Raw genomic sequence first — 119,554 nt, forward strand, 5'->3', positions numbered from 1 at the left:
GGTTTCACCAGGTTGGCCATGGCTGCTCTTGAACTTCTGACCTCAGTGATCCACCCGTCTCGGCCTCCCAAAGTGCTGGGATTACAGGCGTGAGCCACTGATCCCCGCTGACACCTGGGTCTTAGTAACCTCCCCTAAGGCCTGCTCTGCTCTTAAGGACCAGGGCTTTTGTCATCAGATCTGGGCTCAAATTCTGCGGCTTGGAAAAGTCGATTCGCTATTTTTTTTAATTTTTAATTTAAAAAAAGTATTTTTTATTTAGAGACAGGGTCTCGCTCTGTCGCCCAGGCTGGAGTGCAGTGGCTCCATTACAGCTCATTGCAGCCTCGGCCCCTGGGCTCAAGCGATCCACTGGGACCACAGGCGTGCTCCACTACGTGTTGCTAGTAGTAGCAGTAGTAGTAGTAATAATAGTAATAGTAGTAGTATTTTTGGTGAGAGAGGGTTTCGCCGTGTTGCCCAGGCTGGTCTCGAACTCCAGAGCTCAAGGGATCCGCCCGCCTCGGCCTCCCAAAGTGCTGGGACTGCAGGCGTGAGCCACCGCGCCCGGCCGATTCCCCCCTTTATCCCTCAATTTCCTCATCTGAGCAATGGAGATACGGGTAGGGCTGAAGGTCAGGCAAGAATGCGATGAGCTGTGAGAAGCACTTGGCAAGGTGCGGGTTATCAACCTTGCCAGGCCTCAGCACGTTTCCCAAGGAGGCCCAACCAGCGGCGCTGTGCCGCAGCACGGAAGAGGCGGGGTGAGCCGCGGGGCGGGCGGCGCTGGGACCCGGACGCCACCCGCGCGAGGCGCCGCCGTGCGCCCGTCAATCAAGGTCGTCGTGAGGCATGGGGCGGCGGGGCTGGGCGGTGCTTCCGCCTGCGCGAGGCCGCGCCGGGCCGCTTGGAGGCGCCCGGTGCAGTCGGGAACCCGCGCTAGGTGTCGCCGGCCGCGCGGCCAGATGAGGGGGGCGATGGAGCTGGAGCCTGAGCTGCTGCTGCAGGAGGCCCGCGAGAACGTGGAGGCAGCGCAGAGCTACCGGCGGGAGCTGGGTCACCGGCTTGAGGGGCTGCGGGAGGCGCGGAGGCAGGTCGGAGGGCCACACCCACAGGGGCGCTGTGGGCCCGGGGGTGGCGCGGATGCCGGGCGAAGGCAGGGAGGGCTTTGAGGGGTGGGAGTGTCCGAAAACTCTGGAGTAGGGAAGAGGCATTCATTTGAAAGGAGACCTAATGGAGTCTGGGAACGGGGAAGGTGGGAGTTGGGGAGGTCGTAAGGGGAAGTTTTGGGGGTGGAGGGAGGGTGTGAGGAGCGTTCACCAAACTGTGGGGCAGCGATGGGAGTAGCGGTGGCGTCCGAAGTTTGGGAGAGTGAGGGACCAGAGCAGAATCCGAGGGGGTCATGCGGGTAGTGATGAGTCGGGGGAGGAGGAGACTGTTTGGTAAAAAACCTGCGGTGGGTAGGCATTGATTTTAGAGAGCCTGAGGAAAAGGTGGGACAGTGACCTGGGAGAGCTGAAAGTGGAGACAAAATGGACATTGGAAGGGGAGGACTAAGGGGCGAGAGTGAGGGAGAGGTAGGGATTGAGAAGCAGTAGCGTTGACACTAAATAAATGCGGTTAATGCCTGAATAATATGTCATACGATCTTGAATGCTTTTTAAAAAATCATTTAGAGTAATCCCGTTCTAGAAGGTTTAAAATTTAAGGTGAAGGTGAAGCTATGTTGGAAGAGCAGAAGGAAAATGATTTCCTTTTCCTTGAGAGAGGGAATACAAAGGTATAGAGAAATGGAAAAATAGATTTTAAGAGAGGAGTGCTGAAAGGAAAAGCTAAATATAATTTCAAGTGGTGCAGTTATCTGTTTCACAGAGCAAGAGTTATCAAAGATACAGGAAAGCCATATGGTTTCTCTATACCCTCGAATATATATAGAAAAGGATATAACCCGCTGCCAATTGGCGATAGGACGGATAATCTTCAGAGTACTATTAACGCAACTGCTTAATAAGTGCTTTTTGAGTGAGTGGGATTCCATCTGAATTTCTCTGGGTCATACTTGATATTAATCTAGTTGGTCGTCTTAGCACTTCCTTGCTGCATATAACCTGAAAATGGTAGAAAAGTGCTGTGCTAACAGTGTCTTTGGATATTCTCATCATTAACGACTCAACATGTTTTGGGTTTTATATATATATATAAAACATATACAAACATATATAAGTATGTATATACATAATCTGTTTTTTTTGAGACGGAGTCTCGCTGTGTCGCTCAGGGTGGAGTGCAGTGGCACTATCTCGGCTCACTGCAACAACCTCCGCCTCCCGGGTTCAAGCGATTCTCCTGCCTCAGCCTCCTGAGTAGCTGGGATTACAGGTCTGCGCCACCACACCCGGCTAATTTTTGTATTTTTAGTAGAGAGGAGGTTTCACCAAGTTGGCCAGGATGATCTTGAACTCCTGACCTCGTGATCCACCTGCCTCAGCCTCCCAAAGTGCTGGGATTACAGACGTGAGCCACCGCGCCCGGCCGGGTTTTATATATTTAAAAATATTTGTAAAGCCAGTGTAGGCCAGACATCATTTGCATTTTAGTACCGAAACCGGAAGCAGAATCTAGATATGATTATGCTGATTTGGTGAATACTTTTCAAGGCCTTTCAATGCACTCATCTCTATTTCTCTTTGAAAATATCTGCGTTATTCCTTCTGCTATTTTGAAATAGGGACTCTAGATGTAAGACATTGTATAAAAAGAAAGATATTAAAATACAATCTAACATTTAAGTCAGTTAAGATGTATTATATATGACCATGATTATTGTTTTTGTATTAGCAATTAAGAATCAGAGTTGACACTAAATGAGTGAGTTTAGCACCTGGAAGTAATTAATTTCTCTTGATATTGGATGCATTAAAAAAAATCATGTGATTACACCCTAGATGGTTCAGTATTCAATTTTCAATTGAATTTTTTCAATTTTATATCCAACAATTTAAATACAGGACATGCTTTTCTGTAGTTTAGTTTATTAGGAGCTTTGTTTTGTTTTGTTTTTGAGGCCCATTGTCTTGGGCTTGAGACAGAAAACACTAAATGAACATCGATCACAATTAGGTTCCTGATGACATTGCCTTCTGACTAGACTGAGTAATAATGTAGTTCTGTTTTGTAAGTGTGAGTCTCTTTTGGGAATGTGTTTTGTGCCAGTGGCAGTTACAACAGCATCTCTCGAAGCTGACTCTAGTGGATTGTGCATGTTTGGGTTTGTGGCATAAGTCCTCTGTCAACTTGCATTTTAAGGAAAGTCTATGGTACAAAAATATTATCAAAATAAGCAGCTGCTTTTGTTTGGTGGTTTGGATATTTTTAGGGTTCCAGTCATTTTCAGAATAACTGTAAAATATATGGCACTTTAGTCAAGGATTTTGCATGGGAGAAGCATGAGAAGAGCAGAGAGGAAGGGATGCCACCTGTTGTCTGTATTTTTTACTTGCTGATTTTATATCTTTTTGGCAGATGATTTATTTTCTTTTTTTTTGGCGGGGGTGCGGACAGGGTTTTGTTACATTTCGCAGGCTGGTCTCCAACTCCTGGGCTCAAAAGATCCTCCCACCTCTGCCTTCCGGTGATGGAATTACAGGTGTGAGCCACTGTGCTGCCTGGCATGTGACTTTTTTTATTGAGATATAATTCACACACCGTAAAAGTCATGCCTTAAAGTTTACAATTCAGTGGTTTTTAGTATATTCATAGAGTTGTCCAACCATCACCAGTGTCTAATTCAAGTATATATTCATCACCCCCAAAAGAACTCCTTAGCTGTCACTCCCATACCCCCTGGCAACCACAAAACTACTCTGTCTCTATGGATTTGCCTATTCTGGTCATTTCATATAAATGAACTCATACAGTATGTAGCCCCTTGTGACTGACTTCTTTGACTTAGAATAATGTTTCAAGGTTCATTGATGTGGTAGCATGTAACAGTACTTCAAACCTTTTTATGGCTGAATAATTGTTATGTGGATATACCACATTTTATTTATCCATTCATCAATTAATGGACATTTGGATTATTTCCACTTTTGACTATTATGAATAATGCTTCTATAAAGAATTTGTAGACAACTTTTTGTGTGGACATGTTTTCAGTTGTTTTAGAATATAGCTAGGAATTGGTGGATCACATGGTAACTTTTTGTTTAACCTTTTCAGAAACTCTTGGCATACTTTTTTTCTTTTTTCTTTTTTTTTTTTTGAGAAAGGACCTCACTCTGTCACCCAGGCTGGAGTGCAGTGGCACAATCTCAGCTCACTGCAAGCTCTGCCTCTCAGGCTCAAGTGATCCTCCCATCTCAGTGTGCCGAGTAGCTGGGACTACAGGCACGTGCCATCACACCTGGCTAATTTTTTGTATTTTTGGTAGAGATGGGGTTTTGCCATGTTGTCCAGCCTCCTGGGCTCAGATGAACACCCACTTTGGCCTCCCAAAGTGTTAGGATTACAGGCTTGAGCCACCGCACCCAGCCTCTTTTTTTTTTTTTGAGCCAGAGTCTTGCTCTGTCACCCAAGCTGGAGTGCAGTGGCATGATCAGAACTCACTGCAGCCTCGACTTCCTAGGCTCAAGCCATCCTCCTGTCTCAGATCCCCAAGTAGCTGGGGCTATAGGTACACACCACCACGCCTGCCTAATTTTGTTGAATTTTTTTTAGTAGAGATGATGTCTTCCTGTGTTTCCCAGACAGTTTCTTTCTTTCTTTCTTTTTTTTTTTTTTTGAGAGAGTCTCGCTCTTTTGCCCAGGCTGGAGTGAAGTGGCACAATCTTGGCTCATTGCAACCTTCAGCTCACTGCAACCTTAGGCTCACTGCAACCTCCACCTCTTGGGTTCAAGAGATTCTCCTGCCTCAGCCTCCCGAATAGCCAGGATTACAGGCGTCTGCCACCATGCCCATCTACTTTTTGTATTTTTACTAGAGACAGGGTTTCACCATGTTGGCCAGGCTGGCCTTGAAGTCCTCACCTCAGGTGATCCTGCCAACCTCAGCCTCCTAAAATGCTGGGATTACCACCGTGCCTGGGTGAGCCACCGTGCCCAGCTGCCAGGCCGATTTCTAACTCCTGAGCTCAAGCAATCCTCTTGCCTCGGCCTCCCAAAGTACTGGTATTACAGGTGTGACCCACTGCATCTGGCCTACCTTTTGTCTTTGCTTTAGTTTCTTATCCTTTAAACTCTAGCATGAAATTTGTCTCGTATTGAGAAATCATGTTGTATGAACATTTAGAAGGAAGAAGAATAAAAATGTTTTTAACTTATTCTGTCAAAACTGCCAACATGTAGCAGTTTCTCCTCTTGTGGTTAAGTTTGGGCTCTACCCTCTGTTTTCAGAGAAAAGGAAGTTCTGTGTAGGAATGCAAGGATTGTCTGTTAACTCTTAATGTTTGAATAAGTTAAAGGCTAGAAAGCTGTTCATTGTCTTCAGGAAATCAGATAATGTTTACAGCCAACTTGGCCTAGCTGATGTTGAAATCATTAAGAATAGTTCTCTATAGCTCGCTGGAATCCTTGGAATCCTTGGTACTAAGATGTAAATACCAAAGAAATTAACTCCCACTGTCCTTAAATATTCATTTGTTCATTCACTCAATAAATATTTATTGGGTGCCTACTGTAGGGCTGAGAAACTTCTAGGTCCTAGATTCTGTGTTCAAGGAAATAGATCACTGCCCTCATGGATTTATGCTTTCCTCTTTCCTTTGGTGGCTGATACTTAGGTTACTACCCCTAAAAACAAAACAAGTAAGAAAAATGTAAGTTCTATTTGTGTATTCATTTTTAGATTTCACTTCTATTATATCTTTCATCACTTGTCCTATTTCTACAGCATTGGCCTTTCTCTTTGTTATAAGTAGAGATCCAGCCTGGCCAATATGGTGAAACCCCGTCTCTACTAAAAAAATACAAATTAGCCAGGTGTGGTAGCATGCACCTGTAGTCCCAGCTACTCAGGAGGCTGAGCCAGGAGAATTGCTTGAGCCGGGCAGGCGGAGGTTGCAGTGAGCCAAGATCACAGCACTGCACTCCAGCCTGGGCGACAGAGCGAGACTCCATCTCAAAAACAAAAACATAAGTAGAGATAACTGATCAAAATGTCACGTAGTGATGTCAGCTGGCCACTCAGGCCTCACAGAGTGGCACCACCTTGATGACATTGCCAAAGTCAAGGCCTGGTCTTTAATCTTTGTAAGTCCAAAAACTTCATCTTGGTACATTATCAAACGGGAATTAGTTGAGGTACTGGAGGTGTCTACAGTGAGAAATGCCAGTATTTTAGTCTGTGTGTTCTAGTTCACTCTATAAAATGACTATGTTGGCTTTCATGTACCTTTTGGTATTCTGATTCAGTATTTCTCAGGACACTGACAAAAGCAAGTCTCTGCGCCTTCAAGAGCAAATGGTAAGATCCTGGTACCTAATTAAGATACTAGTTGGTGGCTGGGCTCAGTGGCTCACGCCTGTAATCCCAGCACTTTGGGAGGCCGAGGCAGGTAGATCACATGAGATCAGGAGTTTGAGACCAGCCTTCAACATGGCAAAACTCTGTCTCTTAGCCAGGTGTGGTGGCATGCACCTATAATTCCAGCTACTCTGGAGGCTGAGGCAGGAGAATTGCTTATACCTGGGAGATGGAGGTTGCAGTGAGCCAAGATGGCACCACTGCACTCCAGCCTCAGCAACAGAAGAAGACCGTCTCAAAAAAAAAAAAAAAAAAAAACCACTCAAAAGTTATTTCAAAAAACCAAGACAGGAAGTCTCAGTAGCTTAGCAAAGAAAAGAAAGCTGTTGGCCAGGCGTGGTGGCTCACACCTATAATCCCAGCATTTTGGGAGGCTGAGGCGGGCGGATCACCTGAGGTCAGGAGTTTGAGACAAGCCTGACCCATACGATGAAAACCTATCTTTACTAAAAATACAAAAATTAGCCGGGTGTGGTGGTGGGCGCCTGTAATCTTAGCTACTCGGGAGGCTGAGGCAAGAGAATTGCTTGAACCCAGGAGACGGAGGTTGCGGTGAGCCGAGATCATGCCACTGCACTCCAGCCTGGGCAACAGGAGTGAAACTGTCTCAAAAAAAAAAAAAAAAGGAAACGAAAAGAAAGCCATTATTGCTCCTTTTATCTCCCACTTCCCCTTCTGTTACCCATTTTGAAAACACTACAAAAATCTGTGTATAATTTGTTACAGTAGTAGTATTTAAAGTGTCCCTATTATAGTATTCTAAGAAAAGGTTAAATCCAGATACAGGGAAAACCAAGAACAGATGAAATAATTTTTTTTTTTTTTTAATGAAGTTTCGCTCTTGTCACCCAGGCTGGAGTGCAATGGCTCAATCTTGGCTCACTGCAACCTCCACCTCCCAGGTTCAAGCAATTCTCTTGCCTCAGCCTCCCGAGTACCTGGGATTACAGGTGCCCGCCACCACGCCCAGCTAATTTTTGTATTTTTAGTAGAGACAGGGTTTCACCATGGTGAAGGCTGGTCTCAAACTCCTGACCTCAGGTGATCCGTGCATCTCGGCCTCCCAAAGTGCTGGGATTACAGGCATGAGCCACCACACTCAGCCCAGATGAAATAGTTTTAAAATAACCTATAATTCTACTACTTACAGACAACTGCAGTTAACTTTTTTTTTTTTTTTTTTTTTTTGGGATGGAGTCTCACTCTGTCGCCATGCTGCAGTGCAGTGGCGCCATCTCGGCTCATTGCAACCTCTGCCTCCTGGGTTCAAGCCATTCTCCTGCCTCAGCCTCCTGAGTAGCTGGGACTACAGGCGCCTGCCACCACACCCAGCTAATTTTTGTATTTTTAGTAGAGATGGGGTTTCACCACGTTGGCCAGGATGGTCTCCATCTGTTGACCTCATGATCCACCTTCCTCGGCCTCCCAAAGTGCTGGGATTACAGGCTTGAGCCACCCTGCCCGGCCTGCAGTTAACATTTTGATGTATCTTTCTATACATATTATTCTGCAAAGTTGAGAGACTACTGTATATGCAACTTTGTATCAATTTTTAATTTTTATTAACATTATAAGCATTTTGTTAGCATTATAAGAATTTTGGTAACATCATAAGCATTTACAAGAATATTTTTCCGATGCAAAGCTTTTTTTTTTGAAGATGGTCTCACTTTGTCACCCAGACTGGAGTGCAGTGGCACCACCTTGGTTCATTGCAACCTCCACCTCCCGGGTTCAAGCAATTCTCCTGCCTCAGCCTCCTGAGTAGCTGGGATTATAGGCGCATGCCACCACACCCGGCTCATTTTTTGTATTTTTAGTAGAAGGTGCTGGTCTTGAACTCCTGAGCTCAGGCTGTCCACCCACCTCGGCTTCAAAAAGTGCTAGGATTACAAGCGTGAGCCACTGTGTCTGTCCCACAGCCTCATTTTTAATACAGAGGTGGAGTCTATTGTAGATATTTAAAGGAACATTTGTTGGTGGTAGGTTGCAATGTATTGATTCTGGTACCCCAAAATACTGGAAGCAAAACTAATTGCAAATAAGGGGGGTAAAAATAAAAGCCACACATATACAGTCAAAACAACAGGGATATATTCTCAGAAATGTGTCATTGGGCGATTTTGTCATTGTACAAACCTAGATGGTATCATCTGCTACACACCTAGGCTATATGGTATATTCTATTGCTCCTAGGGTACAAGTCTGTACAGCATGTTACTATACTGAATACTGTAGATAGTTGTAACATAACTGTAAGTGTGCATCTAAACATAGAAAAGGTGCAGTAGGCGTGCTGGGTCACACTTGTAGTCCCAGCACTTTGAGAGGCCAAGGCGGGAAGATCTCGAGCCCAGAAGTTTGAGACCAGTCTGGGCAATATAGGGAGACCCCCATCTCCACAAAGAAATTAAAAATCAGCCAGGTGTAGTGGTGCATGCCTGTGGTCCCAGCTACTCGGGAGGCAAAGGTGAGAGGATTTATTGAGCCCAGGAGGCTGAGGGTGCAGTAAGCCATGATCACACCACTGTACTCCAGCCTCGACAACAGAACTAGACCCTGTCTAAAAAAAAAAAAAAAAAAAAAAAAGAAAGAAGATACAGTAAAAACATAAAAATATAGTAATATAATGTTATGGGACTACCATTATGTATGTAATTGTCATTGTCCAAAACATCATTATGTGATGCTTGACTGTATTTGTTTGCAAAAGACCACATATTTACATTGGTTTTTGAGTCAATCTTTTCACCAATAAATCTTTTTACAAGTTGTCTTTTTTTTTTTTTTTGAGATGGAGTCTTGCTCTGTCACCCAGGCTAGAGTGCAGTGGTGCGATCTCGGCTCACTGCAACCTCTGCTTTCCGGGTTCGAGTGATTCTCCCACCTCAGCCTCCCGAGTAGCTGGGACTACAGGTGCATGCCACCATGCCCGGCTAGTTTTTCTATTTTTAGTAGAGACAGAGTTTCACCATATTTGCCAGGCTGGTCTCGAACTCCTGACCTCGTGATCTGCCCGCCTTGGCCTCCCAGAGTGTTGGGATTACAGGCATGAGCCACCATGCCCGGCCTACAAATTATCTTTTTTTTTTTTTTTAACTTTTTATTTCCTGAACAACACCAATGTACAGAAATCATCTTTAAATATGGTACTCTGAAAGCTGCCGGTTGAGTTTAAAACTCCCCAGAAATATAGAAGGAGTTCAAGGAGAATTAAAACAAGCCATTCTGGCCGGGCTCGGTGGCTCACGCCTGTAATCCCAGGATTTTGGGAGGCTGAGGCGGGCGGATCACCTGAGGTCAGGAGTTCGAGACCAGCCTGGCCAACATGGTGAAACCCCGTCTCTACTAAAAATACAAAAAAGTTAGGTGGGTGTGGTGGTGCGCCTGTAATGCCAGCTGCTCAGGAGGCTGAGGCAAGAGAATTACTTGAACCTGGGGGTTAGAGGTTGCAGTGAGCCGAGATTGCGCCACTACACTTCAGCCTGGGCAAGAGAGTGGGACTCCATCTCAAAAAAAAAAAAAAAGAAGAAGAAGCTAGCCATTTTCTGGTCGGGCAGGGTGGTTTACTCCTGTAATACCAGCACTTTGGGATGGCAAGTTGGGTGGATTACCTGAGGTCAGGGTTTCAAGACCAGCCTGGCCAACATGGTGAAACCCCATCTCTACTAAAAATACAAAAAGTTGGCCAGGTGCAGTGGCTCACACCTGTAATCCCAGCACTTTGGGAGGCCAAGGCGGGTGGATCACCTGAGGTCAGGAGTTCGAGACCAGCCTGGCCAACATGGTGAAACCCCATCTCTACTAAAAATTCAAAAATTAGCCAGGCTTGGTGGGGGGTGCTTGTAATCCCAGCTACCCGGGAGGCTGAGGCAGGAGAATTGCTTGAACCTGGGAGGCAGAGGTTGCACAGAGCCAAGATTGCGCCACTGCATTCCAGCTTGGGCAACAGTGCAAGACTTCATCTCAAAAAAAAGAAAAAGAAAGAAAAAAGAAAGAAAAAAATGTGTGTGAATGTTATAGAGGTATATTTTTGTGTGTAGATTTTTTTTTTTAAAGATGGAGTTTCGCACTTGTTGCCCAGGCTGGAGGGCAATTGCGCAATATTGGCTCACGGCAACCTCCGCCTCCCGGGGGTTCAAGTGATTCTCCTCCTTCAGCCTTCCGAGTAGCTGGCATTACAAGCATGCGCCACCACACCCGGCTAATTTTGTATTTTTAGTAGAGATGGGGTTTCACCATGTTGGTCAGGCTGGTCTCAAACTCCCGACCTCAGGTGATCCACCTGCCTCGAGCTCCCAAAGTGCTGGGATTACAGGCATGAGCCACCATGCCCAGCAATTTTGTTTTAGTGTAGATTGTAATGTATATAATTTTGATAGAGAACTTTTTTTTTTTTTTGAGGTGGAGTCTTGCTCTGTCACCCAGGCTGGAGTGCAGTGGCACGATCTCAGCTCAGCGTAACCTCTGCCTCCCGGGTTCAAGCGATTCTCCTGCCTCAGCCTCCTGAGTAGCTGGGATTACAGGCTCCCACCACCACGCTCGGCTAATTTTTTTGTATTTTTAGTAGAGACAGGGTTTCGCCATACGCCAGGCTGGTCTCCCAACTCCTGACCTTAGGTGATCCGCCTGCCTCGGCCTCACAAAGTGCTGGAATTACAGGCATGAGACACTGCTCCTGGCCGATAACTATTCTTATTGCTATAAATCTGGTAAAGAATATGACTAATTTGTCATCTAAAAAGCCAAACAAATATAAGACAGCCTTTTATTGTTATTACTATTATTATTATTTTTTCGAGACAGAGTCTTGCTCTGTCACCCAGGCTGGAGTGCAGTGTCTCAGTCTCGGCTCACTGCAACCTCTGCCTCCTGGATTCAAGCAATTCTTCTGTCTCATGCTCCCGAGTATCTGGGATTACAGGCATGCGCCACCAAGGCCAGCTAATTTTTGTATTTTTAATAGAGACGAGGTTTCACTGTGTTGGCCAGGCTGGTTTTGAACTCCTGGCCTCAAGTGATCTGCCCGCCTTAGCCTCCCAAAGTGCTGGGATTACAAGCGTGAGCCACCACACCCAACCCAGCCTTTTTTTATTATTGAGGGCTATCAGTGAGTCACTAATATTTGCAGTTATTTTAGTTGTTTGTATTAGCTGTGAAAGCTTGAGAAACTAAATTTTCCTAATCTTCAGTTTCCTTCTGTGTAAAATGAGGATAAGGGTAGTATCTGCTTTACCTGGCCATTGTGGGAATTAAAATGAGAAACTTATTTAAAATGCTTAGCACTGGGTGTGGGGAGGGGGGAGGGATAGCATTAGGAGATAGATATACCTGATGTTAAATGACGAGTTAATAGGTGCAGCACACCAACATGGCACATGTATACATATGTAACAAACCTGCACGTTGTGCACATGTACCCTAAAACTTAAAGCATAATTATTAAAAAAAAAAACACTTAGCACAGTGCCTAGGACATAGGAGATTCTTAATTAATGTCAGCCATGATAATACTAAATATTATTGTTATTCAAGGTGACATCCCCTGCTCCTCCAACTGACAACTTATTCTTTAAATGTCTCCTACTCTCTTTCCCATCATAATGCTCTTTTATGCTCTGATGGCAGTTTGTGGCTGCCCCAGATATGTAAGAACATAATTCATTTCATTATAGGTACTTTTGCTTGCCATCCCCCTTACCAGAATGAGAGTTTTTGAGGTGAAGACCATGCTTTATTCATCTTTATAACCCTAATTTCTGACACATACTAGGCCTCAATAAATGTTGAATGAATGCCTTTATGAATGTTGTGGGTGTAATTTGGCAGACATTCTTTTTTCGATTGTCTTGGTCTTGATGATGTGCACTCTATTAGTATAGATAATCAAGAATTAAGCGTGTTTTTTTTTATATGATTTGTTTACTGCTACATAATAAAACTGTGCCAAAGCTTAATGACTTAAAAAGCAACCATTTTATTTGCTTACAATTCTGGAAGTTGACTGGGGCTCAGATAGGTCGTTTTCCTGGTTTTGCTTGGCAACACTCTTGTGGTTGCAGTTGTGGCTGGAATGTCTGACAGAGAACATTCATTTATATTTGGAGACTTAGTATTAGCTAGTCTCAGTTGGAACACTGGCATACCTGGGCTTTGGTGCCAGTCTCTCTCCCTGTCTTCCTCCCTTCCTGCCTTTTCACCTTCCTGTCTCTTTCCCCTTATCCTCTCCAGAAAGATAGACATACTTCTTTCATGGTGGCCTCCAAAAAGCAGATGTTGACAGGTCTTCTGAAGGATGAGGCCTGGAACTGGCACAGGATCAGTTTCACTCTATTGCTGTGCACGTGTGACTGCATTGCTAGTCACAGGCCCAGCCCAGATTCTAGGGGAGAGGACCACACAAGGCCACGAGTAGTTGGAAGTGTGAATTCCTGGTTCATTGGGGGCCACTACTGTAACAGATTATCAAATCATATAATATACGTTTTCTGTTTGAAAGTTCTCAGTTAAGCACTTTTTTTTCTAAAAAAGTCTTAAGTGTAAGAGAAACAAGGAGAAACATAGCAGTGCTTACAAGTCCGTTCTTGAGTCAGACTGAATTCAAAATCTCTGCCACTTCACTAACTTTGTGATATGGCCAGTTTCATCTCTCTGACTCCCATGTTACTCATCTACACAGGTTCTCTTCACAGGGTTATGGTAGAGTTTAAATGAGACCATAGGTACAGATTTACCTGGCATACAGATACTCAGTAGATAATAGCTGCTGCTGTATTGTTGCTGTTTCCATTATTACTAATGACTGATGTCTTGGTGTCAGTACAAATAGCTAATGTAATATACATTTCACAGAAACTGAGAAAAAATACATTGATTAGCGTTTTCAATTTCAGTTGACTATTTTTTATCTTTGTCTTTATTATTATTTTATTTATTTATTTATTTATTTTTAGACGGAGTCTCGCTCTGTCGCCCAGGCTGGAGTGCACTGGCGCAATCTCGGCTTGCTGCAAGCTCCGCCTCCCCCGCTCACGCCATTCTCCTGCCTCAGCCTCCCAAGTAGCTGGGACTACAAGTGCCCGCCACCAAGCCCAACTAATTTTTTGTATTTTTAGTAGAGACGGGGTTTCACCATGTTAGCCAGGATGGTCTCGATCTCCTGACCTCATGACCCGCCCGCCTCGGCCTCCCAAAGTGCCAGGGTTACAGGCGTGAGCCACTGCACCTGGCCTTTTTTTTTTTTTTTTTTTTTTTTTTTTGAGACAGAGTCTCGTGCTGTCGCCTGGGCTGGCGTGCAGTGGTACGACCTCGGCTCACTGCAACCTCCGCCTCCCAGGTTCAAGCAATTTTCCTGCCTCAGGCTCCTGAGTAGCTGGGATTACAGGTGCCCGCCACCGTGACCAGCTCATTTTTTTGTATTTTTAGTAGAGACGGGGTTTCACCATGTTGGCCAGGCTGGTCTTGAACTCCTGACTTCATGATTCGACTGCCTCAGCCTCCCAAAGTGCTGGGATTACAGGCATGAGCCGCTGTACCCGGCTGTCTTTTATTTTTGATAAATATGTTTTTCTGGTTTTTTTTGTGGTGTTTTTTGTTTGTTTGTTTGTTCGAGACAGAGTATTGCTCTCTCACCTGGGCTGGAGTACAGTGGCGTGATCTCGGCTCACTGCAACCTCCACCTCCTGAGCTCAAATGATTCTCCTGCCTCAGCCTCCCAGTAGCTGGGATTACAGGCAGGCACCACCAAACCCAGCTAATTTTTGTGTTTTTAGCAGCGACAGGGTTTCACCATGTTGCCCAGGCTGGTCTCAAACTCCTGAGCTCAGGCAATCCACCTGCCTCAGCCTCCCAAAATCCTAGGATTACAGGCGTAAGCCACTGTACCTGGCCAGTTTTTAATCAGTATGTTCTTGTTAGCAAATAGTTTTGTGTTTTATATATGTGGTTTTCTTTTTTGTTTGTTTGGTTATTTTTGAGGCAGGGTCTCACTTTGTCACCCAGGCTGGAGGGCAGTGGTGCAAAAACCACCCACTGAAGCCTCAACCTCCCAGGCTCAAGTGATCCTGTCACTTTAGCCTCCCAAGCAGCTGGGATTACAAGCCATGCCACCACACACAGCTGATTTTTTATATTTTTTACTAGAGACAGAGTTTTGCCATGTTGCCCAGGCTGGTCTTGAACTCCTGGACACAAGTGATCCGTCCTTCAAAAGTGCCGGGATTATAGGCATGAGCCACTGCACCTGGCCTCTACATATGTCTTTTTAGTAACTAAACTCTGGAGGAAAATATATCAGTCACTATTGTTTTGGAGGGTTGTGAAGGAAATACTCCCTAAGCTTTTGGGTGGCTTAGTATTGAAATACAAACTTGATGAATTTTTGGCATTTTGTGAGCTCTTAATCATGTTAAAATTTTAAAACAGTTGCTTTGGGGTTATATTCAGCTGTAGTGGAAACTTTGTAAGTTTTGTTTTTTATTATTTATTTATTATTTTTTTTTGAGGTGGAATCTTGCTCTATTGCCCAGGCTGGAGTGCGATGGCACTATCTTAGCTCACTGCAACCTCCGCTTCCCGGGTTCAAGTGATTCTCCTGCCTCAGCCCAGTAGCTGGGACTACAGGTGTGCACCACTACGCTTGGGTAATTTTTGCATTTTTAGTGGAGACGGGGTTTCACCATGTTGGCCAGGCTGGTCTCGAACTCCTGACCTCCTGATCTCGTGATCCACCTGCCTGGGCCTCCCAAAGTGCTGGGATTACAGGCATGAGCCAATGTGCTCAGGCCAAAACTTTGTAAGTTTTAATGGTCTGTTATATTAAAGGTTTTAGTGGCAGATTATTTCAAAATATTATTAATCAACATAAACAATGCATATTACAGTTTCCTGTTTGAAATCTTGTCTGTCATTTGTATTCTTAAATCTATTTTGTTACAAATCACCACAGTTGTTTTTGCCTTGAATGGCTAGGTAGCATTTGAAGCTGATTGGTTGTCCACCACACAATTCTTTACACAGGGACAGGAAATACTACGTGTTATACCAAGAAGTGTCTTTAGCCAATACATAATTTACAGATTTATCTGGGAGCTCTTTTAAAATAGTGTTCTATGGCCGAGCGCGTTGGCTCACGCTTGTAATCTCAGCACTTTGAGAGGCCGAGGCAGGAGGATTGCTTGAGTCCAGGAGTTCGAGACCAGCCTGGGCCACATGATGAAAACCCGTCTCTACAAAAAATACAAAATATAGCTGGGTATAGTGACACATGCCTGTGGTCCCAGCTACCTGGGAGGCTAAGGTGGGAGAATCACCTGAGCCCAGGAGTTCGAGGCCGCAGTGAGTTGTGATTGTACCATTGCTCTCCAGCCTGGACGACCAAGTGAGAACCTGTCTCAAAAAAAAAAAAAAAAGTGTCCTGTAAGTACAAAACAGCATGGTGTAATGAAAGAGCATAGTCTTTGGAGTTAGACTGTTTCTGGCACTGCGAAGCCTTGGGTAAGTTGTCTTCTTTCTCTTCTTTGGTCCTCACTTTCTGAAACTGCGTTGTGAAGATTTATTGAGTTAACAGTGAACGCATGGAACCATTGGTACCACATCAAATATGAAGAAATTCACTCAGCAGTGGAGCTGCATTTTTAAATTAGTTTCATAAAGTCAAGCAAATGAACTTGATTAGTTACATGATTGGATTAAAGGTGACTAGGCTTTAAATCATGAAATATTTCAAGGAAAAGAAAATGATCCCATGGTGGTATCAAGTTTCAAATGGCAGTGGTTGGGATTCTATGAGCAAAAGGGACCAAATTTACAATGAGAGTACAGGAGGTGAATTTGGAAATTGAGTCTCATTTTTTTAGCCCTCTCTCTGTTTTGTGTTCACTTACTTCCTTTTTTCTGAGGTTCTGAAACAAAAACAAAACGTAGGCTCTGCAACAGCTGAAGGAGCTTTTGAATTCTTTCTAAAGAGGAAATTGACTTTACCTAACCAATGCACTTCCTGTGTATGCTATATCCGCTAAAGAGCAAGACAGGACCTCAGAGGCACAGTGCTCAACTGCAGAATTTCCTCTTGGCCATTCGATATGTATTACAGCGTTCTGACACAAGGTCTTCATTTATTCTGGTATCTGTAATATGTATACAAAGCAACTGAGGGTCCTGTTAAAAATACAGATTTGGCCGGGTGCGGTGGCTCATGCCTTTTATCCCAGCAACTTGGGAGGCTGAGGCAGGCAGATCACAAGGTCAGGAGTTCGCGACCAGCCTGGCCAAAATGGTGAAACCCCGTCTCTACTAAAAATACAAAAAAATTAGCTGGGCTTGGTGGCGCATGCCTGTAATCCCAGCTACTAGGGGGGCTGAGGCAGGAGAACTGCTTGAACCTGGGAGGTGGAGGTTGCAGTGAGCCGAGCTGGCGCCACTGCACTCCAGCCTGGGCGACAGAGCAAGACTCAAAAAAAAAAAAAAAAAATACAGGTTTGGCTGGGCGCGGTGGCTCACGCCTGTAATTCCAGCACTTTGGGAGGCTGAGGCAGTAGGATCACCTGAGGTCAGGAGTTTGAGACCAGCCTGACCAATATGATGAAACCCCATCTCTACTAAAAATACAAAAATTAGCCAGGCATGGTGGCATGCGCCTGTAATCCCAGCTACTCAGGAGGCTGAGACAGGAGAATCACTTGAACCCGGGAGGTGGAGGTTGCAGTGAGCCAAGATTGCTCCATTGCACTGCAGCCTGGGCAACAAGAGCAAAACTCCATCTCCAAAAAAAAAATAAATAAAAAAAAAAAAAAAAAAAAATACAGGTTCTAGGGGAGGAGGAGAAAAGAAAAAAAATTCATGTTCTGATTTAGCAGTTCTGGGTGGGGCCTGAGACTCTGAATTTCTAACAGTATCCCAGGGGTTGTGTTAAAATCATAAGGTATTCTCTCTTTGGTTCTTTTAGAAAGTTCTTTGAAACACACATGATTAACTGCGTTTTCACTCAACAGCATTTGTTTACCAGATGCTATGTAGATGAGGGCCCAGTTTGCAAAGATCTCATAGTTGAATGGTGAGCTGAATCAAGTGCAATTTGGGTTTATGGCCTTTCTTTCTTTTTAAAATTTTTACTTGGATTTATTTCACAGAAATTCTTTGGTAAATACAGAAATTAGTTAACAATTAATTTAGGATTTCTCTTTGTGATTTAAAGAATTATTTTACTAACTGCATAAATATTATTATAACTGCGTTAATGTCAAATGGAGAAAAAAGGGCCGGATGAGGTGGCTCACGCCTTATCCCAGCACTTTGGGAGGCTAAGGTGGGTGGATCACCGGAGATCAGGAGTTCAAGACCAGCTTGGCGAAACTTTGTCTCTACTAAAAATACAAAAATTAGCCAGGTGTGGTGGCATGCGCCTGTAATCTCAGCTACTCAGGAGACTAAGGCAGGAGAATCTCTTGAACCCAGAAGGCAGAGGTTGCAGTGAGCCGAGATTGCGCCACTGCACTCCAGTCTGGGCCACAAGAGTGAAACTCCGTCTCAAAAAAAAAAAAAAAAAAAAGGAAAGAAAATTGTTTCTATGGTCTGCCCACCCAGTAAATGATACTGCTCTTTTTCTGTTTTAGTCCTTGGGCATGGGCATTTTTTGTTTTTACATGGTCGTGAACATTGCTGGGAAACAATATTGTATTCTGCTTTTTAAATTTAGAGAGAATTTAGAGAATAAATAGAAAGTTTTTAAATCTCTGTATTAACTGTTGAAATATTGTCCTTTATTCATATTTTGATATGTTCTTTCTTGGTGGATTTTTCTTATACTTTAAACTTTCTTGGTAAGAGAAAGTTAACAAAAGGGTTATGGTGGTAAACAGTATGTCATATGAAACTAAGATAATATCTGGAAAGCAAAGTATGTTTTTGCTTTAACTTATCGGAGTGGCTTATAGTTAGAATTTTCCCATTAAGCGAGAGAAAATGAATTATATGTTACCTGAATTGTTTTTTGAGAAGAGGGCCTTGCTCTGTCGCCCAGGTCAGGTTGCAGTGGTGATCCTCCCACCTTGGCCTCCCAAAGTGCTGGGATTACAGGCATGAGCCACCATGCCTGGCCTGTTATCTGAAGTCTTTAAAATAAAAATCTGGTCCAGGTGCAGTGGATCACTCCTGTAATCTCAGCATTTTGGGAGGCCAAGGTGGGAGGATTGCTTGAAGCCAGGAGTTCAAGACCAACTTGGGCAACATAGCAAGATCTCGTCTCTACAAAAAGTGAAAAATAAAATTAGCCAGGTGTGGTGGCCCGCACCTATAAGCTCAGCTACTCAGGAGACTGAGGCAGGAGGATCACCTGAGCCCAGGAGTTCAAGGCTGCAGTGAGCTAGGATGTGCAACAGAGTGAGACCCTGTCTCTGAAATAAAAGAAGAAAAATCTGGTGTCTGTATAAACAACCTATTTATCTTCATAATATATTTGACATGAAGATTTTCCTGTCATATCCCCTAGAATATGGGTTCTTAATCTGAGATCTGTAGATTTAGGGCAATGTTTCTCAAATTGTGGGCTACAGAATCACAGGTGTGCTTGGAAAAAATGAGAACTCCATCCATACACTCCTTTAGCCCCTCCTGTCATTTTCTGGTTCAGTAGGTCTGGGATGGAACTCTGCAGTCTGAATTATAACAAGTAGCCTACATGATTCTTCTGCAAACAAAGTTTCATAATTACTGCTCCAGGCAAGCCATGGTTTGGCTCTGAGGGAATTTGTAAACTTCTGCAATTGAATAATTTTTTAGGGTATAGATTATGTATTTTTTGGGGAAGAGGCTTTTTCTTCTCTTTCAATAACTTTGAAAGGAAGAGGCTTTATAAACCTCTCATTTAGATTGACAAAGAGCACTATAATTCAAAAAGGATTAAGTCATTGTCCCAGCTCTGCCTCCTACAGGCCTCTTTGGTTTTTAAATAATTTTTGGTTTTCTTTTAGCATAATGAGGGCATTTTATCCATGAGTTTTTTTTGTTTGTTTGTTTGTTTGTTTGTATTGTGGCTTTTCATTTTTATTTAGAGACAGGGTCTCACTCTGTCACCCAAGCTAGAGTGCAGTGGTGCAGTCACAGCTTACTGCAGTCTCGACCCCCTGGGCTCAGGTGATCCTCCCACCTCAGCCTCCTAAGTAGCTGGGACTACAGGCATGTGCCACCATGCCCGGCTAATTTTTGTATTATTTGTAAAGACAGGATTTCTCCATGTTATCCAAGCTGGTCTCAAACTCTTGGGCTCAAGTGATCCTCCTGCCTCAGCCTCTCTAAAGTGCAAGGATCATAGGTGTGAGCCACTGCACCTGACCATGGCTTGCTTTTTTTTTTTTTTTTTTTGAGACGGAGTCTCACTCTGTTGCCCAGGCTGGAGTGCAATGGCATGATCTCAGTTCACTGGAACCTTCGCCTCCCGGGTTCAACCGATTCTCCTGCCTCAGCATCCTAAGTAGCTGGGATTACAGGCATGCACCACCAAACTCAGCTAATTTTTTTGTGTTTTTAGTAGAGATGGAGTTTCACCATGTTGGTCAGGCTGATCTTGAACTCCTGACCTCATGATCCACCCACCTCGGCCTCCCAAGTGCTGGGATTATAGGCATGAGCCTCCATGCCCAGCTGACCATGGCTTTTTAATCTACCACTTCTTTGCTGCTTTTCAGTAAAATGAATTTTAATCCCCTCATAATTAAACAATTTTCAGTATTGAAACGTACAATTTTCAAGAACAACTTTGTATAGATAATAATTTATAACTTTTTTTAGCGAGTATAACAATGTGCCATTTATTTTACCCACTGTAGTACCTAGATTATTTTAATTTATCCTCACAGCAACTCCATGAAGTAACTATTATTTATTTCTCTTTTTTGAAATGGAGTCTCACTCTTTTGCCCAGCTGGAGTGCAGTGGCGCAATCTTGGCTCACTGCAACCTCCATCTCCCAGGTTCAAGCAATTCTCCTGCCTCAGCCTCGCTAGTAGCTGGGATTACAGGCCCGCACTACCACGTCCAGCTAATTTTTGTATTTTTAGTAGATACAGGGTTTCACCACATTGGCCAGGCTGGTCTTGAACTCCTGACTTCAAATGATCTGCCCTCCTTGGCCTCCCAAAGTGCTGGGATTACAGGCATGAGGCACTGCACCCGGCCAAAATAACTATTATTATGCTCATTTGACAAATAAGAAAATTGAGGCATAGAATACTTAATTAACTTAACCAAATTGACATAGTTTGTGAATGATGAAACCAAGATTTGGCTTATTCTATCTGACTTGAAGGGCAGTTCTGTGTACTTCTGTGTGTTTGTGCAAATGAATCACATTTGGTTTATCAATGAATGGAAGATGTATATATACAATGGAACGCCATTCAACCTTAAAAGAGAAGGAAATTCTGTCATTTGTGACAGCATGGATGAACCTGAAGGACACTATGCTAAGTGAAATAAGCCAGATACAGAAATAAACATACTGCATGATCTCATATGTAGAATCTAAAAAGGTCGAAGTCATAGAAGCAGAAAGTAGAATGGTGCTTGCCAGGGATGGAGTTGGGGATGGGGAGATGTTGGTCAAAGGGTACAGAGTTTCAGTTATTTAATATGTGTAAATTCTAGAGAGCTCAAGTACAGGATAGGGACAATAGTTAATAATAGTGTAATGTATACTTGGAATGTGTTAGGAGAGATAAGTGTTCTCACCACACACAGAGGTAACCATGTGAAGAGATGGACATGTTAATTAGCTTAACTATAGTAACAGTTCACTATGTATATGTGTATCAAAATATCACACCTTAAATATAATTTCAATTAATCTTTTTTTTACTAAATTGAAGAAGATGGTTATACAGTGCTTTTAGATTCATGTGAATTATACCTTTGGATTAGCCTTTTTTAAAGATTCTGATTTTGAGTATTTTGTTATTTCTTTTTAGATCAAAGAAAGTGCATCACAGACAAGGGATGTTCTCAAACAGCATTTTAATGATTTAAAGGGAACCCTTGGAAAGCTCCTGGATGAGCGATTGGTGACCCTTTTGCAAGAGGTGGACACCATTGAACAGGAGACCATTAAACCACTAGATGACTGCCAGAAGCTCATAGAACACGGAGTCAACACTGCAGAGGACTTAGTCCGAGAAGGTGGGAGACCAGGGAGCCTGTTGTATTAGTGCATTCGTCCATTTTCACACTGCTGATAAAGACATACCCGAAACTGGGCAATTTACAAAAGAAAGAGGTTTAATGAACTTACAGTTCCATGTGGCTGGGGAGGCCTCACAATCATGGCAGGTGAAAGGCACATCTCACATGGCGGCAGACAAGAGAAGAGAATGAGAGCCAAGCGAAAGGGGTTTCCCCTTAAAATACCATTAGATCTCATGAGAGTTATTCACTACCAAGAACAGTGTGGGAGAAACTGCCCCCATGATTCAATTATCTCCCACCGGGTCCCTCCTGCAACACATGGGAATTATGGGAGTACAATTCGAGATGAGATTTGGGTGGGGACACAGAGCCAAATTATATCACAGGTTAAATGTGGTTCGTTCAGATTGACATTTTGCTGATTTCTCAGGATAGCAGCAGGCTTCTTGCCAGCTGTGGGGTTCTTAGAATGTTCTTACCTAGAGACAGTTTGTAATATAGGATGACAGATATACAGTTAGGTATCCCATGGCAAGTGCAGTTGAAGCGTTAGTTATAATTAGTTATAAAACAAGAAAGAATAAATGATATGCGGCACATTGAGATGTTTTGATACAGGCATGCGGTGTGTAATAATCACATTGTGGAAAATGGAGTATCCATTCTCTCAAGCATTTATCTTCTGTGTTACAGTCAATCAAATTATACTTTTTTTTTTTTTTTTTTTTGACACAGGGGTTTTGCTCTGTTGCCTAGGCTGGAGTGCAGTGGTGCTGTCAGAGCTCACTGCAGTCTTGACCTCCCTGGCTCAGGTGATCCTCCCACCTCAACCTCCCAAATAGCTGGGATTACAGGCGCATCCCACCATGCCTGTAATTTTTTAGTATTTTTAGTAGAGACAGGGTTTCACCATGTTGCCCAGGCTGGTCTCGAATTCCTGGTCTCAAGCAATCTTCCCATCTTGGCCTCCCAAAGTGCTGGGAGTACAGGCAAAAGCCACCACAATTACAGTCTCCATTGTTTTATTTAGAAAATTTAAAAAAATGTGATTGGTGTTTACTCCTATCTTTGCCAATTATTTCCATTGAGTCATGCCCTGCTGCCTTCCTTTCTTCATTCTACCACCTTCCTTCAACAGAGATCTTTGTCAGGCACATAACATAAACAAGGGGGCCAGGTGTGGTGGCTCACGCCTGTAATCCCAGCACTTTGGGAGGCTGAAGCAAGTGGATCACTTGAGGTCAGGAGTTTAAGACCAGCCTGGGCAACAGCCTGTTGCTACAAAAAAAAAAAAAAAAACTTAGCTGGGCATGGTGGCATGCACCTGGAGTCCCAACTACTTAAGAGGCCGAGGCGGGAGGATCCCTTGAGGCCAGGAGATTGACACTGCAGTGAGCCGTGATTGCACCACTGCACTCCAGCCTGGGTGACAGAGTGAGACCCTGTCTCAAAAAATATAAAATAAGAATAAGAATAAAGGCCGGGCACGGTGGCTCATGCCTGTAATCCCAGCACTTTGGGAGGTCGAGGTGGGCGGATCATCAGGTCAGGAGATCAAGACCATCCTGGCCAACATGGTGAAACCCCATCTCTACTAAAAATACAAAAATAGCCAGGCGTGGCAGCGCATGCCTGTAGTCCTAGCTACTCGGGAGGCTGAGGCAGGAGAATTGCTTGAACCCGGGAGGCGGAGGTTGCAGTGAGCCGAGATTGCGCCACTGCACTCCAGCCTGGGTGACAGAGTGAGACTCCCTCTCAAAAAAAAGAAAAGAATAAAATAGGTGAGAGTTCTTTCCTTTGGGATTCAGAGCCCAGTGAGAGAGAGATACATGCTAAGAGATCAAGACCTTATTGGAGCATAGAGGAGGAAGTTCTTAACTTTGTCTGGAGTAGTGTGGGATAGCTTTCTGTAGGAAGAGTTCCACAGAGGCTTGAAGCAATTCATCAAGCAGACATAGGAAAAAGAGGAGGTAACAGCATGATTCCAAGCAGAAGTAACATTATCGTAAGTGGAGTGAATGGCATATTCAAGGATTAGTTGAAGCATTTTAAGCAGCAGAGTGACAGGATCACATGTGCATTTAAAAAAAAATGACCCTACCTATTTGGAGACTATGTTAGAGATTGTAAGACTAGAGGGAAAAGAGACTGATTAAAAAGTTATTAGAGGCCGAGGCCAGGCTAACACCTATAACCCCAGCACTTTGGGATGTCAAGATGGGAGGATCACTTGAGGTCAGGAGTTTGAGACTAGCCTGGCCAACATGGTAAAACCCCATCTCTACTAAAAATACAAAATTTAGCCAGACGTGGTGGTGGGCACCTGTAATTCCAGTTACTCGGGAGGCTGAGGCAGGAGAATCACTTGAACCTGGGAGACAAAGGTTGCAGTCAGCCAAGATCACAACACTACACTCCAGCCTGGGCAACAGAGTGAGACTCCGTCTCAAAATAAAAAAAAATTATTAGAAACTGGGCATGGTGGTTCATGCTTGTAATCCCAGCACTTTGGGAGGCTGAGGTGGGTGGATCACTTGAGCCCAGGAGTTCAAGACCAGCCTGGGCAACATAATGAGACCCCATCTCAAAAAGAAAGTTATTAGAAAGTAATCCAGGTAGGAATGGTAAAGGTGGTGGCTGGTAAAGATGAGGCAGGGCTGATTTTAAGAGATTTTGAGCCAGGCACAATGGCTCACACCTGTAATCCCAGCACTTTGGGAGCCTAGACAGGAGAGGAGGATCATTTGAGGTGAGGAGTTCGAGACCAGTCTGGGCAATGTAGTGAGATCCTCGTCTCTAATTTTTTTAAAAAAATTAGCTAGGCGTGCTGAGCGCAGTGGCTCACACCTGTAATCCCAGCACTTTGGGAGGCCGAGGCAGGCAGATCACGAGGTCAAGAGATCAAGACCATCCTGGCTAACACAGTGAAACCCCGTCTCTACTTAAAATACAAAAAATTAGCCAGGCATGGTGGCAGGCGCCTGTAGTCCCAGCTACTCGGGAGGCTGAGGCACGATAATGGCGTGAACCCAGGAGGCGGAGCTTGCAGTGAGCCTAGATCGTGCTATGGCACTCCAGCCTGGGCGACAGAGCGAGACTCCATCTCAAAAAAAAAAAAAAGAAAAAATTAGCCAGGCATGGTGGCACACACAAGTTGTCCCAACTACTCAGGAGGCTGAGGTGGGAGAGCTTGAGCTATGATTGCAGCACTGCACTCCAGCCTGGGCAACAGAGCAAGACCCTGTCTCTTAAAAATAAAAACAAAAAAACAAGACAGAGTTTTTTTTTTTTTTTTTTTTAAGAAATAGAATTATTGATGATTTTACTGAGCAGTGACTGTTATCTGTAGATGATTACCTACATATGTGATGGAGGGGAAAGGAAAGGATTTGTGATGACAAAAATCAGCCTACTTTTGGATTCTGAATCAATAGTGGTGCTGTTTTTGACAAAGGAATTGAAGGAGAAGGCGGGTGCTTAGTACGTAGTTAGGCATTTGGCTTGGGCATGGTGAGTTTGAGGTGCTTAAGATGGAAATACGGGTATGATTCTTAGGAGAGAGATCATACCAGGAGATGTCAGTATGGCAGTTAATGGCATATATATCAAATCTGAATCCATTGGAATAAGTACAATCATCAAGGGACACCGTGTAATGTGAGAAGAGCAGATGAAAGAGATTAGAACGCTAAGGGTCACCAACATTTAAAAGTCAATTGAGGAAAAAGGAGCTAGGGAAGGAGACTGAATTCCATCTCTTCTGCAGAATGAGTGCTGGGAGTGGTGTGGGAAAAAAGCGTGGATGATTCACATGGCTGTCACTCCACCTGGAAGTTAATCTTCTTTTGGTCCCACTTAGAATATAGTATGGGTGTTATCTTCACATTGCTGGTTACATTTTTGTCTTGTCTTCAATGAGAAGTGTTTATTTGCCACTGACCATAACAGTACTTTTGAGAAAATTCTAGCAGTACCATGAAATGTCTTTCCTTGGTGGCTTTGCATTTGGAAACAAACCCAGAAGCAGTGCACCACGGGCCAGGAGTGTACACTCATCACCCTGAGGACTGATCATTTGTTTTTATTTTAGAAGATAAATCCTGGCCGGGCGCAGTGGCTCATGCCTCTAATCACAACACTTTGGGAGGCCGAGGTGGGCGGATCATCTGAGGTCAGGAGTTCAAGACCAGCCTGGCCAACATGCTGAAACCCCGTCTCTACTAAAAATACAAAAATTAGCTGGGCATGGTGGTGGGCACCTGTAATCCCAGCTACTCGGGAGGCTGAGGCAAGAGGTTGCAGTGAGCTGAGATTGCACCATTGCACTCCAGTCTGGGCGACAAGAGCGAGACTCCATCTCAAAAAAAAAAAAGAAGATAAATCCTGGCTGGGCATAGTGGGACATTCCTGTAGTCCTAGCTACTTGGGAGGCTGAGGCGGGAGGATCCCCTGAGCCCCAGAGTTTGAGGTTGCAGTGAGCTGTGATTATACATCACACTCCAGCCTGGGTGACAGAGTGAGACTCTGTCTCAAAAAGAAAAAATCCCTTTGAGGCAGTGTGAGTGTTACAGCATTTGATACTTGAATATTTTTGTATGTCCAAAATTTAATTTAATTAATTAATTTATTTATTTTTGAGATGGCGTGTTGCACTGTTGCCTGGGCTGGAGTGCAGTGGCACGATCTCAGCTTGCTGCAGCCTACGCCTCGCAGGTTCAAGCAATTTTCCTGCCTCAGCCTCCCGAGTAGCTGGGATTATAGGCGCCCGCCACCACGCCCAGCAAATTTTTTGTATTTTTAATAGAGACAGAGTTTCACCATGTTGGCCAGGCTGGTCTAGAACTCCTGACCTCATGATTCGCCCACCTCGGCCTCCCAAAGTGCTGGGATTACAGGTGTGAGCCACTGTGCCTGGCCTATGTTTTTTAATTAAAAAAAATTATTATACATCTCAGCAGCAGAAGGAAACTTCAGGAATATTTTTAATGTCAAACTCTTTCCTATTCTCCTGAGGGATAGAAACTTACTTATGGAATTTTGAGGATTTTATTTATTTATTTACTTATTTTTGAGACAGAGTCTCACACTGTTGCCCAGGCTGGAGTGCAGTGGCACCATCTTGGCTCACTGCAACCTCCACCTCTCGGGTTCAAGCGATTCTAGTGCCTCAGCCTCCCTAGTAGCTAGAACTACAGGAGCGTGCCACTATGCCCAGCTACTTTTTGTATTTTTAGTAGAGACGGGGTTTCATCATGTTGGCCAAGCTAGTCTTGAACTCCCAACCCCAGGTGACCCACCAGCCTCAGCCTGCCAAAGTGCTGAGATTATAGGCATGAGCCACAGTACCCGGCCATGTCTCTGTTTTTCTTTTGGTGAAGGAGAAGGTCATATGGTCTCAAAAAACTTGAGTAACTACAGGGCACATTCAGATGGAAAAGAGTTCTGGCAGTGTTCTTCAGGGCTGTGGAAGGACATAGAAGTTGGTCATTTTCATATCATATGCCTCTATGTAACTTTTTTTTTTGGCGGGGGGGACGGAGTCTCGCTCTGTTGCCCAGGCTGGAGTGCAGTGGCGCAATCTCTGCTCACTGCAACCTCCATGTCCCGGATTCAAGTGATTCTCCTGCCTCAGCCTCCCTAGTAGCTGGGACTACAGGCACCTGCCACCACACCCAACTAATTTTTGTATTTTTAGTAGAGACAGGGTTTCACCATGTTGGCCAGGATGGTCTTGATCTCCTGACCTCATGATCCACCTGCCTCCGCCTCCCAAAGTGCTGGGATTAGAGGCGTGAGCCACCGCGCCCAGCCTGACATTTTCTTTTTATTGTTCTGTTGAATAATTTTTAATCTGACATATGATACTCTTTTAGGAAAACATAGATGCATCATTTGGCTTTTCAAGCCTTATGCCCAGCCTGGGCAACATAGTGAGACCTCATCTCTACCAAAAAAAAAAAAAAAAAAAATAGCTGGGCATGGTGGCGTGCACGTGTGGTCACAGCTACTTGGGAGGCTGAGATGGGAGGATTGCTTGAACCTGGAAGTTCGAGGCTGCAGTGAGTTATGATCCTACCACTGTGCTCCAGCATGAGTGACAGAACAAGACCCAGTCTCAAAAAAAAAAAAAAACAAAAAAAAAAAAACACCTTATCCCCTATTGCTCCTCTCAGGGCAATATTTTGTACTGGCTCCTATTGAAGTTCATAATGATTCTGTAGGAGAGATGGAAAGAAGTCCCTGGGCTTTCTGCTTTGCCTAAAATTGGTTGATTTCCTTGTATAGAGTAGATAGATTTTTCATCTCTGGCAAAATGTTGCCACTGTTTATCCCTTTTCCTCTTGGATTTGATCTTAGAGTCACGTCTAAAATAGTTTCTACTTTAACTTTTTGGGAATTTGACTGTGGCATCACTTAAGAACTATTTGCAAGAACGCTAGAGACCCACCCAGACATGAGTTGTGTTGATTACTTTATATGTGACCATTTTCATTGTTCTAGTTCTCTTATTCTTGATTGTAGGTGAAATCGCCATGCTTGGTGGTGTGGGAGAAGAGAATGAGAAACTGTGGAGCTTTACCAAAAAGGCCTCGCACATTCAGTTGGACAGGTAAAAGAGTTTGTGCCTTTTTGACTTAATTTTAAGCATTTAAACTATGTCTGCTTTTTTCCTCCCTCTGTTCAAGATTCTCATTAAGGGAGATAGAGAATATATATTTCAAGGTTTTCGGACCATGCGTGGTGGTTTACACGTGTAATCCCAGCACGTTGGGAGGCCAAGGTGGGCGGATTGCTTGAGGCCAGGAGTTTGAGACCAGCCTGGCCAACATGTTGAAACCCTGTCTCTACTAAAAATATAAAAATTAGACGGGCATGGTGGGGCATGCCTGTAATCCAGCTACTTGGGGAGGCTGAGACAGGAGAATTTCTTGAACCCAGGAGGCAGATGTTGCAGTGAGCCAAGTTTGTACCACTACACTCCAGCCTGGGCAACAGCAAGACTCCATCTCAAAATAAGTATAAAATAAAATAAAAAATTATCCGGGCATGGTGGCATGCGCCTGTAGTCCCAGCTACTCGAGAGGCTGAGGCAAGAGAGTCGCTTGAATCGGGGAGGTGGAGGTTGCAGTGAGCTGAGATCGCACCACAGCACTCCAGCCTAGGGGACAGAGTGAGACTCTGTCTGAAAAAAAAAAAAAAAGCGTTTCACTGCCCATTACCACTGTTACTAATGAAATAGTTGTGATTATAATCCTTGGTATAGTATTACTACACATTTTTTCAATCCAATATATAAAAGAATTGTTAAATTTTAGAAATTCTCAATGTATTGTTGAAATGGAGTCATATTCCAGTAAACCAGATCTTTTGGCATAAACTGGACAGTTATGATCCTACCAATTTTCTGTCTTACTTATATTTATTTGAAAAGAGAATCTTTGTGTAACATCTTGCAAATCCCCTACTGCCATGAGAATTACTTACTGGGGGCTTCAGGATCTTTCAAACATGTGACTGCTCTAAAATATTTCTTGTATTTTTTAACTCTCAGTTAGAGGTCTCATAACACATGAGCTTTGTTTCCTCAGCTTACCAGAAGTACCTTTACTGGTTGATGTGCCTTGTTTATCTGCTCAGTTGGATGACTCAATTCTTAACATAGTGAAAGACCACATTTTTAAGCATGGAACAGTAGCATCTCGCCCACCAGTACAGATAGAAGAACTAATAGAGAAACCTGGAGGCATCATTGTACGATGGTGTAAGGTATGTAATTCAGAATTCTAGAAATGACTTCCACATTATGGGTTTGCGATTTGGAGGCCTTTCAGATTTTTTCATTGACTACTTTTAAATACATTCTTTTCTTCTCAAACAAAAATCTCTTTTACTTTACAGTTAAAATGAAGTCACATGGAACACTGAGGTAGCTCTTCCAGTTTTATTTTTATTTTATTTATTTATTTTTTGAGACAGAGTTTTGCTCTTTCGCCGAGGCTGGAGTGAAGTGGCGTGATCTCGGCTTACTGCAACCTCCATGCCCTCCCCCGCCTGCCGCTTCCCCCGGTTTCAAGCCATTCTCCTGCTTCAGCCTCCTGAGTAGCTGGGATTATAGGCACCTGCCATCAAACCTGCCTAATTTTTGTATTTTTTGTAGAGACGAGGTTTCACCATGTTGGCCAGGCTGTTCTTGAACTCCTGACCTCAGGTGACCCACTCGCCTCGGCCACCCAAAGTGCTGGGATTATAGGTGTGAGCCACCGTGCCTGACCTTTTTTTTTTTAAATGAAGCCTTGCTGTGTCGCCCAGGCTGGAGTGCAGCGATGCAACCTCCGACCTCAGGTGATCTGCCCACCTTGGCCTCCCAAAGTGCTGGGATTACAGGTGTGAGCCACTCCGCCTGGCTGACATTTTCTTTTTTTTTTTTTTTTGAGACGGAGTTTCGTTCTTGTTGCTCAGGCTGGAGTGCAATGGCACGATCTTGGCTCACCACAACCTCCGTCTCCCGGGTTCAAGCAATCCACCTGCCTCAGCCTCCCAAGTAGCTGGGATTAAGGCATGTGCCACCACACCTGGCTAAGTTTGTATTTTTTAGTATTTTTGTATTTTTAGTAGAGACAGAGTTTCTCCATGTTGGTCAGGTTGGTCTCAAACTCCCGACCTCAGGTGATCTGCCCACCTCGGCCTCCCAAAGTGCTGGGATTACAGGTGTGAGCCACTGTGCCCAGCTGAGATTTTATTAAAAGGAAATTTTTTTTTTCTTTTTTTATAAACATGCTGTTGTTATTTCGTAACAGGACTGTCATTCCATTTTTATTATTTTTCCTATCAGTGGACCTAGTTATTTCCAGTTTTTTGCTATAAGTATTTTTACTTGTGTTTCTTTATGGACATATGTGAAGTTTGTAAAATATTAATATTTACCTAGCTGTAAAATTATGAGGTCTTCTTAGAGTATTGGATCCATACGCTGATAGGTAATAACAAACTTTCCACAAGATGATTCTATCAATTTAGCCTTCCAAGGAGTATATGAGTTTCTGTTATTCCATATCTTGACCAATAATTGGCATTGTGAGACTTCATATTTTTGCCTAAATGTACCTTGTTGTGGTTTTATTTGTTTGTTTTTGAGACAGGGTCTCACTCTGTCACCCAGGCTGGAGTACAGTGGCACAATCATGTCTCACTCTAGTCTCAATCTCCTGGGCTCAAGTGATCCTCCCGCCTCAGCCCCCAAGTAATTGGGACTTCAGGCATGTGCTTCCACAGCCAGCTAAGTTTTGTAATTTTTTGTAGAGATGGGGTTTTGCCATGTTGCCTAGGCTGGCCTCAAATTCCTGGGCTCAAGTGCTCCACCCGCTTCGGCCTCTCAAAGTGTTAGGATTATAGGCATGAGCCATCATGTCTGGCCTTGTTGTGGTTTTAGATTGTATTTGCCATATTACAAATTAGGTACAAATTAGGTTGAATATTTATAATATATATTTTTGGCTATTTATGTTTCTTCTCCTGTAGAACGCTTATTTATGTCTTTTACCCATTTTTCTATTGGGTGGCTAATTAACATACAGAATATATGCAGGACCCCTAAAAATTAATGGGGGTTCTGTATACTGTATGTTAATTATCTCTTGGTTATTATGAATGGTGTATGGTTGTGGGAAACTTACTGAATCTTGAATGTTTTATCTTTGGCATTGATTAAAAAACATGCCATTTCTTCAAAGGAGGCAGACTTTTTTATATCAGACTGGGAAATACAGAACACATGGTTCAATAAAGAAAAGAAGGGAGCCCAGGCGCAGTGTCTCACACCTATAGTCCTAGCACTTTGAGAGGCTGAGATGAGAAGATTGCTTGAGCTCAGGAGTTAAAGATCTGAGATATGGTGAAACCCAGTCTCTACAAAAAATACAAAAAATTAGCCGGACATGGTGGTGTGCACCTGAAATCCCAGCTACTTGTGGGGTGGAAGGAAGAGGATGGCTTGAACCCGGGATGTGGAGGCTGCAATAAGCCGAGATCACGCCACTGCACTACAGCCTGGGTGACAAAGTGAGACCCTGTCTCAAAAAAAAAAGAAGGGAGATAATGATGTGATGGCATATTTTCTATGGCCTTCCCAAGAATACCCCATATTCAGCATGTGGGCCTGTCTGCTTGGTCCAAAACGGCTCCGTTCAAAATTTTTAAGCAGGAATGCTGAGAGAAGTCATTTTCTGTTTTTTACCTAACATAAAGCTTTTCTCCCTAGGTGGATGACGACTTTACAGCCCAAGATTACAGGCTCCAGTTTCGTAAATGTACTTCAAATCATTTTGAGGATGTATATGTAGGTTCTGAAACTGAATTCATAGTATTGCACATAGACCCCAACGTTGATTACCAGTTCAGAGTCTGCGCCCGAGGAGATGGCCGACAGGAGTGGAGTCCTTGGAGTGTCCCCCAGATAGGTCATTCCACATTGGTGCCTCATGGTATGCTGCTAACCTTTTCTCTCCTGAAGCCTAACTATATATTAGAATACCTGTATTCTGTGCTAAGGGCAGCACACTGACAACCAGCTATTCTAAGCATAGATCCTGAATTGATAAGAACAACATGCACCATGTCTTTTACTCAGATTACCTCATGTGATTTTTGTTTTCATCAGTTCTTCAGAGTCCAAAAAAAAAATGCTGGACAAGATTTTTAGCCTCATTGAAAACCAAAGATTGAAAATATTATGTAGGACACTGATACTCCTTTTTCTTTTTTTTATATTTTAATGTTATTTAGTTAGTTTTTTTGAGACAAGGTCTCACTCTGTCGCCCAGGCTGGTGTGTGGTGGTGCAATCATGCAGCCTGACCTCTAGATCCTTCTGCCTCAGTCTCCCAAGTAGCTGGGACCACCTGCATGCACACCACACCTGGCTAATTTTTTATTTTTTTCTAGAGACTGGGTCTTGCTATGTTGCCCAGGCTGGTCTCAAATTCCTGGGCTCAAGCAATCCTCTTGCCTTGACCTCCCAAAGTCCTGGGATTATAGGCATGAGCCACTGTGCCCAGCTGATGCTGATTTTCCAAACTCTAAAGAAATACCTGGAGAGAGACATTTTCTTAAAAGTCTGATGATTTGAGGGCTGGGCATGGTGGCTCACACCTGTAATCCCAGCACTTTGGGAGGCCAAGGCAGGCGGATCACGAGTGCAGGAGATCAAGACCATCCTGGCTAACACGGTGAAACCCTGTCTCTACTACAAATACCAAAAATTAGCCAGGCATGGGGCACCTGTAGTCCCAGCTACTTGGGAGGCTCAAGCAGGAGAATGGCTGAACTTGGGAGGCGGAGCTTGCAGTGAGCCGAGATCACACCACTGCACTCCAGCCTGGGCAACAGAGCGAGACTCTGTCTCAAAAAATAAAAAGTCTTATGATTTGAAATTGATCTCTCCCCTGCATTCTTTTTTAGAAGATGTAGACTCATTTATTAATTAGATTTTTATCAGGTTGGAATAAGTTCAAGCAATTATGCTTGTACCATGATTTTATTAGATAAGAGATAACACTTGTTTGATTTATTATGTCAAAATTATGCAGGAATATACTAAAATCTTTTTTGTAATTTGTGGGACTGATCATGATACCCTGTTAATGGAATCTTTTATTTTACTGAACTTGACCATGGCCCCTAAGAGTAGTCTCCCATTTCCATGTTTTATTTAACGTGTCTGTATTGAAGATATCCCTCAAGAGATTCTAACAGTTTTCAATATCTTTGCCTTGAAAAAGAGTGGACAGCTGGTTTTGAGGGGTACAGTCTGAGCAGTCGAAGAAATATAGCACTCCGGAACGATTCTGAATCATCGGGTGTTCTCTACTCCAGAGCTCCGACTTATTTCTGTGGGCAGACATTAACATTCAGGCAAGTAGATATTAAACATCTCACCTGCCTCAGGAAGCAGAGTGAAGTGCATAGAGCATACATAAGCTTTGAATTCAAAACATCCTGAGTTTATTCCGTCATTTATAGGCAGTGTTACTGTGGGAAGGCTTCTTTATTTCCTGTAGCTGTACTTTTCTCATCTGTATTCATAGGGTTATTACGTAGATTAACTGGGAAATGTATATAAAATGCTTGTTATTTAATATGTTTATATCTCTTTTCCTCTTGGTAAGTAGAGGTAAGTAGAATATCTCTCAAAAGTCAATCTTAGGCTGGGCATAGTGGCTCACACCTGTAATCCCAGCACTTTGGTAGGCCGAGGCAGGTGGATCACCTGAGGTCGGGAGTTCGAGACCAGCCTGAGCAACATGGAGAAACCCCATCTCTACTAAAAATACAAAATCTGCTGGGCATGGTGGCACATATGCCTGTAATCCCAGCTACTTGGGAGGCTGAGGCAGGAGAATTGCTTGAACCCAGGAGGCAGAGGTTGCAGTGAGCTGAGATCATGCCATTGCACTCCAGCCTGGGCAACAAGAGCGAAACTCTGTCTCAAACACACACACACACACACACACGCACACACATATATATACACACACACAAAATTAAAAAGTAAATCTTAAAAATTTAGAGGCCTGGCCAGGCACGGTGGCTCACACGTGTAATCCCAGCACTTTGGGAGGCTGAGGCGGGCGGATCACGAGGTCAGGAGATCGAGAACATCCTGGCTAACATGGTGAAACCCCATCTCTACTATAAATACAAAAAATTAGCTGGACATGGTGGTGGGTGTCTGTGGTCCCAGCTACTCGGGAGGCTGAGGCAGGAGAATGGCATGAACCTGGGAGGCGGAGCTTGCAGTGAGCCGAGATCACGCCACTGCACTCCAGCCTGGGTGACACAGCAAGACACCGTTTCAAAAAAAAAAAAAAATTTTAGAGGCCAAGAGACTGGACGCAGTGGCTCACGCTTGTAATCCCAGCACTTTGGGAGGCCGAGGCGGTTGGATCACTTGTGGTCAGGAGTTCGAGACCAGCCTGGTCAACCTGGTAAAACCCCATCTTTACTAAAAATACAAATATTAGGCCAGGCGCAATGGCTCCCGCCTGTAATTCCAGCACTTCGGGAGGCTGAGGTGGGTGGATCACAAGGTTAGGAGATCAAGACACCACCCTGGCCAACATGGTGAAACCCCATCTTTACTAAAAATAGAAAAATTAGCTGGATGTGGTAGCGCACACCTGTAATCCCAGCAACTAGGGAGAGTGAGGCAGGAGAATCACTTGAACCCGGGAGGCAAATGTTGCAGTGAGCCATTGCACTTCAGCCTGGCAACAGGGCGAGACCCGTCTCAAAAAAAAAAAAAAAAAAAAAAAAAAATAGCAGGGTGTGGTGGCACACACCTATAATCCCAGCCACTCAGGAGGCTGAGGCATGAGAATTGCTTGAGCCTGGGAGGCGGAGGTTACAGTGAGCTGAGATCGCGCCACTGTACTCCAGCCTGGGTGACTGAGCGAGACTCCATCTCAAAAAAAAGAAAAAAAGCATAGGCCGGGCACTGTGGGTCATGCATATTATCCCAGCACTTTGGGAGGCTGAGGTGGGCAGATCACGAGGTCAGGAGATCGAGACCATCCTGGCCAACATAGTGAAACCTCGTCTCTACTAAAAATAAGCTGGGTGTGGTGAGGTGCGCCTGTAGTCCCAGCTACTCGGGAGGCTGAAGCAGGAGAATCACTGGAAGCCTGGAGGCAGAGGTTGCAGTGAGCAGAGATCGCACCACTGCACTCCAGCCTGGGAGACAGTGCGAGATTCCATCTGAAAAAAAAAAAAAAAAAGCAAAAAAATTTACTGGCCAAGAATTTGTTTTGTCCTTTGTGAATCATTAACAGCAAGTCTTTGTAAGAGACAACACTGTAAACATATTATGTATATGCTACTCTCTAAAGTAAAACTGAAAGCAAGCCTCCCCTACCACTAATTAATGTTGTTTCTCTACCCATTTCTTTCTGTAATGGAAGTTTCTTTTTTCTTGTTTTCATGTTATCTGAGATGTATTCTTTATAGTCATGTTTCTGAATAGCTCTTCGTAGAAACTAAAGACCAGTTTTGACTTAGAGAAGTAAAGTTTGCCTGATTTTCACCATACTCACCTTAGTGTAACAAGCTCTCTAAGTTTTAAGTCTTGAGATGGGATTTTATTGTGAATGCTTGACCCAAGTTCCTTTTGTTCTCAGGCCCTTATTATTTAAGGCATGGAGAATATCTGAATATTTTATCTAAGCCAGTGTTGCGGTATTCCTCTCCAGCTAAGTAATTTGAATTGTCAGCGGTTGTCAGATTATACTAGTTTATGTTTTGTCTAATTTTTGACACCTCACCCCTTAATGAAGAATGACTCAGTAAACAGAAAAATACCAACAGAGAGAGAGGAAAAAAAAAAAAAAGACTAATACCTAAAATCTATTTAATTATTCCCCAGGTAATCATGAGTTTTCTGTACTTACATACCCCTTCTCTGCTTATGTCCCTTGTTTACAGAAACACTTCGGTTAGTGACTCTCCTGAGAACAAGGTATTTCTGTGCAATGACAGAGCTTCCTAACTTGATAAATTCAGGCCAGATATCTCAGACTGCAATAATGATGATAATAATAATAATAATTGCAGTTAATATTTAAACAGTATTTACTATGTGCCAGGTACTGTCTTAAGTATTTTACTTGTATTAACTCATTTGATTTTCATGGTAACCCAGTGAGATAGATGGGTTATTTATTTTAGGGATGAGGAAACTGAGGCATAGAGAAGTTATTTACCCAGTGTCACACAGCTAGTAAATGCCAAAACTAGGGTTTAAATCCAGGCAGTTCGACTCCAGACTGGTCCGTATTGCTTCTTTTTCATGGGAGAGTTAACATGATTCTAGTTAGTGTTGAAGTCTACAGTTTCTCTATTACTGTGTCCTTAGCTCTTTAACTTTTACCTCTTATGACCTTTCACCACTTGATCTGACGCTCTCCTGCTCTTTAAATTCTTCCTCCTTGGACACATGGTAATGTCTGATAGATTGCATAGTTAGGTTTATTTCTTAGACCATTCAGTAAATATTTATTAAGACATTGGAAATTATACAAATTGATTTAAATTCACCTCTGCTGACCGTGATGTGAAAGACACATTAGGTCTCAATAAACTGTTGAGTCTCTCTTGCCTCTCCTAAAGATGCATCACCAGGCCCCACTTGGCAGGGTGATTAACTGAAATTCAGTTAAACTCAATATAATGGTAGCCAGCCTTTTGCATTTTTGTCATTTTTTCTTTGTGCAATGAAATGTTTTCTCCCCTTGTTTAAAGGAATTTCAGGCATCAGCAGTGAAGCCAGAGATGTGAATGCAAGGGGGACTCCATGCATAAGGGCATAAGGGAGGAGCAAGTGGGCCTACTTGAATCAAGAGAAACAATATTTAGTTTTTTGAGGGTACTTAAGGGCCTAGTAGTTAGAAGGGAGACTATACTCTTGAAGGCACTACTTTAGCCGGGCGCAGTGGCTCACGCCTGTAATCCCAGCACTTTGGGAGGCTGAGGTGGGCAGATCACGAGGTCAGGAGTTCGAGACCAGCCTGGCCAATATGGTGAAACCCCATCTCTACTATAAATACAAAAATTAGCCGGGCGTGGTGGTGCGTGCCTGTAATCCCAGCTACTCAGGAGGCTGAGGCAGGAGAATCGCTTGAACCCAGGAGGCGGAGGTTGCAGTGAGCCGAGATCACGCCACTGTACTCTAGCCGGGGCAACAGAGTGAGATGCTGTCTCAAAAAAAAAAAAAAACAGAAGGCACTACTTTGTTATTTATCCCAGTCAGTCCCTGCTGAAGCTTCTGGAAGGCTTGGAGCTGCTGAAGCCAGAGAAACCTGTGATACTGGCTGGATTTTAACAGTCTCTACACTCACTCTCATTAGATGCCCAGGTCTGCTAGCTACCCCCTCCTTCCAGGTCTCCCTCACTTCCTATGTGAACATTCCTGCTCTTTCCTTGCTTCTAAGATTTTCTGTTTTTTTTTTTTAAGGTTTCTTTCTTTCTTTTCTTTTCTTTTTTTTTTTTTGAGACAAAGTCTCATTCTGTTGCCCAGGCTGGAATGCAATGGCACAATCTCGGCTCACTGCAACCTCCACCTCTCAGGTTCAAGCGACCCTCTCACCTCAGCCTCCTGAGTAGCTGGGACTACAGGCGCCTGCTACCACGCCCGGCTAATTTATTGTATTTTTACTAGAGACGGGGTTTCACCGTGTTAGGCAGGATGGTCTCAATCTCCTGACTTCGTGATCCGCCCACCTCGGCCTCCCAAAGTGCTGGGATTACAGGCGTGAGCCACTGCACCCGGCCTATTTTCTTTCTCATTCCCCTCCCCAGCTCTCCCCCTCTTTTTAAGACAAGGTCTCACTCTGTCGCCCAGGTTGAAGTGCAGTGGCATGATCTCAGCTCACTGCAATCTCCACCTCACAGGTTCAAGTGACCCTCTCACCTCAGCCTCCTGAGTAGCTAGGATTACAGGAGCCACTACCACACCCAGCTAATTTTTGTATTTTTTGTAGATATGGGGTTTCACCATGTTGCCTGGGGTGGTCTTGGAACTCCTGACCTCAGGTGATCCACCCTCCTTGGCCTTCCAAAGTGCTGGGATTACAGGTGTGAGCCACTATGCCCGGCCCCTCCTCCCCATACTTCTTTAGACTGCCCAGATATGAAATAACTTCAGAAACCTACCCAAATATTTATTATGATCCTGCATGTTTGCTATTTCACAATCAATGACATTTTGAGGCCACATTGACTATAAATAATCACATCTGTCTTTGGAAAAGCCACATTTTCTTTCACACTAATTTTTTTTTTTTTTTTTTTTTTTTTGTCCTTGCAAAGTTGGCTTTCTGGATGGAGAGAATGATGTGTCTGGCAATAGGGATCTGTACATTTCCTATTTCAAGAGCACACAAAGTATTGACATCTGAAATGAAAACACAAAAGGAAAAGCTTAAACTTGCCACATAGAAAGTTCTTCAAGCTTGAATAGTGTCTTCATAACCATAATGGGTTTTTTTTAGGATTATAATAGTTCTTTTTAAATGCTTTATTTACTTAACAAATAGTAATCAAATCATTGCAAATTCTTATATGGAAGATTTAGGCGCTGGCAGCAATAGTTACATAAATTATAATGTCAACTATGACAAACTTTCTATGTGTCTAGAGCTAGAATATAAAATAGAAGTGTGCCATCATGGCTACAAATGGTTAAGAATATAGATTCTAGGCCGGGCACGGTGGCTCACTCCGTAATCCCAGCACTTTGGGAGGCCAAGGAGGGTGGATCACCTGAGGTCAGGAGTTCCAAGACCAGCCTGAGCAACATGGTGAAACCCTGTCTCTACTACAAATACAAAATTAGGCCAGGTGTGGTGGCTCACGCCTTTAATCCCAGCACTTTGGGAAGCCGAGGCAGGCGGATCACCTGAGGTCAGGAGTTCGAGACCAGCCTGACCAACATGGTGAAACCCTGTCTCTACTAAAAATACAAAACTAGCCGGGCATGGTGGTGCATCCCTGTAATCCCAGCTACTCAGGAGGCTGAGGCAGGAGAATCGCTTGAACCAGGGAGGCAGAGGTTGCAGTGAGCTGAGATCATGCCATTGCACTCCAGCCTGGGCAACAAGGATGAAACTCCATTTCAAAAAAATAGATAGATAGATAGATAGATTCTAGAGTCAGAATGCCTGTGTTTGAGTCCTGGTTCCACCAGTCATCAGCCAGGTAGTCGGGATCAGGTTATTTAGCTATTTTTAATCTTTTTTTCTTTTCGTGCCTCATTTTCCTCACTTATAAAATGGGTATGTTAAAAATAGCACCTACTGGCTGGACGCAGTGGCTCACGCCTGTAATCCCAGCACTTTGGGAGGCCGAGGTGGGTGGATCACAAGGTCAGGAGTTCAAGACCTGCTTGGCCAAGATGTTGAAACCCCATCTCTATTAAAAATAGAAAACTTAGCTGGGTATGGTGGTGGGCACCTGTAATCCTAGCTACTTGGGACGCTGAAGCAGAGAACTGCTTGAACCCGGGAGGCAGAGGTTGCAGTGAGCCAAGGTCGCACCACCGCACTTCAGCCTGGGTGACAGAGTGAGACTCCGTCTCAAGAAAAAAGAAAAAGCACCTACCTCATAGATTGTTGTAAGAATGATAGATAGATATAAAATAATTAGAACAGTGCCTGGAGTACAGCAAGAACTCAATCATGGTTGCTGTTACTATTTAGAAAAAAACAATTGTGGTGAGATTGCTCTTTTTAAGCTAGTGGCTGTTAAGTATCATTCATGTTATATTTTTAAAAGTATGAAATGACCTTTCTACTTCATTTACAGAGTTGAAACTGTGGGACAGCCAGACAGAAGAGACAGCATAGGAGTGTGTGCAGAAAAACAGGATGGATATGACTCTCTGCAGCGGGATCAAGCTGTGTGCATTAGTACAAATGGTAAGAGATAAATAACTGTCATTCTCTTGGAAATATATTAATTATTTTAGTAATATATGAATCTGTTCCAGTTCCATACATTTATAGTAGGAGATGAGAAAATTTAGGTATTTTTCTTTTTCTTTTTTTTTTTTTTATTATGAAGTCTCACTCCATCACCCAGGCTGGAGTACAGTGGCATGATCGTAGCTCGCTGCAGCCTCAAATTCTTGGGCCCAAGCCATCCTCCCACCTCAGCCTCCTGAGTAGCTGGGACTACAGGTGCATGCCACTGTGACTGGCTAATTTTTTTTATTTTTACTTTTTTTGTAAAGATAAGTTGTTGCCCAGGTGGGTCTTGACTCCTGGTTTCCAGCAATCCTCCCACCTTGGCCTCCCAAAGTGCTGGGATTACAGGCATGAGCCACCGTGGCTGGCTGAAAGTTTTGGTCTTAATGACATAATTTATGTGACTACCATGTACCAGGCATTGTTCTAAACTCTTTACAAATAATAAATCATTCAGTCTACATCCCTAGTGCTCTTTAAAAATCACTAGCCAGAGGCCGGGCGCGGTGGATCACGCCTCTAATCCCAGCACTTTGGGAGGCTAAAGCGGGCAAATCACGAGGTCAGGAGTTCAAGACCAGCCCGGCCAACATAGTGAAACCCTGTCTCTACTAAAAATACAGAAAATTAGCCAGGTGTGGTGGCGGGTGCCTGTAATCCTAGCTACTTGGGAGGCTGAGGTAGGAAAATCGCTTGAACCCGGGAGGCAGAGGTTGCAGTGAGCCGAGATCATGCCAGGTGACAGTGTGAGACTCCGTCTCAAAAAAAAAAAAAAAAAAAAAAAAAATTCACTAGCAAGACATGTTAATAATATTTTGTGTTGTTGGCTGGGCATGGTGGCTCACGCCTGTAATCCTAGCACTTTGGGAGGCCAAGGTGGGTGGATCACGAGGTCAAGAGATCGAGACCATCCTGGCCAACATGGTGGAACCCCGTCTCCACTACAAATACAAAAATTAGCTGGGCGTGGTGGTGCATACCTGTAATCCCAGAGGCTCAGGCAGGAGAATTGCTTAAACTTGGGAGGTGGAGGTTGCAGTGAGTCCAGATCATGCCACTGCACTCCAGCCTGGGCAACAAGAGTGAAACTCTGTCTCCAAAAAAAAAAAAAAATTGTGTTGGTGAGTCAAGAATTTGGTAGAACAAGATTCTTTCTTGTTTATTCCATAAGAAACAGTCTTGCTATTTCACAGGAGGTAATTTTGTAACACTGTCAAGTTTCTTTTGATGACACTGATATGGGAAACTCAGTCTCTGCTGGAAGAGTACAACCCTGGACAGAACTCTAAAATCTATGTCCAGTTGGCATTCCAGATTTTTTAAAATCTGAATTAGGAAATGAGCTGTGTTACCAGTAATCTAGAAACTATTTCAGATCTCTTAGTTATTGCTCACATGTAAATGACTCTTTACCTTAACATTTTAGGTGCAGTTTTTGTCAATGGAAAAGAAATGACAAATCAGTTACCCGCAGTTACTTCTGGGTCCACTGTCACGTTTGACATTGAAGCCGTGACTCTAGGAACCACCAGTAATAATGAAGGTGGACACTTCAAGCTTCGAGTAACTATAAGTTCAAATAATAGAGAAGTGGTTTTTGACTGGTTACTTGATCAGTCTTGTGGTTCTCTTTACTTTGGATGCTCATTTTTCTATCCTGGATGGAAAGTGTTAGTGTTTTAGATGTTTGGGTGCTTGGCTTTGGTTTTCAGGGTCTAACGTAGCTGTCCTCAGCCCAGCGTAGTTGTAATTGCTTTAAAAAAAAAGTTGAATTCATCTCTACCTTAGGCTATCGGAAATGGAAAGTGTTTACTGGATTCATTTTGTAATATTTTAGCAAAAAGAGACTTGAATGTTGTGGACAAAATCATACAATTCAGTCAATTTTATTTTTAGCATACTGTTAAATACCACATCACAATAAAAATCAAATTGGCATTAAAAGTATAGAAGATATAGAAAGTTCTATACCCTTCCACTGTACTTCTTAAAGTTGGTTATTAGACCAGGAAAACTTAATGTAATATTATTTTAAAAATCATCTTAAAGGATCCAAGTCCAGGTAACTCTTTAGAACAAGAGGAATAGGTCAGATAGAAGAAGCTGTGTAATGTATTAATACATCCGTTCATGTGCTGTCCACATGAATGCGTTGACTGTGCTCTCCATGTTCAGGTATTTGTAAGCAGTGTTGACTTTTATCCCATCTTCAGTAATCTTTAAGTCCCCAAAACATTATAATTTTTTCTTTTTTTGTTGAGACGGAGTCTCACTCTTGTCACTCAGGCTGGAGTGCAGTGGTGTGATCTCAGTTCACTGCAACCCCTGCCTCCCACGTTCAAGCCATCCTCCTGCCTCAGCCTCCTGAGTAGCTGGGATTACAGGTGTCTGCCACCACGCCTGGCTAATTTTTGTATTTTTAGTAGAGACAGGGTTTCACCATGTTGGCCAGGCTGGTCTTGAACTCCTGACCTCAGGTGTTCCACCCACCTCAGCCTTCCAAAGTGCTACAATTACAGGCGTGAGCCACTGCAGTGGGCCAATTTTTGTATTTTTTAAAATGCTTGACCAAGTGTCTAAAATAGGCAAGTAGTACCTTTTGTTCTTTCATTGCAATTTGATTCAGTATAGGCTACAGTATTTTTACAGGGTAAAACTACTTATGGCAGTAGTATGCACAGCACTGTTAGCCATTTCATATGTATGTAATATGCACGTGTGTATCCAATCTGCCTGTGACATGCATTTTACTCTTTGCAGAGAATGAGCTGCAGTCCAGTTTAATGTCAGTTTGATAAGTGGTCTCTTTTTAGCAGAGCAAAAAAATATAGCGTAAATATTTTTTTAAAAAACTTAAATTTGTGTGTAAAATATTTATTTGAAGGACTTTAATATGTAAAAATAATTGTCTTCTATGCCAGCCTACAGATTTTATTTTAATGTGAATTTTTTTTTCATTTTTACCAGTAGTAAAAAAGTAGAAAAGTATGATATTTTTGTAAGATAATTTATTTGGGGATTCATGTTCCCTGTTAGACAATCATGACCTTTTCTACTTGTCTTTTTATATATAAGTAGTAGATTTCCACTTGTTTAGGGATTAAGAAGATGTTCTAGAATGTAGATACCTTGTCCAGCCATAGGAATCAAAATAAAAAACTAAAAAAGTTCAGTGTGTGTACTTTTTTCTTCTGTGAGATTTGGTGAATCCAGTTTTAACCTACTTTCCATTTGAAGGGAAAACAGGCTTCTTGTGGCTCCAGGCATTTTAGTAAGATATCATTGTGACTTGTGAAAGGGTATGTGTACCTTCTTGTACTTTCTTTTAAAAACTTTTTTAAAAATATTTTTTGTAGAGAATGAGGGTCTTGCTTTGTTGTCCAGACTGGTCTCAAACTCCTGGCCTCAAGCAGTCCTCCCCAGTCTTGGCCTTCCAAAGTGCTGGGATTATAGGCATGAGTGACCACACCCAGCTGGTTACTTGTACTTTCCTATATTCTGTGTCTGATACTGAGCATCTTGCCTGACACAATGTGTGCAGAATGAATGTTGGATCGAATGAGTCATTTTCTCCAGATATCTTCATCTCATTCCTTTAATTCATCAAATATTTGTTGAATGTATTTATTTCTTAGCCTCTCTAGGGAAATGACATCTTAATTTATACCTATAGAATCTGCCTGTTCACAGGAGTGCCTTAAACCTAATTTGAGACAGGAGTGGTAATATTTGGAACTCTGAAACTAATTTTTTTTTTTTTTTTTTGGAGACAGAATCTCACTTTGTTACCCAGGCTGGAGTGCAGTGGTGCAATCTTGGCTCACTGCAACCTCTGTCTCCTGGGTTAAACGGATTTCCCTGCCTCAGCCTCCCAAGTAGCTGGGATTACAGGTGTGCACCACCACACCTGGCTAATTTTTATACTTTTAGTGGAGATGGGGTTTTGCCATGTTGGCCAGGCTGATCTTGAACTCCTGGCCTCAAGTGATCCTCCCACCTTGGCCTCCCAAAGTGCTGGGATTACAGCCGTGAGCCACTGTGTCCGTCCTTGAAACTAATTTAAATACTGACTTTTTTTCTTGAACTGTGAAGATTTTTTTTAAAAAAAATGAACTCATTGGCTGGGCGTGATGGCTCACGCCTGTAATCCCAGCACTTTGGGAAGCCAAGGCAGGTGGATCACCTGAGATCAGGAGTTTTGAGACCAGCCTGGCCAACATGGTGAAACCCCGTCTCAACTAAAAATACAAAAATTAGCTGGGCATGATGGTAGATGCCTATAATTCCAGCTACACAGGAAGCTGAGGCAGGAGAATCACTTGAACCCTCTGGGAGGTGGAGGTTACAGTGAGCTGAGATCACATGATTACAGTCCAGCCTGGGCAACAAAAGCAAAACTTTGTCTCAAAAAAAAAAAAAAAAAAAAAAAATCATTCTGTTCAAGTAAGTAAGGGAACCTAGTACTCCAAACCTATGTGCTTGGAGGGAAGAGTTTGTGTGATGATATGATCATAAGAATTGATTTTTTGGCTGGGCATGGTGGCTTATGCCTAGCCATTTTTTATTCACTTAAAAAAAAATTTTGGCTGGGTGTGGTGGCTCACACCTGTAATCCCAGCACTTTGGGAGGCTTAGGCTGGTGGATCACCTGAAGTCGGGAGTTCGAGACCAGGCTGACCAATATGGTGAAACCCTGTCTCTACTAAAATTACAAAAATTAGCTGGATGTGGTGGCGCACGCTGGTAGTCCCAGCTACATGGGAGGCTGAGGCAGGAGAATCGCTTGAACTCGGGGGGTGGAGGCTGCAGTCAGCCAAGATCTTGGCACTGCACTCCAGCCAGGACAACAGAGCAAGACTCTGTCTCAAAAAAAAAAAAAAAAAAATTTAGCCAGGTGTTGTGGTGCCCACCAGTAGTTCCAAAGGTACTCAGGAGACTGAGGTGGGAGAATTGCTTGAGCCTGGGAATTTGAGGTTACAGTGAGCCTAGGCAACATTGGTAGACCCCATCTCTTAATAAATAAACACAAACAAAACAAAGAAATAGAGCAACTAGATAGATAACAAAAGCAAAATCCCCTGGATAATATCTACAGTAAGACTAGGTGACCACTTACCCCCTCAAATCCCAAAATACAAGCTAGTGAAGACGAACTACAAACAGATGCAAGACCTGCATGATCTCAGTGTCTGTGCAGGATGAAGAAGGTGCAAAGCCTGACAGATGTGAGAACAGGCGAAACCCCATATCATCGACTGGAACTCCTGGAAAGCACCATGTAACAATTGAAAAGTAGCAACTGAAACTCTAGAAATTTGTTTCCCTCCAATACCAGATGAATGCAAGTGGGCCATGCGTGGTAAATGTGTTCAGGGGTGCTTAAGATCACTTTCAGTTTCAATGATTTGCCAGGACTCACAGAACTCAGAAAAGCTGTTACACTCATGGTTACTATTTAGTAAAGCAAAAAGACACAAATTAAAATTAGCAAGTTTGGCCAGGAATGCTGGCTCACACCTGTAATCCCAGTACTTTGGGAGGCCAAGGTGGGAGGATTGCTTGAGGCCAGGAGTTGAAGACCAACCTGGGCAACATGATGAGACCCCCATCTCTACCAAAAAAAATTTTTTTTAATTAGCCAGGCATAGTCAGGCATTAGCCAGCTACTCAGGAGGCTAAGGTGGGAGGATCATTTGAGTTCAGGAGCTTGAGGCTACAGCGAGCTGGAGTACATTGGCAAATGTAGTTCGCTGTAAAAATAAATGGCCAGGCAGTGGCTCATGCATGTAATCATAGCACTTTGGGAGGCCGAGGCCGGCAGATCACGAGGTCAGGAGATGGAGACCATCCTGGCTAACACGGTGAAACCCCGTCTCTACTAAAAATACAAAAAAATTAGCCGGGCGTGGTGGCAGGCGCCTGTAATCCCAGCTACTCGGGAGGCTGAGGCAGGAGAATTGCTTGAACTTGAAAGGCAGAGGTTGCAGTGAGCCGAAATTGCACCACTGCACTCCAGCGTGGTGACAGAGCAAGACTCCATCTCAAAAAACAAAACAAAACAAAAAACTATTTAGACTAGAATGTAGTAAAAGTGTGTTCAGAGACTAGTTTGGACACAGCACTCCACAGGAATTTATCTTATAAAATACTTGATACAGGTTCAAGTATAATCACTATTAACATTTTTGACAAGATTTAAAAAAATCAAATAACCCACTTATCTATTAGACCAGCACTGGTTTAGTCAATTAAGGAACCCAAACAAAACAAAACAAAACAAAAAAACTGAGAACTTTTAAAAAGAAGTAAATCTATATGCTCTGACTTAAAATGATGCCCATTTTACAGGGTTAAGAGCTTCCAGATAGGCTGGGCACAGTAGCTCACACCTGTAATCCCAGCACTTTGGGACTCCAAGGTGGGTGGAAAACCTGAGGTCAGGAGTTTGAGACCAGCCAAGCCAACATGGTGAAACCCCCAGGCGTGGTGGCGCATGCCAGTAATCTCAACTATTCAGGAAGCTGAGGCAAGAGAATTGCTTGAACCCAGGAGGCAGAGGTTGCAGTGAACCGAGACCACGCCATCGCACTCCACCTCTGGGTGACAGAGCGAGACTCCATCTCAACAGAAACAAAGAAAAGGCCAGGCCGGGCACGGCGGCTTATGCCTGTAATCCCAGTACTTTGGGAGGCCGAGGCGGGTGGATCACAAGGTCAGGAGTTCGAGACCAGCCTGGCCAACATGGTGAAACTCCATCTCTACTAAAAATACGAAAATCAGCTGGGCATGGTGGTGCGCGCCTGTGATCCCAGCTACTCAGGAGGCTGAGGCTGGAGAATCGCTTGAACCCGGGAGGCAGAGGTTGCAGTGAGCCAAGATCGTGCCACTGTACTCCAGCCTGGGTGACAGAGTGAAACTCCATCTCAAAAACAAAACAAACAAAACCAAAAACAACAACAAAACCAACAACAAAAACCCTTCATATATATAATCCTTATAGTCTCATGAATAAAAACATACTTTAAAACAAGAAATTTAAAATGAAAAAGATCATAAAGATAAATCCATGCAGAAAACCCAAACAGTATAGATAAAAATTATTTGAAATCTCATCACCTGGAGTTAACCACTATTATAAATTTTAGAAAGAGGGAAAAAATATATATATACACACTTATGTAAAAATTTAATATGGAAATCTTGTCAAACTATCATCCTTTTTAATAGCTTTTTAGATTTAACGTGTTTCTAACGTTTATTTAAAAAATGCTGAGAAAACCTGTTACCTACATCTTTTGTTAACAAGTTACTACATTGTGACAAAAATATAAAATTTGAATTGTTAAAGACTATATATACAATTTTAACTTTATATATATTGCCAGTCTGCCCTATAGTAAGACTGTATCAACCTTTTTTTTTTTTTTTTTTGAGACAGAGTCTTGCTCTGTTTCCCCGGATAAAGTGAAGTGGCAAAATCTCAGCTCACTGAAACCTCTGCCTCCCAGGTTCAAGTAATACTCCTAAGCCTCCCAAATACCCAAGTAGCTGGGACTACAAGCATCTGCCACCATGCCTGGCTAATTTTTGTGTTTTTGGTAGAGATGTGGTTTGACATGTTGGCCAGGCTGGTGTCAAACTCATAACCTCAGGTGATCCACCCGCCTTGGCTTCCCAAAGTGCTGGGATTACAGGCATGAGCCACTGAGCCCGGCCCCCAACTGTTACATCAAAATATTATTTGAGAGTATATGTGTCCTCACGTCCCTAAAACACTAGAAACTGTCAAACTTTTAATCTTTGTTGAACTCTCAAAAGTAGTATCTCTGCATTTGCATGCCTTTGAGTACTAATAAGGTTGAGTACTGCTTTAAAAGTTTGCTGGCCATCTATATTTGTTTTTTTAAGAACTGCGTGATAGTCCTTCACACATATTTCTTATTAGACTGCGTATCTTTTTCTTGTTTCATAATTCACAATATTATGTATTCATATTAGCATTTTGTGTTACAGATATTTCCCCCATTCCATAATTTGTTTGTAACTTTAGATATTTTGCAGTATAAAAATGACTAATTTTAACCCGACAATTTTTACTTTATGCTTTCTTACTTTTCAATCATCCTTAGAAGGGTCTTCCTCACTGCAATATATTAACATTCACCTATTTTTTTTCCATGCTTATGAATGTTCATTTTTACATGTTTATGAGCCTTCCAGAATGTATTAGGCCTAAGATTATTTCCAGATGACTGAAGAAGAGTTGTCACAATTAATGAACAGTTTCTCTTTCTCACATGGCTATACCAACACCTTTATCATAAACTAAATTTCAAATATACATCAAACTATTTCAGGACTATGCCTGAATGGTATGCTTGTCTATTCCTATGGTTATACCATAGGGTTTAAGTTCTCTTAACTTCATGGTATGTACTACTGTATACTGTATATCATACTAAAACTGGTAAGTAAAAATTCTCAAAATATTTTTCTAAAATTTCCCTTAGTATTACTAAATATCCTTCTAGATTAACTTGGAACTAATTTTAAGGCTTAAAAAAATCCTTATGAGATTTTGCATTGGATGGTACACTGACCTAACATATTTAGAAATAAAAGACATCATTACAGTTTTGAATCTACCTATTTAAGAAATGTATGGATTCCTCTTTATCTCTTAAAAGAGTTATTTTAAATATGCTTAATCTAAATTCTGCAGATTTCTTGATAAATGTATTACTAGTCATCCCTTATTACCTGCCATTACAATGAATAGAATTTAAAATAGCCGTTAACATTTATTGAGCACTTATTGTATGCCAGGCACTGTACTAAATATTTTATTATTTCATCTAATCCATCAATTCTATGTCTCATGTTACAGGAAAAGAAACTGAGACATGGATAAGTAACTTGCCAAATGCCACATAGCTAGGAGCAGAGATTTGAATTAGGCAGTCTGGCTCTCAAAGTATGATGCCTTCCGTGTGGCCGGGTGCAGTGGCTCATGCCTGTAATCCCAGCGCTTTGGGAGGTCAAGGTGGGCGGATCACAAGGTCAGGAGTTCCAGACTAGCCTGGCCAACATGGTCAAACCCCGTCTCTACTGAAAATAAAAAAAATTAGCCAGGCGTGGTGGCACGCACCTGTAATCACAGCTGCTCGGGAGGCTGAGACAGGAGAATCGCTTGAACCCGGGACGTGGAAGTTGCAGTGAGCTGAGACCATGCCACTGCACTCCAGCCTGGGCAACAGAGCAAGACTCCCCCTCAAGAAAAAAAAAAAAAAAAGAATGATACCTTCCGTTAAATGCTCTGACTAGATCATTTACTTGTGTTTTTTAAAGTATAAAAAACAAAGGCCTCTACTTCCAACATGAATTAGCATTTGGGGAAGAAAACATCGATCAAAAATGGGAGTTCATAACTATAATGTGCTCAACCTTCTAAGTAGTCCATAGCTTCCCATCAAGAATAGTCTCCCATGTTGCTCTTTTCTTGCTTATTGGACATTCTTCCATTTCCTGCATGGCTACTTCATATTCCCCATCTAAAAGCTGTAAGCGCCTGTTAGACAAACACATATCCTTTAAAGTAACCTGTGTTATTACTATAAGTACACAAATTCTACATCTTTAGATTTATACTAAAACCATTTATTAAATTTATAAACTAGCTTACATACCCAACAAGATTTTAAAAATACAGCTACACTCCAGTCCTGATGAAAGCAATTTTAATGATGTACACTAAAAACTGTATTACTAGGAATTCATTACTGTAGTTACTCAGATATAACTCTAAACATGTAAAGTATAATATGCCTGAGGTCTCAAAACCTGGTACGTTGTCAACATTAAATATAAAGCGTAAGTACAGGCTTTATTTATTTGAGATGGAGTCTTGCTCTGTTGCAACCCAGGCTGGAGTGCAGTGGTGCAATCTCCACTCACCATAATCTCTGCTGCCCAGGTTCAAGCGATTCTCCTGCCTCAGCCTCCCGAGTAGCTGGGATTACAGGCGCATGCCACCATGCCCGGCTAATTTTTGTATTTTTAGTAGAGACGGGTTTCAGCATCTTGGCCAGGCTGGTCTTAACTCCTGCCCTCGTGATCCACCCATCTCGGCCTCCTAAAGTGCTGGGATTACAGGCATGAACCACCGCGCCCAGCCCAGGCTTTATATTTTTAAAAATAGGATAACAGTGTTACAATGCTTGTCTTAGGGAAACACTAAGAATTCTGTTACCTTTAACTACTGTAATTGTTTGAATTAGAATCCTTTACTTGTATACTTGACCAGTAAACTGATTATTATAATGACAAATCTGGTAACTATGGAATTCTGGGGACACCTGGCACATATAGGTGCTCAATAAACACTTCATGGAATACTAATTGAATCAAATAATTCAAATATATTCACACAATATAGTTTTAAGGTGTGTGTACATATGTGTCTATGTATAACTTATTTTTTCCATACTTTAAACACTAGTAACCACTACTAAACACCATTCTTCAACCATGCTCAGTAATTAACTGTATATATCAAGCAACTGGCTTCTCTTCGTCGCTCTTGGAGAAATTCTATTAGGTAAAAACAGCTGACATTTATTGAGTGTTCACTATGTGCCAGGCACTATTATAAACATTTTACATGGTTCATTTAATCTTCCCAACAATGCTATGAACTATGTACTATTACTCCACTGCCAGAAGAGAAAACTGAGGCAAGAAAAGGTTAAATAACTTGCCTTAAAATCAAACCATAAATAGCCAGATCTAGCAAATGAATCCAGGTGTCTGTCTCTAAAGTCTCTTAAAACCAAATGATTGACACTTAAGAATTTTTGTCTTTTCTCTATGCTGTACTACTTAAATTTAGTCAACTTCAATAGTACATCAGCAAAGCCATTCAACTATTTTAAAAACTAATTTATTTATTCAAATAGGTAATAAATTCATATATTTCTAAATCAAAAAGGAGCTTCCTTATGCTTTTACGTAGATACATACTATTCCATTTTGTGGGTGTACATTTGATACCTACAATCCAATGCACCCTCCTATCTGTAATGTATGTGGAGACCTTTCCCCCACAGCCTGATCAAGTGCTTTATCAAGTTTTTTGGTCTCTGTCAATCTGATAAGTGAAAAAACGCATCTCAGTGTACTTTTAATTCAGATGTTTTATTGTTTTAATTGTTTAAGAACCATATATATCTATTTTGGTAAACTTCTTATTGTTTCCTTTGCCCATTCTTCTATTGGGCAGTGGTCTTTTAAAATTAGTATGACCTGTTTACATTCAAGAATGAGATATCTACCTGAAAGACAAGTTGAAAATAATTTCTCCCCATCTTGTCATTTTTGACTTTGGTTATGGTGGCGTTTTTGTTTTCTGAAGAAGTTTTTGATTTTTATTTTGTTCAACTTTGCATTCTTTTCCTATATGGCTTTTGAATACTGGTTATTATTTCAAGGAATTAACTGGATTTTTTTTTTTGACAGTCGCTGTGTCAGCCAGGCTAGAGTGCAGTGACACAATCATAGCTCACTACAGCTACTCATCACCACTCCCTAATCTCAAGTAACCAGGGACACAAACACTGCGGAAGGCCGCAGGGTCCTCTGCCTAGGAAAACCAGAGACCTTTGTTCACTTGTTTATCTGCTGACCTTCCCTCCACTATTGTCCCATGACCCTGCCAAATCCCCCTCTGTGAGAAACACCCAAGAATTATCAATAAAAAAATAAATAAATAAATAAAATGCAAATAAATGTGGAAGAAATGTTAGAAAATTACCATTTTCCAACTGCCAAAGGAATAATTTATTCAAGCAAAAATAATCGATGCTAAAACTATTGGGTGACAGGCTATGGGAAGAAAATGGATATTTACTCAGCTTCATGTATTAGCATAAGAATTATATGCTGATTTATATAAAAGGGAAAAAAAGTACTGTTACAATGGAGAAATATTGTGAACAGCATCTTAACTGAGTGATCAAACCTAGTATTACCTTTTGTCTGTGATGCAGTACGTAAAGAACACATCACTCATTAGAATCCCTGCCAAAAATGTTTAACCTGAAGCTAATCAAGAGGAAATCACCATAGAAGTCCTAATTGAGATACATTCTGCAAAACTACAGGCCTATACTGGGGGAAAAATGTCACAGAATGTAGGGAGAAAGGCTAGGGGACTATTCCAAATTGAAGGAGACTGAAGAACTATGACATCTAGCTATGGAATCGGGGTGGGGACAGGACAAATTATAAAGGACATTATTGAGGTCAACTGGGGAGATAGTATTGTATTTGTATTTTAATTTTCCTCATAAGTGTACGGTGGTTATACCAGAAAATGTCTTCGTTCTTAGGAGATACATGCAAGAGAGTTTATAAATGAGGAATAAGGCAAACTTTCAAATTGTTCAGCACAAAAATAAAATATAGCCTCATAAATCAAATGTGGCAAAATGTTAACAACAGATACAATCTAGATGAAGGGTATGTGGATATTAAATGACTTTAGTATTCTTTCAACTTTCCTATAGTTTTGAATTTTTTTTTTTTTTTTTTTTGAGACAGAGTCTCGCTGTCACCAGGCTGGAGTACAGTGGCACGATCTCAACTCACTGTAACCTCCGCCTCCTGGGTTCAAGCGATTCTCCTGCCTCAGCCTCCCGAGTAGCTGGGACTACAGGCATGCACCACCACGCCCAGCTAATTTTTGTATTTTTAGTAGAGATGGGGATTCACCATGTTGGCCAGGACGGTCTCGATCTCTTGACCTCGTGATCCGCCCCCCTCAGCCTCCCAAAGTGCTGGGATTACAGGCGTGAGCCACCATGCCTGGGTGAATATTTTCAAAATAAGCTGCTGTGGGGAAATTCTCCCAGTTTCTTCTTGGCACTTTTTCTTTAAAATAAAAGCATTATCTTTTTCTTACAAGAAATGTGTAAACATATGTGTCAGGTACAGTGATTAAAAAAGAAAATAGAACATACCCCATGCTGCCTAAAATAGAACAATTAACAGCATCGATGAAGTCCAATGCACCTCATTCTAACTGTTTCCCCCACAGACATGACCACTACTTTCTAGTACATTTATGGTTCTATTGTTTTCCATTTAAATCTTCGATCCACAATAAAATTTCTGACTTTAAAAAGACACTGGCCGGGCACGGTGGCTCATCTGTAATCCCAGCACTTTGGGAGGCTTAGGCAGGTGGATGATGTGAGGTCAGGAGCTCCAGACCAGCCTGGCCAACATGGTGAAACCTCATCTCTCTAAAAACACAAAAATTAGCTGGGCATGGTAGCGGGTGCCTGTAATCCCAGCTATTCAGGAGGCTGAGGCAGGTGAATCGCTTGAACCCAGGAGGCAGAGGTTGCAGTGAGCTGAGATCATGCCACTGAACTCCAGCCTGGGTGACACAGAGAGAGTCCGTCTCAAAAATAAACAAATAAATAAATAAAAAATAAACAATAGGAGGAATGGCCTAGTTACTTTCCCTGGTTCTTTGTCCTATACCTGACAATAACTGTTAACTACCAGCACGCAGCCTGGTACAAGAAATGACGGCATAGGTTTCTTTCTCCAATCCCAAAAAGAAAAAATGCTGGATTTGCTTCCCAGACATTCTTTCACTGGTGATATTTTCACTAAAATATTTCGTTTCCAAAAAGAAATTGCAGAAATATTTAATAAGTCTGTGTTTCTTGCCATCCTGTACCAAATCCACAGAGGTACACAATGATTATACATGATTTTCTTTCTTTTTTTTTTTTTTAAGATAGACTCTTGCTCTGTCACCCAGGATGGAGCAGTGGTGTGATCTCGGCTCACTGCAACCTCTGCCTCCCGGGTTCAAGCGATTCTCCTGCCTCAGCCTCCTGAGTAGCTGGGATTACAGGCACACACCACCGTGCCCGGCTAATTTTTGTATTTTTAGTAGAGACAGGGTTTCACCATCTTGGCCAGGCTGGTCTCAAACTCCTGACCTCGTGATCCACCCGCTTCAGCCTCCCAAAGAGCTGAGATTACAGGCGTGAGCCACTGCGCCCGGCCTTCTTTCTTTTTTTAAAAAAGATGGGGTCTCGCCTAGGCATGGTGGCTCACGCCTGCAATCCCAGCACTTTGGGAGGCCAAGGCAGGCGGATCGCGAGGTCAGGAGACCGACACCATTCTGGCTAACACGGTGAAACCCCGTCTCTACTGAAAATACAAAAAATCAGCCGGGCGTGGTGGCACGCACTTGTAGTCCCAGCTACTCCAGAGGCTGAAGCAGGAGACTTGCTCAAACCCAGGTGGCAGAGGGGTTGCAGTGAGCAGAGATTGCGCCACTGCACTCCTGCCTGGGTGATACAGTGAGACACCATCCTAAAAAAAAAAAAAAAAAAAAAAAAGATGGGATCTCACTTTGTCACTCAGGCCAGAGTACAGTGGCATGATCATAGCTCATTGCTGCCTTGAACTCCTGGGCTCAAACAATCCTCCCACCTCAGCCTCGTATGTAGCTGGAACTACAGGTACATACCACCATGACCAGCTCCTCTTCCTTAATTTTTAATAAACACATAACCCCAAGATTTACGTAGGGCCCAGTCCATTTAAGTCTCTTCTCAAATACTACCTCCTCCCAGAGGATATCTCTCTAAAACAGTAACCATTTACTCTCTATTTTTCTTCACAACACTCATCACTAAGTGACATTAGTTGATTTTCTGGGTGGTGGTCTGTTTCCTCCACTAAAAGTTAAGCTCCATGGTGAAGGCAGGGATTTTGTTGCCTTCTTAATGTCTAGAACAGTGTCTGGCAAAGAGTAGACACTCAGAAAATATTCGCCAAATAAGTAAGTTTAACTGAGCTATCTATGCAAATAGTTCCTTAATTATTGTTTTCTATGAAACAGACAAAAATTCAGTGTTTGCAAATTTGTTTTTTCATCCGTAAGAATAAAAAGAAACAAAGGCAATGAAATAATCAATATAAATAATTATATTCTGCTTCAGAATGAAAACATTTCCAGAACATTGTGGGAGCCTCGCTTGTTCATCAACATTACCTGTTTTTATCAAATACTGTCATTTGTGCAACAAATGTCTTTTCCCCATCCTCACGATTTCGTTTTCTTCTGGCTGGAAGCTCTTCATTGACATCTAAATTTAACAAACATTTCTCATAAATCAAATATTAGAACAAAAATGTGTTATATGGTCCCTTAACATAAAACATGCTACATTTATCCCAAATGAGGTACGAATTACACTAAAGTTGCAATAATATACAGACCACGTTTCCAATTTTGCATTTTTACTATATGTTCTTTTTAACAATCACAACATTAACCCCACATCTTTGCAAATGCTAATGTTTCTGTTTAGAATTATCTTTGCTAGGCAAACTCCTTCTCACTCATGGTAACTCCCAAAAACTTCAAACAATACTTCAAGAGTCAAAGATTATTTCTTCCAACGTGTTTCTCTGCTGAACTTCACATATACCTGTATTATGCCACTCATCATTTTGCAGCAATGATATATTTCATGTCTATTTCCCTACGCTGGGTTGTGAGACTTTGGAGGATAGGACTGAATGCTTTAATCATCTTCGATTAAATTAAATCATCCCCAGCACCTGTGTGTTTGTTGAATGAATACCTCAAAGATGAATTCACAATTGTTGGAAGAAAAGAGGGATGGGTAGGGGGATAAATACGCAACAAGTATAATAAAATGTTAATTGTTGAATCTAAGAGATAAGTAGATAAGTGTTCACTATAAAATACTTCTCATTGTCCTTTATGTTTGAAAATTTGCACAACAAAATGTTGAGGTGGAGGCGAATTCACTGTTTGCTTTAAGACTCAGCACCATGACTATCATGAAGGAACACTGGTACAATCATTTTCAATGACCATCTTAATCTCCAGTGATAAAATCTAGTAAAAAAAAAAAAAAATTACCAATATTTTCATGGTTTCTCCATTAATCATTCCATTAAACTCTCTTCTTCCTGGACGAGTCACTCTAAATAGCAACGAGTAAGACTTCACCATATGACTGTTACTAGGTTCAAATTCATTACTGGAAACTGCAAGGGACGGGAAATTTCCAGGTTTTGTTTGATTGAGGTCAGGATTCAAAGGCACCTGCTTTTTACCTGTGGGAACTTGCCTTATTGGACAACTTACATCCTGCAAAGGTAAAGATTATTAATTTATATTTATTTGTACATAAGCAATAAGAATTATAATAAAAATTCTAATCACAGCTATAGGAAACACAGGAGATAGGCCATGATCACCAAATGGAATGTTAAAATTCTAACCATAGTTCTGAAAACTGTGAAGCAAAAATAAAAATTTGAAATACCTATATTCCAAATATTAAAGCAATTGAGGTTTTCTCCAATAATGAAATTATGATACAGTACATCTAATATTTAGCTAACAGTGATCTGAAACAGTTGTATATTAGAAATTTAGAATTAAAAGCATGCTAAATCTCTCTGGTAAGGCTTTTTAGCAACAACAAAAAAACCAGGCTAAAATGTTAAACTCATGTACTTTTATCAAATCTCTTAAATGTTCTATTTTAACATGACAATGACTAATAGGACCATTAGAAATAAAAAAAATGACTAATAATCCCATGGTCAACAACTACATTATGAAACAGTAAATCCATATAGTTAAAATATGTTGTTTAACAGAAAGGATCATCATCCTTAAAAAAACAAAAACAAAACTGGTTTTATCTACCAATGATCATATTCTGAGTAATATTCTGTTATTGTATGATTAGTTACACTGAAAATGCATACTAGAAAAACTGGAAGGATCAGAAGACTTTTATGACAGTATCTTACAGCAGCTACTTCTTTTAAAATAAATAGAATACATACAGTCTAAAAAAATTTCTATTTTATAAGACTATAAAGTGAAAACTATGAATTCTCACCCACCCCCAGGTCTTACGCTCCGGAGATGACTAATACTAGCAGTTGGCTGTGTATATTCTTCCAGGAAAATGATTACCCCGATACATTTTTTTGAACATAAGAATGACTATATTTATATTCATATCTTATTCTAAGTAATGTATCTTGGATTTTCATATCATCACTTGTAATGTGTATGGTGGTTAGGTAGGAGTAAGAAGTGATAAAGGCTGGAGTGCAGTCTTGCAATCTCGGCTCGCTGCAAGCTCCGCCTCCCGGGTTCATACCATTCTCCTGCCTCAGCCTCCTGAGTAGCTGGCACTACAGGTGCCCGTCACCACGCCTGGCTAATTTGTTGTATTTTTAGCAGAGACGAGATTTCAGCATGTTAGCCACTCGATCTCCTGACCTCGTGATCTGCCCACCTTGGCCTCTCAAAGTGCTGGGATTACAGGCGTGAGCCACCGCACCTGGCAAGGAGTGATATTTCCTAACTTTACATACATTTTTTTTTTCTTGAGACAGTTTCACTCTGTCGCACAGGCTGGAGCTCAGTGGTGCAATCATGGCTCACTGCAGCCTCGACTTACTGGGCTCAAGCAATCCTCCCAAGTAGCTGGGACTACAGGCACAGGCCATCATGCCTAGCTCATTTTCGTATTTTTGGTAGAGACAGGGTTTCGCCATGTTGCCCAGGATGCTTAACTCCTGGGTTCAAGCAATCTTCCCACTTCTGCCTCCCAAAGTGCTGGGATTGTAGGTGTGAGCTACGGCAACCGGCCTTTACATAAACTTTCAAAAATAAAGTTCCACTGCTGCCTCCATGGTGCCTTAGTCTACTCCCTCCCAGTGATTGAGGCCCTTATGGCCTATGGTCTTGGAAGAATATCAGCACTGGGACCCTGGACCCAGACCAGTTCCTACTCCTCTTGAAACACTGGAGGACTTGAGGCAACTAAAGGTACATATGTTGGCTTTGATCAGTTGACCAGGAAACATCTTAACACTTGTTTCTATGGTGAAATAACTTCACCTTATAAAAATTTGAAGCAATGTACTAATAAGTGAATGGCTAATAACGCTGACAACAAAATTTCTTTGCCTGAGAGCAGTGTTACAAAGGATAATCTTGTGGAAAAAACTCTCTCTTAGCCCTTATCTAAAATGTCAATGGGTACAAATAGCTAAGAAATACGCTAACAGATTGAAATGGTAGAAAAGCAACTGAATTTATGCCAGATGCTAAAACACAGCTTCTCCATTTCCAGACTCCTATGAGAAAGTTTTGTACAGACACTTATTAAAAGACTAGAAAAACTACACAGATATGCGAGTTGGCAAAAGAGGTTATCAGTTTTATAATTAGGCCATCAACACATTTCTTAAGCTTTCAAAATTTAAAACTCAGCTTTAAAATACAATATATATGCATAAAAATGTCCAATTAAGCAAATTATTCCATTTAATCTACCAATATCATTTTGTTGACATTACCTTTTCTTTTTTTGTGGCAAACTTTCACAAGCAGGACTTCCAGGGTAACAGAATTTTGTTCATTTTCTGAGTTTGGTGATGGCTTACCTAAATAGAAAATCAGCATTTTAAAATATATTTTAAAAATATATGAACACGGTATTCATTTTGCTAACAAGTCAGGGAACTTCAAACAGAGATTTCCCATAATAAGACTTCTCAAAAGTTCACTCATTCTTTTTTCCTCAAATCAGTTCCAAACTTACAGCAAACTCTTTAAAAGCCTTTATATATAGTGTAAATAAATCACTCACAAAACAAATATAATTACCGTCCTATATGCTGTAATTTTTTTTTCCATTAGATATAGGATTTGCTCTGTTGCCCAAGGTACAGTGCAGTGGCACAATCACAGCTCATTGCAATCACAAGCTCCTGGGATCAAGTGATCCTCACACATCAGCATGGCAGCCTCCTGAGTACCTGGGATTACAGGCATGAGCCACCATGCCCAGGTTGTAAGTATAAAAAACATTCACTGGCCAGGCATAGTGGCTCATGCCTGTAATCCCAACACTTTGGGAGGCCAAGACAAGAATATCACTTAAGGCCAAGAGTTCAAGACCAGCCTGAGCAACACAGAGACCTCGTCTATACAAAATGTCAAAAAATTAGCTGGGTGTGGTGGGTGTCATGTGCCTGTAGTCCTAGCTACCTCAGAGGCTAGGTGGAAGGATCTCTTGAGCCAAGGAGTTCAAGGCTGCAGTGAGCTATGATCCTGTCACTGCCCTCTAGTCTGGGCGAAAGAGTGAGATCCTGTCTCTAAAACACATCTACACATTTCCATTTATATATATATATTTCCTAATTCCTTTTTCCTTTTCGAGACAGAGACTCGTTCTGTCACCCAGGCTGGAGTGCAGTAGGGCGATCTTGGCTCACTGCAACTTCTGCCTCCCGGGTTAAAGTGATCCTCCCACTTCAGCTTCCCAAGTATCTGGGACTACAGGTGCGCACCACGACACCCAGCTGATTTTTTTAATTTTTAGTAGAGATGGGGTTTCACCATGTTGGCTAGGCTGGTCTTGAACTCCTGACCTCAAGTGATCCACCTGCCTTGGCCTCCCAAAATGCTGGGATTACAGGTGTGAGCCACCACACCTGGCCATATTTACTGAATATTTCTAATTTGAAGATTTAATATTTTTGTTTGTTTTTCAGACAAGGGTCTGGCTATGTTGCCCAGGCTGGTCTCAAACTTCTGGGCTCAAGTGATTCTCCCATTTTAAGCCTAAGTAGCTGAGACTACAGGCACATGCAACTGGGCTGGCTTGAAGATTCAACATTTATGATAATACACTGCTAGTCAAAAGTAATTTTGACAAATACAGTTAAAGCTTCTTGGCAGAAAGCATAAATGAAAATAGTTGCAGAAGGGCCGGGTGTGGTGGCTCACGCCTGTAATCCCAGCACTTAGGGAGGTCAAGGCAGGTGGATCACCTGAGGCCGGGAGTTCGAGACCAGCCTGACCAACACGGAGAAACCCCGTCTCTACTAAAAATACAACATCAGCCTACAGCTAAAAATACAACAACAGATTACAGGTGGTGCACGCCTGTAATCTCAGCTACTTGGGAGGCTGAGGCAGAACTGCTTGAACCAGGGGTGGGGGGCAGAAGTTGCAGTGAGCCGAGATCACACCATTGCACTCCAGCCTGGGTGGGCAACAAGAACGAAACTCTATCTCCAAAAAAAAAAAAAAAAAAAAAAGTTGCATGAGACAACCACATTCAAAATAAGCATCTTCAATTTTTTTGTTCTCCTAAAATCTACTAGAAAAATTATTAAGATAACATTTGAATTAAATCAGTTACTATTATACATGTTTCATTATGAATGCATAGAGACAACTAAACTAAAAAGTTCTTGATCTGACCAAGACTTGTGGCCAAAAGGATAAAAAATGGATTTCAAAAAACATTAAACATTATAAAACGTAGAGACAGAGCTATTTTTAGACGCTTTCCCCAGAATTTCTCTACAGTTTAAATGGGATAACAAAAATCAAGATATTATTTACTATCTAGAAGAATATCTTGGCTTACAAAAAATTTAGGGGTGTTAATTTTGAATACCATAGTCTATATTCTCTATGTAAATTAACTAACAAAGGCTTTACAAATTAAGGCACCACTGCACTCTTGCCTGGGCAACAAAGCAAGACCCCGTCTCAAAAATAAATAAATAAATAAATAAATAGTTAAAAAAGGCACATTGACTTATCAACCTACTAAAAATAAAAATGAGCCGGGCACGGTGGCTCACACCTGTAATCCCAGCACTTTGGGAGGCTGAGGCAGGTGGATCACAAGGTCAGGAGACCGAGACGATCCTGGCCAACATGGTGAAACCCCTTCTCTACTAAAAATACAAAAATTAGCTGGGCGTGGTACCGTGTGCCTATAATCCCCAGCTACTCGGGAGGCTGAGGCAGGAGAATTGCTTGAACCAAGGAGTTAGAGGTTGCAGTGAGCCGAGAGCGCGCCACTGCACTCCAGCCTGGCGACAGGGCGAGACTCAGTCTCAAAAAATAAAAAAATAAAAAATAAAAAAAATAAAAAAAAATTGAGGCTGGGCATGGGGGCTCATTCCTGTAATCTCAGCACTTCAAGATGTCGAGGTAGGAGGATCACTTGAGGATAGGAGTTCAAAACTGGCCTGGGCAACATGGTGAGACCCTGAATCTACAAAAATTCAAAAAATTAGTGAGATGCGACAGTACATGCCTGTAGTCCCAGCTACTCAGGAGGCTGAGGCAGGAGGATCCCTTTAGTCCACGAGTTCAATCCATCAGTGACCTATCATTATGCCACTACACTCCAGCCTCGGTGACAAAGTGAGACCTTGTCTCAAAAAATAAAAATAAGGCCAGGCATGGTGGCTCACACCTGTAATCCCAGCAATTTGGGAGGTCGAGGCGGGTGGATCACCTGAGGTCAGGAGTTTGAGACCAGCCTGGCCAATAGGTGAAAACCTGTCTCTACTGGGAAAAAAAAAACCAAAAATTAGTCGGGTGTGGTGGCAGGTGCCTGTAATCCCAGCTACTGGGGAGGCTGAGCTTGAGAACTGTTTGAACCTGGGAGGCGGAGGTTGCAGTGAGCCAAGATCATGCCACTATATTCCTGCCTGGGTGACAGAGCAAGACTTTGTCTCAAAAAATAAAAATATATGCTTGAAAATAACCCTAATAAAAGTTCTAATTCAGGTATCCTTTGAGGGGGTTGTTCTCCAGCTACTAACAGAAGACGAGGAATAAGGACAAGAGAGAAGTGACATTTTGCTTCGTTTGGCCCTGGTAAACACTCGGAAGCAACTCAGCTTTAAAAATCTTTTCATGATGCATTTTAGTCCATGGAGATGCACTCAGCACTCAAGAGTTGTTACCAGAGAATTCCAACATTGGGGACAGGCACAGTGGCACATGCCTGTAATCACAGCACTTTGGGAGGCCACGAAAGGCGGATCACTTGAGGTCAGGAGTTCAAGACCAGCCTGACCAACATGGTAAAACTCTGTCTCTACTAAAAATACAAAAAGTAGCTGGGCATGGTGGCAGATGCCTGTAATCCCAGCTACTCAGGAGGCTGAGGCATGAGAACTGCTTGAACCCGGGAAGAGGAGGTTGCAGTAAGCCGAGATCGCGCTACTGCACTCCAGCCTGAGCGACAAAGCTACATTCCATCTCAAAAAAACAGCAACAAAAAAAAGATAATTCCAAAATTGGTAGGACAGCATAAGAATCCCTAGAATCCTGCTAGCATATACAACTACACAAAGGCAAGAGATTTATTCTAATCAGCCATAGTGCCTGGTCAAAATCCAAGAAAAATTCAAAACTGGAGTACCAGAAACAAGAGCTGGAAAGGATGTAAGGCATTGTATCAGACCTTCTGTAAAGAAAATAAAGGCCAGGCGTGGTGGCTCACATCTGTAATCCTGGAATTTTGGGAAGCCAATCTGAAAGGATCACTTGAGGCCAGGAGTTTGAGACCAGCATGGGCAACAGAGCAAGACCATGTCTCTTAGAAAAAGAAGGCTGGGCGCAGTGGCTCACGCCTGTAATTGCAACACTTTGAGAGGCCAAGGTGGAAGGATCACTTGAGGTCAGGAGTTTGACACCAGCCTGGCCAACGTGGTGAAACCCTGTCTCTACTAAAAATATAAAAATTAGTCGGACGTGGTAGGGCATGCATATAATCCCAGCTACTAGGGAGGCTGCGGCAGGAGAATCTCTTGAACCTGGGGGACGGAGGTTGCAGTGAGCCAGATCGCACCACTACACTCCAGCCTGGGCGACAGTGTGAGACTCTGTCTCAAAAAAAAAAAAAAGGCTGGGCGCGGTGGCTCACACCTGTAATCCCAGCACTTTGGGAGGCCAAGGCGGGTGGATCACGAGGTCAGGAGATCGAGACCATCCTGGCTAACATGGTGAAACCCTGTCTCTACTAAAAATACAAAAAATTAGCCAGGCGTGGTGGCACGCACCTGTCCCAGCTACTCGGAAGGCTGAGGCAGAATGGCGTGAACCCGGGAGGCGGAGCTTGCAGTGAGCTGAGATGGCGCCACTGCACTCCAGCCTGGGTGACAGAGCGAGACTCTGTCTCAAAAAAGAAAAAAAAGAACTAACAACCATTTAATAGCCCATGTTTTTCTATCAGCTCCTTCCACCAACAAGTTTCTGCAACTGACTTAAGACAACTGTAGGTCTAACATATAAAAGACCCTGAAACACTAACTTCTTTTGAACAGATAATGCTCATATCTTGGTTTAGTTTATAAATTACTACAAACGTCATAATAAACTCAGGCATTTATTTGACTGAACTAACTTTTGGGCTATACTACTATGGTATTTTTATCTTGATACCCCTTGAACTTTGAGGAATGAAATATATTGGGCTCAGGAGCAGACATACTATAACTTTGGCAGTGCTAAAAGATCATGAATTCTAGTGGAAGACTCCCAGACTAGACCTGTACAGATCCGGGACCCAGTCAAACTGAAATAGTACAAAGAATGTATGCCGGGCGCGGTGGCTCACGCCTGTAATCCCAGCACTTTGGAAGGCTGAGATGGGCGGATCACGAGGTCAGGAGATCGAGACCATCCTGGCTAACACGGTGAAACCCCGTCTCTACTAAAAATACAAAAAATTAGCCGGGCGAGGTGGCGGGCGCCTGTAGTCCCAGCTACTCAGGAGGCTGAGGCAGGAGAATGGTGTGAACCCCAGGGGGCACAGCCTGCAGCGAGCCGAGATCGCGTCACTGCACTCCAGCCTGGGTGACAGAGCGAGACTCCATCTCAAAAAAGAAAAAAAAAAAAAAAAAAGAATATAAATGGAGGAGAGATACTTTTGTGTATGACTTAAGATATTAACTTCTACTAACTAATGTTATGGAACAACAAAGATTTATCATCTTTTTTCTTTTTTTGGGACAGAGTCACATCTTGCCCAGGCTGGAGTGCAGCAGCACAATCTTAGCTCATTGCAACCTCTGCCTCCCGGGTTCAAGGGCTTCTCCTGCCTCAGTCACCCAAGTAGCTGGAATTACAGGTGTACACCACCTCGCCTGGCTGATTTTTGTGTTGTTTGTAGAGAAAAGGTTTTCCCCTGTTGGCCAGGGCAGTCTCAAATTCCTAGCCTCAAGTGATCCACCCACCTCAGCCACCAAAATGCTGGGATTATAGGTGTGAGCCACTATGCCCAGCCTGTGTTATCTTTTAAGAATTTGACAATAGATTTTAGAAGCAAATATTTATATTGCTGGCATCATATACTGGTGTTTAGGGTCCTTCTTACAACCCTGTGTGATAGGTTTAGGAGAAAAATAAGATTACCTTAATTTGAAATAAGAAATAGATTAAAGGAGGCTGGGCGCAGTGGCTCACGCCTGTAATTCCAGCACTTTGGGAGGCTGAGGTGGGCAGATCACCTGAGGTCAGGAGTTCAAGAAAAAATTAGCTGGGTGTGATGGCGGGCACCTGTAATCCCTGCTACTTGGGAGGCTGAGGCAGGAGAACGAGGGAGGCAGAGGTTGCAGTGAGCGGAGATCACGCCATTGCACTCCAGCCTGCACAACAAGAGCAAACCTCCGTTTCAAAATAAATAAATAAATAAATAAATACAAAAATTGGCCAGGCTTGGTGGCTCACACCTGTAATCCCAGCACTTCGGGAGGCCAAGGCAGGCGGATGGATCACTTGAGGTCAGAAGTTCAAGACCAGCCTGGCCAACATGGTGAAACTGTTTCTACTAAAAATACAAAATTAGCTGGGTGTGGTGGTGCACATCTGTATTCCCAGCTATTCAGGAGGCTGAGACAGGTGAATCGCTTGAGCCCGGGAGGTGGAGGCTATAGAGCCAAGATCGCGCCACTGCACTCCAGCCTCAGCAAGAGGGAGACTCAGTCTCCAAAAAAAAAAAAAAAAAAAAGGCTGGGTGTGATGGCAGGCGCCTGTAATCCTAGGTAATTGGGAGGCTGAGGCAGGATAATTGCTTGAATCCAGGAGGTGGCAGTTGCAGTGAGCTGAGATAGCACCACTGCATGACTCCATCTCAAAAAAAAGAAATAGATTAAAGAAAGTTAATAATGTAGGGTCTTAGCAGTAAACTTAAAATGACACACTTTCTTAATTCATCTTAGTGCCTCTGGGAGCAATACTGAGACATTCATAAGAATCTTGAGAGGCTTAAATGGCCAACTCACTGGTCCTAGCTAGACCCTAAAGACTGAAAAAATTCTCTTCCAAAACTACCAGCAGGAATTTATGTAACCCTCTGATTTTAATCTTTGAGTTGCTATTGAATCACTGGGTCAAAAGGAACAAAATTACTGGGGAAACAATTGTTCAGAGAGAATTGAACAGTATGTATCTCCCACACACTCTTACTTAGGGAAGCTCTGTAATTTCAAACCCAATGTCACAATGAGATAGTAATAGGGTTTAGTAGTGAAGGTAAACCTTGATGAGGAAGATGAAGAAAAGGGTCCAGTGTTCTTGCTGTTGGTTCATGCTTCCTTCTCACTTGAACCCTGAAATGACTATAGGGCAAACTTTTAATGTGGTCAGGAGAAAAGAAGCAGGGAGGTCAGACCAGGATCTTACTACAGTCTGTATTTTAAGTAACAAAGGCCCTGAGGATCCCAAGAGCTCTGTCTAGGGTAGGTGACCAGACAAGAATCTGGAATATAAATTCTAGTAAAGAAAAATGTGCGTGCACTGCGAATATTCTCAGTTCTATCTTATAGGGTCCTCCCTGGGCATTAACAGACGTACCAGGTAACAATTCAGGATCTCAGCTTCTAGAATGGACTATCACAGTTTATTTACAAGTCAGGACTGCCTAGACATGGAAATATAAATTATACTTCAACCCCACAAGATTGCAGGATATAAAATAAAAAATATCATTTTACAATCCAAGTAAAAAAATCACTTAATTCCAAAGCCAAACTTAAAATAGAAGGAAGCCAAACTGAAAAAAAGGAAGTCTTTTACCAGTCAACAGAACAATGGGAAAACAATGAGATGCATAAATGATGCATCATTAAGTGTATATCCTACCTAAATTCTTAAGCTGTGATTTAAAACTAAGAGGAAAAGAAAAATGCACTGTGACAAATTTTCCAACTCTATTTTTTCAAGAATCTAATATTTTTAGTTCTGCATTCTCTCTAAAGGTAGTTAATGAATGAACAAACACCACCCAAGCTGCTGTTTCTCCTTAGAATATTCAATTTTCTATCAAAAGTATCAAAAAATAAAGTTTACATATCAAAAAATAAATAGAAGCATACTATCTAGAGTAGACAGATATCAGACTAGTCAGAACATTTAGGGATTCGTTCTAGGTATATATTTGATAATGTACAATAATTAGATTCTGTCCAAATGTTCAAGTTTCTGAAACTATGTGAGAAACATATTTCAAATATGAAATAAAAGTTATGAATATGTTGCCTGACAGATTTAAATGAGAAGAAAAAGATGGAAAAAAAGAGAACCCCTCTCATATTTGAGAATAACTTACAAGATACGTGATATTGTGAAGTCCATGCCACAGTACCTAGCACATATACTATAAATGTGAGTATCCCTCTTTAAATGAGGTGGTAGAGTTAAGACCAATGGCAGAAGTCAGAGGTTTCACTCAAAATGGAAGAAACTGGTAATAAAGATAAACAATAATAAATACAACTACACTGGAGGTATTCAAGCCACAGCTTAAGTATTCTCTGCCAGGAATGCTACAGAAATTAATTTCTGACTTGTGTGTGAGTTTGGACCAAACTGACCTCTAAGATTCCTTCTAACTCCTTATATCAAGGTGATCACTAGGAAAATGATCACTGTAATTTTTCCTCTTTCCTAAAGTATATCACTTAATGTAAACTGATAGGTTATCTTACCTATGAGATTCTTGCTCTCCTTTCATTTTCTCTACTTTTGATAACATATCATCAACTTTAAATGTTTTCCTGGAAGAAACAGATAAACAAAATAATCACTTCTCAACTGGATAAAAGAAACAAATTATACTTTATTGTCACTCTAATAGGCAAGATGGAAATCAGATTTTGATTATTTTTAGTAAGATAAACTATGGATGATTAGCCATAACAATGAATACTATGGAGACGGTGTATAATACAGCACACAAGCCTTCAAGCCCCATCTAAAACGCCAACTTGTTTTCATTAAACCTTTTACCCAATTATTCCCAAACCAGTGATTTCTCCTTACCCATGGTACTTGGTTTATATTTATTTTGACACTTAGTTTTCACTCAGTTTCCTACATGTAAAACTCATGTAAATATTTTATTTCTCCTACTAGATTATACACTCCTGAAGGGCAGTAATTGCTCTTCTTCAAGGAAAGCTATGCAGTGCTGGCATAGTGCCTTATACTTGGTAGGTATTCAAGTATCTGTTGAATTAAGCCAAACAAATATAAATTATGTGTATTCTGAAACACTTAATACGTCTACTAAGCAACACAACAAATATGTACTAGCACCATCACATAAAAAAAGAAATATTCTATAAAATATATTTGAAGTTCATAAGGTATCCTCAAAGATTATCAGCAAAGCCTAAAGCTCAATGATATGTCATATTAAAGAGATGGTTGTTGACATCATGAAAAAATTTTGAAGTTAGGGAATGATCCATCAAATCGTAATAAAACTATTACCTTTTAACTCGACAAGTTTAAGAGAAAAAATCTATTTCCCAAAAAATAGAAACTTAAGTATAACTTCTCAAAGCAATTAAAGAATGAATGGATTGTAAAACAAGCCTCATCTTAGTTCTTAAGGTGGTCTATGACATGTTCTAGAGATAGAGTCTAAAAATCTATACCCATATATAATTTAATTAGAAAAAATGTTTCTCTTTATACTCATATAGTCCCTTCCTCTTTAGGACTTGAAAAGCCAAATGTATTCCACATCAATTTGTTACTTTATAATGCTTGAATGCAGACACCAAAAATTACGAATAATCTCTTTCGTCAAAAAGAGTTTTTTGGTTTTTTTGTTTGTTTGTTTTGTTTTGTTTTTGAGATGGGAGTGTCACTCTTGTTGCCCAGGCTGGAGTACAATGACATGATCTCGGCTCACTGCAACCTCCACCTCCTGGGTTCAGACAATTCTCCTGCCTCAGCCTCCCGAGTAGCTGGGATTACAGGTGTGCACCACCACGCCCAGCTAATTTTTGCATTTTTAGTAGAGACAGGGTTTCACCATGTTGGTCAGGCTGGTCTTGAACTCCTGACCTCAGGTGATCTATCCACCTCTGTCTCCCAAAGTGCTAGGATTAAAGGTGTGAGCCACCATGCCTGGCCAAAAAAGAGCTATTTATTGTATTCAACTACTGTAAAAATTATCAGTAGAGAAACGTTAATGTAAATATAGTAAACTACTGATATTAGAGCAGAATTGATGCAATCTATATTTCAAGTGAATGAGAAGAGCCTCCATAGCAAAGCTCTTAAGGGAAAAAAAGCTTCTCTAACTTTAGAGTTACTGAAAACTTCAATATTAAAGTTTCATCCAAGAGTATAGTAAGAAGTGCTTTCTGAAGGATGGCAATATATTTTCAATCTCCACAGATAAGAGAGAAAAAAGAACAAAAATAAAGGACTCTTTTAGGCTAGTTGCAAAGAGCTATTCAGTATAAATACTGAAAGTTACTATTGGGGAGGGCCATGAAATTACTGAAAACTTTTCAGAATAATGTTTATGTAATGATTAAGAAATTCTGTCTGCAGAAAAAGACTGTACGTTCTAAGGTTCATCTCATCTACCTTTATGAAGCTGTATACAGGAGAAGTGAATAGAACTGAATATTAACCATTTGAAACAGATAAGATCACAAAAGCAACCCAGCCTTCCTTAGGAAAAAAACAAAACAAACCTCATAAGCAACTATATAAAAGCCGCTCCTCCCCCAACACCAAGGATTTCTGTTCTTTAGAAAGGTAATGTTACTGTAGGTCAGATTTAAAGAAGGATATAATTATCAAAAGGTCATTGAAAAGGAGCGTATTTAAAAATTCAAGAAATTTCAGAAAATTTTCTTGGGAGACTTCAGAAACAGCTCACACGAAATCTAGCAAAATGGATTCAATAAAAGATGCCCTTCTCGTGACCTATATTTTTACTTTGTTGGGGCAGTGTTAGCCTATGGAAGTTGAATACTTCTAGAAAGAGTAAAGCACGAGCTGACTTTAATAAATATACCAGAATTAATATCACGACTGAGAGTATGACTTTAAAGGGAGTGATATGCTTATTCCAACAATGGATATTATGTTGTTGTAATAGTAAAAAAGGAGTTCTGAAAACATTTTGAGAAAAGACGACAATAACTGGGCTAAATCTGCCACCTTCGAAAGTCACCAACTACGCTGAAGACAACAGCAAATGAGTTGTGCTTTAATTTCTTAATAATTAGTCCTAATAAGTAATAAGATCAGGCATCTAACAAGATGATTAAATGATTCCCATACTTTTTTTTTTTTTTTTTTTTTTTTTTGAGACACCGTCTCCCTCTACTGCCTAGGCTACAGTGCACTGGCACATTCATAGCAACCTTCGAACTTCTGGGCTCAGGTGATCCTCCTGCCTCAGCCTCCTGAGTATTTGGGACTATAGTCATGAGCCATGACGCCCAGCTAATTTTTTTAATTTTTTGTAGATATAGGGTCTCGCTATGTTGCCAGGGCTGACCTGTAACTTTCACCTTTAAATGTAAACTTGTTCACTTGATATGCTCAAATAAATATAATCTTGCACCTAGGACAAAAAACTTGCATTCATAATTACATATGGTTAAGTACTAAATGTTACACAAGCAATCCTTCCAACTCAGTCTCCCAAAATGCCGAAATTACAGGTCTGAAACACCATGCCTAGCCTATTCCTACCCATTTCTGTAGGAACTAAACTAGGTGGGACTTAAATTTGTTTCTTGGCTGGCAGATGGCTTAAAAATTCCCCAAAGACTTTTTTTTTTTAACCTAAAGGGCAATAACTAAGAAAATCAGTTTTTACTTAACCAAGCTTTTAAAATTATCTCTACCCATGCAGACAACAGAAACATATCTTGCAATGGGACACATTAATAAACATGACGGGAAAATGGAACTTAGATTTTAAGTGTGTACTTTTTAGCAGGACGCGGTGGTTCACACCTGTAATCCTAGCACTTTGGGAGTCCGAGGTGGGCAGATCACCTGAGGTCGGGAGTTCGAGACCAGCCTGACCAACATGGAGAAACCCCATCTCTCCTAAAAATACAAAATTAGCCAGGCATGGTGGCGCATGCCTCTAATCCCAGTTACTCGGGAGGCTGAGGCAGGAAAATCACTTGAACCCAGGAGGTGGAAGTGGCAGTGAGCCAAGATTGCACCATTGCACTCCAGCCTGGGCAACAAGAGCGAAACTCCATCTCAAAAAATTATAATAATAATAAAATAAATGTGTACTTTTTAATCTATGAATGCAAACTTATTTTATAATAATTTAATTACTTTGTAAATTAAGATCAGGTTGCATCCTAGGCAGCAACTCAACTGACCTTCTATATTAAAAATGCTTTGATGGCCAGAGACGGTGGCTCACAACTGTAATCCCAGCACTTTGGGAGGCCAAGGCAGGCGGATCATGAGGTCAGGAGTTTGAGACCAGCCTGACCAACATGGTGAAATCCTGCCTCTACTAAAAATACAAAAATTAGCTGGGCGTAGTGCCACACGCCTGTAATCCCAGCTACTCAGGAGGCTGAGGCAGAATTGCTTGAACTTGGGAGGCGAAGATTGCAGTGAGCCGAAATTGCACCACGGCACTCCAGCCTAGACGACAGAGCAAGACTCTGTCTCAAAAAAAAAAGCTTTGATGAAACAAAACAGTTAGTCGAATTCTACTAGTTTTATAGAATAAATCAAGGGTGGGGAAACTATGGACCATGGTCAAATCTGGCCTATCGCCTGTTTTTGTACAGCCTGGAAGGTAAGAATGGTTTTTACAGATAAACATTAGCAATTGATTTGATTATAGAAAACACTAACTCTGAACCCCAATTCAGCTAAGTGTTATCTCCCCTACCCTCACAAAAATAAAATTCTCATTTCTCATTAGTAGGCCTGTATTACAAAATGTTGTATCTTATATTGTTGTATTTTTATCAACAAAAAATTTACAGATTGACATTTTGGACTGAAATTTTAAAAAACTGTAAATTTTTTCTTTCTTTTAATACTAAGTACCTACATAATATCCTCAATTTTGCATCCTGGCCAGAAAGCCTAAAATAATTACTATTTACTGGTCCTTTACAGAAAAAGCATGCTGAATGCTGGCAAAAATCAAATAATGGAGTAGACAGGTAAAGGGTGGACAAAACTAATTCTGTAACCTAATTCATCACCTCCTTTTTGGTTACTTAGGTGCTCAGCAATTTTCACCTATTAATTGCAATGCAAACTTGCTCATGCACGCTCTCTATTCAGAAAGATTGCCAAAAGACAAATAATTTTCACATTTCAATCCTTCAAAATACAAGTAGATTTACAAAACTCAACTATGTCTTGCTATAGAAATGTGATACCTACTTAATAAACAGTAGTAGTCCACCAAAGAGCTTAGTTTCAAACTATCAAGATAACTTGATGGTTTTACTAAAACTATAATGACAATACCAAATGCTTAACACAATTCTCGCCTTTAAATGTAAACTTGTTCACCTGATACTCTCAAATAAATATAATCTTGCACCTAGGACAAAAAACTTGCATTGATAATTATGTATGGTTAAGTACTAAATGTTACACAGCAAAAATAAGCTGTCTCCCACCTCCAGACCCCACTTTAAAATCTAATAATTTAAGACTTCATTGTTTTTAAAAAAACCTTCATCCTATTGATTTCAAAAAGCGTTTGCCCTTCAATAAGACCACCACCAAGGCCGGGTGCTGTGGCTCAGGTCTGTAATCCCAGCACTTCAGGAGGCCAAGGTGGGTGGATCACCTGAGGTCAGGAGTTCAAGACCAGCCAGGCCAAAATGGTAAAACCCCGACTTCATGAAAAATACAAAAAATTAGCCAGGCGTGGTGGTGGGTACCTGTAATCTCAGCTACCTGGGAAGCTGAGACAGGATAATCCCTTGAACCCAGGAGGTGGAGGCTGCAGTGAGCCAAGATTGCGCCATTGCACTCCAGCCTGGGCAACAAGAGTGAAACTCTGTCTCAAAAAAAACAAAAAAACAAAAAACAAAAAACAAAAGATATAAAATGAGACTTTCTGAACCCAGCATTACAGGAGCTAATTCAAATTACACACAATAATCAAAAGTTAACTTAAATTTTATGTAACAAATATAGTTACCCTGAGCCCTTTAGTAAATATTTAAATCCTCAACTTCTATCAAACTTGAAAATAACCAGTGGAGGCCAGGCGCAGTGGCTCACGCCTGTCATCTCAGCACTTTGGGAGGCCAAGGCGGGAAGATCATGAAGTCAGGAGTTTGAGACCAGCTTGGCCAACATAGTGAAACCCCATCTCTACTAAAAATACAAAAAATTAGCTGGGTGTGGTGGCAGGAGCCTATAATTCCAGCTACTCGGGAGGCTGAGGCAGGAGAATTGCCTGAACCCGGGAAGCGGAGGTTGCAGTGAGCCGATATCGCACCACTGCACTCCAGCCTGGGAGACAAGAGCGAAACTCCATCTCAAAAAAAGAAAAAGAAGGCCAGGCTGGGCATGGTGGCTCACTCCTGTAATGCCAGCACTTTGGGAGGCTGAGGCAGGCGGATCCTGACGTCAGGAGATAGAGACCATCCTGGCTAACACAGAGAAACCCCGTCTCTACCAAAAATAGAAAAAAATTAGCCAAGCATGGTGGCACGCGCCTATAGTCCAAGCTACTCGGGAGGCTGAAGCAGGAGAATCTCTTGAATCTGGGAGGCGGAGGTTGCAGTGAGCCGAGGTTGCGCCACTGCACTCCAGCCTGGGAGACAGAGCGAGACTCCGTTTCAAAAAAAAAAAAAAAAAAAAAGGCCAGGCACGGTGGCTCATGCCTGTAATCCTAGCACTTCAGAAGGCCGAGGCGGGTGGATCACCTGAGGTCAGGAGTTCGAGACCAGCCTGGCCAACATGGGGGAAACCCCGTCTCTACTAAAAATACAAAACTTAGCCAGGTGTGGTGGCAGGCGCCTGTAATCCCAGCTACTTCAGAAGCTGAGGCAGGAGAATCGTTTAAACCCAGGAGACAGAGGTCACAGTGAGCCGAGATTGCACCATTACACTCCAGCCTGGGGGACAAGAGTGAGACTTCTCTCAAGAAAACAAAAACAAAACAAAACAACAATAAAAAAAAAAAAATGAGGCTGAGGCAGGAGAATGGCATGAACCCAGGAGGCGGAGCTTGCAGTGAGCCGAGATCGTGCCACTGCACTCCAACCTGGACAACAGAGACTCTGTGTCAAACAAACAAACAAACAAACAAAAAAAAGAGAAATAACCCATGGCACAGAGTAAAAATATAATCAGTAAAATCACTTTATTCACTTAACTACTAAAATCAGTTCTTTTTTTTTTTTCTTTGAGGTAGAGTCTCACTCTGTTGCCCAGGCTGAAGTGCAACGGCGCAATCTCGGCTCACTGCAACCTCCACCTCCCGGGCTCAAGCACTTCTCCTGCCTCAGCCTCCCAAGTAATTGGGATTACAGGCACACACCACCACGCCCGGCTAATTTTTGTTTTAGTAGAGATAGGGTTTTGCCATGTTGGCCAAACTGGTCTCAAACTCCTGCCCTCAAGTGATCCGCCCAACTTGGCCTCCCAAAGTGCTGGGATTATAGGCATGAGCCACCACACCCAGCCTCATTTCTATTAGGGGGGAAAAAAAAAAGCTAATAACAACCTGAGACTTACAAAGATTATACTATTGAAAACCACTGTGCAACCAATTCAACCAGTCACTCTCTCACTTCAGTTTTCATATTAAATATTTAGTTAGAAATAGTACTTATTTTTGTTCTTTTTTTTAATTTTGAGAAATAGTACTTTAAAATAAAACATGGTTTGATCAACTTGAAATAAGATTCATAAAATGTACCTTTTGATGTTTGTTCTGGAGTTTCGATGAGACATGTAAGTAAGAGTTCTGTGCAAAAATATTGGCTACAAAAAGAGTTTTAAAAATGTTAAAATTGAATACAGATGCAGTTATAAGAGAGAAATAATATTGATGAATTTTGTTGACTACTTACTGCTATGAGATTCCGAGTTCGAAGAAATCTATAGATCTGTGTTGGCTCTAGGTAATAGGAAACAAAATCCAAACATGATCTAAACTTACTTGTCAGAAAAATATCAACCGAGACCATGTTATAATCAATATAAACTTGTCATCTGCTATGGAAATCACGCACTAAATATTTATATCGCACTAAATATTTACATCAAGAAAGTTAGTATGCACAGTAAGATCAAAAGGTATTCAATCAATGGCATACATTCACAAAGTTCATCTACGCTTTTTATACTGAAGGTTCTCTACAATATTTTTCTTAAGCCTTTCTAAGATAGTTATTGTTACCAAGCAGAACTCAAGAGAAGTAGTTGTACTCATTTAACTTAGCTAATTTAAACTATTTATAACCGATTTTCTTCCAAAAAGCAGCTGTAATAGGTAGCTGGAGTCAACAAAAGAACTATTGATTGATGCCAAACAAGATGAAAATTTCACTTTTTAAATGGTCACTTAAAAAATTTGTAGTCAGCCGGCCAGGCGCGGTGGCTCATGCCTGTATTCCCAGCACTTTGGGAGGCCAAGGTGGGCAGATCACCTAAGGTCGGGAGTTCGAGACCAGCCTGACCAACATGGAGAAACCCTGTCTCCACCAAATATACAAAAATAGCCAGGCATAGGGGCGGCGCATGCCTGTAATCCCAGCTACTTGGGAGGCTGAGGCAGGAGAATCACTTGAACCTGGGAGGCGGAGATTGCCGTGAGCCGAGATTGCGTCATTGCACTCCAGCCTGGGCAACAAAGAGCGAAACTCCGTCTCAAAAAAAAAAATAGTAGTCAGCCAAAACAGAATCCTAATACATCCTAATACAGATATGATGACATCCTAATACAGATATGATGACATCCTAATACAGATATGATGACATCCTAATACAGATCCAGACATTCCTAATACAGGTATGATGAAAGTCAGTCAAGATTTTTTTTTTCTTTTTTTGAAAAGGGGTCTTGATATGTTGCCCAGGCTGGTCTCAAACTCGTGGGCTCAACAGATCCTCCTGCCTCAGCCTCCAGAGTAGCTAGGATTACAGGTGGGATCCACTGCACTCAAAAGTCAGTCAATGTTGAAATAAATCTCGGACACAAACTGCAGCAAAAATTCTCAATAAATATTCCTAATTATAATTTAAAGTTGTATCTATTTTGTTCAATATAAATATTATCTCAATACATTTTTTAAACAATTGACAGATTCACAAAACCGTCTAACGCTTAAAATGAGTTGAATTAAATTTCAAATTAGTTAAAATGTAACTTGTTATACAGGACTTAAGTGGATGAAAAATACATATACTATTAGTTACATTAATGACCTATTAGTATCACGTTGTCATTATACAGCAGTATCAGAATAAACCAAATAGAAATAACCATGTGAATAATCACATTCAAGTATTTAAACTTTCCAGTAAACAACTTCAAGTTGTTTTATGACCAGATCTAGCTCTTAATGACACTTGACTTCCCTGAGGTCGACTCATCAGAACGCAAATACTTAAAACTTTCTTGGAGGATGTGTCTTCTCTTAACATTCAGAAAGAACTTTTAAAATTTCCACCTAAATCTTCAATTGGTTAGTTTTATTTTAAATTAACTAAAGGGAGATGAGATACTTTAGAAGGGGTACAAACAAGTATCATTATTGTCACCACTGCCCTTCAGTTCTCCATCCTATTTCCAATTAAAGCCTCTCCAGATATTTCAAAGTATATTAAGAAATATAATATGTGAATAATGTGAATCTCTCTGAAGCAGGTTCAATATTCGTTTCCATAAAAACTGAAATTCCTTCTATTAAGTTCCAATTAGAATTTCATGAAGCACTAATGAGAGAGAATGAAGGAAGGGTATTAAACAACGTAATACGTCTTTCTAAGCACAGCTGATACCATGCCCTTAATATATGCCACAGTGAAATTGTAAATAAGGACACTGGGCGGTAGAGCCAAGTTTATTCAAGTTTCTGTAAGATTATTTAGCTATTAAAGATCACCCAAATTATAACACACAAAAGCAAAAAAGGAAACCAATCAGGATATAACATTCCTTAAAGAACAATCAGGATTATTTATAGTCACGATGTTTTTAATAAATTCTATTGTTTGTTTCCAGACACCTTGCTCTCCTTTCCAAATAAGTCAGTTTCACCCTCCAGACAGAACTTAGAAACAGAAATTGACGCAAGAAAATGTTCTGTAAGCCAGGTAGAAAAAGCAGAATTCCGGGGTCGTCTCCAGAGAAGATGCTTGACCACTCTCTGGCTCAGTTTACATATCCACAAAATGGGTGGATAGATTTGAAGGGTTTTAAGCATCCAAAGGTGCCATATGAACCTGCAGCACCAAGTTAGCGCGAAGGCATTTCAGACTAAGGACAATTTCTTCGGTTCCACTGCACTTATCCCTTCACAGGCTTCATTTTGCCCCTCAAAAGCTACAACCGAAATCCCTGTATTTATAGAGTCCGAAAGGCATGAAAGAAAACGAACCAGTCTCGGGATGTGACTGCGGCTCAGTTCAACTGCTACCTCCTCATCTAAAAGCCGCCTGCTCTGAACGTGGGGCCCCAGTCCCGAGCCTCTTGCGTCAATCTTGGGGGAGTCAAGAACCCACCCGGACTCTCTTTTCCAGCTCTCCCAAGGCCCTGGACTCCGGATCCCCTGGAGACGTAATCTCCGAAAGGGGGACATCCCCTCAATTCCTCCCTCCACTACCACACAAGTGGACTCCCGAGGAGGAAGGGGGCCCAGCAGTGTCCCATCCCCGGTGTTGGCAGAGTAGGTCTTCCTGCCCTCAAAGCCTCGCACGCACTCACTCTCAAAGGCCTGGAGGAAAAGCTCCTGGTCAGCCTGGACGTGCTCCATTTTCGACTTCTTCACCGGTAACGCCGCGGAGGCGGAGGCCGAGTAACTGCCACCGCCTCCACAGCCCCCGCCGCCGGATTTGCCGCTCGAAGCCGTCGCCGCCGAACCCCCGAAGCCGCCTCCCCCGGACCCCGCGCTGGGCCCCGAGCCGCCCCCTCCCCCACCGCCCTGCTTCTGAGGCGCCATCGCGGTCCCTGCCTCCTCCACCGGCCAGCTACTCGCCGGGCGGCCCCGGAGAGTAAGCGCCTGCAATACCAACCGCTCGCCCCAGCAGGCTCCGGCTGACCGAGGGGGGAAGGAGGAGAGAGGGGAGGAAAGGGGAAGGGAAGGCAGGAGGAGAGGAGGGAAGGAGGGAGGAAAAAAAAGTGTCTCCTCAGAGCCCCGCTCCGCTACGGAGGCCGCTCACCCTGCCCTGGCCTCGCTCCGCCCACTTCCCTCGCCCGGCGCTCTGATTGGCCGGCGGGAGCGCGCGCCGCCGGGCCGCCCAGCCCGTTGGCCCGCGGATTCCCCCGTCAGTCACGCGGAGGCGCGGCTTGGTTGGCCCGTGCGCGCTGCCGATCGCGGGCCCGGCCGCCTCTTTGAACTGAATTCGCGGGAAAATTAGGGGTCGGAGCGGCCTTCCTGCTGGCCCCGGTGCATTGTGGGGAGAGAAAGACCCAGCGAGCGGTTTAGGGAGTCTAGATCCTTAGTTTTTTGCCCCCAAACACCGTAAGAGTGGTCAGAGAGGTAAACTGGTTGAGAAGTCCTTACATACACTCTTCTCTTCTTGAGGATCTATAGCTTTTCAGCTCAGAAAGCTGAGAAGGAATCCGGTGTTTTGCGAGTCTTGCTTTTTTTTTTTTTTTTTTTTTTTGAGACGCAGCCTCCCTCTGTCGCCCAGGCAGGAGTGCCAGTGGCGCGATTTCGTCTCCCTACAACCTGCGCCTCCCGGGTTCAAGCGATTCTCCTGCCTCAGCCTCCAGAGTAGCTGGGATTACAGGCGCTCGCCACCACGCCTGGCTAATTTTTTGTGTTTTTATTAGAGACAGGGTTTCACCATGTTGGCCAGGCTGGTCTCGATCTCCTGACCTCGTGATCCGCCTGCCTCGGCTGCCCAAAGTGCTGGGATTACAGGCGTGAGCCACTGTGCTGGCCAGAAACACACATTCTCTGAGGCGGGCCCTCCAGCATGGGAACCCCTGCTCTTGTCACATCCAGCTGTCATCCCAGCCAGTCCCATCTCAGGCTGTCCTGGGCTCTCAGTACCATCATTGAGCCAGCACTTTCAAATCTCTTATGTCCAGCCTGGAATTTCTCATCAGAGCCCCCACTACCATTTCCCTGCTGAAAACCAAAACCCTTGTAATTGGCCCAGTTAGCTCCCTGACCCCATGTCTGCTCCAGCCACTCCTGCTATTCCTGGACCACAGCAGGCCTTGCCCCAGGGCCTTTGCACCTGTCGCTTCCTCCACCTGTGGCTTCTGCCAACCCACTGTCCACATGGCCGGCTCCTTCAGGCCATTGCTCAGATGGAACTATTCACCTGGTGTATAGAATGTCCTCTTCATGGGGCAGGGATCATTGAACTGTTTTGCTCATGGTGGCCGTATCCCCAACTTTTACTTTTTTTTTTTTAGAGATAGGGTCTTGCTCTGTCACTCAGGCTGGAGTGCAGTGGTGAAATCATGGCTCACTGCAGCCTCCACCTCCCAGGCTCAAGCGATCCTCCCGCCTCGGCCTCCCTAGTAGCTGAGACCACAGGTATGCGCCATCACGTCCAGCTAATTTATTTTATTTTGCAAAGATGAGGTCTTGCTATGTTGCCCAGGCTGAACATGAACTTCTGGCCTCAAGAGATCCTCCTGCCTCAACATCCCAAAGTGCTGGGATTACTGCGTGAGGCCATCACCACTGTTGTCTTCATATACTCAACTTTTAGAATAGGCCTGGCACGCGGCAATGAATTAATTATTTGTTGAATGAATCTCAGATCCCAAAGCTGAGACTCTGCCTTGATTCCTCACCTTCCCTGTCATCCCCCTCACAGAAGCCATCAGCAAGTCCTGTGGGCTCTGCCTCTCAAGTATCTCGCGACCTGCCCACTTCTGGCTCTAAGCACAGCACCCAGGCCCATGCCACCATCCTATGTCACCTGTATGTTGTCCTGGCCTCCTTGCCCACCTCCCAATCCGCCCTTCACTCAGAGCTAAGGGACCACATAATGATGTTGATCCGAACATTAACTGACCCCCTGGTCTCTGCTGGGGTCTCATTTCCTCACTAGAGCCCAGAGGCTGTGGGTGAACTGGTGCCACCAAGCTCTCCAAGCCCCATTCTGTCCTCCCTCCTGTTCCTGAAACATTCAACATTCCAGTTCCAGCCCCCAAGCAGGATCCCTGCATGTTGGCTGCGGCTGCTCATTGTTCAGGGCTCAGCCGCAAGGTCACCGCTGCAGAGTGACCTACCCTGGCCCCCTGCAAACAAAACAGTCCTCGCCTGCTGCCCTCACCCGCCATCCTTTTCCCTGTTTTTAATTCACAGCTCTCAAGTGAGCACCTGAAATTACCTTTTTATCAACACGAGCTTCTTGAGAGAGGCCCTTACAAATCAGCACACGGCTGGGCACGGTGGCTCATGCCTGTAATCCCAGCACTTTGGGAAGCCGAGGCGGGTGGATCACCAGAGGTCAGGAGTTCGAGACCAGCCTGGCCAACATGGTGAAACCCCGTCTCTACTAAAAATACCAAAAAATTAGCCGGGCGTGGTGGCGGGTGCCTGTAATCCCAGCTACTCGGGAGGCTGAGGCACAAGAATTGGTTGAACCCGAGAGGTAGAGGTTGCAGTGAGCCGAGATTGTGCCATTGCACTCCAGCCTGGGCAACAGAGCCAGACTGTCTCAAAAATAAATAAATAAAATAAAACAAATCGGCACAGGCCCTCAATAAATAAAGATCCCCACAGGGCAGGACACCTGGTCCAGACCTCAGTCTCCTCACATGGGAAATGGGAGGATAATATCTGCAAGACAGCCCTGAACACCCCCTCTCCAGCCCTGTAGCTCTCTGCCCGCTTCCCCTCTCATGCCCACTCCTGATACCAGCTCCCTCTCCACTGCCCCAGCTTCTTCAGTAAATACCCCCCAGCCACCTCCAGCCCCCATCCGCATCTCCCCCCACATCCCTGACTAGACACGGCTGGTGTCACTTTCAGATCATTTTACAGCGTGTTACTCCCCCAGCCGCCACCAGCCCCCATCCGCATCTCCCCCAACATCTGTGACTAGACATGGCCAGTGTCACTTTCAGATCATTTTCCAGCATGTTATTTTAGGGATGGGGAGTGGCTTCCTTATTTCAACTTCCTCATTTCTCCCCCAACTGCCCAGCCACAGAAAGGTTCAGTGGAGGCAGTGTTCCCAAGCTGAGGAGTACTCCCCTCCCAGGGTCTCCAAGCGCTTTCTTTCACACTGCAACAGGCATCCTAGCAGAGGAACTGGTTAGGGGAAGTAAAAATGGCTGGATTTGTACGGTGACTCATGCCTGTGATCCCAGTGCTTTGGGAGGCTAAGGTGGGTGGATCACTTCAGCCCAGGAGTTCAAGGCTGCAGTGAGCTATGATCGTGCCACTGCACTCCAGCCTGGGCAACATGTCTCTAGAAATTTTTTTTTTTTGAGACGGAGTCTCACTCTGTCACCAGACTAGAGTGCAGTGGCACGATCTCGGCTGACTGCAACCTCCGCCTCCTGGGTTCAAGCGATCCTCCTGCCTCAGCCTCCTGAGTAGCTGGGACTACAGGCATGCGCCACCACGCCCAGCTATTTTTTGTATTTTTAGTAGAGACGGGGTTTCACCGTGTTGGCCAGGATGTTCTCGATCTCTTGACCTCGTGATCAGCCCACCTTGGCCTCTCAAAGTGCTGGGATTACAGGCGTGAGCCACAGCGCCCGGCCAAATTTTTTGTTTTTTAATTTGGCGTGGTGGCACCCAGCTACTTGGGAGGCTGAGGCAAGAGGATCACTTGAGCCCAGGAGTTTGCAAGGCTGCAGTAAGCTATGATCCTGCCACTGCACTCCAGTCTGGGCAACAGAGCAAGACCCTCTCTTAATTAAAAAAAAAAAAAAAAAAAAGGCAGGGAAGCCACCCGATGCCAAGTTGTGTGGGCAGCGAATCCACATGGGTCTAGATCCCAATTTTGCCTTATACGTGCCCTGTGTGACCTTGAGCTGGTCTCCTCACCTCCCTGGCCCTGGTTCCCTCTGCGCTGCTATTCTGCAGGGTTCTGGTAAGGAGAGCAGTGCACGTACACGCTGGGCCAACACAGGCCCCATCAGAGGGTGCCGTGCACAGCCTGGCGCCAGTCAGGGCACAAAGACACCCACGGAAGAGGCAGTCCCTCTCTTCCTCCCAGGCTGCACCCTAGAATGCTGAGACTCCAGAGTGGAGCCCCCCCTGAGCCATGTATACTTCCACCGGGAACTCCAAGGCATCTTCAGCCCAACCAGACCAATACAAGCCCCTACATCAGTGCACAGTGCCACCATCCTTCCGGGCCCTCCAGCCAGAACCCCAGGAGCTGAAAGCCTTGACTCCTCTTTCTCTCACCCCTAAATCCAGTTCAAGAGTAAGTCTTTGGGCTGTGTATACTTCCAGAACACCCCAGTGTTGGTCCACACATCTGTCTTCAGCATCTGCCCCTCTAGTCCTGGGCCCTGGCCACTCCCCAAGTGCCCTCTGGCCCCTTTGCCTCTGATGTCCAGGCTCTCCTGGCAGCCAGAGGCACCACCTCCATTTTTTTTTTTTTTTTTTGAGACGGAGTCTCACTTTGTCACCGGGGCTGGAGTGCAGTGGCACAATCTTGGCTCACTGCAACTTCCACCTCCCGGGTTCAAGCGATTCTCCTGCCTCAGCCTCCTGAGTAGCTGGGATTATAGGCGCCCACCACCATGAGTAGACACGGGGTTTCACCATGTTGGCCAGGCTAGTCTGGAACTCCTGACCTCAAGTGATCCACCCGCCTCGGCCTCCCAACGTGTTGGGATTACAGGCATGAGCCACTGTGCCCAGCCTCCAAAACTTTTTTATCACCCCAAATAGAAACTCCATACCCACTGAACAATAACGCCCACTCCCCTCGTCGCCCAGCCCTGGTAACTTATAGTCTACTTTCTGTCTCCATGGATTTACCTATTCTAGACATTTCATACAAATGGAATCACAGGCTATGTGGCCTTTCCCCCCCCCCCCCCCAGTTAGATGGGGGTCTCACTCTGTTGCCCAGGCTGGAGTGCCGTGGCCCAATCTCGGCTCACTGTAACCTCCACCTCCCAGGCTCAAGTGATCCTCCCGTCTCAGCCTCCTGAGTAGCTGGGACTATAGTCACATGACCCCTCTAAATTAACTCCTGGCTAATTTTTGTATTTTTTGTAGAGGCAGGATTTCGTCATGTTGCCCAGGCTGGCCTCAAACTCCTGGACTCAAGTGATCTGCCCATCTTGGCCTCGTAAAGTGCTGGGATTACAGGTGTGAGCCACCATTCCTGGCCTTATTTTGTGTCCAGCTTCTCACTCAGCGCCACGTTTCCAAGGCTCACCTACGTTATAGCCTGGATCCGAGCTTCATTCCGTTTTATGGCTGCATAGTATTCCACTGCATGGGTGGACCATGTTTTCTTTATCCAGTCATCGGTAATGGATATGTGGGCTGTTGCACAGAAGGGTCCTTTTTATTTTCTCCCTAGCTTTACTGAGGCATCACTGACAAATAGAAATTACATATATTTAAGGTTACATGATATTTTGATATCCATTATGTGTTGTGAAATGATTACTACAACCAAGCTAACTAACAACATATCCAACACCTCACCTAGATACCTTTCTGGTGTGCATGGTGAGAACACTTGAGTCTAATTCCTCAGCAAGTTTCAAGAAAACAGTATGCTATAATAATAATTATTATTATTATTTTGAGACGGAGTCTTGCTCTGTCACCCAGGCTGGAGTGCAGTGGCGCAATCTTGGCTCACTGCAACTTCTCCCTCCCAGTTCAAGCAATTCTCGTGCCTCAGCCTCCCAAGTGGCCGGGGCTACAGGTGGGCACCACCGTGCCTGGTTAATTTTTGTATTTTTAGTAGAGATGGGGTCTCATGTTGCCCAGGCTGGTCTCAAACTTTTGAGCTCAAGCAATCTGCCTGCCTCGGCCTCCCAAAGTGCTGCGATTATAGGTATGAGCCACCACACTTGGCCTGCTATTATTAATTATAGTCACCATGCTGTACCTTAGGTCTCTGGAAGTTTTTTTTTTAGAGATGAGGTCTTGCTCTGTTGCCCAGGCTGGAGTGCAGTGGCACCATCATAGCTCACTGCAGCCTCGAACTCCTGGGCTCAAGAGATCCGCCCACCTCAGCCTTCCGTGTAGCTGGGATTACAGGCGTGTGCCACCATGCTTGGCTGATTTTAAATTTTTTTGTGGAGACAGGGTCTTGCTATGTTGTTCAGGCTGGCCTTGCACTCCTGGCGTCAAGCAATGCTCCCGCCTTGGCCTCCCAAAGTGCTGGGATTACAGGCCCAAGCCATTCTGCCTTGTTAAAACGTTTATCTGAAAGCTGAAAGCTTGTACCCTTTGACCTACCTCTCCCGCCTTCCCCTGTGCCCTCACCCCCATAACCACGGCTCTACTCTGCTTCTACGAGTTCAATTCTTTTTTAGATTCCACAGATAAGTGAGGTCACGCACTATTTGTCTTTCTGTGTCTGGCTTATTTCACTTAGCATAATGTCCTCCAGGTTCATCCATTCCAGAGGGGTGTTTTAAAAGACAATCTTGGCCGGGCACAGTGGCTCACGCCTGTAATCCCAGCACTTTGGGAGGCCGAGGAGGGCAGATCACCTGAGGTCAAGAGTTCAAGACCAGCCTGGCCAATATGGTGAAACCCCATCTCTATTAAAAATACAAAAATTAGCCAAGTGTGATGGCGGGGACCTGTAATCTCAGCTACTTGGAAGGCTGAGGTAGGAGAATTGCTTGAACCTGGCAGGCAGAGGTTGCGGTGAGCCAAGATCACGCCACCGACTCTAGCCTGGCTGACAGAGCAAGACTCCGTCTCAAAACAAAAACAAAAACAAAAGACAATGTTGAGTGGTGGGTCTTCTGCTTTAACCCCTCCAACACCTCTGACTCCCGCCTTGTCTCCCTCCAGCCATGCGGGTTCCCACCCTGCAGCCTCAGCCTGTCCCCATCTGTGTCCCTCAGACTCAGAGGTGTCCTACCCAGAGACGCAGACATGGGCGTCCGCCACCCTGTATCACAGTGCCCTGCAGTCACCACCTGCCTGTGCATCCCTCGCCATGCTGTGACCTCTTGTGTCTCTGTTTTCTTCTTGGTAAAACGGGGATACCTCAGAGGGCAGCTGTGCAACAGGACAAATTCACACACGAGACACTCGGGATGCTCCTGGCACATAGACAGGGTGAAGCATCCCTTGTCCCCATTGTCACCTTCTCCATTAGCTCGGGCTGCCATAACAAAGTACCACAGACTGCGTGGCTTACACAGCAGAAATTTACTTCCTCCTAGTTCTGGAGGCCAGAAGGCCAAGATCAAGGTGCCAGCGAATTCAGTTTCTGTGGAAATTCTCTTCCGCCTTCTCACTATAACCTCACAGGGCCTCTTCTCTAGACATGCATAAAGGGAGACAGATCCCTGCTGTCTCTTTTTTTTTTTTTTTTTTCTCTGAGACAAGGTCTGGCTCTCTTGCTCAGGCTGGAGTGCAGTGGCACAATCCCGGCTCATTGCAGTCTCAACCTCCCAGGCTCATGCGATCCTCCCGCCTCAGCCTCCTGAGTAGCTGGGGCTACAGGTGCGTGCTCCTGTGCCCAGCTACTTTTTTGATTTTTTTTTTGTAGAGATGGGGTCTCACTGTGTTGCCCAGGCTGGTCTTGAGCTCCTGGCCTCAAGCGATCCTCCTGCCTTGGCCTCCCAAAGTGCTGGGATTACAGGCATGAGCCACAAGCCCCGGCCTCTCTCTTCTTATTGGGATACCAGTCCTCTCAGAGTAGGGGGCCCCACCCTTAAGATCTCATTTAACCTTAATTACCTCCCTCAAGGGCCTACCTCCAAATACACTCACGCTGGGAGTCAGGGCTTCAACCTCTGCATTTGGGAGGGAGGTGAGAAGATACAATTTAGTCCATAACCTCATCCATCCCATCCCTGCTCTATACTTTTACTTGACCACTCCTAGAGTTCCTTTATTTTATTTTATCTATTTATGTTTTGAGATGGAGTCTCACTCTGTCGCTCAGGCTGGAGTGCAGTGGTACGATCTCGGCTCACTGCAATCTCCACCTTCCAGGTTCAAGCAATTCTCCTGCCTCAGCCTCCTGAGTAGCTAGGATTACAGTCACACGCCACCACGCCTGCCTAATTTTTGTATTTTTAGTAGAGACGACGTTTTGCCATGTTGGTCAGGCTGGTCTTGAACTCCCAAACTCAGGTGATCTGCCTGCCTTGATCTCCCAAAGTGTTGGGATTACAGGCGTGAGCCACTGCTCCCCGCCTTTTCTTTGTTTTGTTTTGAGACGGAGTCTTGCTCTGTCGCCCAGGCTGGAATGCATTGGCGTGATCTTGGCTCACTGCAACCTCTGCCTCAAGTGATTCAAGAACCTCGAGTGATTCTCCTGCCTCAGCCTCCTGAGTAGCTGAGATTACAGTCACAGGCCACCACACCTGGCTAATTTTTGTATTTTTAGTAGAGATGGGGTTTTGCCATATTGGTCAGGCTGCTCTCGAACTCCCAACCTCAGGTGATCCACCCGCCTCGGCCTCCCAAAGTGCTGAGATTACAGGCATGAGCCACCGCGCCCAGCCTTCTAGATTTTCTTTCTACTCCCAGGAGAATGGAAACTCCTGAGGCTGGAACTTGGTTTCCCTGACTCCTGTCTCCTGGTCCCCTGAACACACAGTGGGTCCCCAAGCAAAAACTTACTTAGTCACAGGGGAGTGACTAAGGATGGCAGTGAGGATAGCTGGAGATGGGGCATCTGCCCTGTGACCTGGGGGGCCACGCCTGACCCCCACAGGCAGGGTGCCATTGCCTTAGGGGTACAGAGAGTTCCCCAGGAGCACGACGCCCTCTCCCCAGCGTGGCTCCCCTAGGAAGCTCCAGACACCCCCAGGGACCAGCCTCAGCTTGGCAGGTGGTGGGTGTCCCCTGGGAGACCCAGGCCTGACCATCCCTGAGACCTCTGGAGGGGGAGGTGTTACAGATTGAATTACAGCCCCCGACCCCCACCGCCAAAGAAAAAAAAAATGTCAGGCTGGGCACAGTGCACAGTGGCTCACACCTACAACCCCAGTACTTTGGGTGGCCAAGGTGGGAGGATCACTTGAGCCTTGGAGTTTGAGACCAGCCTGAGCAACATAGTGAGACCCCCATCTCTACAAAAAACACAAAAATTAACCGAGCACGGTGGCACGTGCCTGTAGTCCCAGCTACTGGGAAGGCTGAGGTGGGAGGGTTGCTTGAACCCAGGAGGTTGAGGCTGCAGTGAGCTCTGATTGCACCACTGCACTCTAGCCTGGGCAAGAGAGTGGGACCCCATGTCAAAAATACAAAAGATATGTTAAAGTCCCAACTCCTGATAACTCAAATGTGACTGTGTTGGGAACATCTGGAGTCCTTACAGAGATAATCAAGTTAAAATGAGGTCATTAGTGTGGGTCCTAATCCAACAACTGATGCCCTTATACAAAGGAGAAACCTGGACACAGACATGCACAGAAGACCATGTGACCATGAAGGCAGAGATCACAGTGATGCTTCTAGAAGCCAGGGAAGATTGCCAGTTAATGACCAAAAGAAGCCAGGAGACAGGCCTGCAACGGATTCTCCCTGAAGGCTCCCAGAAGGAACCAACCCTGACGACAACTTGATCTTGGACTTCCAACCTCCAGAGCTGTGAGGCGACACAATTCTGTTGTTGGCTGCAGTGGCTCACGCCTGTAATCCCAGCACTTTGGGAGGCCAAGGCGGGAGAATTGCTTGAGCCCAAGAGTTTGAGATGAGCCTGGGCAACACAGTGAGACCCCAGCTCTATAAACAAATATAAAAAAGTAGCTGGGCATGACGGGATGCACCTGTAGTCCCAGCTGCTCAGGAGGCTGAAGTGGGAGGATCACTTGAGCCCGGGAGGTTGAGGCTGCAGTGACCTGTGATCGCACCACTACACTTCAGCCTGGGCAATAGAGCAAGACCCCATCTCTGAAACATAAACAAAAAAACCAATAAAGTCTCTGTTGCTAAAGCTGTCCTGTCTGTGGTAATTTGTTGTGGGAGCCTAGGAAATTCATATAGGGAGTCAGGACACACAGAGAGTGAGGAGGGAGGCAGAGATGGGGGCAAGGGCCTGAGCCGCAGAACTTTAAAGAAACCATTTACAGGAAACAGCAAACGACAGGGTGGGCATCTAGCTGGGCTCTCCAGCAAGGAACCACCTGAGATGCCTGGGACAGTGGCGGACACCTCCAAGTCCCAGCCCGAGCAGCTTCCACATGTAGCTCATGTAATCCTAATAACCATTTAGGAAGGAGAGATGCTTGTACCCACAGGTTACAGAGGAGGAAAGTGAGGTCCTGTCATTGAAGAGATATACCCAGGGACACTCAACTGGTAAGGGGGCTTGAACCCAGGGAGGGCTGGCTCCCCAGGTTGGGCTTGATGAGCTGTGGGGGTATCCTGGGGGGCCAGAAGAGCCCCCACCCCCAGGCCCACACTGTATTTGAGTGTCTATGCAACCTCAGAGCTGGTCACGCCTGGACGTTCTACACCTGGGAAGCCAGGTGAGCCCACACCTGTGTCTGTCCCCCCCTTGCACCTCAGTAGTCTCCAGTCACCTTATGTATCTTTCTTTTTCTTTCCTTCTTTCTTCTCTTTCTCTCTTTTTTTTTTTTTTCCTTTGAGACAGCAGGATCTTGCTCTGTTGCCCAGGCTGGAGTGCAATGGTGCACTCTCAGCTCACTGCAGCCTCATCCTCCCAGGCTCAAGTGATCCTCCCAGCTCAGCCTCCTGAGTAGCTGGGACTACAGGCACACAAACCCCCGCCTGGCTAATTTTTGTGTTTTTTGTAGAGATGAGGTTTCACCATGTTGCCCAGGCTGGTCTTGAATTCCTGGGCTCAAGCGATCCTCCCACCTCAGCCTCTCAAAATGCTGGGATTACAGGTGTACCCAGGAATCCATTGCACCCAGCCATAGGCGACCCTATTTCACCCATGGGAAACGGGGCTGCACACCTGCCTGTATGTTCGCATCTAAACCCTACGTCTGTCTCAAGTCAAGGGTCGGTGCGGCAGGGTGGGCCACTGAGGCCTAGACTCTGTCCTCGGGTGCCCTGGGATGGAGATGGGGAGAGCAACAGGAGGAGAAGCGGCTGCTGGGGGAGAGGGGGCGCCTCTAGCCTGCCCTAGCCTGCAGTTGCCATGGCAACCCTCTGCGCGCTTGAGTGGGTGGGAGTCTGAGTGCCTTGGGTGGGGTGGGGGGGAACCAAGGTGGGGATCTGGGATCTGAGCCCCCTTCATGGTCTCCTCCCTTCCTGGCAGCAGCCAGCCCCTCCACACACAGCCCTCTGGCTGCATCTCCTGCCTCCTGCCCACTCCCCAAACCCAGCCGCCCATGAGCCCGCCTCCTCCAGGAAGCCCTCAGGCATCCGGCAGGTCCATAAGGAAGCTGCAGGCCCCGGGGTGACTATGAAGGCCCAGCTGAGAGTCGAAGCTCCTGAATTTCAATCTGCTGTGTAGCTTCAGAGCAAGCACTTGGCCTCTCTCAACCTATTTCCCCATCGCTGCTCAGGGACTAACAGACCTACCTTGCAGAGACAGAGCACGTGCCCAGAGAGGGCCCAGGTACATGGTCCTCGGGCAGGGCAGGGTTCTCGCGGCATCTCCAGTCCCTGCCCCATCCTCCAGCTCAGCGGATGGCAGCCCAGTCCCTCCAGGTGCTCAGGAACCGGACAGTCATCCTGGATCCCTCTCCCCTCACATCACATCCAGCCCCATCAGGTCCTGTGGCTACTCCTTCAGAGTCCACTCACCTCTCGCCACTCCTCAGCTTCTCTGGTCCAGCCCCATCATCTCCTGGCTGGACCCCACTTCCCCACCTCACTGTCTACACCTCGTCTCCCCATCTATCTGCCACCCCTGTCCCATCCAATCTCTACCCCGAGGCGAGAACAATCTTTGCAAAATGAAACTGTCTACAGTATGTTTCCCCCATGGCCACCAGAGGGCGCTTGTGAGCATCTAAGTCAGCCGCTTCCCTCCTCTGCTCAGAACCCTCCGTGGCTCCCACCTCACTCGACCAAAAGCCAAAGTCTGTATCATACAAAGGCTCTGCACTGGGCTGGATGTGGCGGTGCACACCTGTAATCCCAGCACTTCGGGAGGCTGAAGCGGGCTGATTGCTTGGGCTCAGAAGTTCCAGACCAGCCTGGGCAACATAGTGAAACCCTGTCTCTACCAAAAATACAAAAAGTTAGCCAGGCATGGTGGCACACGCCTGTAGTCCCAGCTCCTCGGGAGGCTTAGGTGGGAGGATCTCTTGAGCCCGGGTGGTGGAGGTTGCAGTGAGCTGAGATTATGCCACTGCACTCTAGCTTGGGCAACAGAGCAAGACCCCATCTCAAAAACAAAAAACAAACAGGCCCTGTACAATGTGAAACACCAGGCACTGTTCTGCCTTGGGGCCTCTTCACGGGCTGTTTCTCTCTTCTCCAGATCCCCTCACAGCTCCTCCTGCATCTTCCTTTTGGTCTTTCCTCAAACATCACTAGCTCGGCAAGGTCCTGCTGGTCCCCGCACTCCTACGCCGTGTCCTGACTTGATTTCTCCATACCTATCACCAGCACGCCATGCATTTTATTTGCTTATGAACTCTCTGCTACTAGATGCTGGCTCTGCAGGGTGGGGTTTGCATACTACACTCAGCACAGTGCCTGGCACAAGCAGGAAGCTGAAATATAATTGTTCAATGAAGAACCTTTTAAAGGTCACCCTGGAGCTGGGCACAGTGGCTCATACCTGTAATCCTAGCACTTTGGGAGACCGATGCAGAATTGCTTGTGGCCAGGAGTTTGAGACCAGCCTGGGCAACACAGTGAGATCCTCTCTCTACAAAAATTTAAAAATTAGCCAGGCATGGTGGCACACACCTGTGGTCCTGGCTACTTGGGAGGCTGAGGCAGCAGGGTCATTCAAGCCCAAAAAGTCAAGGCTGCAGTGAGCTATGATCATGCCACTGCACTCCAGCCTGGGTGACAAAACAAGACTCCGTCTCTAAATAAAATAAAATAAAATAAAGGTCACCCCAGCCACCAAGCAGCGCTAGACTGCAGAGCAGTAGGGGTCGTTCAAAAAATTCCCTGCACCCCCCCGACACCTTCTCCTTCGTCTCCCCATCTATCTGCCACCCCTGTCCCATCCAGTCTCTACCCTGAGGCCAGAACGATCTTTGCAAAATGGAAATCCAATTACACCCCTCCCTGCCTACAACCCTCCATGGCTCCCTATTGCCTGTGATGCTCTAACATGGCATCTCAGGCCCTGCTGTCCTGCCACCTTCCCATCACTTCTACTCAGCGTCTGTCTCTCTCTCACACACAGTTCCTTATTCTGCTCTCCCTCCAAAGGGCTCTGCCCAGAGGATGGCATTCGTATCTCTCATATCCACTCTCACAGCACACAGGGCCTGTGTTTTGCTCCCCTAACTGGACTTGGGCTCAGCTGTTAAACGTCTGTCTTCCCCACCATCGAGGGACTCTGAGGGGAAAGTACCATTGTGGGTTGGGCTGGCTCTTGTTGCATACCCAGCCCTGGGCAAGGAGTGGATGCTTGTTCATTTGTTTAATGAATGAAGATGAAATAGACCCAAAAAGCAGATCATCTATTCAGTGGATGTTTACCGAGTTCCCAACTGGTCACAAGTGCAATGGAGGAAGGTGTGCTTGAGAGGGGGTATACGTGTAGGTGCAACTGTAGACAGGGTGGCCAGGAAATGCCTCCCCTAAAAAGTGACATTTCGGCAGAGGTCTTGAGGAGGTGAGCCATCTAGGTACCTGTGGAAAGAGCATTCTGGGCAGAGGGAACAGCACGTGCAAAGGTCCTGGGGTAGGAATGTGCTGAGATGTGGCTGGGGCCCTGCAAGCAAGGGAAGAGTGGAAGGAGGTGAGGGCGGCTGGGGAGGGGGGTCACAGAGGCCATGCAGGGCCTTGTGGACCTCAAGGAGGACTTTGGCTTTCTAGAGAGGTGGGAGCCATTGGGAATCCTGAACAAAGGAGGGATGGGATCTGGCTCGGGTGTTCACAGGTGTCCTCTGGCCACAGAGGTGGAGATCAGACTGTGTGTGGGGAGGGTTGCTGGGAGTGGAGGGTACTCCCTACCCCACCTGTCCCTTGCCTTTTGTCCACAGGGCTGTCAAAGCCAGAAACCTGAAGCTTCCACCAAGTGCTGGCTGCTTCTGGCCCTCACCTTGCTGGTTGCCTCCTGGCCTCCCTTCTGGCCTCCTGGCCTCCCTTCCTGCCAACTATGGCTCTCTCCCATGTAGCAGCTAGAGGGAGCTCATGCTAAACATTCTCACCCTGACATCTGGATCCTGACATAAACCCCCTACCTCTACCCCCATCCCTGCCACAGGCCCTGGCAGCCCCACGGACAAACCAAACAGACTCACGGTCACAAGGCCAGCCAGCAGCCTCCAGCTTCTCTCCATGTGCAGTTGTGAAACATCTCTCCTTCCTCCCCTTTGAGCCACCACCTTCTGTCTGACCTCAGGGCAGCCCCTCTCTCTCACAGATGCTCCTTCCCCTCCACCATACCCCTCCTCCCCCTCCAGGTTGCAGCTGGGAAGCCCCCGCCTCCGGGAAGCCTTCCCTGACTTGCACCTCTGCTGTGCTCACCATCATGGCAGGTCCTGTGGCCTGTGGCCTGTGGTCTGTTTCCACTCCAAAGTGTTCACTGTCCAGCCCCAAGCTTTGCACTCTGAGTTCAGCAGAGCAGAGCTGAAAAGAGTTCTAGAAGCTAGGGCCCGAGCAGAGGGCACAGAGGCGGGATCCCCCTGCCTCATCAGATGCCGGCAGTTAAGGGGCAGGGTGAGACCAGGAGATGGGGGCATGGTGCCTAGCAGGGCAGGAGAGAAGAGGCCCCGGGCATAGCGCCCTTAAGTTGCAGGTTCAAATCCAGGCTGTGCACCGTCATGTCGGCAAGACAGGACACCCACATCACTCCTCTCAATTCTGTCTCTCCACGGGGGAGCTGGGGAACGAGAGCATCCCAGGGTGGCTGTGGGGGTTAGAAATAATTTTCGGCAATTCCACACATCTTTTTTGGAGCATCTTCTATGTGCCAGACACTGAGGAGCTGGGTACAAAAAAGTCGATTCTATAGCGTACCAGTGTTGTGAAAGAAGATAAAGCCAGGAAAAGTGGCTATGAGTGTGTGTGGGTTTGGGAGTGTTTCTTTTTTTTAATCGTATTTTTAAAGACAGGGTCTCGCTCTGTTGCCCAGGGTGGAGTGCAGTGGTGGGATCATAGCTCACCACAGCCTCTGAGCTCAAGGGATCCTCCTGCCCCGGCCTCCCAAGTAGCTGGGACCACAGGGCGTGTGCCATCGTGCCCAGCTAATTTTTAATTTTTTTGTAGAAATGGGGGCCTCGTTATGTTTCCCAGGCTGGTCTCGAACTCAAGCAATCCTCCCGCCTCATCCTCCCAAAGTGCTGGGATTACAAGCATGAGCTACTATGCCCGGCTGTTGCAATTTTATTTTATTTAATTTATTTATTTATTTGAGACAGAGTCTTGCTCTGTCATCCAGGCTGGAGTGCAATGGCGTGATCTTGGCTCACTGCAACCTCTGCCTCCCAGGTTCAAGCGATTCTCCTGACTCAGCCTCCTGATTAGCTGGGACTACAGGCACCCACCACCACGCCCAGCTAATTTTTGTATTTTTAGTAGAGACAGGGTTTCACCATGTTGGTCAGGCTGGTCTCGAACTCCTGATCTCAGGTGATCCACCCACCTTGGCCTTCCAAAGTGCTGGGATTACAGGCATGAGCCACTGTGCCCGGCTGTTGCAATTTTCAACAGGATGATCAAGAAAGGTCATCTCCCCTGAAGAAGATGACATTTTAGCAAACCTCTGTGAATTTGAGGGAGGAGCACGCAGGTGATCAGTTCAGGAGAGTTAGAAGAGCATCCTAGGCAGGGTCACAGCCCGTGCAAAGGCCCTGGGGCTGGACCGTGCCTGTATGTTTGAATAACGGTGGCAGCTGCATCGAGGAAGCGGGTCGTGAGCTGGTGAGGAGAGTGGGAGCAGGTGAGAGCAGGGAGGTGCCGGGAACAGACTGTGCGGGACTCGCCTTGTACTTTAAGCACACAACTGCTCCCCAAATGGGGCCGCCCCTCTGCCCAGCCTTCACTCCCAGAAGCCACTAGGGGGCGATCTTGGGCAGGGTCGGCCAACCATGGCCAGGCCCCCGCCTGCTTTTGTACAGCTGGTGAGCTAAGAATGGTGTTTACATTTTTAAAGGACTGAAGAGAAGAGAAAAGAGAACAGCCCACAGAACCCGTCTACGGCCCGCAAAGCTTGCAGGATTTACCATCGGGCTTTCTACAGAAAAGTCAGCCAACCTCTACTCTATTTTATTTATGTATATATTTTTTTGAGACAGGGTCTTGCTCTGTTGCCCAGGCTGGAATGCACTGGCGGGATCACAGCTCACTGCAGCCTTGACCTCCCAGCTCAAGTGATCCTCCTGCCTCAGCCTCCCAAGTAGCTGGGACGACAGGCGTGCAGCACCATGCCCAACTAATTTTTTAATTTTTTATTCTGTAAAGAAGGGGGTCTCGCTTTGTCGCCCAGGCTGGTCTTGAACTCCTGGACTCAAGTGATCCTCCTGCCTCAGCCTCCCAAAGTGCTGGGATTACAGGCGTGGGCCACCTTGCCCCACTGGCAACCTCTACTCTACAGCCATCACTGCCAACCCAGGACAATTCTGCCCCTGATCCCAGTATGTTTAGCAATGTCTGGAGACTTTCTGAGGTGTTACAACTGTGGGGCTGGAGGTGTCACTGACATCCATCGGGAAGAGGCTAGGGTGGCCTCTGAGCATCCTATAGTACAGAGGACAGCCTCCCACAGAGAATGATGCAGTGCCAAAGTCAGGAGTAATGGAAATCATCTGGGAAATCCTGTCTGGGAAAGCCAGCCCCGGACCCCTCACCTCAAGGGACAGGAAGGAGAATCCACCTGGCTTCCTGACCTGATCATTTGTGACCTGCAGGGTATTTTTAGCCTCTGAGGGAGGGGCACTGACTATTCTGAGGTTTTTTTTTTTTTGGCGGGGGGGGGGGGGGGGTGGCAAGGCTATTTTTGGCCTGGGCATCTGTTTATTGAATTTTTATCTCCCCCCAAATTTTGGAACAGGAGACAGTGAAGGCAGGGGCTTTTTTTTTTTTAAGAGTCAGGATCCTGCTTTGTCACCCAGACTGGAGTGCACTCGTGCAATCATAGCTCACTGCAGCCTCAAACTTCTGGGCTCAAGCGATCCTCCCACCTCAGCCTCCTGAGCAGCTGAGACTACAGGTGCATATTCACGATGCCCAACTATTAAAAAAAATTTTTTAGAAATGAGTCTTGCTATGTTGCCCAGGCTGATCTCAAATTCTTGTCCTCGAGCAATCTTCCCACCTCGGCTTCCCAACATTCTGGGTTTACAGGTGTGAGTCACCACACCTGGGTCAGGTAAGACTTCTTGAACGCACACTGTGGGCCAGTGATGACTGCTGACACCTGGGATTCCCAAAGCAAAGCAAATCACAACATCCTCGCACACTTGGATCCTCCTCACAGACACAGACAGTAAACAAACAAGCGCAGAACACCAGGAAATTACAGACTATGTGAAAAGCCGTCCGCTGTACTGAACATCAGGAGGGATGTGGGAAGCTGAGACTTTGCAGAAGGTGCCTGGGAGTAAACCTTACTGGGGAGGTGATATTTCAAGAGGGTGGGGGAGAAAACGCCTCGCAAATATCTGGGGAAGGGTCCTAGGTGGCAGAACAGCAGTGCAAACGCCCCAGGGTAGGATCACACTTAGCACACTGGAGGAGCAACGAGGAGGGAGGAGGTGGCCCAGAAAGACCATGAAGGGCCAGACCCCAGGACAGTCCAAGCCTGTGGGCTACTGCAGTCAGAATTTGGGGCTACCCTCGAAAAGGAGACACATGCCTTCTCCCCCAACTCGCATGACAGGAGAGTTTTGCTTTTTTGTTTTGGGTTTTTTTTTTTGAGAATGAGTCTTGCTCTGTCGCCCACGCTGGAGTGCAGTGGCACAATCTCGGCTCGCTGCAACCTCTGCCTCCTGGATTCAAGCAATCCTCCTGCCTCAGCCTCCCTGGTAGCTGGGACTACAGGTGCACACCACCATGCCTGGCTAATTTCTGTACTTGTAGTAGAGATGGGGTTTCACCATGTTGGCCAGGCTGGTCTCAAGCTCCTGACCTCAGGTGATCCACCCGCCTCAGCCTCCCAAAGTGCTGGGATTACAGGTATGAGCCACCACGCCCAGCTGATAGGAGAGCTTTGATGGAAACCCCATATGTGTTGCTAGAGTGTGAGCTCCATGAGGACAGGACGTGGCCACCACCCCCCATGGCACCCCCCGCATGGTGCTGGGTGGGGAAGGCACTTGGCAAGTGTGTGCAGATTGCATGACAAGGTGCACCCAGCCTTGCTCCAAGAAATCCTGAGCACACAACTGCAGGTGCACAAAAGATGCAGACAGCTCCATGTGTGCACACAGACAGCTACTCCTTCTTGCAGCCCTACCTCCCCCAGCATGACCACCCCCTCTGCAAAACACAAACACCAGCACACAAGGGACCCTTATGAACACCGGATGTGCCTGATGGTCACGTGGCCACATGCACCCTTGGCTAGATCACCATCCAGGCCACACAGGCAGAGGACACCTATGCACAGGTGGAGACAGACAGACATCTGGATTCTGGGGACACCGGGACCCCCTCCATGTTTCTACTTGGCCTCCCACCTCACTCCAGGACCCGTCTCTCCCCTTCCATCAGGGTGCCCAATAGCAACCACTTTGCCCCAAACCCAGCCTGGGAGGAGCTGTCTGTCTTGCCATGGCACCTTCAGGGTCACTGGGGTCAGGGTTTCAGACCCAGGGAACCCCCGCCTCGGGAGCCCCTCTCTCTGCCTCCCCACGGAGGGGCTGGAGGAGGGGAAGTGTCTGGCATGTGGAAATCAGATCCGTGAGAGGAACCCACACAGAACCCAGAGCCTTGTGTGTCCTTGGCCACATGTCTCGCCAGGGAGGAAGGAGGGGGTGGAGGGCAAAGACGATGCTCCAGCGGGGATGGCAGTGCTCCCACTCCTCCCGTTCCTCTTGAGGGGCACCCGCTGCCACCCTCCCCACCGAGATGCCTGCAAGCATCACACAGCCTCACATGCAGGTGGAGACGCCACCGGCCAGGAGCCCAAACTGCTAGATGCAAACACACTCCCGTGCAGCTGAGGCGCCTGTAGGCTCCTCCCCAACCTGCCCACAGGGTCCTACTAGGCCCCCCAGGAGAAAGGGCTCCCCTGGGCAGGCTGGGAATAGAAGCTGGGCTTCAAGTCCCCCCCTCCCACCCCCTCCCTGCAGGCTCCACAGCCCAGGTGTGCTGGTCCCCAGCTCCCCATCCTCCCCAACCCTGGGCGCCAGCTACACCCCCAAGAGCAGGAATCAGCCTGGGTGATCACGGGGTACGCAAGCTTCCCAGAAGTGGGGATTGAGATGGGCGCCCCTTGGAGAGAAAGAGGGCCTGCAGGGGTGTCCCAGGGCAGGTGCCACAAACACATGGGGTGGACCGAGCAAGGCCATGAGGGAGGTCACCAAGCTGGGTAGGAAGATGGTGGCAAGACCAGCAGGAGGGCCGGGACCCACACGTGTGAGCGCACACGTATGTCGCACATGTATGTGGCTCCGTGCACGGGTGCGATCGCTGCCAGCCATGGAATTAGTTCCCTTTTCCGAATTCCAGATGATTTTTCATCTCTGTAATTAATGGGCAAGTCAGTTCTGAACGGCATGGCAGGCAAATTGCTAGTTAGGAAAATCACGGATAATTTTCTCGATATGATATTGAAGATTGTAAACCTCTTATTCTCCCTGTTTTCATCCTACTTTTAAGTAATAAATTTGGCATTAGTGGGAGGGGAGCAGGGAGGAAGGAGAAGTCACCTGCCCCCCAAAGCTGGGGCCTGACAGGGGCCCACGCAGAATCAATCCCCTGCCCACGGGCCGTGGGGCAGACTGGAGAAGAGAATGAGGGGTGTGGACCCTCCGTGGGGTTGATCAATTCAGGGGGCCAGGCCCTGGAGAGCAGGTGGAGGGCAGGGAGCTTTCAGGCTGTGAGCCAGGGTGAAGGAGTGGGGTCTGGGGTCAGGTTAGGCACATGGCAGCCCTTGGGGGTGTTGGAGAGAGAAGCAGAAACCAATGGTCTGTCCCCAAACATCATGGAGGTCAACGGCCCGGAATATACATTCACCCTCAGGTGTGCCCCACTGGGTCCAACCTCCTCTAAGCAGTGACTCCCTACCAGGATAAGGGAGCCGGGCAAGCAGAGAGGGGAAGAGAGAAAGAGAGAGAGATATAGAGAAAGACAGAGAGCGAGAGAGAGACAGCGAGCCAGCCATCTTGGCAGCCATTTTGAACCCCTCCAGCTCCTGCCCCCAGGCACACATGTTGGGATGTGGGATGTGGGAAGACAGACCCCAGCTCTGAGTCCAGTGGAAGCCAGGCGGAAGAGGGGGGCCCTGCCTGGAACTGGGATACAGAAACACCCACGCAGCTGCCATGGCTGGGGGTGGATGGGGGTTGGAACAGGAAGAAAGGGTCCAGGCAGGTACAGTGAGGTGCTGGCCAGGGATGGGGCAGTGTGAGGACCTGGACTGGAAGTGTAGGGACAGGGGTGTGTGTAGCCAGCGGCTGTCTTCAGATGGGGGCCGGGGGTGCACTGGAGAGATACCTGGGAGGGCATTTTCTGGACACGGCTGGAGCAAACACAGCACCCCCCCACCCCACCACTTCAGGCCTGGACTCGGGTCCCAGGACCGTCAGATGGGAGGATGACAACTGAACCCTCGTAGCTCAATCCAATGCGCACCTGGGGTGGGGGTGGGGAGCTGTCCTCAAAGCACGAATAATCCGGGTGGATCAAACCTGCCGGCCTCCCGTGCTTTAACCCGGCACCACGGAGAGAAGGTGCTGCCTGGCTGCACCCCCTCTTCCTGACAGCGGCGCCCCCCGGACTGCGGCCGGCTTGACACCCAGACGGACCCCTCCCCATCCCCCGCGCCACTGCCTCCTAGAGAAAAACAACCCCCTAGCCCAGCATCCTGTGGTGCCAATCCCCGACACGGATCCTCTGGGGCCCGGGGCCGGCGCGCGGCGCGCACACGCACACGCACCCCCTCCGCTCACACCCAGACACCTACACAAACAGGGCGCCAAGCACCCGCGCGCACACGCACCGGGGACACGCAGGCACCGCCGCGCCGCTTCCCCACAAAGGCTGGCGCGCGCGCGGGCACACGCAGCCACGCGCGGGCACACTCGCGCTTCCCTCCCCCCGCCAGGCACCCTGCGGTCGCCCGTCCGCACCCCCGCGCCCCGGGAGCTCCGTGGGGGCCGCCCCTCCCGGGGCCCTCGCCAGTGGGGGTGAGGTGCGGGCTGCCCCCTCCGCCCTTCCCGCTCAGGTGCGGTGCCCCGCGCGGCTCCAGCGTCCCCTCCGCCCTCGCGGCCAGGACAGGCCCCGGCCTCCCATCCTTCCCGCCTCCCCTCTTCCGCGCGCCCCGCACACCTGGCCCAGGTGCGGCTTCGCCCCTCGCCCTGGGCCCGCAGACACTCACCTGTCCAGCGCCGCTCTGGGGTCGGCCCAGCGTGTCTCTCCTGCGGCTCGGCGAACCCAGGCCCCCCGCCCGGCACATCTCCCGGAGCCGGGGCTGGGGGGAAGCTGGTAGGAGGTGGCGGGGCGAGGGCGGCCTCCGTGTCCCTTCCTTCCCCCGGCCCAGCACCGCCGCCACCAACCAAAAATTAGAAAAAAAAAAAAAAAAGAAAAAAGAAAAAAAAAAAAAGAGGCGGATTACACGGATCCAAAGGCGGCCCCCTCGCGGCGGCGGAGGCTCGGGACTGGGGGCGATCGGGTCTGCGCCCCTCCCGGGGAGGGAGGCTGTGGGGCGGGGGCGGCGTCAGAGCGCCGGGGGCTGCGGCGAGGCGGAGCGCCCCGAGGCGGCGCCGGCAGCGGCCCGCATCTCCCCCGCAGCTCCGCGGCCCCGACGGAGGCGGCACGTGTGCGCCCAGGCGACTTCCCAGCCCCCTCCGACGGCGGCGGTGGACGAGGGGTTAACGGGGCAGCCGGGGCGCCCCTGCAGGCCCCCGCCGCTCGGCGGCGCCGCTCCGGGGCCCGCGCGGCCCCATCAGCCGGGGCCTCCTCGGCAGACGGCGGGGCGGGGGCACCGCAGCGCCGATAGCTCCCGCGCCGACGGCTCGGGCTCCCCGCAGTGGCCGCGGGGAGCTCGGGTTGGGGGCGGGCGGCGCGGAGCTGGCGGAGGGGGGCGGCGCGGCCGGAGGGGGGGCGCCAGGCCGGGCCCGTGGGCACCGCAGGACGCGCGGACCGAGCCGGCGCCGGGCACCAGCAAGGACAAGCCGCCTGCTCTCCCCTCTCCCCGGCGCACCCGCTCCGGGAGGGGGGCGGTGGGCGCGCGCAAAATCCGGCCCGGAGTCGCCGCCCGGGACTGGCCGCCGCAACCCGCTTGAGCGCCCCAGGAGCCGGCCCGAAAACCCGTGCTGGAGTTTCCTTCCTTTCGCCTCCTCTCGCCTCCTCCCTGGAAAAGCAGGGAGAGGGAAAGCGACGTGCTGGAGCCCCGCGTTGGAGCGGGGAGTGGGGGAAGGGAGACAGGCGTAAGGAAGACCCGGAGCGGATTTTCCAGTGAAGTAAAAGGAAAGGCGCCGAGCCCGGGGAAGGGGGGCGCAAATGGGGAGATCTGGAAGCGTTATGCAAAACCCGAGTTGGATTAGATAAAGATGGGAGGAACGGTGTTGGAGCTGGGGGTTGGGGGGTAGATGCGACAAGCCCAAACGCACCCGGGGCACGCAAATTTCGGGCCGGATTCTTTCTTGGGAGACGGAGTAATGCGTCAGGCCTAACGCAGTGAAAACAAGCAAGACCCAGCCCGGAACTCCCGGGACCTGGGTTCGCATGGGGGGAGTTCTGGAAGGGGGATGCTTAGTGGCTGAGGCGACTTGGGCTGCCCTCATCTTCCTGGCAGCGACGTGCAAGGGGGAGGGGCAAAAGGAGGGCTGGACTCGGGTACGACGGGATTCGGCGTGCTGGCTGCACCGGAGCGGACAGGTAAAAGCGGTTTCTGGATCCAGGGGCGCTGCGAAGGGAATGCGATGAGGCCGCTACCCTGGGAGACCAGACCTACAACAAAAGGCGAGGGAGGCACGCCAAGCCAGGACTGGAGCGCGGGACAGAATGAGACCCTTAGCAGAAGATCCTGGGCCACCGGGACAGGGGCTTGGAGCTGACCGGGCAGCAGGGGCGGAGGGAAGCGTTAGGGGGAGGTTTGTATCTATAAACGCCTCAAAGTCTTGCTTTTGGGGAGGGGGTGCAAGGAGAAAAATTGAATTTTATGTTCTCTGAAAGAGTAAAAACCCGGCATGGATTTTCAACACCTAACAACTCCATTGCAGCTGGTGGACTCTAAGAAGTAGGGCAAGAAGCAGGCTTGGGTTCCCAGGTATCAGACCAAGTAAGGCGAGGGGCAGGTTTCGGGTTGAGGCTGCAGAGGGAGCCCCCGCACCCCCTCTCTGGGGTGGGGAAGGCTGTTGGACCCGGCTTGGCTGTCTGGAGAGCGAAAGTTGTGACTGCCAAGACCTATAGCTGGGGCTATAAAACTGGGCCCCTAGCCAAAAATAGGCACTTCGGCAGAACAGGCAACTTTGTGCAGGGTGGGGGCTGGAGGGAAATGGAAGTGGGGGGAAGAATCCTGGCGTAGAGGGAACAGGGGGAGGGGGGAGTCCCTGAAGCGGGGCTGCTGGCTCCATTTTATGAAAGATGGGAAGACTGATGGCTGGGGAGGGCTTGGAATCCTCAGGGAAGGGAATCCATTCAAGTGAGGCCCAAATGTTAAAGCAGACAGCTCAAAGTTCAAAGTTGGGCTGCATCTTAGCAGCAGGGCAGACAAACCCTGATCTGAGTTTTAGAGGAGGGGGACGGGCTGAGGATGGGGATGGGGGAAACCCCCATTCCCTACATGTCCAGGGAAGAGAGTGCATTGCTAACCAGGCGCTTTGCAGAATGAATGAGGAAAGGGAAAAGGGTTCCTGAGTAGGAGTGGTAAATCCACAAAACTTGAGGCATAGCTGGATGGGAAAAATGAGTATCTAAGAAAGCCTGAATTGATAGGCTGCACGGGAATTAACTTGGCCTCTAAGAATCCCTTCCTAGAAGCACGTCGCTGTGGCTAAACTGGAGGAAGGACAGGGACACCAGACTTCCAGGCTGCCCAGGTGACCACGCACCACTGCTGTGGCAGCCTGTCACCCTCCACCGCCTTCTATGGACAGCTGTCTTTTCATGACTGGGAAGGGATTCTTGAAAGCCAGAACCTAGGCAAATCTGGCCCCAGAGAACTTCAAAATGGAGGGATGGGTCACTTTCGTTCCTCCTTCATGCCCAGGATTTCATGGCTGCAGAGCTGTCCAGCCTTGAATCTGGGTGGCCAGGCTGGACACCTGGATCTGGGGGACCAAAGGGGTATAAAGTAGGAGTTGGTGAGTGCAAAACAGATCCCATCCATCTGTGGTTGACTGCAGATCCACTGGGTGTGGAGGAGGGCATCCCATCTCTCTACGCCTCGATTTCCCAGTTTGAGATACTGACAGTAGCAAGTAAGACCCATGAAGGCTTTGAGATGGAGGGCACTCCAGGCAGCCAGCTTTCTATAAACCTAGCAGTACCGAAAAGGGAACAGAACTTGACGCTCAGGAAAAGCTTGTCACCTCCTTGTCGTTCTCTTGCTCCAGGCCTTTGTCCCCACCCCACCCTCCAGCCCTGAGCAGCCCACCCACTTCCCCCTACAGAGCTAGCCTAGGAGGTGGTTCTAACTTGCACTCTCCAGAGGCTACGAGAAGGAGTGGCCTTTACTTATATGAGGGAAAGCAACGACATTCTTTAAGGCACCCTCAGCTCAGTTTGGAAAACCCCAGCCGGAACCCCCTCACCCTCGCCCCTCACCCCTTTCTAGACCCTCTAAACCCCACTGGTCCCAGCTGGGATCGGCTCTCCAGCCTCCATCTGATCCGTGTCTCCTGGACTTGTGAGCGGCGTGCTCAGGAGGCAAAGGGTGCGGAGAGGCTGGGGGCCGCGTAAAGAGCCCTGGCGCACCTCAGACCTTCGGCTGCGCAGCCGCAGTGGAGGCCGCGCCAGCAACTGGGCTCCGGGAACCAAGGCGTCCGCGCGCGCACGCAGACTCGCCCGCGCGCCGCGTGCCCCGCGCTGCCCAGATCGGTACCCGCGCTTCGGACACCCTGCTCCCAGGGCGCTCCTCGCTTCCAGCCTCCCACCTTGCGCCTTGAGATTCCCATGAGCCCCGCGCCTGAGACACCCCACGCTCTGTGTATTCCGTCCCACGGGACCTCCACGCCCACGGTGCCACGCGCCTCGAGTACCCCATGTTCTATGAACCCTGCACCTGGACGCCCCATCTTCTGTGCACCCTGTGCTATAGAACCCGCACGCCCAGGGTGCCCTATGCCTAGGGCACCCTGTGTTCTCCTGCGTATCTGGGACCCCACATTTTGTACGCCTAGCACCTCCAGCATCCCAGCGTCAGACACAGCTGGGCTCGCCTGTGCCTTGTCTGTCCCCTCTCTGTGCCTTCCATGTATTGCGCCCACTGCCTCGGTTGGGCCCCCAACCTCACAGTCCTGAAGGCTCTGCTTCGCCCCAGTGCTCAGCTTCCCTTTGCCTCAGGCCCAGCGCCCTCGTTCCCGGGTGCCCTGCCTCAGGCTCCTGGACAGGTCAGTGCAACGCCAGACAGCCACTGCCCACCAGGCGCCCCCAGCCCGTGTTTTCCTAGAGCCCACTCGGTATAGGATGCACAACCCTGCTGTTCATTTCACTGCTCCGTGCACGTATTCATTCCTTCCATTTACGCCTCAAACACACAGCACGCACCTTATATGCCCTTACCTGTCAGGTGCAGTGTGATGCATTGAGGATGTGCCTCCAGTGCACAGGGAACAAGGCAGGGAGCCTTCTCTGGGCGCTTCCTTCGTCATGGAGAAAATGGACACAGAATGCGTGATGGAATGAGCCCTGGAAAGTCAGCAGGTGCCAGGGAGTGGAGGATGGACCTATCCAAGCCTTGAGGTGTGGGTGAAGTTTTGTGTGTCCCTGGCCTTTCCAGAGGCTCCCTGTACCCCCATCTTAGGCAACTTCTTTTATTTATTTATTTATATTTTTATTTATTTATTTATTTTGAGGAGTCTCGCTCTGTTGCCCAGGCTGGAGTGCAGTGGCACGATCTCTGCTCACTGCAACCTCCCTCTCCCGGGTTCAAGTGATTTCTGGCTAAGTTTCGTATTTTTAGTAGGGACAGGGTTTCACCATGTTGGCTAGGCTGGTCTCGAACTCCTGACCTCAAGTGATCCGCCCACCTCGGCCTCCCAAAATGTTAGGACTACTGGCGTGAGCTACCGCGCCACCCTATTTATTTATTTTTAGAGACAGGGTCTCTTTCTGTCGCCCAGGTTGGAGTACAGTGATGAAATCATAGCTCACTGCAGCTCACTGCACGAGCCACCACACCCAGCTAATTTTTTTTTTTTTTTTTTTCATAGCTTGCTATGTTGTCCAGACTGGTCTCAAACTCCCGGACTCAAATGATCCTCCTTCCTAAGTCTCCCAAAGGGCTGGGATTACAGGTGTGAGCCATGGTAGCAGGCCAACCTTGGGCGATTTCTGAGCTCCATTCAGTTCCACCCCCACTGCCAAGCCAAGTGGAGGGCAAGATAAAGAGGTCCCAGAATTGGGCTAGGAGGATAGGTTGGGGGCAGGGAGTAATTCCAACTGTGTTCTTTTTTTTTTTTTTTTTTTTTTTTGAGATGGAGTCTCACTCTGTGTCATCCAGGCTGGAGTGCAGTAGCATGATCTCGACTCACTGCAATCTCTGCCTCCCAGATTCAATTGATTCTCCTACCTCAGCCTCCCAAGTAGCTGGGATTACAGGAATGCGCCTCCATGCCAGGCTAATTTTTGATTTTTTTTTTTTTCAGTAGAAACAGGGTTTCACCATGTTGGCCAGGCTAGTCTTGAACTCCTGACCTCAAATGATCTGCCCACCTCAGCCTCCCAAAGTGCTGGGATTACAGAAATGAGCCACTGCACCCGGCCAGGTTTTTTTGTTGTTTGTTTTTTGTTTTATTTTGTTTTGTTTTGTTTGAGACGCAGTTTCACTCTTGTTGCCCAGGCTGGAGTGCAATGGTGTGATCTCAGCTTACCACAACCTCCACCTCCCGGGTTCAAGCCATTATCCTGCCTCAGCCTCCGGAGTAGCTGGGATTACAGGCACTCACCACCACGCCCAGCTAATTTTGTATTTTTAGTAGAGACGGGGTTTCTCCGTGTTGATCAGGCTGGTCTTGAACTCCCATCCTCAGATGATCTGCCCACCTCAGTCTCCCAAAGTGCTGGGATTACAGGCGTGAGCCACCGCGCCCGTCCTCAGGGGGTATATTTTGAAGGTGGAGCAGATGGATTGGAAGTGGGATACGAGGGAAAGAGGTAAGTCAAAATTTGTGAGCTGAGTGAGCCCCTGGAAGGATGGAGAGGATGGAGAGGGGGCAGTTTTGTAGGTTAGATCCAAGCCTTTGGTTTGATATGTCCAAGTGGAGGCATGAAGTTGGTGCCCGGGGAGAGGTTCAGGTTGGCCGAGAAATGGCTCAAATGAGCACGAATGCTCTCATTTATACTTTATGGTAACTCTGTGGGTGGGGGACTTTCTCCCCATCTTACAGAAGGGGCAACGAAGGCTCCAGAACATGCCCAAGTAGTTAAAAAATGTAGTTATAGGCCGGGTGCAGTGGCTCACGTCTATAATCCCATTACTTTGGGAGGCCGAGGTGGGCAGATCACCAGAGGTTGGGAGTTCGAGACCAGCCTGACAAACATGGAGAAACCCCGTCTGTACTAAAAATACAAAATTAGCCAGGCATGGTGGCGCGTGCCTGTAATCCCAGCTACTTGGGAGGCTGAGGCAGGAGAATCACTTGAATCCGGGAGCTGGAGGTTGTGGTGAGCCAAGATCGCACCACTGCAATCCAGCCTGGAGACAGAGCAAGACTCCGTCTAAAAAAAAAAAAAAAAAAAAAAAGTTAGGTTCCGAGCCGGGTCCTGGATTTGGGCTGGGAGGATAGGGTGGGGATGGGGAATAATTCCAACTGTGGTCTTTTTCTTTTCTCACTCTGTTGTCCAGGCTGGAGTGTAATGGCTCAATCTCAGCTCACTGCAACCTGTTTCCTATGTTCAAGCAAGTCTCCTGCCTCAGCCTCCTGAGTAGCTGGGACGACAGGTGTATGCCACCATGCCTGGCTAATTTTGTATTTTTGTAGAGACAGAGTTCCACAATGTTGCCCAGGCTGTTCTCAAACTCCCAGGCTCAAGCGATCCTCCCGCCTCGGTCTCCCAAAATGCTGGCATTACAGGTGTGAGCCACTGCGCCTAGCTAGGCAGGACTATTTGAAAGGCACCAGGGCTAGGCTAGCATGGTGGGAGGCCAGGAGAGGGTCTAGATTATATTCCCAGTGATACTAGGAACCCCAAGAGGGCTTTCAGAAGTGGGTGGCATGATCTTATTTGGATGTTTAAAAGATTATAGGGCTGGGCTTGGTGGTGTGATCCTGTATCCTAGCTGAGGCAGGAGGATTCACGCACACAGGCTTGAGCCTAGGACTTCCGGGAGGTGGTGTGTGCCATGACCATCAACGTCAATGTGGTGACCCCCCAAGAGCAGGGGACCACCAGGTTGCCTAAGGAAGAGTCAACTGGCCCAGGTTGGAAACACAGCAGGTTAAAACTCCTGTGTTGATCAGTAGTGGAATCACGTCTGTGAATAGCCACTGCACTCCAGCCTGGGCAACAGGGTGAGAAAAGAAAAAGACCACAGTTGGAATTATTCCCCGCCCCCAACCTATCCTCTCTAAAACCCCCCAACCCTGTCTCTAAAACAAAATGTTAAAATAAAAATAAATAAAATAGGCCAGGCACGGTGGCTCACACCTGTAATCCCAGCACTTTGGGAGGCCGAGGCGGGTGGATCACGAGGTCAGGAGATCGAAACCATCCTGGCTAACACAGTGAAACCCCGTCTCTACTAAAAATACAAAAAATTAGCCGGGCGTGGTGGCGGGCACCTGTAGTCCCAGCTACTCGGGAGGCTGAGGCAGGAGAATAGTGTGAACCGGGGAGGCGGAGCTTGCAGTGAGCCAAGATCATGTCGCTGCACTCCAGCCTGGGCAACAGAGCCAGACTCTGTCTCAAAAAAACAAATAAATAAAAATAAATAAATAAATAAATAAAATAAAAGATTATATGAGTGCTCCCTCAATAACTATAACACAGAATTACTATATGAGGCAGGGCACGGTGGCTCACGCCTGTAATCCCAGTACTTTGGGAGGCCGAGGCGGGTGGATCACAAGGTCAGGAGTTCAAGACCAGCCTGGCCAAGATGCTGAAACACCGTCTCCACTAAAACTACAAAAATCAGCCGGGCGTGGTGGCGGGCGCCTGCAATCCCAGCTACTCGGGAGGCTGAGGCAGGAGAATCGCTTGAACCCAGGAAGCAGAGGTTGCAGTGACCCAAGATTGTGCCACTGCACTCCAAACTGGGCAACAGAGTGAGACTGCCTCAAAAAAAAAAAAATGCTAGGGGCCGGGGCACGGTATCTTACACCTGTAATCCCGGCACTTTGGGAGATAGAGGCTGGCAAATCATTTGAGGCCAGGAGTTTGAGACCAGCCTGGCCAACATGGAGAAACCCCATCTCTACTAAAAATACAAAAAAAGCCGGGCATGGTGGCACGTGCCCATAGTCCCAGGTACTCCAGAGGCTGAGGCAGGAGAATCACTTGAACCCAGGGGCAGAGGTTGCAGTGAGCTGAGATCGCACCACTGCAGTCCAGCCTGGGCAATAGAGTGAGATGCCAAAAAAAAAAAAAGGAAGGAAGGAAGATAAGAAGGAAGGGAGGAAGGAAGGAAAGAAAATGCTAGGAATGCTGGTGTGCTCCTGTAATCCCAGTTACCTGGGAGGCTGAAGTGGGAGGATCACTTGAGCCTGGGAGTTAGAGACTGCAGTGAGCTATGACTGCAACACTGCACTCCAGCCTGGGTGACCGAGCGATACTCCTATCTCTTAAAAAATATATATTATTTATAGATTATTATTATTTTTTAATTATACAGGTCAGCCGGGCGCAGTGACTCATGCCTGTAATCCTAGCACTTTGGGAGGTCAAGGCGGGAGGATCGCTTGAGCCCAGGAGTTCGAGACCAGCCTGGGCAGCATAGCGAGACCTGGTCTCTAAATAAATAAATTATATAGTCAATTTGAGAGGGAGCCAGGAGATTCGTGAGGTGATCACCACTGTCATCCAGGTGAGAGGCAGGTGATGGAGGCCCAGAACGGGATGCTGGGGGAAAACGTTAGGTTTTGGGCATGTCTTAGGGGCAGAGTCAACAGGACCCCTTACTTTGCACCCTCCTTGAACTCTGCTTATATGTTACCTCCTGACCACTCTATTGAAAATGCAAAACACAGGACCGGGCGCGGTGGCTCACGCCTGTAATCCCAGCACTTTGGGAGGCCGAGGCGGGCAGATCACGAGGTCAGGAGCTCGAGACCATCCTGGCTAACACGGTGAAACCCCGTCTCTACTAAAAATACAAAAAATTAGCCAGGCGTGGTGGTGTGCGCCTGTAGTCCCAGCTACTAGGGAGGCTGAGGCAGGAGAATGGCGTGAACCCGGGAGGTGGAGCTTGCAGTGAGCAGAGATCATGCCACTGCACTCCAGCCTGAGCGACAGAGTGAGACTCCGTCACAAAAAAAAAAAAAAAAGAAAAAAGAAAAGAAAATGCAAAACACAAAAAGTAGCTGGGTGTGGTGGCGCATGCCTGTAATCCCGGCTACTTAGGAGGCTGAGGCACAAGAGTCGCTCTAACCCGGGAGGTGGAGGTTGCAGTGAGCCGAGATCACACCTCTGCACTCCAGCCTGGGCGACAGAGCAAGACTCTGTCTCAAAAAAAAGAAAAAAGAAAACTGCAAACACCCCCACCCTCCTCACTCCCTTGATCTCCTCTCCCCTTTATCTCTCTCCAGTCCCAGAGGCTGGGGGGGGGGGGGTCTCACTATGTTGTCCAGGCTGGTCTCGAACTCCTGGTCCCCACAGCATATCGTGACCTAGTTTCGTTTTCATTCATTTATCTATCTCCCTCACTAGAATACCAACTCCCCAGTCCAGGGATGTTTGTTTCTTGTTCACTGCTGTCTACCCGGAGCCTAGGACCGATCCTGGCACATAGTAGGCGCTCAGGAGAAAGCGGGGGAGTGGAGGAAAGCGAGAATCCCGGAAGCCGCCGGGTTCCAGCCTGAGCAGCAGGCGGGCGTTTAAGTGGAGGCGGATTCCTAGTTAGGCAACCAGCTGGAAGGGGAGCCCTGCTGGGCTGCGCTTCCTTCCCCGGCCGCTAGGGGCCGTTTCCCCGCTGCTCTGCGGCCGCCAGGTGAGGGGGCCCCGCCTCTTCTTCCCAGGTGCTTAGGAGGGGCAGCCCGGGGAAGGGAGGGGGGTGAAGAGCGCAGAGCTGGGGGAGTTGGGGTGTGAGGGGACAAAGTGGGGGTGAAGGGAGAGAGCTGAGCGTGTTTGAGATGGGGACTGCTTAAAGGAAGGGAAAAATGCGTAGGGAGGTTGGGAGGTGTGAGAAGGTGAGGAGACAGCCCGGTGTTAGGGAGAGAGGAGCGGAGAGTTGAGGGAGGTGCGGGAAGATGGGTGATCAACTGGGGAGTCCGGGAAAGTCTGGCAGGCGGAAGGCCTTGCCCTGGTGGCTCCACTGGAGGAAATTTGGACTATGCATGGAAAAGACCGGGACGATTGAGGGGTGGGATTGGCCTGTGGGATTGAGGATCCCAGGGAAGAAGCCCTAAGCTTTGCTGGACTTGGACTTGGCCAGTGTGTTCTGGGGAGGAAGAGGGATTTCTCAGACCCAGATCCCTCGGACCAGCAACGGGGAGGGACTCCCCCTTTGAGGAGTGCGATGTGCCTGGCAAGTTCACCAGCTAGCTTCTGCAGAACGTGTGGCCAGTAAGTGGCTTATTCAACCTGGCACTGACTCTGCCTCTCTCTCCTTCAAGCCTCAGGGCCAGGATTCATTGTGTAATGAATTGAGTGGTAAAACAGCAATGAATGAGACAGATCCAGTCCCGGCACTGGCCAGTCCTGGCACAAAGAAGGCTGCCCAGCCCTGGGGAAGTGACAGGTAAACTGAGGCAGGGACCTGCTGGCTTTAAATAGCAGTCCCCCTCATGGTGATCTGGGCAGAGACGACCACTCATATGGAGGCTCTGTGGCTGTTACCAAGAAAAAAGCCGGCAGTATCCAAGCTGCAATAGTGTGATAGGGAGTGGTGGGGTCTGCGGCAACCCAGAAAGGCCTGCCAGCTCTAAAGGGATCCTGTGTTTGGGATTAAGGTGGATGTGGGGGCTTGCAGGCTCTGTGGAATGGAGATAGGTTGGGAAGGGGGTTGGGAATAGGAGTGAGGGGTTATAGGTGGGTCCCAGAGAGGTAGAGGTGATGGCCATGGGAAGGTAGAAGGTGACTCCTAACCTTGCATGAGCTCATTTCAGGGGACACAAAGCCAAATGCTGACCAGGGAATGAAAATGCAGAATTTGGGCAGGTGTGAGGCAGTGGTGAAGGACAGGGTAGCTGAAGTTGCACCACCCCCCCTTTTCCATGGGCACCCGCTTGCTACCACTCAGCTCCAGCTGTGCGCTACCACGTGGGAACTCAGGCTCAATGTTGCCAGAATAGCTTCTTCAAGAGAAGCCAGAAATCACAGTTGTTGCACAAAATTCCCTGAGCTTTAAATATCCCATGGGGATCTACTAAAGTTAAATTGCTACGACTCAGCAATTCCATTCCTGGGTTGATTCCCAGTGGGAACAGGAGCTTAGGTTCACCTAAAGACACATCCATGGATGTGCCTAGCAGCTTCATTCATGATCGCCAAACACCAGACACCCCTTAAGTTGACCATCGACTGGCAAGTGGAAAAGAAATGGGAGGACATTCATATAATGGAATATAACGCAGCAATGAAAAAGAATAAACTACTGATGCATTCACAGCATGGATGAATACCAGAGACATAATGTTCAGTAGGAGAAGCAAGATAACAAAGAGAATACCCTGAGTGATTTAATTCCTGTATTGTTCAAGGCCAGGCAGAAGTAACCTATGAAAAGAGTTGGGGAAGCCCAGGGTTTCCTAACTTCGGCCTCATTGACATTTGTGGCTAAATGATTCTGCTTGATGGGGGCCGTCCTGTGCACTGTAGGATGTTGAGCAGAATCCCTGGCCTCCAACCATTACGTACCAGCAGCACCCCCCAGTTGTGACAAATGTCTGTTGTTAGGGGCATAATCACCATCAGATGGGAGCCACTGGTCCAGGCGTGGTGGCTCACACCTGTAATCCGAGCACTTTGGGAGGCCAAGGCAGGTGGATCACTTGAGGCCAGGAGTTCAAGACCAGCCTGGCCAACATGGTGAAACCCTGTCTCTACTAAAAATACAAACAAATTAGCCAGACGTGGTGGTGTGTGCTTATAGTCCCAGCTACATGGGAGGCTGAGGCAGGAGAATCGCTTGAACCCAGGAGGCAGAGGTTGCAGTGAGCAAACATAGCACCACTGCACTCCAGCCTGGGTAACAGAGCAAGACTACATCTCAAAAAAAAAAAAAAAAAAAAAAAGCCACTGGCTTAGTGATGTTTTGAGGCAGCCCACTTCCTGGAAAATAGCCCAGGGAGCCTCCTGGGAGACTGGAATGTTCTTGATCTTGAACTAGGTGACAGTGATAAGGGTGAAATGTATTTCAAAAATCCACAGACCTGTGCCCCTAAGATTTATGTGTTTCACCATAAAGGCATTAACTCTACAACATGGATGACCCTTGAAAACATTTGGAAAAGTGAAAGAAGCCGGACACAGAGGGTCACATAGTGTATAACTTCCTTTATATGAAATGCCTAAAACAGGTAAACACATAGAGACAGAAACAGATTGGTGATTGCCAGGGGATGGGGGATGGGGAATGGAGATTGACTGCTAGTGGGGATAGGGCTTCTTTTGGGGGTGATGGAAATGTTCTGTAATTAGACGTGATAGTTGCACAACTCTTTTAGTATACAAAAGTCCAGTGAATTGTACATTTTAAAATGTACAATTGGGGCCAGGCACAGTGACTCATGCCTGTAATCCCAGCACTTTGGGAGGCCGAGGCGGGCAGATCACTTGAGGTCAGGAGTTCAAGACCATTGTGGCCAATATGGTGAAACCCTATCTCTACTAAATATACAAAAATTAGCCAGGCATGGTGGTGCACACCTCTAGTCGCAGCTACTCAGAAGGCTGAGGCAGGAGAATCACTTGAACCCAGGAGGCAGAGGTTGCAATGAGCAAAGATCACACCACTGCACTCCAGCCTGGGTGTCGCAGCAAGACTCTGTCTCAAAAAACAAAAACAAAAAAATGTACAATTAATCTTGGCTGGGCACAGTGGCTCATGCCTGTAATCCTAACACTTTGAGAAGCAGAGGTGGGAGGATTGCTTGAGCCCAGGAGTTTGAGACCGGCCTGGGCAACATAGCAAGACCCCAGCTCTACAAATTTTTTTTTTTTTGAGACAGAGTCTTGCTCTGTTGCCCAGGCTGGAGTGCAGTGGTGCAATCTTGGCTCATTGCAACCTCTGCCTCCCGGGTTCAAGCGATTCTTCTGCCTCAGCCTCCCAAGTAGCTGGGATTACAGGCGCGTGCCACTACACCTGGCTGATTTTTGTATTTTTAGTAGAGACAGGGTTTCACCACGTTGGCCAGGCTGGTCTCGAACTCCTGACCTCAGGTGATCCACCCACCTCAGTCTCCCAAAGTGCTGGGATTACAGGCGTGAGCCACAGTGCCCGGCGAAAATTTTTTTTAATTAGCTGGGCAACGTGGAGCCTGCCTGTAATCCCAGCTACTTGGGAGGCTGAGGTGGGAGGATCGCTTGACCCCAGGAGTTTGAAGTTGCCGTGAGCTATGATTGCACCACTGCACTCCAGCCCGGGGAGACAGAGAGAGATTCTGTTTCTAAAAATAATATAAAATAAAATGACGAGTGTTATGTTAACTGAATTTTATTCCAAAAAGGAATTTAAAATTTTTTTAAAATTTTTTTTTAAAAAAGGAATTTTTTAAAAACAAGGAGTTAACCATACAGGCCAAACAACACATCTGGGGCCAGTTTGGCCCCAGGGCTGCCGTCATTTGGGAATGGAGGGAAAGGAAGGGGACGGGGTGGAGGGGTGGGAGGGTAATGCACCATCCAGGAGTTGTGGGCGTTCTTGGTGAAGGTTGGGGGATGAAGCAACTTGGAGGCAAAAGAAAGTATGTCTCGGCTCAGGGGAGCGCTCCCTCTTAACCCAACCTGTCAGCCCTGGAAAGAAATCAGCTACGGGTCGGAGGCCAGCCAGCGAACTGTCAAGGAAGTGCAGAGTTCTGACGGGTTAGAGAGAAATGACAACCGCTCAGCCCCTCCTGACACCCTGGCGGTGGCATGATGAAGTGGTGCTTGCCGGGTGGGCGGAGGATGCTCTCTGCGAGCTTGCGGGAAAGTGGGGGTGCCCACCCAAGTTCTTCTGCAGTGTGAAGAGAGGTGGGTTCGGCCTCCCTGGTAACAAAGGGTGGACGGGGTGGCATTTGCCCCTACCCATCCCTCCTGGAGGGAGAGCCATTCCCGTGGGTGCAAGGAAGAGAGAAGACAGCGGACTTCTGGGGGCACAGCTGGGGGTGCAGGGTCTGAGTCTCCATTGGCTTCAAAAAACTGAATGATGGCCGGGCGCAGTGGCTAACGCCTGTAATCCTAGCACTTTGGGAGGCTGAAGCAGGCAGATCACCGGGCGTCAGGAGTTTGAGACCAGCATGGCCAACATAGTGAAACACTGTCCCTACTAAAAATACAAAAATTAGCTGGGTGTGGCGGCAGGTGCCTGTAATCCCAACTACTCGGGATGCTGAGGCAGGAGAATTGCTTGAACCCTGGAGGCAGAGGTTGCAATGACCCAAGATTGTGCCACTGCACTCCAGCCTGGGCGACAGAGCGAGACTCCACTCAAAAAATAATAAAATAAAATAAAAAACTGAATGAGTGAAGAGAGACAGAAAGAAAATTAAGGAGGCGAGGCACGGTGGCTCATACCTGTAATCCCAGCACTTTAGGAGGCTGAGGCAGGCAGATCACTGGAGGTCAGGAGTTTGAGACCAGCCTGGCCAACATGGTGAAACTCTGCTCTACCAAAAAGTACAAAAATTAGCCAGGCGTGGTGGCGGGCACCTGTAATCCCAGCTACTCGGGAGGCTGAGGCAGGAGAATGGTGTGAACCCGGGAGGCGGAGCTTGCAGTGAGCCAAGATGGCGCCACTGCATTCCAGCCTGGGCAACAGAGCAAGACTCCGTCTCAAAAAAGAAGAAAGTTAAGGCCTCCCGAGTAGCTGGGACCACAGGCGCACACCACCACACCCAGCTAACTTTCATATTTTTTGTAGAGATAGGGTTTCGCTATGTTGCCCAAGGTGGTCTTGAACTCCTGGCTCAAGTGATCCTCCTGCCTCAGGCTCACAAAGTGCTGGGATTATAGGCGTGAGCCACCGCACCTGGCCTGCATATAACTTTGGACTTCCCAAAAACTTAACCACTGATAGCCTATGGTTGATCAAAAGCCTTACCAATGACATAAACAATCCATGAACTCGTATTCTGTATGTTCTATATATTACACACAGTATTCTTAGAATAAAGTAAGCTAGAAAAAAGAAATGTTATGAAAATCATGAGAAAGAGAAAATGTGTTTACTATTCATGAAGTGGAAGTGGATTATCATAACCGTCTTCATCTACAAGCCTTCCGATGGAATAGGCTGAGGAGGAAGAGGAAGAAGAGGGGCTGTCTCAGGGGTGGCAGAGGCGGAAGAACATCCACTTACAAGGGGACTCAAGCAGTTATGGCTCAAGCCCATGTTGTTCAAAAGTCAACTGTAATAGAATTTTTTCTTTTTTTTTTTTTGAGGCAGAGTCTCACTCTGTCACCCGGGCTGGAGTGCAGTGACGCGATCTCGGCTCGCTGCAACCTCGGTCTCCCGGATTCAAGCAATTCTCCTGTCTCAACCTCCCAAGTAGCTGGGATTATAGGCGCCCGCCACCACGCCCAGCTAATTTTTGTACTTTTAGTAGAGACGAGGTTTTGCCATGTTGGCCGGGCTGGTCTGGAACTCCTGACCTCAGGTGATCTGCCCACCTCGGCCTCCCAAAGTGCTGGGATTGCATGTGTGAGCCACTGCACCCAGCCAGTAAAAATGTATTGCTTACAGTTCTGGAGGCCAGGAAGTCCAAGATCAAGGCACCAGCAGATTTGGTGTCTGGTGAGAGCCCACTCCACCCCCCAGGTTCAAGCGATTTTCCTGCCTCAGCCTCCTGAGTAGCTGGGATTACAGGTGTGTGCCACCATGCCTGGCTGACTTTTGTATTTTTAGTAGAGATGGGGTTTTGCCATGTTGGCCAGGCTGTTCTTGAACTCCTGACCTCAGGTGATCCACCAACCTCAGCCTCACAAAGTGCTGGGATTATAGGTGTGAGCCACCGCACCTGGCCAAGTGAGTTATTTTTATTTTATTTATTTGTTTATTTGAGACAAGATCTGGTTTTATCACCCAGACTGGAGTGCAGTGGCGTGATCTCGGCTCACTGCAACCTCCACCTCCCAGGCTGAAGCCATTCCCCCACCTCAGCCTCCCAGGGAGCAGCTGGGACTGCAGGTGCGCACCACTACACCCAACTAATTTTTTTTTTTTTTTCAGACGGAGCCTCACTCTGTCGCCAGGCTGGAATACAGTGGCGTGATTTCGGCTCACTGCAACCTCCACCTCCCAGGTTCAAGTGATTCTTCTGCCTCAGCCTCCCAAGTAGCTGGGATTACAGGCACCTGCCACCATGCCTGGCTAATTTTCTCTATTTTTAATAGAGACAGGGTTTCACCATGTTGGCCAGGATGGTCTTCATCTCCTGACCTCGTGATCCACCCGCCTCGACCTCCCAAAGTGCAGAGATTACAGGCATGAGCCACCGCACCCAGCCAATTTTTGTATTTTTTGTAGAGATGGGGTTTGTCATGTTGTCCAGGCTGGTATCGAACTAGTGAGCTCAAGTGATCCGTCTGCCTCGGCCTCCCAAATTGCTGGGATTACAGGCGTATGCCACTGTGCCTGGCCTATTTATTTATTTATTTTTCCAATGTTTGTTTTAAGTTCAAGGGGCACATGTCCACGTTTTTTATTTGGGTAAATTACGTGTTGCAGGAGTTTGGTATACAGATAATTTTGTCACCCAGGTAATCACCATAACACCCAATAGGTAGTTTTTCAATCCTGACCCTCCTTTTACCTTCCACCCTCAAACAGACACCAGTGTCTGTTGTTCCCATCTTTTTTTTTTTTTTTTTTGAGACGGAGTCTTGCTTCGTTGCCCAGGGTAGAGTGCACTGGCATAATTTCGGCTGACTGCAACCTCTGCCTTCCAGGTTCAAGAGATTCTCCTGCCTCAGCCTCCCTAGTAGCTGAGATTATAGGCATGTGCCAGCACGCCTGGCTAGTTTTTGTATTTTTAGTGGAAATGGGGTTTCACCATGTTGGCCACGTTGGTCTCGAACTCCTGACCTCAAGTGATCCACCTGCCTCAGCCTCCCAAAGTGCTAGGATTACAGGCGTGAGCCGCCATGCCTGGCCTGTTGTTCTCACCTTTGTGTCCATGTGTACTCAGTGTTTAGCTACCACTTATAAGTGACAACATGTGGTATTTGGTTTTCTGTTCCTACATTAGTTGGCTTAGGAGAATGGCCTCCAGCTCCATCCATATTGCTGCAAAGGATATGATCTCATTCTATTTTTTTTTTTTTTTTTTTGAGACAGTCTCATTCTGTCACCCAGGCTGAAGTGCAGTGTCGTGACCTCGGCTCACTGCAACCTCCGCCTCCCAGGTTCAAGCAATTCTCCTGCCTCAGCCCCTCGAGTAGCTGGGACTACAGGCACCTGCCACCATACCCCGCTAATTTTTGTATTTTTTTGTAGAGATGGGGTTTTGCCATGTTAGCCAGGCTGGTCTCGATCTCCTGGCCTCAAGTGATCCACCCACCTTGGCCTCCGAAAATGCTGGGATTACAGCCATGAGCCACCATGCCCGGCCTCATTCTTTTTTAATGGCTGCATAGTATTCCATGGTGCATATGTACCACATTTTCTTTATCCAATCCTCCATTGACGGGTGCCTAGGCTGATTCCAAGTCTTTGCTATTGTGAATAGTTCTGCAATGAACATACATGTGCGTGTGTTTTTATAGTAGAACAATTTATATTCCTTTGAGTATATACCCAGTAATGGGATTGCTGGGTCAAATAAAATAGAAGAATTTTAAATTGTTTGAGAAATCTCCAAACTGTCACACTCAATTATAAGGGCAATAATCTCACCCATGAGAATGGGGCCCTCCTGGCCTAATCACCTCCCAAGAACCCCAACTCTTCCAACATATGGATTTGGAAGGGACACAGACATTCAAACCATAGCGGTTACCTTATTTGGACAAAGCGTTTTTGCAGATGTAATTAAGTTAAGGATTTTGCAATGAGATCATCCTGGATTAGGGTGGCCCGAAATCCAATGATAAATGACCTTAGAAGAGAAGGGGGTTAGACACAGAGAAGAAGGCCAAGTGAAGACAGGCAGGGCTTGCAGCAGTACAGACACAAGCAAGGAACCATCAGAGGCTGGAAGAAGAAAGGACGAATCCTCACCTAGTGCCTTCAGAGGGATTGCAGCCCTGCACCACCCTGATTGCAACCTCTGGCCTCTGGAATGGTGAAATAATAAATTCTTGTTGTTTCCAGCCACCTAGTTTATGGTAATGTATTTCAGCAGCCCCAGGAAATGAACACAGGCCCTGATATCCAATTCCACGAGCACTTGATGAAGCATCTGGAGGGGCCCGCGGTGCAGTGGAGGGGGAGGGAAACTCGAAAATGGGGAGTGTTGAGAAACGGATGGGCAGTGAGGTGGAAGACCAGAGAGCCTTTTTTTCTTTCTTTTTTTTTTAGACAGGGCCTCTCTTCATCACCTAGGCTAGAATGCAGTGGCGCAGTCGACCTCCTGGGTTCAAGCGATCCTCCTGCCTCAGCCTCCCGAGTAGCTGGGACTACAGGCACATGCTACCATGCACAGCTAATTATTTACTTATTTTTTGTAGAGATGGGGTGTCACTATGTTGCCCAGGCTAGTCTTGAGCTCCTGGCTTCAAGCGATCCTCCTGTCTTGGCCTCCCAAAGTGCTGAGATTACAGGCTTGAGCCACTGTGCCCAGACTAGGGAACCTCTTTATAGCAGAGGTGATGACCCAGAACTGAGCTGAAGCATGCCACAAACCTACAGGGACAGACAGTAGGTAATATAAATATGCCAAGCAGCCAAGATAAAAAGACTGACTGCACCAGCAATGGAACAACTTCAGTGTCAGGGACACAGTAAGGAGGGTTGGGACTATGGCAAATAATGATAAGAATGAGTAACATTTATCAGCACTTGCTAAGCCTGTTCCTTATATAGCATGAACTCATTTAATTCAGTTAATTCGGTTGTTTTGTTTTTTGTTTTGTTTTTTTGAGATGAGTCTTGCTATGTCGCCCAGGTTGGAGTGCAGTAGCACAATCTCGGTTCACTGCAACCTCCGTCTCCCAGGTTCAAGCAATTCTCCTGCCTCAGCTTCCTGAGTAGCTGGGATTACAAGCATGTGCCACCACACCTGGCTAATTTTTGCATTTTTAGTAGAGACAAGGTTTCGCCATGTTGGCCAGGCTGGTCTCGAACTCCTGACCTCAGGTGATCTGCCCATCTAGGCCTCCCAAAGTGCTGGGATTACAGGCATGAGCCACCACGCCCAGACAAGGTTTCATCTTTAGGGGAAGTCAGGCATCCAGATTTTAATGCAAAAATCACATGAGGTCTGGCACTGGTGGCTCAAGCCTGTAATCCCAGCACTTTGGGAGGCTGAGGGGGGCGAATCACTTGAGTTCAAGAGCTCAAGGCCGCCTGACCAACATGGTGAAACCCTGTCTCTACTAAAAATAGAAAAAAATTAGCTGGGCCTGGTGGCCTTCGCCTCTGATCCCAGCTACTTGGGAGGCTGAGGCAGGAGAATCGCTTGAACCTAGGAGGCAGAGGTTTGCAGTGAGCAGAGATCACACCACTGCACTACAGCCTGGGCGACACAGCGAGACGCCATCTCTAAAACAACAACAACAACAACAATGAAAAAGCAGCCTATATTTAAAAGCTAGCAAGTCATGGGCCGGGCACGGTGGCTCACGCCTGTAATCCCAGCACTTTGAGAGGCCGAGGTGGACGGATCACGAGGTCAGTAGATCGAGACCATCCTGGCTAACACGGTGAAACCCCGAATCTACTAAAAATACAAAAAATTAGCCAGGCGTGGTGGCAGGCGCCTGTAGTCCCAGCTACTAGGGAGGCTGAGGCAGGAGAATGGCGTGAACCCGCGAGGCAGAGCTTGCAGTGAGCCGAGATCGCGCCACTGCACTCCAGCCTGGGCGACAGAGCGGGACTCCATCTCAAAAATAAATAAATAAATAAATAAATAAATAAAAGCTAGCAAGTCATTACAAAATGTTTTTAAACCCTGCATGGACCAAGCCAATTACATCTGTGGGCTGGATTCAGCTCTGGGATGGACACA

General features: G+C 46.2%; 2 protein-coding genes across 5 annotated transcripts; one reads left to right on the forward strand and one right to left on the reverse strand.

The window, feature by feature from the left end:
• Positions 1-813: 813 nt before the first annotated feature.
• CRLF3 (cytokine receptor like factor 3) lies at positions 814-43,359 on the forward strand. Its single transcript, XM_009432461.4, has 8 exons — positions 814-1,073; positions 21,463-21,670; positions 28,199-28,286; positions 29,266-29,443; positions 31,935-32,157; positions 33,453-33,585; positions 40,027-40,139; positions 41,614-43,359. The coding sequence occupies exons 1-8, from the start codon at positions 945-947 to the stop codon at positions 41,868-41,870; spliced, it is 1,329 nt and encodes a 442-aa protein (XP_009430736.1). The 5' UTR covers positions 814-944; the 3' UTR covers positions 41,871-43,359.
• Positions 33,653-77,789, reverse strand: LOC748524 (polycomb protein SUZ12-like). Of its 4 annotated transcripts, none has more exons than XM_063798740.1 (8): positions 77,312-77,789; positions 74,454-74,500; positions 74,300-74,364; positions 67,089-67,157; positions 58,638-58,724; positions 56,167-56,397; positions 55,267-55,360; positions 33,653-35,427 (listed from the first exon to the last, which is right to left on the reverse strand). In XM_063798740.1, the coding sequence occupies exons 1-5, from the start codon at positions 77,544-77,546 to the stop codon at positions 58,721-58,723; spliced, it is 420 nt and encodes a 139-aa protein (XP_063654810.1). In that variant the 5' UTR covers positions 77,547-77,789; the 3' UTR covers positions 33,653-35,427; positions 55,267-55,360; positions 56,167-56,397; positions 58,638-58,720. The 4 variants fall into 4 exon arrangements, with proteins under 4 accessions (XP_063654810.1, XP_063654811.1, XP_024206154.2 ...); XM_063798741.1 differs by having other exon boundaries at positions 56,167-56,230; positions 77,312-77,698; XM_063798742.1 differs by lacking the exons at positions 33,653-35,427; positions 55,267-55,360 and adding an exon at positions 65,956-66,022 and having other exon boundaries at positions 56,172-56,397; positions 77,312-77,757.
• Positions 77,790-119,554: the final 41,765 nt, after the last annotated feature.

This window comes from Pan troglodytes, chromosome 19, assembly GCF_028858775.2.
Source record: "Pan troglodytes isolate AG18354 chromosome 19, NHGRI_mPanTro3-v2.0_pri, whole genome shotgun sequence".
Classification (NCBI taxonomy): Eukaryota; Metazoa; Chordata; class Mammalia; order Primates; family Hominidae; genus Pan; species Pan troglodytes.

Bases quoted from the DNA above. Each gene is read 5' to 3' on its own strand.
- CRLF3 (XM_009432461.4), top strand. From the start codon at position 945: ATGAGGGGGGCGATGGAGCTGGAGCCTGAGCTGCTGCTGCAGGAGGCC. The intron at 1,074-21,462 runs GTCGGAGGGCCA...ATTTCTTTTTAG, and splicing joins TGCGGGAGGCGCGGAGGCAG to ATCAAAGAAAGTGCATCACA. The intron at 28,287-29,265 runs GTAAAAGAGTTT...TTGTTTCCTCAG, and splicing joins TCGCACATTCAGTTGGACAG to CTTACCAGAAGTACCTTTAC.
- LOC748524 (XM_063798742.1), bottom strand. From the start codon at position 77,546: ATGGCGCCTCAGAAGCAGGGCGGTGGGGGAGGGGGCGGCTCGGGGCCC. The intron at 74,501-77,311 runs GTGAGTGCGTGC...CCTATTACCTAG, and splicing joins TTTCCTCCAGGCCTTTGAGA to AGCCAACACAGATCTATAGA. The intron at 67,158-74,299 runs GTACATTTTATG...TGTTTCTTCCAG, and splicing joins TCCAGAACAAACATCAAAAG to GAAAACATTTAAAGTTGATG.